The sequence below is a fragment of the Anthonomus grandis genome, chromosome 5 (assembly GCF_022605725.1).
Source record: "Anthonomus grandis grandis chromosome 5, icAntGran1.3, whole genome shotgun sequence".
Taxonomy (NCBI): Eukaryota; Metazoa; Arthropoda; class Insecta; order Coleoptera; family Curculionidae; genus Anthonomus; species Anthonomus grandis.
The window spans coordinates 26,600,966-26,723,010 of record NC_065550.1 but is presented as its reverse complement, the minus strand read 5'-3'; the positions used below and the strand labels follow the sequence as shown (position 1 = coordinate 26,723,010).

The 122,045-nt window shown below is 30.2% G+C and overlaps 4 protein-coding genes across 5 annotated transcripts; 1 reads left to right on the top strand and 3 right to left on the bottom strand.

The window, feature by feature from the left end:
• Positions 1-2,608: 2,608 nt before the first annotated feature.
• LOC126736552 (inhibitor of Bruton tyrosine kinase) lies at positions 2,609-20,732 on the bottom strand. The gene is made up of 12 exons (XM_050440951.1): positions 20,598-20,732; positions 15,593-15,935; positions 15,287-15,541; positions 15,032-15,210; positions 14,828-14,978; positions 14,207-14,429; positions 13,522-13,960; positions 12,985-13,469; positions 6,568-6,811; positions 4,971-5,892; positions 2,900-3,051; positions 2,609-2,844 (listed from the first exon to the last, which is right to left on the bottom strand). The coding sequence occupies exons 2-12, from the start codon at positions 15,933-15,935 to the stop codon at positions 2,713-2,715; spliced, it is 3,525 nt and encodes a 1,174-aa protein (XP_050296908.1). The 5' UTR covers positions 20,598-20,732; the 3' UTR covers positions 2,609-2,712.
• Positions 20,733-20,888: 156 nt separating this feature from the next.
• Positions 20,889-85,422, bottom strand: LOC126736516 (receptor-type tyrosine-protein phosphatase kappa). 2 transcript variants are annotated; one of them, XM_050440904.1, is made up of 16 exons: positions 85,215-85,422; positions 62,019-62,467; positions 42,604-42,704; positions 42,248-42,335; positions 34,489-34,565; positions 34,111-34,245; positions 33,894-34,031; positions 33,598-33,761; positions 26,938-27,073; positions 26,626-26,875; positions 26,265-26,341; positions 22,304-22,435; positions 22,038-22,166; positions 21,800-21,987; positions 21,612-21,747; positions 20,889-21,477 (listed from the first exon to the last, which is right to left on the bottom strand). In XM_050440904.1, the coding sequence occupies exons 2-16, from the start codon at positions 62,230-62,232 to the stop codon at positions 21,382-21,384; spliced, it is 2,061 nt and encodes a 686-aa protein (XP_050296861.1). In that variant the 5' UTR covers positions 62,233-62,467; positions 85,215-85,422; the 3' UTR covers positions 20,889-21,381. The 2 variants fall into 2 exon arrangements, with proteins under 2 accessions (XP_050296861.1, XP_050296860.1); XM_050440903.1 differs by having other exon boundaries at positions 42,604-42,722; positions 85,215-85,420.
• A 10,102-nt stretch (positions 85,423-95,524) lies between these two features.
• On the top strand, positions 95,525-113,344 carry LOC126736008 (dihydrolipoyllysine-residue succinyltransferase component of 2-oxoglutarate dehydrogenase complex, mitochondrial). Its single transcript, XM_050440189.1, has 10 exons — positions 95,525-95,782; positions 95,908-95,993; positions 96,050-96,166; positions 97,945-98,216; positions 98,401-98,540; positions 105,298-105,449; positions 105,506-105,664; positions 105,728-105,861; positions 112,467-112,624; positions 112,996-113,344. Exons 1-10 carry the CDS (start codon positions 95,693-95,695, stop codon positions 113,128-113,130), a joined length of 1,443 nt encoding a protein of 480 aa, XP_050296146.1. The 5' UTR covers positions 95,525-95,692; the 3' UTR covers positions 113,131-113,344.
• Positions 99,680-100,365, bottom strand: LOC126736009 (uncharacterized). Its single transcript, XM_050440190.1, has 2 exons — positions 100,096-100,365; positions 99,680-100,037 (listed from the first exon to the last, which is right to left on the bottom strand). The coding sequence occupies exons 1-2, from the start codon at positions 100,282-100,284 to the stop codon at positions 99,858-99,860; spliced, it is 369 nt and encodes a 122-aa protein (XP_050296147.1). The 5' UTR covers positions 100,285-100,365; the 3' UTR covers positions 99,680-99,857.
• Positions 113,345-122,045: the final 8,701 nt, after the last annotated feature.

Below are 122,045 nucleotides of genomic sequence, written 5' to 3'. Positions count from 1 at the left end.
CGAAAATTTTCAGCACCATTCTGATATTCGGAATTTTTCTTAAAATTTTGGTTTGAGGTTCCCATATTATCGAATGAATGAGAGAACGGCAACAATATTAATATGGGAATGCCAGTGAAGTAGAGGATCCAATAAAACTCCCAGAAACTTAATAGAAAAATCCTTTGATATGTCAGCTGGTCTCAGAGTAAAAATAACTTTGTTGGTCTTGTCTGCGTTGAGATGCAATCGGTTCATGTTAAACCATTCCTGAATTCCCCCCTGCAATACTCTCAATTTCCTCTCCACGGTCTCAAGAGTATCTTCGGCACATGCCACTGTTGTGTCATCAGCAAAAATGGTGAATTTACCAGATGGTTCAGTTAATGGTAGGTCATTTATATAGATCAAAAAGAGGATAGGCCCCAAAACAGATCCTATGGTTATCCACTTTTTGCTGATGACACCCCACCAACACTTACCATCTGATCTCTATTGGCCAGATAGGAAGCGAGAAGTTTAACACTGTTGGGACTGAGTCCATATTTAGAAAGTTTTTGCAGCAATATGTTATGGGGAACACAGTCGAATGCCTTGCTCAGATCGCAGAACAAGACACTGCCATATTGCAAGTTATTAAAAGCATTTAACAGGTAATCAACTAAGTCTAAAATGGCCATAGTGGTACCTTTTCCCTTTCTAAAACCAAACTGGCTGGATGTGAAAAGATTGTTACCCTCAAAAAATTTCACAAGTTGAGCAGCAATAGATTTTTCAAAGATTTTTGAGATTATGGGCAGCAAGGAGATAGGACGGTAGTTCTATGCTATTCTAGCGTGGGGTCATGCCCCACAAACAAAAAGGTTGTTTTCACCTTTCAAAGGGCAATCAAAATTTTGGGTAGGCTGGGTTGCAGGGAGGATTGTAGATCTGTCTTCTCTATGAAGGGAATACTTATCCTATCTTCCGTATATATATATTGGAAAATCTTTTATGGGTACACAGGAATAGGGATCGGTATAAAGTACAAGGTGATATACACAACTATAATACTAGAAACATAAATAGGCTAGTTCCAATTTACCAACGCTTAACAAGGTGTCAGAGTGGTTCCGGATTTCTAGCTATTAAGTTATATAATAAACTTCCTACCGACTATGTGGCTTTAGATTTGGAACATTTTAAGAATAAAATAAAACAAATTCTAGTCTCTAATGCCTTCTATTCAATTGAAGAGTTTTTAAACTTCACATTCTATCTGTGATATTGAGTACCTACCTATATATTGCATTTTATTTAAGACATATTGTGATTGTGTATTATTCATAGTATGTACCTATATCAATCATTGTGTTTTGGTTTTAATGAGTTTTATGTAGTGTTTTAGGAAAAATTTTATTATCAATTTTTATAAACAGTCACCTTATTTTTTAACTTTGTAATTCTTGACTTGTGTGAATACTATTTTGTATATTGGCATTAATAAATTGATTGATTGATTGAATATTACGGATTAATTATAAAAATTGGCACCTCTACCTATAGCTTAAGAAAATCGACGTTTTTAACATGTTATGATAATCATTTCGACAATTCTAAACACGAAAAAAATTTTTAAAATTCTTAAGCTGTTTTGAATTTCGAAATCGTTGCAAAAAAGAACTAAAGTGTTTAACATATTTTGGTAATCGCGGTTTTGTTATTATTTTTACCCACCCCATGGTCTTTCCTAAACATGAATGCCTTTCATGTTTAGGAAAGACCATGATGGACCATGTTCCTGGGATTTGGAAAAGCCGCTATTGACCGCAAAAGAGCCAGTTCTGCAATGCATGCAGAATAAAAATAGTTAGGTTAAGAGATATAAGAATTGTTAAACTCTGTTAATTGTAATCTGTAGTAATAAAGCCAGTTAAAAAGTAATAATTTTTAAAGTTCTTATAGATGAGGTTTATTAACATCATCTATGAGCAACATAACGACAAATAATACTCTAATTCGAGTTTTAGAATTGCGTTAAAAAATGTAATATTAAAAGAAAATTGGAAACACAAAAGTTCCTCACTTTCATTCCTCAATTCTAACCTGTCATTTTTGATATACCTTTTTTTTATTATAATGACAGGCATCAATAATTATGCTAAAAAAGTTAATCATCAGAAATCTGCATAAATCCTTGTAGCTGTTTTAAAAAAACATTGAGTGACTTCAGAAACAAATTCATTTGGCATTTTTATAGAATATCCTTTCTACTATATATATGTTCAAGCCCCACGATTGGTTTTTACTCCGTTTTGATACACCCCTGTAATCCTTATTATTCATAATTTAATTCATGAAACTTTTTTCTGCTTAAATGGACCAATAAAATGTCAACATATTGTTATCCCATTCAGATATTCACTATCCTCATATATATTAAACACCTCTATAAGGCTATAACTACGTATATAATTATAATATTAACGAGACCCCTATAGAATACCTTTAAGAGTAAATCAGAGTCAATTTACTATAAATTGGTTCCTTACATACTTATAATTGATTAATTAACTTTTGAAATGTTAAATGAGGTGTCAGCACACTTAAATATCAATTGTGATTTATCAGGTATAAAGATAATTCATGATTTGTTTTAAGACTATATTCAACTATTTACTAATAACTAAAACATTTACACAATCAAGAAATGTACAAAGTTACAAAATAAAATTATTAAAATACTGTCATATTTTATTTCACTTTTGGTACCCAAGTGGGTACTGCTATAGCGCCCATTGAAACTCTATCAATAATAATCACTTCTTCTTCTATGTTGTCCACATTATAGAATACTCTGAGTTCTTCTATAGCTTTATCTTCCAACTAAAATTAAGACAATTAAGAGAAATATACAAGAAATCGTTTTCCCACTACTGACCTGAGTGTGAATCAGTTGCTTACTAGTTATTTTCACTAAATTTTCTTTTTGCCTCTTTTCACTGGAAATAATCGAGCCTATACTGTCATTTTTGGGGGAGTTTTGAGGCGAGACTGGATCCTGAAGTATTTTCCAGGGATTTTTTGGGCTTTCTGGAACCAAAAATATCACATATTTGTTTCAGATTATTTTCTACAATAATACAATTTCCAGACAGAAGCTTACAAATAAAACGGTGAAAAAAAAGGGAAAAATCCTCGATCTTCGAAAACAAACAGTATGAATAGCTTTTAAAAGCTTTTGACGCTGTATACAATTATTACTTAAAAAATGGATAAAAATGGGATTCAGAGGACCATGTGAAAGTTTGTTAAAGACATATTTAGTTAGCAGGAGACACTACACTACAGTGAATGGGGAAAAAAGTGATATAGAGACTCTAGATATTGGTGTGGCCCAGGGTTCGATTCTTGGACCGTTCTTGTATCTACTGTACGTACATAGTTTTAAGTATGCTGGTTTAAATGCAAATTATTTTATGTTTGCAGATGATCCAGTGTTAGTTTTGTCTGCAGAAAGTACTAAAGAAAGTGATATAAACTGTGTAGATGATTATAAATAATATAAATAAACAAAAATGTGATATAAATTTATACTTAAATAAGGTGTAATTTTAACAGAAGTTACATACTATAAATATCTAGTATTGAATATAAATAGTAAATTACCATAGAACAAGCATGTACAAAAAATAATTGACAACACTTCCCCCATACTTGGAACAATTGAAAGATACTCTCATTTACTAAATAACAAGACAAGAAATCTACTATGTAATAGTTTTGTTGATCCCCATCTTAGATACTTGATAGTTTGTTAGGGAAATGTACAAAATATCTGTTAAACAAAATACAAAGAGTGCAAAATAAATCAATTTTGTATAAAAATCGAAACTTTGTATTAAAAAAAATCTAAATATGGAACAAAACAGAGAAAGTGGACAAGTAAAGTTTATAAAAAGTGTGCAGTAAAATTTACTAAAAACAAATCTAAGTCAAAGAAATAAAGACTGTCATAAATATTCTATGAGAAATAAAAACATCTTAAGAAATGCCTTGGTAAAAGAACAAAAAAATGCCAGAACTCTCCACTTTATAACAGTATACAAGCATATAATCAGTACCTGAAAGAATTACAAATATTGGAAATTGTAAAAAAATATGTAAAAAACTAAAACATGAATATTGATAAAATAAATTAGTTATATTTCTTAGTAACTTGATATAATATGTAATCAAAAAAGCATAATCTCACAAAATTTATAATATTACTATAAAACTAAGCACCTTAAGTTAAAACTTAAAATTGAAACTGTTATTCTGAAATTATAGGCCCTAATGCCAGTTTATTGTAAACTGTTTAAGGGTCATTATTAAAGATATTTGAAAAAAAAAAGATATTCCAAAGTTTCTGGTATAGGAATGCTTGGAAACAAAGAAGATATATATAGAAAGAAACAAGAACGTCATTTTCACTTAAAATTGAATAATTGACTTTTGAAATAAATTGTTGACTGTAAAACATACATTAAGGTAATTTTAATGTCACAAATTGCTTTACCAAACACTTTTAAATGTTGCAAGTTGGCGATCCTATATTGGCAATAATTGGTCTCATTTAATTTTCAGGTTTATGGATTTTTTATTAAATATTTAGTAGATAAGGCCGCTTGCGACTAGTTTTAGTTTAGTTTTAATCTTCTCCCAAAGATGCTAACGTCGTAAGCGAAACACGTGTCGAAAATAAAATAAAGACTTTTGATTAGTGGTAAAACTGCTTTATAATTTCAGTGTCATACTTTCAAAGGGTTTCAACCATAGGACTAATAAATAATAAAATTTTGTTTTTTATACAATAGACCTATACAACAATAATTATGTACAGGACCAAAGGAGGAGAAAGAATATATAATATATCTAAGTCTCTTTGAGATAATGGATGATTATTTTGAATTATGTACAGGTCTATTGAAAAAAAAACTTTCAAACCTAAACACTCAAAAATTCCTTACCTGGTATATTTGGCGATACCTCAACCCCAACTTGTCCGCTCTCAGAAGACAATCGTTTCCTCTGCTTCTGCGACAACTTCATCGGTTTCAATCTCCCCTCAGACTTTGGAGTTCTACCATGAAACCCGGAATGCTGCGGAGGGCTGCTGAGCAGTGGAAACTCCACAAAAGATCTGCTCAAACCATCCGATTCCGACTTTTTTTTCAATCGCGTGAAATTTTCATCAATTTCTTCTGTACGCGCGATGTCACTGGCAATTACGATCGCTCTTAATCTGCTTGGTAGAGAATTATTTAAGGATTCTTCTGAATCCGTAACATATCTAAATGACATATTATTAATACTTGAGTCGCTTTCTAACGATTGCGATAAATGCTTCTCAGACGTGCTATTTTTGTGATTTCTAACCCGTTTTCTGGCACTAGAAACTTTACTGACCTTCTCTTTTATCTCAGTGATATCAACAGGGTAATTTGCGCCTATTTTTAAAATACTTTCATCAGACACTGCCGTGGAGTAAGGAGTAATTGTCCTATAATCCACCGCCCTTTTCACTTGGTACACCTGGGATAACTCTTTAAGCAGCTCACACTCCAAGTCTTCCAACAGTTTCAACTCCAGAAACGACGTCATGTTCTTCTGGATAAAGTCGAAGCAAGTTTCCTTTAAACTGTCCGCGTGGTAAGCATCGGCAAAGGTGAGCAACTGAATAGCGTTTTTGATCGTTAGTAAATTGGACAGGATATTCTCGCATTGGTCTTTTAAACGCGTGACAAAGAACTGGTCTGCTAAAATGATTATTTTAAATAGTTGATCGGTGTCTTTTTCGTTTAGTTTGTCCAGTGTGTCCGTATATAGGAATTCTAGAAGGCCTTCTACAACCCCTTTGGAGAAAGGCATGGATATTCTTGATGTTTCACCCTAAATGAGTAGAAAGAAATGTGATTTTTTAATATGTGAAGTACATTGATTTATTTTATAGGAGTATTGTGAAAATATTAGCTGATGTACTGGGAGAGAGACTAAGCAAACATAAAGTTATCATTAAATGTTTCTAAGACCTTATAAAGCCTTATCATTGACTGAAACTAATAGATCTCCTTTCTTAAGTATAGTGATAAGAAAGTTTCACAACTCAAATAGCTTCGGGTGAGAAATAACAAATAGTCATATTGATTATGTTACATTTCAATAAAAGATTCGAGCATTTCGAATAACGAACTGAAATTTTTGAAAATTAGACATAAAAATGAAATTTCTATTCTATTTAAACGGTTCGTATAGGCAGCAGAAGCCTTTTAATGTTTTAAATAATACTCTTAATATATTTTACATATTATAAAAAACTATTTGTCTGCTAATATTTTCCTTGCAAATGTTTAGCTTAATTTTATATTTGCTTTGGTCTTGCTGAACACTGATCTTGTCGATTCTCTTTAAAACGAAATTTTGATGAAATATATTAGAATTTTCAAAAATCTTTTCACCCAAAAACACTTACTGGCAAGTGTATTGATTTATTAGAGAAAATGTGTAAAAAGTAAAGCCTCCCTTAAAAAAGTATTAAATTAATTTGTAAATATTTTATTTACCTACCCCCTTCCATCTGGAACTAAACAAACTAGCAAAGTAGTCCAACCTGGCAGCCAAAATACACTTATGTGCCTTTACTACCCGCTCGTCTTTACATTCTATCTCAATGTCATATAATTCTGGACACATGTTTCGGTCAAACTTAAGTGGAACTTTTGGTTTCTCTTCAGCTCCCTTTTTTAGAATGATACAATTCTTCGACATATCGAGGTTGCTCAGGATCTTCTGTAACTCATCAACTTCAAACCTAAAAAATTCATTTAATTAACACAAAAGATATACACAGCTTAAAGTCAATTACAGATTTATATAACTGTTATATCTTATATCTGTTGTTCATTGTAACAACATTAAAAAAATTCAGAAGCGATTTTTAAGGTATCTTTATGTAAAACAATATAATATGTATCCAGATATGGTGTCTTACAGAAAGTCAAAGGAGAGATGCTCAATCTGTTATTTTTATATATAATAGAAGAGATTTTAATGGTCCCAAGGTAGCCCTTAGACCTACAAACACTAAGTTATTTGGTGGGAATTTGGCTAGTCTATCACCCCTTAAAATAAGTGCAATAGTGATCCAACTCTGTGATATAGTTATTTTTAATATAAATGTTTTAACTCTTAAAGAAAAACTACTTAGTGTGGAATTAAATTAATTTTATAATCCGCTGTTCTAGTCCTTACTACTATATTCAATCTTATTTTATTTTGGTATGTATCTACTGCCTTTATTGACCTGTAACTTTTCCCTATAGTTTAATTTTGTTGTTTCTTTTTTATTAGGTTTTGTTTAGTGAGTTGGTAGGCACTCCCTCATTGTAATTACATTATTAATGTATTCTGATTGGCGTTTAAATAAAAAGATATATTCTATATTACCATAAAATATTAATAATTTATGATAATATTGCATATAATGTTCTGTAACACTTTTTGAATGCACTTTTCCTTTCTGTTATAAAATCTAGAATTGCCATAGTATCAAATATGTTTAGGTTTATCTCTACAATGAACAATTTTCTGGAAGTTCTTCTCCTTCATTGTGCAAGTTTTTGAAACTTTAACTATAAGTTTCGTTAACTTCTTCTATAATGCTTTTGTCGCCACTCCATCTAGCGGTATTTCTTGATTTATTCCTCTCATATTGGTAACCCTGTTAAATAAAAAAATAGTTTCCCTATTGAAGTTTATAGTTTTTTAGTTTCTTACTATAGAAAAAAGATTATAATAAATCATCCATACCAAATTAATTCTCAAGAACTAATAGGATGCACTTCTATTAAAGATGTCAGTACTACTTTTAATCAAGCTTAAACTTTTAATGAACATTTCAAATTATTTACGCTTTCAACTGTAAAGTCACTTGGATTCATAATAAGGAACTACACAGCATTTGAAAATCTAGCGGTTTTTAACATTTTATTTAATTTTTTTGTAAGATCGAAGTTAAGGGAATAAGTATAATTGTCTGAATCAGTACAAAGGAAGTTTGTTAAGTGTTTGGCATTTAAACAGGCTGGACTATATCTATTAAGGGGAACTTTTCAGGCTCTTCTTTTTTTAATAGATTCAATATGCTTAGTTTGAAGATTGCACCAAATTTATTGCCACATCACTTTTACATAAGATATTGTATAATAAAATCGACGGCAAATTTAAGAAATCCGTATTTGTTTTACTGCGAGCCTCTTAACGCTAATAGGCTTAGATTTTCTTTACACTACGTCTGTACAATGCTTAACCATTTTGGCAATAACTAATAAGAACGATAGATTTGCAGATTCTTTACAGTTTAATTAACGGAAACTGTTCTGACAATGTATGGATTTTCTATGTTGTATTTGCTATGTCCAGTAATATTCTGTTTCTCTTTTTTTTCTTCTTCTTATTTAATTTAATTTTATAGTTCCACGAACAAATCCTAAACGATTTCAGTGGTTTTTTCTTATTTATTTCTATGTAAAGTTGAACTAACGGAATAGGAATCTTAAATGTATATTGGAAATAAATAAATTTTGAATTTGAGTTTACTAGTTAAATTAAAATAACTTTAGCTCCTTTATTGCTTATTATTAGTTTTTGTATTTCCTGTAAGTAAGTGACTGTTGGAATTAAAGAGCTACCTATTTATTTATTAATCCTAATTTTGAAATTTGACTTATGACAGTAACGCTGACATTCAAGGCGTCCTTATCCCATTGGGTTGCGAATGTCCTTTTGTATATTTTTAACAATTTTAATGAATAACGAGCATTAAGATCATCACATGCATACTAGAAGGGCTTTGATTTATATTGGAATGTTAAGCAAAAATTCTATTTACCCGTTTCTTTTTAATTTCAGTTTAAACTTTCGAACCTTTTTAAATTCATATTAGTAAAATTAATAATTATGTAAAAAAGGTACCTTCTTTGTCAATATGCAAGTTCCAAATCATTCTTTCGTTCTTAATTCGCTTTAACCCATAAGCTTGCAATCAAGTCCTTGGACATAAGTCTATTCTTTAATCACTTATACTAAAACTACTTAATTCTACTTGCTACGCTAATAACGCCCAGTGGTGAAGCATACAAGTACACAAGGTAGACACTGTCTACCCAAAACTATATAGTTATTTGTCATTAATTTATTACGTAATTATTTCATGTAATTGTTGAATTAAAATTAAAAAAAAATTCACGCAGAACGTAGTTGCTCCTTACTATTATTATATAGTATCTAAACGGCTATAATATCTATCTATCTATAATATCTAAGACGCGCCCCGCCTGACGCACCAATCAAAATAAAAATGCAGGGCTGACACCCAATTATTGTATACGAGCCCCAGAAAGACACATTGATATTTGTCTTACGAAATTTAGAGCAATTAATCGAACCATATACGCATCAAGCCGCAGAGGTCCGGAGAGTCCGAGGTCCGGCCGCATCTGCATTCAGCCTATTACGTATGCAAAATTTACTCGCGGAAAAGACATTCGAGCTTTTGTCTATCGAAGTCGACCAGCTATTTTATTATGCTGTTGAGGTTTATTGTTTATGGACACGCTTGATCTGGTCGGCCGCAATACCTACATCTTAGGTTTTTTTAGTGGTTATTTATGAACGACTGTTTGATATTGGCAATTGTATTTTAGTTGTGTTTTTATTTGTCTTTAATTAATTTTAAAATAATGGATATTATGGATTTATAAGTTATAGTTATACCTATGTTGTGTTTTTTTGTAAGTAGTATTTATTTTTATTTATCTATCTTCTTATGCTAGTAGTAATTATTTTTTTCTTTTTTATATCACTACATAATTTTTCTCTTTGAGTTAATATTTCATGCACTTTCATTCTCTATTTTATTAAAATGAATAATATTGAATACACATTTTTTTCTAATTAACGATTTTTATTGTTTGTCTACCCGAAAAAAAAGTTCACGCTTCGCCACTGATGACGCCATTTTGTTCGATAAGCAAGTAGTGACGCCGTTACTTATATCAGTATTAAAATAATTGATTTTTTCCAAGATATCGTTCACTTGTTAATTTGACGTTTTTAACTGTTATTATTTTAAATTGTCTAGTATTTACTTAAATCTAATCTATTACTCTTTTCCTAAGATGGCGTCCATCTGTCGCTTTGACATTTCAAACTGTCATTACTAAGACGCCGTTTATTTTCTGTTTTGATTTTTCTAAAATGTTCGTTCATTTGTGTTTTCAACCGTCATTATTTTAAATTGTCGATTATTTACTTAAATCTAAATTATACATTTTTCCCAAGGTGGCGCCCATCTGTCATTTTGACGTTACCAACTGTCAATATTTACTTAAAATCTATATTATCAATTTTTTCTCAAGGTGGCGCCTATCTGTGACTTTCACAACTCTCAATTAGAAGATGCTGCCATTTTTTTTTGATGAGCAAGTAGTGATGACGCCGTTAATTATTTCAGTTTCTAATGATTGATTATTTCCAAGATGACGCCCATCTGTCATTTTGACATTTCTAACTGCCACTACTAAGACGCCGTCATTTTATTTGAAAAGCGAGTAGTGACGCCGTTAATTATCTCAGTTTTAAAAGGATTGATTTTTTTCCAGTTATTTATTCAAGGTCTATATTAATTTCTTTCCAAGATGGCGCCCATCTGTCACGTTTCCAACTGTCAATGTGAAGATGCCGCCATTTTGTTTGATAAGCAAGTAGTTGCGCCGATAATTATCTCAGTTTTAATATTGTTTTTTCAAGATGTCGTTCATTTGTCATTTCCTACTGTCATTATTTTAATTTATCTATAATTTACTCAAAATCTATATTATTAATTTTTTCCCAAGATGGCGCCCATCTGTCACTTTGACGTTTCTAATTGTCAATATGAAGATGCCGCCATTTTGTTTGATAAGCGAGTAGTAAAGTCGTTAATAATTTTTAGTTGTTAATAAAGTTACGTACTAAAATTATTGCGTCAAATGGATTTTCGTAAGAATAAATGTATTCAAATTATATTAAATATTAGTAATTAGTAATTATTAATTAGTATTTAAATTATTAAATATATATGTATTTGTAAGAATAAATACAACGAAAATGCCGAACGATCAAACATTTATTAAAGGAAACTAACGAAGAAACCCTTTAATATGAGTTTTTCTACTGGTACTTTTCCAAATATTTTTACAAAAAAGGCGAGATAAAACCATTATGTGAAATGGATAAAAAGGTGAACTTGGCAACTATCAGCCAATATCTAATTTCAAATAACTCAAAAATATTCGAGAGGATTATTAAAAAGAAAATAATGGTATTTCTGGAAAGGAAAAAAGTACTTTGAAATAAACAATTTGGTTTTATAGAAGGAAAATAAACCGAATATACAATAACCACTCTTACTGACAAAATATATAATGCATTAGATCATAAGAAACAAGCTCTTTGCATATTTGTCGGCTTAGCAAAAGCATTTGATATGGTCTGTCGTACAACTGTCCTAAAAAAATTAAGATCAAGTCAGCATTAGAGGCAGTGAATATAATTTGCTTAAAAAATAGAATCTGGTATGTAAAATTGGCTAAAGTAAAAAGGTGTGTTATATATGGTGCCTCACAGGAGACGGTTTTGGGGCCGCTATTATTTATCATTTAAATAAATAATCTTCTAAAAGGAAATTGGAATGGGAACGTTGCCAGTTTCGCTGATAACACCGCAATTTTTTATTCGAAAAACTTGGTCGTATGTTAAAAATATTGCAGAGGCAGAACTCAATAAAATTGTTAGAAATAATAAGTTAACCTTAAACTAGTCATACATTTATTTGGGTTTAAGTACCCTACCTGAATTTCAATTGTTGATCTGAAAACGTCATCTCAAGAACAGAAAACATTAAATCTCTAGGTATAATAATAGATCAGTATTTGCGTTGGAAATATCATATATTACCACTAAAATCATTGATATTTTTGATTGAAGGCTTTACATTCTTACAAACTTTTTTAATCATTGAGCAACTGAAAATAGTATACTATGCCTTGGTTCAATCCCAACGGGTTGTGGCACTGTAAGACATAGTCATTTGGGTAAATTGGATGTTATTGAGAAATAGATCATAAACATAATCTACAACAAAACTAGATTGTTTGCAATTGAATTACTTTACAAAGAGGCTAACATTTTTAATGAAAGACAGACAAAATTTTTATGGTTTTGATCTACATTAGTAGGAACAGTACATTAGTAGGACTCAAGAGAGATTGTATGGAGGTTCCCTTATAAAACAAATAAATGAAGTATTGGGCAAAAATCAATTAAGTATTTGGCACCAAAGCTCTTTAATATCTTATCTTATAACTTAAAAGGTAAAATTTTTCAGAAATCATTTAAAGTTAATATTAAGCAGCATATACATCAGCCGGACAGAAAGGATATTAATCGCTTTTTCTAATGCGGTAAACAGTAATTTTGTATTTTTGATAGCATTGTGTATCTTGCGAGTGATTGTAATAGTTTGCGAGTATTGTGATAGTCCTGTATATAAAAGGAAAAATTGAAGTGTGAGTAAAATTTTTGATTTGTGACAGAAACAGAAAGTGACCTAAAAAACCCAAATAGACTCTAAATCCGGATGGACTTATATATAGCGCCAACAAGCACACAACACACAATATTATCGCTTCAGTGCATATCTGTTTATTTCATTATATATTTCTAATTAATCACTTATTTTATATTGATGAGAAATATATTTAAGAGTTCTTCACCCTCCCTTCAAAAACAAATAGAATAGCAGTCAAAATATAAACATGAAAAAAATGGCAATTCTGCATTACATACATATCTAACATTACATACATTACATACATATCTAACATATAACCATTAATCTTTTACATCTTTAATCAAATTTATATATTAATAAGGATCACTAACCTTTTAGACATTTCGTGAAGCATCCTAACCGGATTATCCAGTTTCTTTTCCTTACCACCGTTTTGCTCCTTCTTTGAATAATATTTAAAGGCAGATTTGCTTCCGTCGATAATCAGATTCTCTTTAACTTCCTCAATCGGTTTAGTAAAATGACACAGTCGTAAAAGCGACTCGCTCCTTAATTCGCCCAATTCAATAAGCTTGCTATTCCCCGTATAAATATACATTAAAAGTTCCTCAAATATGTTTGGATGGTATCCCTTTAAGGGTATAATCTGATCGGGATGTTGGGAAAACAGATTAAAGAAATATTTACTTTTTGATGCCAAAATGTACCGGTGAGCAGCGAATGTTTTACCGCCAACATTAAATTCTATATCAGTGATATCGTCAGAAGACTCGGCGGTTAAATGGAGATTTAACATGTTGTCACGCATAGTCGATTCACTTATTTCATCTAGTTTAAATTCTTTATATGGAAGTTCCTTAAAAAATACTCATTTAATGGTTCAAAAAGTAAATTTAGTAAATTTTTACCTGTATCACAGCGAAGTTTTGTCCTTTAGGATCACTTTGCACAAAAATTCCCCTATGCACCCTCGGGATCCTTTCCAATTTCACGCTAATACACTCGTCCTTTTCTAAAAATTTATGAAAATCGCTTTTTATGCTTGTATCTTTTTCTACTGGCACAGTTTTCTTCTTTCTCGGCTTCGCTTCCCCCCTAAATGCTTCCCCATCTAACGTCACAAACATTAAGTGATTTATATTTAAAGTTACTTGCTTAATATTAAGTGACCTATTAATAGAAAATACACATCTGCGCAAGACAGGATCTGACTCTTGCCATAGTAGTACATTGCCGGTGTTGGTCAAGGCAACTACTTTTAATTCTCGATTTTTACTGGACAGTTCAGAATCAAGGGTATGGTTTAATTTACCACCGATGACTGCTAGCTGGACCAAATTAAGAAGCCTAAAACAAATGTTCAGGTAGATGAATAGTAATAGGGAAACAGAGATGATAATAATTACTGGCAGTAATAAGTTTAAAGATCTAGATTAGTTTATGAGTATTAATACATAAAATTTTCTAGTCATGCATATCTGGATATTATTTGTCATCTCAGTCTAAGATATCAAGAAGTATAGTAATAAAAAAGATGTTATAAGTTTTAAATTTAATTATTTCTAGTATTTCAGAAGGGTTCGTGTATATTACCTGGAGGCAATTTTCCTGCACTGGTATTCATGCAAAACAAAAACATCTCCTTTCTTGGTGTAAACCACAGAGGCCCCTGTGCCAGAACAAGCTAATTTAATGTAATTGTCTTCCGTTGTGCTAATGCATTTTACTCGTTTCGGTGTTAAAATGTATTTGTCGTCGGATTGATTTATCAGTTGGTGACCTAACTGACCTGCATTTAGGCCCCATGTGAACATACCTAAAAATTAACAAAGGGTAGACGTAATAAACTGGTTTTTACTAGTGAAGTAGAGGTAAGAATCCACAACAAAACATATTAGATAGAGATATTATAGTTTCAATTATAAATGAATCGTCATGGCATTTATTGTTCAGCAAAATTGGTAGAATTTGTTTATTTGTGCTATTTTATTTCCAAAGAGAGTTTATGTAAATTATAACCAGAACAAGGTCAAGTAGTGTATCTTGTGGAAATTTTTTCTTAGCAGAAATATTCTTAGTATATGTACCAAGAAATTTTCTTACAATATAAATAGTATTGATTCCTGTTTATTGAATACCTTACTAAATAATAAAAAACACGATTAGTTACATACAAGATAGAAATAATTATAAAGTCTAAATGGTTTATCTTACCTGACTTATTCCACACCATTGAGTGATAATTCCCAGTAGCAACAAACGAGTTTTTATCTGCAAAGTGCTTTACAATTTTCGGTACCAACAATTCAGTAGGCGGAGGAGCGATCCCTAGTACCCTATGTTTGTTAAGGCCACAAGAATAAATCTAAAAATTACTACTTATTATTAACTAATAACCTTTCAATATTAGGAACACACTTCTCCACTAGATGATAGAAACAGTCCATGATCTCTGGAAATGCTAAAATTTATAATTTCGACTTTTTCATTAGTATTTGGCACATTTGGGAACTTAATCAGCTTAGGGATTACTTCAGTGTGTTGTATACCGAGGCCTAACCTACCACCTTGACCATGACCACAGGAGAATACTGAACCTAAAAGTATTAGGTTAAAAAGTATAGAATATTATAAAGTATATAAAAAAAGTTTAAAAAATTCAGGTTTACTGACCAGACTGTGTCAGAATCACGCTGTGATACTCCTGGATAAGAAGCTGCCTAACAAATTCATTTGGATATTCTTTATGGAATATATCCATAGTCTCAGGTACTGTTCTAGGCAATTGCGAACCTAAAGAGTTATTCGAGTTTGCACCCCAAGTAAACGCCTCTCCGCAATCACTTATTTGCTTGGGACGAAAACGATCTACCATAGCATGCTCTAGATAGGTTAAACTATCAGAGTCTTGAACTGTTAGACTGGCACCTAAACAATAAAACCTATATTTCATGTCTGATTTTTCATTACATCACCCACCCAACTTAATTAACTCAACAGCAGTATCAATTTTCCCGTGAAACATACTCCTATGCAGCGCGGTATATCCCGACTCTCTATCCTTCACATTAACATTGGCCCTACGGTTTTCCACGAGCCACCTAACTAAGTCAGTTCTACCACATGAAGCAGCAATATGTAAAGCGTTGCGGCCCTCTGAGTCCATCACAGATTCACAACAGCAGCAGGTATATAAAAAGAAAGATGAGAGGTCAGTGTGGCTAATGCTTCTTTTTGTTGTGGCAGCAGTAAGGATGTCTCCGTGATGGATGGAGTGGCATCTGTTGGTGCAGTCGGGGAGATGGACTAGTTGTTTTGACATCTTAAAAAATTCAATTCCGTTTTAGTTTAAAATTGTGATAAATGTTTGGCAGAAAATCAATATATTATTTGACGTATGGGTTTTTCATGTTTTTCCAATTCTTTGTGAGACTGCTTGGTACATTTGGAGTGTGATATGTATGTTACTTTATTAATTAGTACCAAGGGATTCATTGGTCTAAAGATCTTTAATATACATATAATGGCAAAAAATATCTATAATAAATTATAATCATCTTCATCATCTGGTGTCAAGAAGAAAATCTAATGTTATATTCTTGTCTTGTAAGTTGTATAGATCTAATAATTTTTTTTTAATATATTTATTGTAATTATTACGGTCTTAATTTTAATTTCTATTGTAAATAGGACGCTTACTCTTAATTGTATAAAAATTAATTTGTTAATATTCATATCTCTGGGTTCTACTAGTGATCCACCTTACCTAATGCTATATCAGATAGACCAGTTCTTAATTAAAACTGTGATGCCTTTGCGTAACTTTTTACAAATGTTTAATTTCCTCTCATAATATGATATAAGATCAAAAAAATGGAAAAAAAAATGAAAATTAAATTAAATTATAAGAGAATGTTTTAGCTGTTGATATGTGTCCATATAAATTTTCAAATATGATCTGAGCTGCCAGGATTATTTCGATTTATTTTTGAGGCATTAGTCTTAAGTATATTTACCTATTTTTTTATTACTTATTCCCAATCTACACGATACGATATATATAAGTGCGATGTTCTACTAAAATTATCTTATACATCTAAGAAAACTTACATCTTTAACGGTGAATTTTTATAATAAACTTCAAAATTATTATTCTCAATTTGAATCAAAAAGGAATTGAATAAAAAAGAACTAGTCATAATTATATTTTTCCTAAAAACCAGTTTTTTAGTTGACATTTTTAAAATGAACTAATTATGGTAGATAGATAAATAATGATTTATTTGTTTAAAATAACAGTAAATGTTCGAGCATTGTCAAGAAAAATCCTTTATAAAGAAGTTTACTAGAGCTACTAATTGGTTTCAATTAAAGGCGTCCTAGTTATATTTTAAAACTATTAAATAAGTGTGCCTAAGCGATGTATTCATATAAAAAAACTTACACATCACCAATCATTAAAAAGTTTGTTTAAAATAACAATAATAAAAAGAGACACCATGTCCTGGTGCTTTATTTTCTGTATGCACAACCATTGTCCACTCCCTGATCAAACTAATTGACAACTTAATTATGATTTAGATGGAAAGTTATTTAAGTCACAGCTAAAGAATATTTCACTTGGGGTAAAGTCAAATTAAAACAACCTTCTATTGAAAATTTATTAAGGGTGTGTTGTATGAGAACATGCATATGCATCTTAGGTTGCTGTTGTCAAGATATTGTAAACTTTTTTGCCAGGTATTTTAATACTACATACGGGAAACCTGTCATGATTATAGTCTGGATTTAAATTACATTTGCTGATGATTTGAAACTGTATCAATCCATTGAGTCATATCTTGATGCCAAGCTACTCGAATTGGTTTAAAATAATATTGCCGAGTGGTGTAATAGTAATAGTCTAGGAATGTAAAGAAGTGTGTATGTATTTCGGTTGGTCGTTCTAATTATTTATCATCAATACACTATTAACAATAATGAACTTATATCAGTTGATACAGGTAAAGATTTAAGTGTTCTTATTGTTCCCAAGCTAACTGTTTTACCGCAAAATTTGGATATTATTAACAGGAGCATGTATACTCTTGAATTTATCACTAGAAATAGTGTACATTTTTCACTTTATTGTTTCAAAGTACTTAAATGCTCTTTGGTTCTTTCTTTACTTGAGTATACATCTGTAATTTGCTCCCTTTATTATAATTGTCATTTTGAATGCATTGAGGTTGTACCGAGAAGATTTTTAAGATCCCTTGCTTATAGAACCAAAGTTAATAAATTTCATCATTATTACATTGACTATAATGCTATCAGTGTCCAGTTTGATATCATTAAAATTTAAATTAGACACCATTATTCTAATGGTTTAACATTTTATAAGATCTTAAACGGCTTATCTTATATCATTGTCCTACTATTGGAAGCAATTCTTAACTTCCTATATCCCTTGTTCCAATTATCGGTAAGATTTTTGAGGCTTTACTTGACAAATATTTTGAACTTAATTCTTTAGTTTATGTGAAGCAACATCGTTTTAGAAAGGAACATTGTATGTACCATCATGGTAGTCGGTGACTTGAGTGAGAAGTTTTTTGAGGCGTTTGAAGGGGATTTGCATGTCCATGATACTTTTTACTATTTAACCATAGCTTTTGATTTTGTAGAGCACAATATTCTACACCATAAGCTCAAATTCTATGGCTTACATAAAATTATTAAACTACTGCAGTCCTATTTAAGTGATTACTTTGAGAAGTACTTGAGAAGTCAGTGTTTACTTTGAGGTGTATATCTAATATTTTGGTGCTTCAGCATGGTTCCTCAAGGATGTGTCATTGGTCCTATTTTATTTTTCGTGTATACTAATGCCCAACTGTGATCCTTATGCCATCCATTACTAGTATGCTGATCTGTTTCTCTAAAAAACTGGACAGTTTTTTACCAACACATAATTTTTTTCCTTCTTGATGCTGCTACTTATCAAAACACTTTGGATGTGTCTGTGAACTTCTTAAGTGTTTCTCTGGAAAATCCATGGCAATGTCATGTAGATGAAATGGCTGCTAGATTATCAAAATGTACTTTCCTTATACGTAACTTGGCTAGTTAATGATGTATAATCTAATTAATTGGGGTCATTCACCACATATACCCAAAATATTTGCTCTGCAACACCATTGTTTAAAGGTGATTGGTTGTATAGTGTTAGGTATTTTTTGTGTAAAGTATTTAGCATTGTTAATGATTATTGGTTTTGATTTCTGGCTTCTGAGGTTTTATATTGATATACTTTTTTATGTAATTCTAGTATTATTTTTTGTATTTTATATTATCTAGTATTTTGTATTATGTAATATTATTTTTGTAAATTGGCTTGCTGTGTATTAAAATAAATAAGTTTGAAACTAAGGAAAGTGTATTTTTATCATTAACAGGCAGCATTTTTACTTTTTTAAAATAATTTCTGCAGAAATCAGGCCTCCTTAAGTTTTATATTTAAGCCTATTGCTCAATATGACTTCAAATTGACTCCTTGAGTCAAAGCTTGCATTTGTTCATTTTAGATAAAAGATAGAATCAGCTTGATTATTTATCTTAACATATAAAGCAATATAAAGCATAACAACATTGGTTAAAGCTCTTCTTTATGTTCAAGATTTAGCGTTTTAAATTCAACATATTATAGAAATCTGTTCTGTACCTAATGTGTATACTAGAGACTAGAGCTGAATTTGTGATTCATTTTGTTAAGTTCTACCCATATTTAAATGAAGGACTAATGGACATCAAAATCTTTTAATTAGGTAGATAACTCAGCTGCCCAGGCTTGTAACTGGGTAAAATGTGATAAAGAATTAATATTAGTACTGCATTAGAAATTATGCTGTCATCAACAAGTTTTCCCTACACAACTCTATTCAGCTATCATATAATAATAATAATAATAATAATAATTTCTTTATTGCTTCCAAGATCTAATTAAAATAGACAATAGTCGCAAAATTGTATAACGTCACAAAACAAACAAAATTAAAATTTGATAACATCTACACAGTACATACTGCTAATAAAAATAGTAAGAACAAAAAGAACAAAAAGATAATGTTGGACATAATAATGGGTGCATTACCTTACCACTTATATCTCAAGTATGATACATTATGAAGATAAATAAATTAGTAAACAAACCCTTAATATTAATTATAATACACATTTAAAATTGTAAATCGAAACTATAGATACACTTGCCCAACAGATACCTCACAGTGTCTTTCCTAAACTTCATGATATTTTTCTCTTGCCTTAGGTAATCTATTATATGTTTTAATAACAGCAAAGGCAGGAGATCTTTGAAAAAAGGCAGAGTGATGAGTTGGGACACTCAGTTCAGCTTTCCCCCTTGTCACAATAGACATACCCTCAGCATAATGATCTTCATTAGTTTGAAAAAGATGCAGGTGTTTCTTTGCAAAAATAGCTAACATAAGAATGTACAGAGCTGGAACAGTGAGTAGACCAAGCTTAGTAAAATAAGTCCTACAAGACATTTGTGGTGTGAGTCTGAGTATGCATTTTATGATGCATTTTTGAAGCTATAAAGACTGACACGCCATCAGTTGAAGATCCCCAAAACATCACACTATAAGTAATTAGAGATTGGACCGATGCATAGTAAAGTTGCTTCAGACAATTTAGGGAAAGCTCTTCTTGTAGACGCCTTATTAACGCGCAGAAACTATTTAGTTTTTTGCCAAGAGTGTCTATGTGGGGGACCCATGTGAGACAGGAGTCAATTTGTATACCAAGGAATTTTATCAAATGTTGATTATTCTTTAAAAAATATGTTTTTAATTTTGCATTTATATGGCACATTTCCGAACTACTCAAAAAGTGAACATAAAAAGCATAACATAAGGGAAATGCTAAAGTACCTTATGTCTTAATGAGGGAGCATTTAAAGCTATAAAACAGTAAAACTTACTGTGACAATCCGGTGTACGTTAGTTTCAGCTATTTCCTTTAAAATGGTCTTTATTAAATATATAATAATAATTATTATTATAAAAAAAAAACTGTTTTGTTGTTAACAGCTGATGATGACAACACACGAATTGTCAAAACTGAACGGGAGTGTCTCATGTTTATCGTGCGTAATTTTGGAACTTGCTTCCTTCTTCTACATACCAGTTAAATTGACGCGTCACCAGTTCATCAAAATGGCGGTGTTTTCAAAAATTGCATAATTAGTAACTCTATAATAAAAGACCAAAAAAACATTTAATAAATTTACTTTATTAACTCAAGAAACACAATTTTACAGAAATATACATATACATAAATAAACAACATAAGTAATAAAAATATACCTATAATTATATACTTAATATTAAAATGGTTAACATATATTATATATGCTTATATTTGCTGAAAATAGGACATTTTTTTATTACAATATAGAAAAGTCACAGATTTATTTGGCCTCCAAGTAAATTATTTATTATTAATTATTTATATAGTTGCAGTATAACTTTTCACAAATGTCGGAAAATAAAAATTACGAAGAATATACAAAGCAGAAAAAAAAACAATTTATCGTTCCCTGTATTTTGCGTTGAAATTTATAATTTCGTTATGAATTATTAAAAACTTACTGTATCAAAATTTGAACAAAAATGGGAATGAATGAAAAGAATCTAAAGGAAGAGTTTTCTTAGTACACTCGACATATAAAAGCTTAAGCTTAGGGGCTCTTAAATCCTACGTGTTTATTTCTTAGGAGGTACATTAATTTCTTCTAAATCCTTTTGTAAGTAATGAAGGACGTAATGGAGGACGACGTCATAGCAGTACTTATATTCAGTCTAAAAGAAACAAAATATAAAAATAACGCAGGTAATAAATTGCAGTTGCATAATGGCGGATGGCTACCATCTTGGAAACAAATATTAGGAGAGTAACGTTGCAAAATGGTGACCAGTGGAAAAAAATTACTTACAATATTTTCTATTAGTTGAGGCCTATGTCTTCTTACAGTTCTTACAGCTTGGAAAATATCCACTTCTCCATGCTGTATTACTTGTTCTATACAAGCGTTTGCCGCACAGTAAATCCCACATCTACTACGTCCATCACTAAAATTTCTTAGTTAAAATCAGTAGTAATCACAATTGTTAATACACTTACGGTGAAACTATGCATACAGGACCGTAATCGGTACGTTGTCGCCATTTTTCAACCATATTCATGAGTTCTACCAGGGAATTCGTTGAGGTTGGTACTTTGTGTCCCATTGGCCAACACATTAGCTGAAATAGCTGTACTGTCTTTGGGGGGGCTTTTACACCCGCCATAAGTTCAGTAAGGGAAATAACCTGAAAAATTTGATTAGGTAAGTTAAACTTATATTGGTCATAGTGCTTACCTTTTTATTAATCCTAAAAACCCAAGTTTTTATCTTAGAGTAATGATTGTGAGATATATGGTCTATAGTAAATACGGGTCCATACTTCTTTGGTGCTCGTCCTTCAGGCCAAAATGAGGGAAATTGTTGCTAAAAATATATTGGATTAAAAAAAGCTATTTTTTCTGTAATCTTATTGAAATCCTATTATAGGGTGTTGGTTTAATAGAAACATAAACGATAAAACCGACTAACTAAAAATGTGTAATTTCTCCAATAAAACTTACCGAATTGTGAGGCGGTACACATAATACAACGACTGCTGAACACTCGTAATCGTAAACGAGGGACCAAAATTCTCCGAGGGTCGATTTTATAGGCCATTCGGTTACGATATACTCTCTTGGCTTAGTGTAACCCTAAAATAATCAACAAATTATATGTTATTGACTATTTACAATTTTTAGTTAATTTTTTTCAAAATATAGTAAATGGGGTGAGCTTTGAAAATTCAGTTTTAATATTTCTTAGAAAAACATGCATAATTTAAAGATACACGATTAACATTTTCTCTTTTATGTGCAATTTTGTTCGCGCGATAAAGCTTGAGAGCGCTCGTATTTCAAGTGGTAAATCCGCAGTTTATTAGCTATTTATATATTTTGTATGGAAATGTTTGTGGCCTTATTATTTACTTATGGTTTTTATAAGAGGGATTTAAAAGGAGAGGGTAAATAGTTATTTTTATTCAATCCTCTTTTCTATTTATTCTAATATTCCTTGGATAAAATGTAGAATGTTTTCATTTTCAGATTGTAGAACTATGAAAGACTTTTGATTTTTGACATTTAAAATTAACTAACAAAAACTGTTAGTTACCTTGAAATTTTTGAATTTTATTAAATTCTTTTGCCAATACTTTTAAATAAAAATCGTAACAAAAATTGTAATTACAAAAGAATTAGGAAAAATTACTATTTTTATTTTAAATTTATTAGTTTGACGACTAAATGACTATTCTAAAATTATAGTTTAAGGAAAATTTTAACGAAACTTATGCTGAAGCTTGAGAATCTCAAAGCTGAACAAGCAAAATGTCTTATAATTTTAAAACTTTAGCTTCAACATGATAATTATAATCTCTTAACTTCAAATCAATACTTTTTCTATAGCCCAATTTTATCACTCAATTTCTTAATAATGCCTGGAAAAACAGTTCATAATTTCACATTTTCTCTTTTATGTTCAATCTTGTTGTCGCCATAAAGCTTAAGAACGCTCGTTTTCACTTTTATGTGTAAAGTAATTGTTTGTAGACGCTTTTAAAGTATATAAAGATAACTTAATGCTATTTATTTTTATTATTTAATATATTTTTAAAATTATAGGAAAAATCAAATCTTCTTGACTGGAACTTTTTAAGCTAGGAAAATATAAGTTTAAACAATTTAGAAGAATAGGAAATTTTTATAACTGCTATTTAATTTAATGCTATTTATTTAAAAATATGGATTTAAAGATGGAATTTGAAAATTTTTGAACTGTCCCTCGTTATTTCATAAATATTTGGAATTTTTTAAAGAGCTTATGATATAAAACATAAATAATGCATACTTAAATTGTACATGACTGACATTTGGACGTAAATGTGCAATAACATTTTGATTTCAGATTTGAATTGAACACTTTTAAAACATTTTTAATTTTCCTCAAAAGAATTAATAATTTTTTTTGTCGATATTTTCAATGTCATCTCAAAAACATAAAAAAAAATAGAATTTTAAAAATAGGTAAAATTGATGTTTTTGAATACTTAATATTTGAGGAATCCTTGGACTTCACGATTAAATTTGAAAAAGAAAACGCCACTAGCTTTTCTAAAAACAAAATTTATTTCTCAAATTCTCTTCAGTTTGAAGCGATAAGTTATCTGAATATCACGTTGGACTAAGTGTAAAGAGCTTGGGCTTTTCTCTGTAACGAGGTTGATATTTCCTAAAATTTTACTTAAGTTCCTTTAAAACATAAATAACTTTATTAAAGAACACCGCTTATATCAGGCATTTGTTTCATGAGAATACTCTGGATAGTTTTTAAAATATTGGACTTTAAAGTGGATGGCCACCTTTACTATCAGACTTTATTATTACCATACCTATACACCCCCGCTCAAAAAGATCAATAATTCTCAAAACTGATTTGAACCTCAAGCAATATTTATAAAGCATATTTCGTAGAATATTATATTTTTTACTTAATGAGCATAGTACAACTAGTTTTTGAGATATTGGACTTTAAAGTAGGTGGTGAGTGACCTTTACTATCGCTAGACACCACCACTTAAAAAGATTTTGATTGGACTGGTTTTAACAATAAATAACATTTGTAAAGCATGTGCTGTATAATATTATTCTTTTTATTAATTGACAATATCCTTATTAGTATTTAAGACTTTGGAGTTTAAGTAAGGAATTGAAGATCAGATATTGCTTTTAGATACGACCACTTAAACTGGTCAATATTTCTGAAATTTTTTATTAGACTGGTTTCAATATTATCCAACATTTGTACATTATTAGTAATTACAATCTATTAGTGAATATTATTCTTCTCATGTCATGAGATTGCTTCAAATAGTTTTTGAGATTTTGGATTTTGAGGTAGGTGGTCACTTTTATAATTAGACACCGCTGTCTAAAAAGATCAATATTTCAGAAATTTTTAGTAGGACTGAATTGAACCTTGAAAAACATATATTAGGCATATTTTACAGATCAATACTTTAATTATATATAACGTATTCTAAACACAAAATGCGCTGTTAACGTTTAGACTCTGCAATTCGGGCACCCTGTATAATAACATAAAATTCTAATATTCTTTTATTCAGTAAAATAAAATACTTTTTAAATACAAATAACAATATAACTGTAAACAGGTGCGGAGTTTTATATCAGTTTTTTCAAAAATTTCAAATTTTAGACAATTGAGCTTTAAAAATTATATTACTTAATTTAAGGGTAATTACATTTAAAATTAATTGGAACATTGAATAATTTTTGAAATGATCCGGCATTGCTTCTATACTTCATGAATTTCTCGATTTTTCAAAATAACTACCTATATTATGCAAAAGGATTTATTTATCGTACACATAAAAATGAATAATACCCTCATGACTTACAATTCATATTATTCCTCTTTATTACCTACATTTTTATTATTAAATAAATATTCCAATTGAGCAAAATTTAATGATATTTGATTGACATTATAACTTAGAGAAAATGTAGTCATTATAGCTTAGGCAAAATGCCAAGCTGTTTAACTGATAACTTTAGTTACTTACCCATATAGGAAAAATTTACAGTTTTTACTTTTTCAGATTATTGGAAACTACGATCTTTAAATAATTTAGAGAATTTTGACGTATAGATCTGTACATTTTTAAACTTGAATTATCCTGAAACTTTTTAGTCTACAGATAATTTTTAAAATTTCCAGTTTTTTTTTTATAAGTTTAATTTAAAAAAATGAGTTATAACAGTTTACAAGCAAAATAATTTGTAATTTTCAAATTTTATTAACGATATATAAAAAGGTTTTGCTTATATTTATATAATTTATCCTGGTATTTATTTGCTGTCGACTTAAGATTTCCTTTAGTACTTCGCTCTACTTCTCACATCAACCCTATAAATTCTACTTATAAAACATTATTCAATAATATCTTCGTAACTTAATAATGCATAACTTATGTATAATTATATTCTCTCTCATTTCTTTCTTTATGTCTAAATTTGCTTTCACTATGGAGCTTGAGAGCGCCTCCGCAATTTTTTGACTCTTTTAGGATCTATAAAGATGTCGTTCTTCTATTTATTTGCACTATTTATTATTTTTGATATGTTAGTTTAGTTGCAGTCTTAAGAACTCTGTATCTACTAACCTTCAATATATTACTCAACACAAACCTCCTAAAATTAATATTTCCCTTTATAGGGCAATTTTATCACCGAATAGTGCCTGAAAAAAAAATTAACGATGCATAATTTAATGGTAAATGATTGCCATTTTCTCTTTTCGTGGTCGATAAAACTTGCTAGCGCTCATATAGCAAGTGGTAAACCTCCAGTTTATTAGTTATTTATATGTTTTGCATGGAAATTTTTGCAGCATAATAGTTTATTAATGGTTTTTATACGAGTAATTTAAAAGGAAAGGGTATTTCCCAGCCAAAATACTTACATCTACAAACACAGCATTGATGTAATCCGTAAAATTATTGCCTTGGAATGACGTAAGGTATGGTCTAAAATTGTCCGCTGTAATAAAAATACACATTATTCTTAATATAAACGATTAAATTATTATGAAACGCCTAAACATACCCTGATTATTCTAGAGGTACAAAATAACATCTTCATTTTCAAACTAGCCATAAACATTTTATTTTGTCAAATAAGAGACGATATAAGAGGGAATAATGAAAAGTACTTTCCGGAAGCTAATTAACTAATTAAGTCACGTTTTCAACCTCGTTTAGAAGCTTAATGCAGTTCTGTTTACCTTAGTGATAATTTAAGTTAAATGAAAAAGTTAAACTTACGTGGCACAATGAGCACATCCCGGTTCTTCTTCCTGTTATCCCCCCGGTGTCCTCCAGCACAATCCCCAATAGTAAATCGGGGAGTTTGTTTGCAAATTAACATATACTCCCTTTGGTATTCATTGAGTTTAGTTATGGGATTCTTTTGGGATTTTTGTTTTAGTCTTTGAGATAGTTCGCTTACTTTGAACCAGGAGTTGCCGCAAGTGACGTATTCTTCCAAGGTGTCATAAATGAATTTGTATTGATCCTAATAAGTTAGTTGGTTGGATTAATAAAAAATTATTTTTAGATGAGTGTGATTTTACTTACCACATTTTCCACTAAGGCCATTCTTGATTGTCTTAATTTTTTCAGGTAGCCAAAGACGTCGAATTTGTCTTCTTCCTCTCCCAGTTCCATGTTGGCATCTACTGAGAGATAAACTCCGGATCTACCACCGCCATCACTTAAGGAGGATAAAGAACGTTTAAAATATATTCAGCAGGAAAAAGTTTGAGTTTATAAGTAGGATATTTTTTTTTATAAATAGTTAATTTGTTTTTTATATATGGCAGCAGGTATTTTTTGTTAAGGAATGGTTATGACTTAGAGTTCACCTACTATTCATATGCTCCCTTTAGATGAATCGCTCGGAAAAATACAAATATTTATTAAATTTGGAAAATTTTACCTCCAAATTCAAGGAAAACATTCTTCTATTATTATTCTCAACAATTTATGTTAACTTGTTATTTTTCTTAATCAATAATCTTATATTTTTTTGTGAGAATATGAAAGTAAAAAATTTTTATTTCCTTTATTATTTGATTTGGATTTATATCTAAATTTTGCTGTTAAAAAATACCTGGAAATATAAATCATAATTTGAAATTTTTTGTTTACTGAAATAATAACTTAAAAACTTAAAGAAAATAGGAATTTTTAAGGATATATTCCATTTATGTTATTTTAGAAATTTTTATATTTACCCTCGAATTTTGTACAAAAAAAATATTATAAATTTTTAAGGATATATTCCATTTATGTTATTTTAGAAATTTTTATATTTACCCTCGAATTTTGTACAAAAAAAATATTATAAATAAAGAGAAATTTAGATTTATTTTAGATCTCCTGATGATTAAGAGCTTTGCTAAAATTGAAACTGATCAATTTCATTAACTTAAGGTACTTGGAGAAAAACTCACTTTTAAAATAGAGATGTAATATACTAAAGAAAAATGTTGTTATTTTCAAAATTTTGATTCACACCCTTAAATATTAAAAAGTAACAAAAAAATTATTTTAATCATTTTCAAACGATTTTTTTTTGAAATCTCAATTTTTATAAAAATAGTATTAATTGCATTAAAGGTAGGCATATTATAATATTTTAACATACCCTTACGCTATTTTTCCAATAAAAATATTTTAAAAAAATATATATTTTAGATTTCAAAATTTTCCACAAACTTGTTATTCATAATAATCAATAGATACTAATTTTTCAAAATAATTTTAATACGTCAAAGATAATTTGTTTATTATTTTCGATATTTTGCTTTATATTCTAAAATTATGTCAATAAACAGTGGCGGTGTGATTTGGTTGATAGGAAGTTCAGAGAAGTGTATATGTCAATTATAAATTTTTTTGGAAATAATAATTTTTTACTTAAAAACATTGTCAATAATTTAAAATCTAATTTTTTTAATGAACCAAAGAAACGTTCGACTATTTTCGTGATGTTTAACTCACTAGCAAATTTTACACTTTTTCGAAAAAGTGTTTTAATAAAAAAAACACAAAAATATATTTTTTTCAAATACTCGAAAAATAGATCTAATGCACTAAAGTAAGCTATTATTAACAAAACTGATTCATACGTTTACATATATTACTAATAAAATTAACAAAATGTTTTTTTATACAAACGACAAATTCAAAAAAAAATTTGGTCAATATTTGTGATATTTTGACTTGTTGCTTTGTATTAGAAATCATAGTTCAATCAAGTTTTCCAAAATTTATTTTTCAATAACTCAAAAAATTGCAAATTTGACAAGAAATATGGATGTCATGGCTATTTTATGATCTTAGAAAAGTTTTGCTTTAATTGATAGTATTAGATATTACAATTCTATTTAAAATTGAAATTATTATAATTACCTATTTACGATTTAATAGATATTAGATATTACAAATCTTAGTTTTCAAAATTTTCTAAAAATTCTTTAATAACTTAAAACATCACTATTTATTCGAAAATAATTGGAGAGCAATATAAATAGTGTTGGAGTTATTTTCTAGATATTTCACAAAATATTTTGTTTTCCCGACATTCATAATACTTTTTTGCGTTTTCTAGGAATTTAATATAATTTTTTTTTGAAAACTACAAATAATTTGTAATTTTACCAAATATTTTAAAGTCATTTTCCATTTTATTTCAGGCATTTATTTTTTTTTCCTGGTAAAATAAATAAGAAGCCAAATTTTAATTTTTTCCAGGCAGTTAAAGTTTTATCAATAATAAAAAAAAACTAAAATGTCTAAAGATATTTGCTACCATTTATACCAGTTAAAGTAGAGATTTAAATTAGTAGTTTTATTCTTAAAGAAGAATAAAACTACTTTACCTGCCTAGAAATTTAAAAAACCTTTGAAAAAATAAAACTGCATAAAAGAAACAAAAAATTATAAAACAAATACACGTTTTTATTATTTTTTTTAATATATTAATTACTTTAGAAAATAACTCCAACTGCTTCGCAACTCCTCCAGGGTTGAAGCTCCAGCTGAAGGTCTATTTTAAATAAAAAAAAATATTTTGTAAAACTTATTAACAGAAATTAAAAAATACTACGAATATACTATATATACTAAAAAATACTAAAACTACGTATTTTTTCAGGGTATAAAAATAAAATAATAAAAAAAAACTGCTTACAAAAAAAGTGTGCGGAACTATAACATAAATTGTCAATAAAATTAATAAAAATTTCAATGTTTACAATATTCCAATAAGTTTTGTTTCATGAAAATATCACTAACTTTTGAAAATAGTTTATTATTCTCGATATTTTGCTTCATACCATTGAATTTTGGCAAGAAACCACAACAAGTGGTGGCTTGTGATATGTTTAATATAGAGGTTAAATAAATCTATATGTTAACAACAATTTTTCTTTCGGAAATATTAAACTTCTAAAAAATATTTTTTTTCTGTTAACTTTTTTATTTTCCACTATTTTCGAAAATTGAATTTTTATCTTTGATTTTTGCTATAATTATTTTACAATTAGAACCCAAAAATGCAAATTTTTTAATAACCTGGATTTTTCATGATTAACAAATAACAATTAATTTTGTCTTATTAGCATAAGGTACATGTTAACTTAATTTCTTAATAAATATCTTAATTTAAAAAAAAAATTTTTCGAAATACTTAGAAATAGATGCAATGCAAGCAATTATTTAGAAATAATATTTATATTCTTATAACAAGCGAAATTTTGGCTTTTGTCTTTAAAGTAAAAATTCACGGAAAAATATAAATATTATTTTCCGAAATTTATTTTCCGATTTTTGAATAAATCGGAATGTATCAAATTTTCAAGAAAATGTTATGGTTAATTTATGCCTTTGAAAAAGCTTTTCTTTATAATAGAAAATAATAGATATTAGTAATTTTACTTTTCAAAATTTTCCTCAAAATATATTTCTATAATTGAAGTATTGAAGAGTGGTCGAGCTAAATGATCTAAGTGCCAAAATATACATTTTCGTTTTTTTTACTTATATTCTATGTGCCACCGCCAATATCCTACTATGAGATCTAAGTGCCAATTTCACCTTAGGGCTTGCAAACGAAGTCCGGCACTTCTATGTCCGGCATCATATTCTTTGCTAATTGATCTAAGTGCCGGTATGCAGGTCGATATTCTTGGTTGGTTTGTCGTTAGATTCGATTGTTATTGTCTGTGTATTTATATGTTAACGTAATTACAATGAACTCTATTGCGTTTGGCGATAATACAACTACGAAATCAAGAAGAAAAAAACAGAGTGAAGCTAGATTGAGTGGAAAATCTTATGTTACACAAAAATCAAAGCTGCAAAAACCTGGAAAAGCCGTTTCCAAAAATGAGGTTAGTACGAGATTTTTAACGATATTTCGCTTGAAATTTTAGACCGCTCGCGGCGCGGCCCGATAGTCAAATCTTTGTAGCCGATAGTTACATTACCCTGAGATTTTTTAAATTTCAGATCACCTGTAAATGTAAAGATTGATATGAAAGTTAAGCTTTTAGATCTATAACATGGCCTTAAACTCAACGAGCAAGGCAGCTATCTCATGGGATTATTGCAAGTTTTACCAGTCCAACGTCGCCGCCATGGTACCTACGATGATTCAGCAGAAAGCAGACGACAATGTGCTTCTGCTGTTCCAGATGGGCAAGGTAACGTAAAAAGGGTATGTAAAAAAACATTTTTGGGAATATTTGCAGTTTTTTTTTGAAATATTATCAGTTCGCAAAAGATTACCACGCTTGTTAGGCGTAAAAAGGAGGGGCATACAACCTTCAAGGATAAACGAGGAGGTTGTAAAAAATTCAAGGACACTCTTCATGATAGATAGATGGTAAAAGACCACATCAACAACTTTCCGAGGGACGAGAGCCACTACAGCCGTTCAAAAAGTGAAAAAGAATATCTCAGTCCGGACCTTAATGTCTATAAGCTATTCAACGCTTTTAAAATAAAACATCCTGGTTGCACTATAACATACAAATTCTATAGAAGAGTTTTTATAAATGATTTTCTAAATCTTTCTTTTAGAAGACCTAGAGTTGATGCGTGCAAGACTTGTGATTTACTTTTTTTAAGAAGCAAGGCTTTAATGTATCAAGAAAAGCTAAAAACGAGCTGGAGTTGCATCATCGAAAAACAGATAAAGCTCTAAACGTCATTCAAGAAAACAGTGCGAGTAGTACTCTTCCAGGTAGCGACACCTGTACCATTACCATGGATCTACAGAAAGTTTTTTCCCTATCAAAATTAACGCATAGTAGTATGTATTACAGCCGCCAGTTGTCATGCTACAATTTTGGAATACATGTGCAAGATACGTCAGATGGGATAATGTGCATCTGGCATGAAGGACTGTCGGGCTGAGGTGGCAACTAGATGGCATCATGTCTTCTACAAGCCTTGAACACAGGTCAGCTTTCAACTTATAAGTGAACACTATGAATATGGAGTGACAACTGCGCAGGGCAATTAAAAAACCAAATGTTCATTTTCTTATACATTTTATTAGTAGCCAATGGACATTTTGACACCATCGATCATAAATTTTTAGTTTCCGGCCATAGTTTTTCGTCTTCAGATAGAGATTTTGCCCTTATCGAGAAACAAGCAAAACGTTCCAAGCTTCAGACAGTAAACGATGCCAAAACGGCAATTGCGGCTGCTAGACCTTCCAGGCCATACAGACTCTTAGATATGGGTGAATGTACTTTTTTTGATTTTGATAAACTATCATCAAAACTTGTTACCACTATTTTAGATTTTTAATCATTTATTATTTATGTGGACTTAGATCATTTCCGTTATTTCTTCACTTATTTTGCTTTACGAAGTTTCTTTGATGTCTTACCACAGAACATTTGTTTTAGTTTGTCTCTGTGTTTGTTAATAAAGCGAATTGCCCATAGGAAAAATTACATTTGTTTTATTTTTCTTATTTGTCAAGTTTTCTTTGATTTCTAGCAATTTTTAATTTTGGCACTTAGATCACTTAGCTCGACCACTCTTCAATAATTTAAAACATCACTAATTATTGAAAAAAAAATTGAGAGCACCAAATATAGTTTTGGAGTCATTTTCTAGGCATTTCACGTAATATTAATTTTTTCAGCGATTTGAAATACTTTTTTGTATTTTCCAGGAATTTTATGTAATTTTTATGTTTTTCGAAAATTGGAAATGATTTTCTAGATTTTTCTTAAAGTAATTTTCCATTTTATTCCAGGCATTTTTCCTCTCTGGAATAAATAGGAAGTATTTCGATTGCCTGGAAAAAAAGACGTTAACTGCCAAATTTTTATTTTTTCGAGGTTCTATCGAAAATAAGAAAAAATTCTATAGACTCAAGAGTTAAAATATTTCAAAAGAAAGGATAAAATAATATCTGTAATAAACTGTTTGTAAAATATAAGCTCAATGGCATAAAGGCAACACAAAAATAATAAAACGAGTACACGTTTTTATTTTTTTAATTATATTAATTGCCTTGAAAAGTGACTTTTGGGGATTAATTCCTCAATTTCATCCTGCTAATCATTTCAAATTCTTCACATTTGCTAATCTTGACCACAAAAAAATATTTTTTTTTCCAGGCTTTTGAAAGTATTTTTTTATGTAATTTTTATGTCTTTCGGCATTTTTTATTTGGTCAGTTATTTTTCCATAATGTGAGGCTACTAAAGTCATTTTTAAAATATTTTTCAAGGGTTTGAAGTAATTTTAAGTTTGTCATATCATTTCTATAGTCTATAGTAGACACAGTTTTAAAGAAATTCTTTTTTAAAGGGTCATTGTCTCAATGACTTATTGGAAGAGCAACTACTGTCGATAAAAACTGAAATCACAAACTTTAATTGTAAAAATTTTATAAAAATCTCCTTTGGAATAACTCACTAACTAAGACTCTCTTGAAAGCGGAGGATTTGGAATTAAGACTATTTATTTTGGTACTTGAATATTCACCTAATTTATGATGCAAATTATGTAAAGTAATATTTAATAATGTTTGATTTACTAAACGAGTAATTTTATAGGAAATGTTGATGGCAATTTCGCCTCTAAGTTATACTATAATAATTTTATTATATACATATAAAGACCCTCTTTAGGACTTAAATAAAAAATATTGAGTTTTCTCTTATACAATTAAATTAAAACTGTTCGATTTAAAGAACTTACTTGCAGTGTACCACCATCGGTCCAGCCTCTTTAGACTTAATCCGATGTCCGACAACTGCTCTCACTCGTCTCCGAAATTCCAATAAGGCATTTCCGAATGGGCAAGAATGACAATGCCATTCGGTAAAATGGAATTGTAAAATGAACCGTTCTTCTGTTACAGCCTGAAAAGGAATTTCCTTTGTAAGTTTTTTGTTAGTTTCGACCTTTTCTTTTGCCTGCCATTGGAATTTAGGGCTTATCTCACCGATTTAGGGGATTTTAAATAGAAACTTAAAAATATACAGCGAACTTACATTATTTTGTTTTTTATACAGCCTAAACGTTCTTATCCTAAAATTTGCTAGCTCTTCCTCTTGGATCACTTTTATCGTAATACCACCATAGGTTTCTTCCAGATCATTTGAAGCTGGCCAATACTGAACACACATAACCTATAATTATTAACATATTAGTGATTCATAACTTAAGTGGATGCGATGCTCAATTAATAATATGTTAATGAAGTTTTACCTTAATAAAATCAAAAGTTTTCGTTAACATCACAATACAGCTCGCTTTCTCTTGCCAGACCATTCGCCAGAAGTCTGTTACTGTCTCTTCTGTGGGACCTTGGGTTACTATATAAGCATTGGGCTTTAATAAACTCTAAAAATACATTAATTAATTTAAAAACTTTCTAATTTACATTCAAAATAAAATAATTATTTATCAAATAATAAAACAAAAAGTTTTGCCATTGTTAAATCTCGATGTTCGAGTTTTAAAGCTTTTTCGAAGCTGTGGATTACATTTAAGAAGCGTGGGTAAGACTTTCGCTTTTTTATATCGATTTTCTTTGTTCTGTTTACCCGGTTTGTATATTTGAAAAATATAAATATTTAAACTTACATCTACATAGGAAGCGTTGATGTAATCACTATCATGCTCGCCTTCTATAGTATCTAATACTACCCTGTTATAATCATCTGTAATAAAAAAGAATATGTTAATATTTTCGTGTAATATAAGAGGTATTGTTTATATGAAGACTTGACTGCCCAGAGTTGCACGGCAATACTAATTCTAAAAAAAGATGAAAAATTTGAAAATAAATGGCTTTAATCATTAAGAAGTAAGTTCCAAAAAGTTCGTAGTCCGCGGTCAATTTTTTTTTACTAAAAAAACTACGGAGAACATTAAACTTATAACGAGTAAAATTAAAACTAATTCTCCAGCATCGTATTAAATGAGTTGGGACAAGTTGGCCGGTTTCATCCCCGAAAACTGGGCAACTGTTACCCGCCGCTCGCTATAAGGTTTGGCGCAGTCATTTCCAGAAGCGGAAAACGCTATTTTACTGCGAGCCGTTTTAAAAGTGCATTTGGACGGGAAATATTTGTCAGGAAAATCGTGCTCGGAATGGGAAGTTACCTACGTGGGTCAATTTACAGTGCGGTTACACGTGTGATTTTTTTTTCTCGTTTTTATCGGTTTTAGTTTGGATATGTAATAGGACTGCCGTATCTACGCTTTCGTGGTCTAAATCTAATTTTCAAAAACATAAATACACGTGTTTGGTTTAGAGTATTATCAGACGTTTAATATACTTATATACTTTTTATTATTGACAAAAAAGTCAACTCAAAACATTACATCTTCACCCATCTTTTAAAGAGTTGTATCATAAAATATTTTTATTTGCTTCAATCTACGATCACTAACCAATAATTCTAATTTATATCCATTTTAAATATTTTGACATAAATGAGACAAAGGCACACTCTTCATGTCACTAGGGTCCGTCAGGGCGACTTTTTAATAACACAAGGAAGACAAGGAAGCAGACCACGGATAAATTTATAGGATAAGGAAAAAGGAAAGTTCTTGTAGTTTAAAGTATAGTTCAAGCTAAAACTAAATACTAAGGTTAATAATTTTTAAATGATTAATTACACATGTAAAAGTTTTTACATTATTAAGAGTAAGCAAATGCCTGACATTAAAAGGACAAAAAGTGACATTAAGTGAGCAAGAAGACGAACACACACATATTGATTGTTTGGCTCAAGACAAAGAGGATCAGCAAAATAAGCTTAAAGAAGTCGTTTCAGGTCTACAGCTAGAGCTTGAGAAGAGTCTCTTACAAGTAACTACTTTGTAGTAATGTCAGAAGAAAAAATGGCCAGCATGCATGGAAAGATCGACACATCGCTCCACAGCCTCTCTGAAGAAACCGCTATGCTGAGAAAAGAAAAAATTATACTTGAAGACAAAATTGGAAATTTAGTTAAAGAAAATAAAAAATTGGAAAAATCGAAGAGGATGAAAGATATCGAAACTGCTGAGCTAAAGCAATTAATTGATAAAAGAGAAGCAGAAAATAATAAATTACAGAAAAAATTGAAAGACAAAAACCGAATAATAGAGACAATGCAAGAAGTTTTAGATGATCGAGAATTGACCCCATTACACAGCACACTAGAATCGCATAGTAACTTGGCCAATGCGCAAGAGATATCCAGACTTCAAAATGAATTGGCAAGTGCCAAAGCCGATAACCAAAAACTACAAATGTTAGCAGCATCACAAGCAGGTTCTAGTAGCACAGAAATTAATAATCAGGTGAAAGATATGCTGGAACAATTAAAAACTGCTATTCAGCGTATCAGCTTGGAACTAGAGAACCAGTATGCCGAATGGGATTCTGCTAAGAAGAAGTTTCGATGTTGTCCAGGGTGTAATTGTAAGCGAAAAACACAGCAGCCAGAGCCTAGAGTCATTATCAGGTGCTGCCCGGGTTGCAATTGTAAGAAAAGACGAGGAGCAGCTCAAAAAGATGATCGACCTTCATGTCTTTGTCCTTTAAGGAAAACAAAAAGCGCAAACTCTTCTCCTGCATGTCTACAAATCAAGGCCATGTGTTTGTAGACATGCAGGGCAACAAACCGACGAAGAGTTTAAAAAGCCAAGCGTACACTGTACATGTAATAAAAAAATATATTCTAAGCAAGCCGAGGCTTCTAGTATATCCAGCAAGGATTCAACTGATGAAGACTCATAACAAACAGATATTGATCAGGGAGAATCTTTGGAAGTTTCAAGAACTAGCGAAAGTACCAAATCCAAAAAACGAATTACCAAAAAAGTTGCACCTAAAAAAGACTTAAATTTTAAACAAACATTTTCTAGCTCTCTTAAAGATGATTCAACTGATAAAGACTGGAACTCAGGACAATCTCGAGACAAATCTTCCAGAAATCCTAAGAATATCGAAAACTCCGGGCAACGATATGATTTAAATAATGATGATTCTAAACAAGCAGTATCACCCAAAATGCTTCCAACAATTGAAGATTAAAAGGACATTTACTACTTTGCAATCATTTATAAGGTTCAGAAGCAATACCTGTATTGCTGGGATATATTTTTCACATTCAAGAAATACATGATTAAGGTCGCCTATAATATTGCAGATTTATGCTTATAAATTCAGTGGTAATACTTACTGGTAACAGTGGTAATACAAACTAAGACAATATTTTGTAGGGGATTGCCTACAAACACTATTGTCACATCACTAGATCCAAATACAGTCTAGCATAGGAATTTCATGACTAATGGTTAGCAATTTCATTTCCTGTGATGCCTCAACCCAAGAAAAAATGTATGCTTTTTCCATCAGATTTATACAAGTTTAAGAAGTTTTTTAATTTCCCATATAATTAAATCAAGTTCATACGACCATCTTTTCTCAATAGATTGTAGCACAAAATTACAGTATATAATTATTTGTTTTTCTAATCGCAATAGATTAACTTGAGAAAATGCTGAAATTTGTGTGTAATTTATATTGACATTTTATATTTAAAGACGGATTTTTAAATGCTGCTCCATTACTTTTTGCAGTTTTTGAACCATTCTTATAAATATGTAAGCCTTTATAAGTAATTACTTCTGTCTTAAAAATGTTTCTATTATATTATAGCGTTTTTCCCGTTCGTTAGGTGTGAATTAAAACAATGGAAAATAGTACTTATTTATTTACATACTTCACTATGAAAACACGACCACTCACGACTACTAGAGATATTTATTTTGACTGTATTTATTTACAACTATCTAAATTTCGCATCAATATTCCGAAATTTACTTCATTGAGCTGACAACTGACAACTATTGGCGATGCGGCGTCTTATATACTCGGCATAACGCTGGCATCCGGAAGCGAGGTGTCGTTACAATATGTTAAATTATCCAGGAAGTCAGGATATTTGATCGAAATTTCTTGTAGAGATGCAAAATACTCAAAAGATGAAAGATCAAATGGAGTTATAGTATCTAATATAGGATAAATGACTCGAAAGACCTCGCTTAATGTGAGAGAGTTTTTACGTTGCCAGTATTTATTTATTAGTTAATTTAAACTATTTGTTTGTGTCCAAAAGTTTAAAATTGAGAACCTATTCAAAAATTAAAAGGCAATTTGGAGCATATTCTTTCACAATTGGAGTGGTGAATCTAAAGCTTCTATTTTGTCAATAGTAGCTTGTATATATTATGCCAACATGTGTCAACTGCTTCTCCAAAGACACTCCCTTGAATAGTACCGAGGATAGTATCAGCTTCAATAAAACAAGATCTGCACAACTCGCTCCTGCTGATAATGAAGTGATAGCAAAAGCTAGATTAGGTTTAATTGATTATCAAAGTATACCTTAAAAAAAATTACGTAAGCTTATTGAAAATTCATCTTACATTTAGTCCATAATTAAATCAAACTCGCTATACTCAAATGTTATTGAAAATGTAGGTATTTTAGCTAAAGAATTCCTAGAAAATGACTATGTTTTTGTATCTTGTGGATCTCTCCTTGGGTAAATATCCTAGAATTATACAAAATACATTACAGAATTAAGTAAGGTTTAAATACGAATATAATATTTCTTCCTTCTCCTGTAACTAATAGAAATAAACATAGCTCGTGGAAGAAATATAAGCGTTTTCATCAACAATATGATTTAACTAAATTTAGGGAGCTGCGATCGAAAATCAAAAAAGATATTGAACTGTCACACAGACAATACTGTGTTAATCTTGAAAATAATTTATTTTCCCAACCAAACATTTTTTGGAAGCTAATTCAAAGCTCACAAAATAATAATTTGTTACCTCAAAATATGACTGACCAACAGGGAATGATTATGTCTGATCCTCAAGCTATTGCAAACGCATTCGCAGATTTCTTTAAAAGTGCATATATTTCTTCCACTGCTACACAACCTGGCAACAATGCTCAAAACATATTTGCAGATACCATCATTCTATCCAGATTCACGGAAGATGAAGTATTACGAGCTCTTAAAAGGATTAAACCAAAAGCAACTGCTGGACCCGACAAAATTCCTTCTTTCCTTCTCTATGATTGTGCTATAGCTTTTGTTAAACCATTAACTTTCCTTTTTAATTTAACGTTAAAACAAGAAAGCTTTCCTGATCTTAGGAAAATATCCAAAATTATCCCTGTACACAAAAAGAGTGACAAAAATCTTATAGAAAACTATCACCCTATAACAATAATTAATAACTTTTCTAAATGTTTTGAACGTGTTCTGCATACTGCTTTATATCCATCAATGAAACATCTGATTGACAGTAGACAACAGGGTTTTATGAAGGGCAGGTCTACCACAACAAATCTAGTTTCTCTTACTGAATTTATAACTGAATCAATAAATAACAACTCTCAAGTCGACGTCATATATATATGGACTTTTCTAAGGCCTTTGACCGACTCGACTATGGCATTCTCGTTAACAACTTCGATCGAATTTATGGATTTTCTTCCGGCCTAACGAATCTTTTTAGATCCTACTTGAGTGGCCGCCCCCAGTACGTAGAGTGCTAGAATTTTCTATGGTCGAAGCTCGGCAAAGATTGTTGCCGCTTCTGGAGTCCCACAGGCCTCAATTTTGGGACCGCTTTTTTCAACTCATTTATTAATAAAATATCTGATGAACTTTCTGTAAATAGTCTATTATACGCGGACGATAATAAAGTTTTTTATAGAATTACCAGCATTTTGGACTGTATTTTACTTCAAAGTGACTTAAACAAACTTAATGCATGGTGTAAAAATAATAACCTGCCTCTAAATGCTGCTAAATGTAATGTTGTTTTTTTCAGTTTAAAGAAAAAAAAAATTATTTATAACTATACCATAGACAATGTCACAGTCCTTGGATCAACAGTTTTGAATGACTTAGGTGTAACATTTGATAGCTCTCTTTCTTTTCAGCCACATATTACAGATATTGTCAAACGTAGCTACAGAATGCTAGGTTTTGTAATACGTAACTCTCATAATTTTATTAATATCCTCAACCTAAAAATCTTATTCTTCTCATATGTCAGATCCATACTTGAGTATGCTTCTCAAGTTTGGTTCCCCTATTACTAAAACCATATAAATGAGATTGAGGGTATACAGAGAAAATTTCTAAAATTTCTTTGCTATAAATGCGATGAAGTGTACCCAGAAATCGGTTTTCCACATGCACGGTTACTGGAAAGATTTTTCTTTCATTCTTTAGAAGATAGAAGAAAATCTGCTGATTTGCAGTTTCTATATAAATTAGTGAACAACTTAATCGACTTGCCAGAATTATTACAAGAACTAAACTTTCACATACCTCGCAGATCAGCCAGAAACTCACAAACATTTTACCTACCTAGACGAAGGACTAACATTAACAAATTTTCTCCACTACGCAGAGCCTGTAACACATATAATTCTGTTCAGGGTCAATGTGACTTATTTACCTATAGCATAGCAGATATCAAAAAAGTACACTATTCTTAGTAAAACTTTGTTTTTTTTTCTTTACTTTTCTCATTGTTTTTCTTTTTAAGCATTTCCTTATTGTTATTGATTGTAAATGTATTTTTTTCCCATTCACTAATTGGATGTATTTCTGTTGAATGGCGTAAATAAAATAAATAAATAAAATAATAATAAATATTCAGCTAATGTAACAAAATTTAACAGTAAACAGTTACACAATTATAAAAACCTTTAGAGACCTGCAAAGGAAAATGTCTGTCTCTTACAACAACAAACAAGTTTCAATGTGGAAAGTAATCAAATAAAAGTCGAATATCCAAGTTTTAAGTAATAGTAAAATCAATCAATTTGGTTTCAGGAATAACAAATGGGAATAGATAGACTGACAGAAAACATCACGGAAGGATGGTAATTGTGTATCAAGTTTTGTGCTACTTTTTATGACCTCACTAAAGCATTTGATTGCTTTTCTCTTGCAGTCCTTATCCAGAAATTAAGATTATACCATCTGGATGTTAACGGTATAAGACTAATGGAGTCAAACCTTCAGGGTCGCAGGCGGTATTGGTAAATGTTGTCACAGGGTGTCAACTGACAGAAATATAAATCATGGTGTTTCTCTTCTTGGTCCTCTGGTATTCCGCATATACATTAATAATCTTCCAAATGTTAAATATTTAAGCCTATCCTTTTTGCAGATGATGCTAGTAATGTTATCTAGTACTTCGCTTCTGATCCTGTGTTAGACATAATAGGTGATAGCAATAAAAATACTCATCAATGATCTTTGGCCAATAAATCGACAAGTTAAACGTTAGATTAAAAAGAGATTCACTTAATATTTCAGGGGTGGATTCACACACAAAATTTCTAGTAGTTACCTTAGATGCTAAATTAACATGGAAACAACATGTAAATCACCTCTTAGGCAAACTGAGTAGAATACTTTTCTGGATAAGATCTTATCATAAAAAGCTGAGAGATCTCAGGCTATTACACCTAGCATTGCTATTTTTCTGCGTGTTTGTTCTATATACATTGTTTCTGAACTGGGGCCATGTTAGCTATACATAGGAATTCTTTTAAAGAAAACTTGGCAAGTAGTTTTAATTTTCTTTGACTGATCATTTTCAACGAAACTGTAACTGTGACCAAAATGTACATTTGTAGATTTTCGATTACCTGCATTTATTTGTTGTATGAATGTGTGCTATCTTTAGGTGTTCTGTTTGTTATATTTTGTTTGAATTGTACTTAGTTTTATTATTTAATAATTTAATTGTCTATTTTTTTATAGATAATTATAGCCCTTAGACTTACATTTTGACTTATGCCAACACATACTTTGTAATATGTTAATAAATATTTGATTTGATTTCTTGCTTTCTATTCAAATTAAAATAATTGAATTTTAGAGATATATGCTGCAAACATATATATATTTTTTAGCTTAAATTGGAATTTTTTATGTCGGTTTGAATTCCCCAATTTATTTTAGCATCGATATGTTTATGCCGTTTAGTTTTTTCAGGTTAATAATAACTATACTTATATTTTGTAATGCAGTGTGTAAAAAGTGCTTGTTGACCTTTTGTTAATATTTTATTTTAAATATCAAAGTTTTCTCGTCATTTCTAAAGATAGTGTTAGTTCATGTAAAAATGTACAAATAGTAAAAAACAAAAGTAAACAAAATATTTGTAAAATTACAGTTATGTAAAAAAAACTTTGTTACAAAACCAATATAAATTTACATGAAACATTTCCGAATTTTTTGAAAAAGAGTCCTTCATAAACAAATCGAGTATTTCAGTAGTACATACTTACAAGGAATGCATTTTTGGTTCTGGTTTTTCTCTAAGTTACTCTTCTTAGTACCGTGCCTACAGGAATGAGGTTCTGTTCTCTCAGCAATCTGTAAATTACAAAAAAAATTAGAATTTTTATAGAATAAAAATTTTTAAAAACTAATTAACATAAACATATACTTCGAATACAGAGGTTTCTAAAACTCTATTTTTTGCTTCATATGGCAACAACGCCAACGTTGTCATCCACGAGACTCGACGATTTCGTTCGGTTATGATAGCTAGCGTTGTTGCCATATGGTGTAAGAAGTATAGGTATTCACTAAACACTGAAACATCTACATATAATAATTTTACCGACTACTTATTGCTTGCCTCGAATTCTAACTTGTAGAGAACGGGAAACTTTCGACGTTGCTCGCAGAGTTTCATAAACTCCGAAATTTCAATCGGATGGTCTGAGATACTGTCCGCCACTGTGCCGCCATTTTCATCTGAAATCGTGAAGATTTCCATATTCAAAAAGACTAAATGAACTCTACTGATTTTCTAAACTATATATATACAGTGCTTTCATTTTAAAATAAACCATTATTAATAACATCTTAAAAAAACATACGTCGTAGATATACAGGGGGATTTTATATTTGACAAAGTTTTGTTAATCAGCTCTTCACCTCTAGCTAACCCCAGATTGATATGTCAAATGGGAACGTCCTCATCGTGGGACACACTTAGGGTAGCCATTTAAAATACAAAAGTTTGAGATCAATAAAATATCCATTACTCCCAGACATTTTTGATCACTATGCGCTGGTACGCCAACCAATTTAATTTTTTTTGGCACTGTTGCATAGACATTTTAATGCTGCTTACAATGATATATCGGGTTCTTAGTTGAACTATCAAAGTGAGGTTAGCTGGAGGTTAGGAGATGATTGGCAGAACTGTGTCAAATATAAAATGAACCGTCCCCCTGTATATCTAGATTCACGTGTTTTTTTTAAGAAGGTATTAAGTGGTTTGTTTTGAAATGAAACCACTGTATGTATGTGAAACGCTAAAAGCGAATTTTTTAACTAATAAATGTGGGCGCGTGAAAGCTGCTTTAATGAGTTTTTGTGAAGGCGAAATCTCGAAAATGTTACTATGAATCGTTAAAATTTCAACAAGTAGCAATTTAAATCAAGTTGTCGAGCAAACGGTGAAAGCAAAGGCAGTTTTCCTCGTGCTGGTGCGGTTTGGGAAAATAAATTTGTAGCCCCAAGGGAATTTCCAGTTAGAATGGAACGAATATGCGCTATAGCGATAAATGTTAGCGATATGAACGTATAAGCAGAACGTGTCTTTTAACGATAAAATTTTATCGCTTTTTTATTTCAAAAGACTTAAATTGTTACAGTAAACTATACAATACAATTGTTAAGAAACTCCGAATGAATCGAAGCCTGTTATTCATGTTCGCACATCGCTATCTTCCGACTATCGCTTATTCGCATTTAATATCGGTATTTTTTTTAAATGAAGATTTACGGTGCCCGACATATCCGTAAAAAACGCGATAACTATGCCATCGCGTGTAAATTTATTGGGCGATAAAAGAAATATTAAGGTGGGATTTAGTGCTGTTAAATATTACAGGAAATTGACTAATAAGTGAAACGCGCAATTTATGAAAAAAGTAATATTAAGTATTGATAGAATTGATCAGTTATTGAGGATTGGTTAATTTTGTATATCTATATATATATATATATATAAATATATATAAATTTCTGTGTTATTTTTTCTTGAATTTTTAGCTGGTATTTTTACATAACATAATCATGATTACAGAAAAACGGTAAAACTTCTTAAAAACCGAAAATTAAGGAAAATATTAATTTCAGATATATTGGTATATATTGATAGGTCATATTCCCTATAAAGAGAAAATATTTCTAAAATTGATAACTTTAGTAGAAATAACTCCTATGCCTAATTTATATTTACTGTTGAGTATTTTTATGAAATAAAAGTGAAAATTTAGTTAAAATAATGCTACAATCTATACCTATATTCCAAATATACCCAAAATAAGTAAATTTATTTGACTTAAAGGAAATGTAGTGCTTAAACTCTATGTTGGAAACAATTAGATTAAATATTAAATAGGGCTATAATTATCCATTTAAATTATGCACAATTTAGATACGACTGTCAAAACTAGGGCACCATATCTATTTAAATTATGCATGTTTTATAACCAATAATCGTATATTAGGGAATTTTTGTTCAATTTTTATGTGAAAAATTAATTTTTCCTTTTTTTTCCTCTCATAATTTTTTTGTGTAATAAAATGATCTCGTTATTAAACTTTTGCTAAAAATATATAAATTATTAGAAAAATTATAAGAAACTTATAAATTTTATTTTTTCCAGAAACCAGGAATAAATAATTTTATATTTATTTTTATATATGTAATTTAAAATTCTAGTGCTATTAACATTATTGTTTAATTGGTGTTAAAAATTAATATTTTCCAATAAAATATTCTAAAAATTATCTGTTATGAGTCGAAACGTCAAAATTAAATATGAATGTTCTTACAAGTATTATTTATACCATGACTATTAAATATCTTCTTTAATTCTGTTAATAATATCTTATTTTTATAAAAGAACACTTCTTAATAACCGAGAAATAGTTTTTTTTTAATTAAATAATATTGGTCCATTTACCAATATTATCCTAAGCAATTAAACTATTAAAAAAATACTTAAAATATACTAAATTTATCGAAAATCTATTGTTGCAAGTCTATGAAAATAAAGTTATTAATAATAGCTGAAATATAACATTAATCAACGGAGCATCATAACATATTGCCAATTACCATAAATTAGTAACTAAGAAGGCTAATAATTATAAGGTTGTTGTAACCTCAGTTGGTTTGCACTATAAATGGTAAGGAAGTATGGTCATTAAGAAGTTGTTTAAAATTATCAACAAAAGTTCATACAATTTTTGAAAATGTGACAAGATAAAATGTTAAAAATTTACTTTAAGTTTGAATTTTTACAATGTATTTTTGACTATCTTATCTTAGCGTATTAATAACATTTAACTAATATAAATCTTAATAAACATAATAGATTTTTTTCTTTTTTCAATAATATTTTTTGTGTAATAAATACTTTAAAATGCAATAAAATTAATTTAAAGAAAAACTAATTTAAAGGCACATAAAACCAATTGATTTCGCGTTTTACGAAAATATTACGTACCATGTTACAATAAATTTTCATTCATTACATACATAGTAAAAGTAATGAAAAATATAGTTAATGTTAAAAGCTGTATATTTCCATTTGTGGTATCCTAAGGAAGGCTTAATATAATTCGAAACGTTGAAAGTACATATGTTTTTGAGTTCTTTGATCCACTCAAACTTCCATTAAAATAATAATTCTTTAAAATTTTTAGTATCATTATAGTCTCTTATATTAACCTATATTTTAGTTTTTCATTTGTTAAAAATTTATTAACGTGTATATTTTATGAAATTAAGAGCAGTATTTCTTGCAGCAATCAAGTAACATTAATAATAAAAATAAATAATTCACTAAAAACGAGAGCGTCATCGTCATACCCATTTAAGTTATAAAAAATGTATAACTTTTAATTATAAATTAATTGATATTTTTCCAATTTTATTGTGAAAAATAAATATTTGATTTTTTCTATATTTATTTTTCCTTTCATAAAAAAAATAATGTATAGAACAAAGTGCAAGTAAAAAAGTAAACTCATTATTAAAATTTTGCAAAAATATATAAACTATAAACTAAATTAAAATAAAACAATAAATTTTATGTTTTATAGAATGCAGTTTAAGGACAAGCAAGTGATACATGATTTTATACATTTAAAAATAAATTAATTTATATAAATGTAATTAAAAATCATAGTGCAATTAATATTTTTATTTATTTAATGTTAAAAATTATATTTCTCAATAAAATATCCTTTAGGATCATTTAATATGAGTTTAAGCATCAAAATTAAACATAAATGTTTTAAACATGCACACTGATTACTACATATACACAAGTCAAACATGAATACAGGAATTATTGGTATCATCATTATATCAAATGTATTTTTTTAATTCTAATTATTTATATTTTTAGTAACATTTTTTAAAAATCGAAAATTTACAATAATTTTTTAAATAACCGGGCATCATACCCATTTAAATTATGCTTAATTTGTAATAAATTATGCTTATAGACCATTAAAATTTGAAGTAAAAATAATTATAATAAATATATATTTTATGAAATGAAAGTAATATAAATGATAAAATTAAAGAATTTACTAAACACCAAACTAATAATTTAATAAACATGATAGTCTTAGCAATTAAATACATATATTATATGTATCATGGTTTTACCTCATCTAATAAAATTTCATTATTTAAAAAAATTATCATTATCTCTATAAAAATAATTTTTTTAAAACCGAAAATTAAAATGTATTAAAATTAATTAGTATTAGTCCATATACCAAAATTATCTTAAATATTTGAAATATAAACAAACTAATTTAAAATATACTAATTTTATAGAAAACCTATTGCCACAAATCTATGAAAATACAGTACAGGGAGTCGATTAATAAACGAAGCATTTTAGTTATGCATAATTTTTGATCAATTATATAAATTAGTAACTAAGAAGATTGGTAATTATCAATGGTTTTTTATTAAGGAGTAATAAAAAAATATAATAAATATTAAAAGCTGTATATTTCCAACTGTAGTATCCTGAGGAAGGATTAATACAATTCGAAACGTCTAAAGTACACATGTTATTGAGTTCATAAAAATTTCATTAAAATATTGAGTCATTTTAATTTTTATTATGATTATTTTCTTTTATATGGATATATATATTTTAGTTTTTTATTTGTTAAAAATTTATCAAATTATGTAATTTCTTACGTATTTATATCAGTATCTGAGTTTTAAGTAAATATACTAAATTAAAATAATTATAATAATTAACAAGAAAAATAATTAGTTAAGATCTCCATAAGAAAAAATTTATATTGGCATACTCGCAATCATATTAACTAATTATTTATGTTGGAAATGGTGATTTAACTTTATTGATTCTAATTAATTAATAGTTTACTTTCGGGGTAATTTTTGTCGTTAAAGTGGAATCTCTATTTTTGAGATCTGGTGATGCCTTTATAAGCAGTAGATTTTGCTTCGATGCAATTTATGGAAAAATTGTTTAGTTAAGATAATTTAGAAAAAAAAAAAATAAAAAGGCAATATTCAAACCTTCTTATAACTTTTTTTCTTCTCTTCTAAGGGAAACCTAAAATACTTATTTTCATGGCCAATTTATCACTCTCCATAATGGTGATTTAAAATTAATGATACGACGATTCATTTCTTACTGTGAATTATCAACTTTATTTCCTCAATGGTGCCCTATTGAGTTATAGATTTAAGTTCAGATAGCCATTTTAATTACTGGATCACACACTAAAAAAAAAGTCAAATTTAAATATATTCTCACTCTATAAAATTTCCCAATTTTCATTTAAGTTTCCAAGATGCACCAGACCAAAAGGAAAAATCAAATTCCGATACTGAGACGACGGGGGCATATTAATAGAGCGATCTAAATTGCCTGTACTGTCCATTACATTATAAACCCATTACCCGCTCGGTTTGCCCTTGCCCTTAACCGGAGCCCAGATAAATTGAAAATGCTGGAAGCGTATTGTCAGTGCTGGCGTGACGACAAATTAGACCCTCGAGGAATTATTTATCCCGTCTTTTACTATTGAAAAAGTTGGATAATTGCCCCGTGATGAAATGTCTGTTATTAGTTACATGTTCCCTTTTGAATTTTAATTAGGAATTGTTTAATTAGTTTGCAGAGTAATTAGTGTTTTTGTTCTATTTACAACCTAGTTAGTAGTGCTAATAAAAGTGGAATTGCAGGACCCGTAACATGTATTAAAATAGTGCCTCAAAGTCATACTTTTATAGCATATTTTTATCTTCTTTTATGCTTTTTTGTATAAGCAAGCGGTTTTCTTAAAAATCCTCTTGTAAATGCAAAAGTGGCGTATTCACATTCTCGGGTATACGTGGAAGTCTCGCTTCTCCTTGTTCGCATAATGAATAATAAAAAACAAAAAGGCCCAAGACGCTGAAGAAAAACCAGACAGCAAGTTGCCTGCGACGTGTTTTCCCTATTTAAAATTCAATAAGAAATTTATGTAGGTCGAGTCCAGGACTTCTGGCAAGTAAGAAGAGAGAGCGAGAAGCTTGAGTTAGTGTCTCATTTAATTTTAAATAATTTAAAAATTAAATTCTATTTTGTAAGGTACGTCTCTGATTTCGAAATTAAACCGCCGATCGCCTTTCAAAGACGAATTTACAATTAATATTTTATAAAATTATCTTGCAGAGATGAAAAGGGAAAAATTAAATAAATTTATTTGTCTATAAATTTGATTCTTAAACAAAACTTCATGAAATTGTTATGAAGTTAATATTAAATTATCCAATTAAAAAAATCATATAACTTGACATTAAAAAAGTATATTTAAATATTTTGGAGCTACGTCTCAGTGCCGTAGGTAGCTTTTTGGTATAGCAGAATCTCAGGTTAAAAGGCATTAAAAAGACATTTTTAAGCAGTATAATTTGCCACACAAATAAATTTTAAAAGTTTTTGTAAAAAAAAATGGCTAAGAAGTAAATCCCCAATTTTGTCCTAAAATGTTCGTTATTTTATGCTAAAATTAATTGCCTGTATTTTTTTGTGCTTGTTACTATATTTGACAGCTTTTTGGTTAAAATTTCGGAAAAATTGTCTATTTTTAATGAAAATAATTGGAGACCTCTCTTTCGCACCCCTGAACATAGGCCTCTCCTCTCAGTTTCCATGCTTCTTTGTCTATCTGATGCCAAGATCCTACCAACCCTCTCTTTGACATCATCTAGCCAACGTTTTTGCAGTATACCAACACTTCTTTTGAGCAGTCGTGACCTCCATTGTATTTTGCGTTTAATCCACCTTGATTTATTCTGACGGGCGACATGTCTAAACCCAGCTTCATTCTAACGGGGCTATACGCGTTATGATATCCTCGACTATAGCTTTGTCTAATTTCTGTATTTGTCATATGGTTTCTAAGGTTTAGTCCTAAGAAGTATTAGCTAATTTGTGTAAGCAAGAGTTTACCTGTGGCTGCCCATGCTTCTCGGATTCATCTATTAATTTTGGCGATTTGAGTTGTCTTACCTAATTTAAGAATATATCCCAGCTAGAGTTAATCTTCATATCCTGACTAATAACATCAACAGCACAACATTGCGGATGATGGCGAAGATCGTTTAGATATTTCCCGTCAATTCTTATGCTCTTTCTGTGCTATTCAAGTGTCTTAAAAAGTTTCCTAATGCAAGAGTAAACAACTTTGGAGAGATAGTATTACCCTGCCTAATTCCCCTTTTTATAGTGGAATTCTATTAATTTCCATATCTTCTGCTATTGAACCTTCATTATTGAAGTTGCGTTGTTATAGATATTTTTCAATAAATTTTTATAACTCTTGCATTGTTGAAGTCTTAGACGATAGTCCATACTTCTACGGAATCGAACGCCTTAATAATTTGTTGTATTCATTGCATTTTTCTTCTAATGATCTGATTAACTGAATATGTTCAATTACACTAATGCATTAATGAAATTCAGCCTCTTCAGGGGGTTGATAAACATCTAAATTATTGGTAAGTCAATTTGTTAAAATCCTCGTTAGCAATTTGTATGGATGTAGGAGTAGACTTATCGGTCGGCTGGATATGATTAACTAAGAAAAATTAATTTAAAAATCCACGGTGATTGATACAGATTAATAATGGCTTTCGAAAGACGAAACGTCCTCAAAATAATAAATTTTGTGGGTATAAAGGTTCTAATGTAAAGACAATAAAAGGCAAAATTTAATTTATTTTATAATCTTCAAAAATAAATCAAAACCGAAAAATTTCACCACAAATTACTATCTCTAGAAAACACGTTCTTTAATACATTTGCCTTGACATCTACAACGTCCCTATAATACATTTCATACTTAAGAAAGAAAACTAAAATTGAACTATGCGATGCGCTCGTTTTGTCCCATTTTAATTCTGCGGATGTTGCATCCAAATCCAGATTTCGTACAATCTAGGAGAGTGCAAAATTCTTGTGTTTGATTTATATGTGAAATAAGATCGCCACAGTATACTACACATATATAGGTTTAATGAACTTAACTGCCTTTCAATCATTAACAAGAAAAAATTAAGTAAGAAAGTTACTACATTTAGCCTGTTTTTTCTATAATATAAATTAAAATAAATCTCCTAATTATTTAAATAAAAAAATTGTTTATCGTACTGATATACATAATTTGTACGGTAGGGAAATATTTAAAAAAAGTTTTTCTTACAAGATATCGGCGATGTTTAACAAATTTGAAATATCGCACCTGAACATCTCTGTTAGGTATAATAAAAAGATATTTAGACAGCAACTTTTCCAAGAAGTGTGTAAATTCCTAAATTATAAATATATGGTATTTGTACCATTTGTAGTTTGATACGTAGGCTCTAGTAAAAGCTTCATGACAAACTGTCAAAAATATAGACAATATTAAATTGTTCGGCATCTCACATTAAAATATAACTTCAGAATGTAATAATTGATTAAATATATATAAAAATATATATTTTTTAATTTATATATAAAGTTTTAACACCCTCTCTATACTAACAGCTTTTTGTTCTAAAATCAAATTATTGTATAGTAAAATCGTTTATTTTTGATACAATAAAATCCTTTTTTTTCGTAGATTGCTCTGGGTTCTTCGTAATAGTCGTAGTAGTAGACAAACTATTGTTGTTTTAAGTAAATATTTTATACCATAAACTAGGATTGAAGTAAAAATTACCTTACAAGATTTATTATTTATCTTTGCTGCTTTTTGATAAATAGATTTTTTCAGGCATGTTTATCACTCTAAGAGGTTCTTTAGTATTGTAGGTATTACACCAGTAATCAGATTATGATTAAAACTATTGTGACCGATTGCATGTTCCACATCTCCCTTACTCATTCAATTGATAATGCCACATACTTTTCAAATTTCTCTTTGTATTTGATGTCAACGTTGTTATCGTGTGGGATAAAAATATGTATAAGGCAAATGTTATTTTCTTTTTATTTATTATAGTGGTCTGTTATGGGCAATTGGAGCATATATTATGATGCCTGCAATATATCTTGCAATTAGTGTTTTCTATGACGTGATTTTGATTTAGCTTGTAGTACCCTGGTAGATTGTATGTAATAATTCTTATAGTTTAACGAGTTCCAAATATAGTATGACTGCTACATGGTTGTGTCTGCTAAGGTACTATGTATTGGGACAAGACAATGTTATGTGGTCTATGGTTTCTGGGCTTCGATTACATTTTCGACATTTGTCATCTTTAGGAATGTGCTTACGGTAGGTTCGAGTGGCAAAGTCTTCTGTCTCTGGGAATAGTGAACCGCCGACTAGTCATCCGACGGAAACTTTATCGATTTTGTGTTTGGTTAGGATATCGTCCTTGAATTTGCTTAGACTTCCACTGTACAGTCAAAGCTTCAACAAGAGATATTTTTCCATAGAAAGTGTGTAGTCAACTTTCTTGATTTGATCATAGAGGATATCGGTCTTGTTTTGTTACTTTTTGTTACCAGTATGCCATTCTCCTTTCACCAAGTTCTCTTGGAAGAGTACCGACGTCTCTCTATCGCATACTTTGAATTGTTCATTTTAAATTTTGTCAGAGTTGTTTATATTAAATATTGCGGAGGGTTGTTGGGTGGAGTCAGAACTAAAACAGAAACCTGTTTACTTAAATGGCGACGGTTCGACTTATATTAGCTCATCCTTATTGGCAGATAATCAAATTACAAAAAAAGAATTGTACTAGAAATGGTTAATATAAAAAAGTACAAAGAAAGTATTAATAAAAAACAACACACCGATGATCTGAGTGCAAGTTACTATAATTTAATTAATGTCCCAAATTTAGATCTCACAGTGTATTAAAAAATTAAGTTTCTGGTTTTGAACATATAGGTACATACATCTTCCTTAGCTACTAATCCTTAGCTTATGAACATAACATCGAATTATAAAAATTAAATAAATAAACGCTCGGAGAAGAATAAAAATATTTGTTTCTTGGCTTATTGTTGACTCTAGTTTGCCCACAGTTACACCTACAATTTAACCTATGTTAAAAATAATTCTACTCTCCTATTATAAATTTATTTTTAATATGACTAAAGAAACCTAGACTTAGGTAAGACATGTAATATATAAAAAATTAATTTTATATTTTTTTATTAATTTTTTTTTTTAAACGGATTGTAATTTTAATTGTGTCGTGGTTTTTTTTTTGGTGAAAAAAAACATCATCTATTTCAGGGATCCTGAGGATGATTTAATATAAGTCGAAACGTCGACATTTAAATAAACAGGCTTCTGTTTTACTTCTGACCCCACCCAACAACCCTCCGCGATATTGAAGATATTGGGTCACAAACACGAAAGTTGTTTATATTTTTCTGTTAGTACTATCTAGGTCAGTGGTAGACCAGAAGTTTAGAATTTAGTTTATTTTTCACGATCAACGTAAGTCGGCTTCTAGTTCTTGTTTTAGTTGTTAAATCATGAGCTTTCATGAGGTCGATTTTGTCTGTGTGTAACATCAGTGATAATTTGTAGGTTCTCATTTCAAAGATTCTTTTTCAACCAGTTTATCAATTATCACAGCCATAATATAAATTTTTTACCAATATCAGTATTCATTTGGTGTAGTTAAGTCATCAGTTCATTTTGAAGTTATTTTTTTCTTCATATATATAATTTTATGTCATCCATATAATGAAAATAATTTAGCTTAAATGAACTGTCCTCTGTTTTAATGGCGTAACCGTACCGGGTTTAATTAAATTGGGTTTAAAGACAGACAAAATTAGAGTGAACTAAAGGCATTACATTGATATATACAATTATCATTTCCCTATTATGTTACCCGAGTATTCAATGAATTTAAACTTATCTATAAATATTTTTTTCATCTACATCTATCAGAAAATGGAAAACCCTTCGCTTCTTTATCTCTGGAATCATGCTAAAGCGATGTAACCCCCTTCGAGATTCCTTTTAGGTACCTATCAATTGAATTTTATCCCTAACGTTTATTAAAGAGGCCGAAGGGTAGGCACTCAGGGGTGAATTCAAAGATTCCTAAAATTAATTGGAGTAATTTTGAAATTAAATAAGGGCGGATTTTTATCGTTCCTCGGGCCAAAACGTTTTACGAAAATACAGCTTTTTATTTTCATCTTTCAGTTGGGCTATATTACGTAAAATCGCTAATCGTTAGATCTTTTTTTTGTTTTAACTAAAAATAGTAGAAAACCGCTCGGCCTGCAGTTTAATTAAGTTCTCATTTTATCCGAGCGGAATTTCGCTCAAAGCCACCAAATAAAGCGGCGTACAAAAGCGAGGTGACTCGATGCCATTTTATCAGAAAATTACCGAACAAGAGCAAATAGTTATTCCCAATTCAGCTTAATGCTGCGTAAAATTATAATTATCGGAATAAAGTGCATTTCAAAGGGATGAAAATTGCCCGAAAGTTATTCGTCTATTGTTTGCCAAACAGGATTAAAAAATAATTTTACGTCGTCATTGAATTTGATAACTTGTTCCAGAGCTTAGAACTACTTTTCCTGGAATTCATTTTTTATTTAAATTTTCTTAATTTATTGGAAAACTTCTTGTGTCTTTGGGCATTTAAGGTTTCATCTTAGATTTTCCAGACTTTGAAAGTTCTTCAAGGCATTTCAAGTCATCTTCCTGCTACTTAAAGCTATTTATTTTAGACCTATTCGCACACTAAACTTCTCATTTTTCCTATATACAGGGTTTTTCAGGAGGAAAGGGAAATATTTTGGGAACATGTTCAGAAGGTCAAAATAAGATAAATTAACCCGTATGTTTTAATCCGATTCTCAACGGTGAAAATCTCTTTAATCAACCTCTGAAATAATCGGTTCTGAAGTTTTTTTGTAAAATTTTTTATTTTAAAAGCAACACAAACAAATACTAGTAAAAAAACAAAATTCCACTAATTTAAATATTTTCGAAAATACCCACACCAACTTCAAGGCAAGCTGCAGCACGTTTGTTAAGCACTCGTTTTGGACGTTTAATTGCTTGTAGAGTGTTTTTAATAATATTTGAAGCATTCAAAATTTGATTGTGGAGTCCTTCTACGGTTTCTACTATTGTTTCGTATACTAGAGCTTTCATCCACCCCCATAGGCAATAATCCAGTGGATTTAGGTCTGGTGACCTCGGTGGCCAAACTTGAGGTCCTCCTCTGCCAATCAGGAAAACTATTGTCTAAGAAATTACGCACTCGGTGACTAAAATGAGGCGGGGCTCCATCGTGTTGAAAATACATTCGGTGTCGAACAATTAGCGGAACATCATCCAACATGTGTATTGAATGGTTTTCCAAAAAGCGTAAATATCCTTCTTTAGTAAGACGCTCATCTAATACAAAAGGACCAATCAACTGGTCGTTCAGCTCTCCACACCACACGTTAACACTGAATCAATGTTGAAAGTTTCGTTCAAACGTGGCATGAGGATTTTCATCTGACCACCGATGTTCATTGTGTCTGTTATTAATTCCATTGCGGGTAAAATGAGCTTTATCGATAAATAAAATGTATTTATGTAGGCCTCGATTTTGTTGGATCCATTCGCAAAACTGAACTCTTAAGCCATAATCACCCTCTTGAAGATATTGAACCGCTTGAATATGGAAAGGCTTAAAACCGTTTTTCCTAAGTGTCTTCCAAACGTCCACATGTGATGCTAATCGAAGTTCTTTTGTTCTTCCACCTCGTACCAACACCCGGGTTCTCTTCAGCCATATCCAGAGCATTTTCTTCATTTTCAACATTTAGTCCGCCTCTCATTCAGAATTAATTCTTACGTTTGGAAACATTCCTGTTTCCTGAGCATTTGCAAAAACTGTCTGCAAAACTTTTCGATTACGAATTCTTCGATTTGGAAAACGACGTCGGTATTCATCAATAGCACGTAATGCGCTACCATTACAGAAACCATACACGAATATCATATCAGCATACTTCCCATGGGTAATTACGTAATGTAAACTTTGCTCTTTTCAAATTAAAACGCTCAGAATCAATAAAACTGACAACCATGCTTGTCAAAACTACCAGTCAATTAAAATAGGTATTAACAAGCAATGATGCAATACCTGCAACGTAATTATTTCAAAAATTTACAAAAAAAAATTTAGAGCCGATTATTTCAGAAACGGTTTAGAATCGGATTAAAACATATGGGTTAATTTTTCTTATTTTGACCTTCTGAATATGTTCCCAAAATATTTCTTTTTCCTCTCGAAACACCCTATCAGTATAAAATCAGTTCTGGATCATAGGAATAACTTTAAAAGTCGTGAAAATTCAAAGTAGCTTCTTATATTATGATCTAGACATTTTAAGTAATCAGGTGTTGCCCAAGCTTTTAGAACCGTTTTACGTTTTTTCTCGGTATAATATTTCAGGTTTTTGGAACGCTTTTTACCTACTCCTTATATATTCCGGACATTCATATTCATGTCAAGTTATACTTCAAAGTGTTAACCCTTAACAGGCCTAACCCTATACCGTCTTAGTAAATCAAGAGTTTTAAGATTTCTGTATTGGGTGTTTTACCTCTTCTTAAGTGAGGCTAGGACTCATGTCATTGATCTCACTTACTTGGGACGGGAGGGTTGTTTTGGTTTTTTGTCATTATCCAGTTTTGTAACATATTCTTTGCAGCATTTCAATTTTTCGTCAGGTCCCACCAGTTAAGTTGTTAGCGTCTTTCAGTATTCCACTGGTCTTTTTGCGATTACTGTCAGTCATTTCTTTGCTATTTTTATGTATGTTATGTAGGTCGTGTTTTTGCTCTAGTGTTTCTCTGCATTTCCTACGAATAATTTTGTTTAACTCTTTGTATCTATTTTCGCATTGACTTCTTTTATTCTTAGTCACTTCTCATATGTTCTGGAATTTAAACTCTCTAACTAGAGAGAAAGACCAGTTGGACATTTTTATTTCTACCTTATGTCTAGTTTTTGCGTCAGGTAGAGCTCTAGAAGAAGTTAAAAGGATTTGTAAGCGCCTATAGACTGACCCAATCTGAGAAGAAAAATACCCTGGTTAATTTTTTAGAGTCTATTAATATTATTCTTAATTATGATTCCTGAATCAACAAACTGATAATAGAATATTGATTTATGTTAGAACCACAGATACATCATTAAATGTAATTTTTGGTTAAAAAAAATTAAAAGAACTATTTTATTTTAGGTGTCTGGTAGAGCCATATGAAGCACATCCCTTAGGAAAAGCATCTTGACTCTTCATATCTTTCTTAAAATAATTTAGGGAAATCATTTTTTTAATAAGAAGTATTGAGAAATTTATTAGTAAATAATAAAGTTTTCCTGTTATATCCAATAAACTGAAACTAGGACAAATTGAAACATAGTTCAAAAGACGCCTATGTATTTTAACTTAGAGAAAGAAGCTGACCCGGTTGAATAAACAAGCACGAAAAGATATAGACGATGATATCATGAATAAATAAAAATATTCATGTATTTTAAAAAAAAAGTTTATGTCAAAAAAAAAGAAAATCAGAAGAAGGGAGATGGCTGTGTTGTTCTTGAAAAATTTAGAAATAAAAGACGTGTTTTTTTCGGAGCAATTGATCAAATTTTGTATTTAGATCAATCGCTTAAAAATCATCTTATATTTCTAAAAAAAAGATCAACTATTTTCCTGCATATTTACTTACTGCTAAGAAAAAGCTCTTTAAGGTAAAAGATAGGCACTGATGCTTATCATACAATTTACTTTCAAAAATGCTATTTTATTGGCTTTAAAAATCTTCTATACTCTTGTACGTAAATCGATTTCGTGCTCACTGGCTTGTAAATTCCCAATTTCGAACTTTACATTGACAAGGGAGTCGCTGAGCTGAAACAAAATTAACTATATGGAAGATAAATAATAAAAATATGAAATATTCTCTTTTAAAGGACGTACGTATAGTTTTTTTTTGGCCCAGATTATTTCAACGAAAATAATAAATATCTCTTTTAATGGAGAGAAATGGACTTAATACACTACTCGAGTTGGTACGAAACATGTTGTTCGAGAAGCATCCTTCCATAAAATACGTTTTAAAATTACTTCCGAAGTTGCTCCAGAATGTCAGTTTCTCTGGTTGATGAAGATAAGTTGCTGAAGTTTCCGCTCCAGTTTTTATGACCGAACAAAATTTACGGATATGTTTGCGAGGCTTTTAAGCAAATTTTCCTCACAAATATTGACAATTTGTAAATTTATTCACGTGGCCACACATCGCAGACCACATATATCAAGCGTCAAAATCCGTCTCAAAGATTTAGAAAAAGTGACTTTAAATACACAAGAACACGAGAAAGGGTGCTATAATCCTCAAGAAATATGCAGCAAAAAAGTTGATGATGACCAAAAAAACTAAATCGTTTGTTATTAAGGAGAAAAATATTTTCGTTTATTTCATATTTTTAAGTCCAGGAGTATGACAAATGTTCAGTTTATGTCAAAGGAAAATCTTAAGCAGCTATTTTGTATATATTTTCTGTATCATTCTTTTAGGATTAGATAGTAAATTGATTAGTAAAGAATTACCGTAAACAGAATCATCACAGTCAAAAAAATAAAAAAATCATACAATAAATTGTATTTTTGTATAGAATAAAAAAAATGATATAAATTTTTATGGCGAATATAAACAAAAAAGGAATGATTTAATATGAGGCTCGAACGAACTAGAGAATTACATATCTCTAATAATATTAAAATTCTTTGCGTCCTCAACAATAAAAAGATGAACTCCATATAAATAAGTCTTTTAATTATCTTATTAATTTACGTTTAACGCATTTCTTATGTATTTATTTTTTAGCACTATGAATTGCGCTTTTAATTATTATATTACTAACGCTATATCCAGGCGATCCAAACAATGTTAAGAAAATGAAACGATGATATGGGACAAGGTGGAAAAGTGGAACTCTCATTTATGTATATATCCCTATCTGAATCGGAAAATTAGATAAGTATGGAAATAAAGTGATGTTTTTTGGGTATAACTTGACAAATTAAAGGAGAAAAATACTATTTCTAGGCGATACAAACACTATTAAGAAAATGAGGCGGTGATATAGGAAAAGGTGGAAAAGTCGAATTCTCAATATATATCCTTATCTCAGTCCAAGTATTGGAAGAGTTTTAGAATAAAGTGATGTTTTTTGGGTATAAATTGACATATTAAAGAAGAAAAACACTATTTCCAGGCGATCCAAACACTGTTAAGAAAATGAAACAATGATATAAAAAAAGGGGGAAAAGTCGAATTCTCATTTATATATCCCTATCTTAGTCTAAAAAGTAGAAGAGTTTTAAAGTAAAAGGCAATTTTTGTGTAATACTAGTGATACCTTTCAAAAATCAATTTTATTTTGATAAAAAGCAGTAGCATACCGTTTTTACACTGCAATAAACATATGTCTACAATTTTTTTTCTTCTTTTTGTCAGATCTAGCTGCTGTTGAAGTGTGTGAACCCTATTTGTGAATTTGATACTGTATTTGCGGGTTAACAAATAATCTTAGCGGGAGGGGGAATTATGGGAAAATATTATAATTTCATTTTATAAGATTTTAATTAATTATAGTAGCTCTACCTTACTAGGATTAGACTTAATTAGATTTTATTTAAGTAATATTCCAAAAACATTAATTTAATACACTTAATTTTTTTAAATTCCTTTACTCTATTTCAGAAATGTATAGAGTAATAAAACCTCATTAGGTATGCAAAAGTGGTACCCGGTGACCCACCAATATTTTATGCCACTACCTTAGTTAGGTATTAGTACAGATGTAAATAGCGGTTCTCCAATGGCGTGCAACTGGGACTTTTTTTAATGATTTATGTAAATGCTATTTTATTTAAAAAAAAAAAAGTAAAAAGGTAATATAATACGTATGCACACGGTATCTCAAATTCTTGGGTCAACATCGGGTACTGGGTAACTTTTAGAGATACAGGGTTGGTTGAGTTGGTTAAATTAGTAAAAAGTTGCGCAACATAACAAAATGCATGCCCCATCGTGGCCGACGAATTTGGGACACCCTGTATATATGCATAGATATAAAAGTGTCCCAAAGAAAGTTTATAGATATCTTTTAGATCTATATTATAAAAACATTTTTAGGTATACAGGGAGTCTTACAACGGAATCGTAAATAAAAGTTACTTTTGTTTAAATGGAATAATATATTTTTTTCACAAATTTATTGAACATAATATGTAGAGCAAAACGGTTGAAAATTACACTTTTGGAACTTTTTGCACAACAAGAGTGTTTAACAATTAAATTATGATAGATTATAGTCTTCGTCATCTGACGAATTATCATCACCTCTTGACATTATAATTAAAGGGTCGACTGTCTGATCGATCAGGTCGTCAAAATTTCACATTTTGTCCTCTTGCTTAATTACATGCTGGACTGCTTTTCGCCAATTCTCTGGTGTCGCTTCCGTAATGGCTTGAAGTAGTTCAAACAGTAGCTTAACATCTTCGATTTTAAAAGTCGTGTTTTGTCTTGCTACAAATCCTTTTACCTGCGCCCATATCAGTTCTGTAGGATTTATATTACACAGTTATATTATATTTCTCGGCTATATCTTCCACGGCTTATTTCATGAAATGAGTTTTGTGTAAGTTTGCTATGGCCAGCAGTTCTTTTTTTATCAAATTTGCTTCAAACGCAATACCTTTGCAGTCAGCCAATCGATAATTTTTTGCTTTCTCCGACATCAAGTTGGCGTCTTCTCTATTCGCCGTGAATTAAAGCTTACATTATTCATTACCATCACCGAATTAGCCGGGAGAAATTTTATCATTTCACCAAAATAGTCTTCGAAAACGTCTGAGTTTATGTCTTCATGGTAATCTCCTGTGCGAGTCGACTCAAAGGTTAGCAGACCTTCTTTTAAAAATCTAGCCTCGCTTCCACTATGTGTGATTATTAGTCTTTTTTCTTTTTCCGAAGGCGTTTTAATACCTGTGGACAGGCCTTCTATGAAAGCTTGGCGAGCACTGGTTATATTTTTGTCTTGCCACATTTTTTGGACTATATAACCTTCGTTAATCCACATCTCATCAAGATAAAAAACTTTCTTTTGCTCCCCTGCGGTACTGCTTGATACTTCTCAAGTAATTTTCGTCTCCAGCAAACAATTTCGTCGCTCTTCAGTAAAAGTGCTTTGCGGTTATGCTTTGCCCAGGCAAAATCAACAGAATATTGTCATCTCGGCCAACCTCCATCAAAATTTTGTCTAGGGTGGGTATTTTCTTTTTAAAATAAAAATAGTGAACTTTGCTTCGAATTATACATTTAGTATTTTTATCAAGGACTTTTGTTCGTCGTCCTGGCTTTTGCTTGGGAGATTACACTTGACCTGCTATTTTCTTTCCCGCAACAATTTAAAAATAGTGGACTTTTCAATTCCAGGCATTCGAGAACATCTTTCAACAATTTCTTGTACAGTTTAACTAAGGTAATCGTGTTTTATGCAATCATGTATGTAAAATTATAACTTTTTTACTCAGTGATAGTGGAGAATTATTAGAACATCTTTTCGTTGGACTGAATACATAAATTTTTTTAAATATTGTTATAATAATATTCTGATTAAAATACAGCGTAGCAGTGAACACTAACGTTTAAAATATGATTTAAAAGTATTTATATTCTGTATATATAACCTGTCCCCATTTTTGCATGCTAGAAAGCGTTAAGAGGTACCTATACAAAAGGATTAAAAGTACTAAATTAGTATTTAATCTCTTTCAAAATAAAGGCATTTAATCCATGAAAATTAAATTAATAAGTAGCTACGCCTATGAACGACCACGAAATTTAGCCAAACAGCGGAATTCTCCAGTTTATTACTCAATACATTTCTGAAATAGAGTATAACCTGAAAATAGTTTAAAATTTCTAATATCTATATTTCTATGTGTGTTGATTTAGGAAGCTGCCATTCTGCAAAAAGCTACCATACCACTTGAATGGCAGATGCAAACCGTGAAATTTAAATATTATAATTCATTGTGCTGACCAAGTGGATTGGAAGTTTTATGCTAACATGAAAACTTTATTTTTAGATTATTTTTATAAAACTTTCAAGGTCAAGAGTCGACATTGGTTAGTAGGTTTTTGCAGAAGAAAGTCTAAATTAATGTTCAGAATACTCGTTTGTCTGATTGTTTCGTATAATGGGGGATGGTAGCTTTTTGCATAACGCGACTCAGTTATTATGGCCATTTCTATCCCCATTTTTATGTATTGGTATGGTTTGGTTAATTAATCTAGTCAGCAGAATAATAGTGACATTTTTAATAGATTTAGTTCATTTGTTAGTCATATTATAAATACCTCTACTCCTTCTCATCGTCAATATTAATTGCATGCATACTAAACACAACATCCCTTATACTTTACCATTAAACTTGCTTGTCGGCAATAACCCGCTATTTAACATCGACAGTTTGATTGCATTGGGGATGGATGCAAAGGAATTGGCCGCGCTCAGATGCCTCTTCTTTCGCGGCTTATCGAGATCGTTTGACCTTGGCGTCGACCTTGACCGATGCTTCTTTTTAACGGTTCCCGAAGGATGACCCTTGCCGTGCTTACCCTCGGTATCACTTGACATTTTCCACCTCGCGAGTTTCCACCACGATCGGGTTAACAATGTGCGATTGAGCACGTAATCGACGTTTTACACGGGGTTTTCGTTGGGTTTGTGTTTCGAGACATCGTTTTTCTGCTTGCTCGAGTCTTGTAAAAGAAACTTGGGAGAGAAAGTTCCTTTAGAATTGTTTTTAAGAAGTATATGTACGTCTGGTTTTGATTTTGAATTGCCTGCAGGTTGATTGTAGGTACTATATCTGAAAATAAGAAAATAGGAATTTAGTATGAAAAAAAAACCCTTGAGATGACTTTTTCTAATTACGCATGTTCAACAAAAATTTCAACTTTGATTGTTTGAAAAACATTAATTCGAAAATACCATATTTTATATTCAGACGTTAAAAATTCATGCGTCAAAAAAATTAGGCTTAAGAAAACGAATACATATAATTAAATGATAATTAGGTAAGTCTAATAAAGTTAAACAAAGACAATGTAAAAATTCCTTAATTGGGATAAAACCTTGGTAATAACACTAACCGCTTATTTATTAATAACTTTATCAGGTTACTGTCACACATATAGAAGTTCTTTATAGAAATTATTACAAGGAGACTGGATGCTAGGCTTGATTTCTATTAGCCCAGAAAACAAGCTGGATTCAATGACCACCTAAGTGATAAAGAATTTGATGAAGAAATCTTCCGGGTACAGCAAACTTTTGCCACTGAAATTTGTGAATTATGAAGAAGCCTTTGATACCATAAATTAACAGAAATTTTTAACAGCATTGACTGAATATCAAATAGACATCAGTCAACTTGATGAAGTACATCTACCAAAACACTTTGGCTAGCATCAGACTATCGACAAGGAGACACTATCTCTTTAAATTTATTTACATCTCTTTTGGATAAGACTTCGACAGACTTTGGAATAGAAACTCAGTCAAGTTATGCAGACAAAAACATCCTTTATAGCCGATCGTATAAATGATGCAATGGAAATGTTAGAAAAGCACTATTCCCTCGAGGTCGGACTAAAACAATATGACCAAGACACAAATAATGACGAATCTGGTGCTAAACGAAAATGTTGCTAGCGTTTAATCCATATCATCGGATAGTACAGATAAGTTAAAGTTGCTCAGATATTTGTTTATTGCATCAAAGTCCACCTTCACATATTAATACAAGAAAATGCTTGTTCGGTTTGTTAATCTTGGAGCGTTATCGAAGCTAAAAACAAATTGTTTTTAGTTTCACAAATGGTTTTTAGCTTCGATGAGAAAGATGATGGGAATCAAGTAAGGAGCCAGTTAAACCCTGATGAATAAGTTGACCATCCTCATACTGCAACAAGATATTTGAAAGATTAAAATCGTCCAAAAGTAATAACTCTGTCCTTAACATGAGTCTTACGTAGTATTTCCGTTTGGTCAACAATGGTTTAATAAAATTAATAAGATGATGAAGCAAAAGAGATGTCAATGACCCTTACATTTACAATGATGGTCTTTGCACCAAACTGAACACTCTTTCCCAAAGAAATCAGGGCTAGAAGAACTATATAAATTTCTGCAATTAAAGAGAGACCTGCATGTAATGAGTACACCATCGCTCCTCATCTGGCCACCCCCATACTTTCTATCGAGCAGGCCACTTTTCCAGATTATCTGACATAGATTTACTTTTTTTCTGGAAATACTTTTCCAGATTATGGACAATACGTATTGTCCATCTTTCCGCAGTAGAAGCCGCCCACATACTAATAATTGTGGATGTAGAATGCACCAAATAAGGATAGATGGAAAGTATTGAGGGAGACCTATGTCCAACAGTGGATAATTATGGGTTCACGATGACGATGATGAAAATGATAATAATGGTTTAAAGTGACATGGGGATATAAGAATATTACCATCTTTATGATACCTCATGCTAACTAAGATATAATAATGAAATTTGAACTATTTTACTTTTTTCTATATCAACGTTTAAATCCTGTACTCTTGCCTGAATTTTCTGGGAAAAGTATTGTTCTCGGGTAGTTTGTGAACTCGCGATAAAAAAATACATTTCATTACCATCCTTCCTTTTTTTTTTAACAAAAGTATTAAGTGAAACCCATTTAAAAAAATATTTCAATTCTCTTAAAATACCTTATTTTTCCAACGATTTTTTCCAATTATTTTTCCACGTCTTCCTTACTTTAAAAAACAATGAACCCCTAGTTATTTATATAAAAACTCCTAGTTTCTTTTCTCAAGAAAATATTTAATTTATTTACGCAGTTCCAAATAAACCTTCAAGAGAATCAAAATTGCACCTCAAAAATAACAAACTAGATCCACCTACACCCAAGAAAGTGTATTTTCAAGTAAAATAAATCAAATTTAAGCACACAATATATCAATCTCTCCAGCTAAAGCCAAACAATAATAGAATTAAAATTTTCGAATCGTTCGTGGCCGGTTCGAAACGTCCGTTATTTATAGCCGGGAGTTAAGAAAACGGATCTAAACCCGAAGTTTACCCGTTAGGAATTTCGCGATGGTTTAAAAATGATTTGGCAATGATTTCCTATAAATACGCAAACCTGACAGTGAAAAATAATTTTTCTTGGCGATACAACGATTTGTAAGATCTGAATTTTTTTCCTTAACAAAAGTCCTCTTGCAAAAATAAAAATTGCAATAAAATTTTAAATAAAATAATTATATTGTAATTTAAAATTATTTAGTAACGTCAGTTAAGCCTCAAATTCAGAAGATCGGGATTTTTTATCTTTTTAAGAGCTAACTATTTTAACGACGCTTTCAAATTTTTAAATAAAAATATAGGTTTATTAAGGATGATTCACTTAAAACATGTTTTTTTGCTCTATTGAACAAAATTGTCATTGAGCATCTTTGAAATTTTGTAAATTATTCACGGTTATTGACGACAGATGGTACCTTAGCCGTATAAATTGTTATTTTGTTGTGTTATTTTATATATATATATATATATATATATATATATTTAAAATTTTTGTTAAAATCCAAGGCACAACTAATTGTTTATTTCTCAGCTATTTAAGTGCCTTAAAAGCTTAAATTGACACTATTGATTAACTTCCTATAGCCTGATTCAATTAGCATTATGCAAGGTCATCGAAAATTAAATTCAAATCTATAATTAAAAAAATAACTTAGTAAATGAAAATTTGCTAAAATGGTGAAAAGTTCATTTTTCTAAATGAAACACTTTATATTTTATTTAATATTCTAATCGATAGTTGAAATACCTTTAAATTAATATAACATGTCCGTATATCTAAGTAGCCGCGTTTTAAAAATAAATACTTATTTTCGTGAAATTGGATAATTTTAAACATTTTTATTTTGTAAATTACTTAGTAAGCTATGAAAATATCACAGTGGGGTAATAAATAATAATTTTTATTTTACTGTTTTTCAAGATATACAGGGTTTTGAAAAAAAATCTTGGAGAGGGTCGATTTTTTCAAAATTTCACAAGACTATCTTAAAAACCAGTAGAAATAAAGTTCTGAAAATGTCTACACATATTCTAAGGATAATTTGACTAAATACCTATTTCATCGTTTTGTAAACAATTAAGAGAGTTTTGTGAAAAAAAAATTCAAGAAATCGATTTTTAATTTCAAAAATTTTCAAAATGTCCATAACTCAAAAACCAATAAAAACTAAGTTTTAAAACATTTTTTAGAAAGGTTCATTTTTTTTTCACGTTTAACAAGGTATCTCAAAAACCAGTAAAAATAAAATTCCAAAAATCTTTACACATATTCCTGGAATAAATTGACTAGACACCTATTTCAGCGTTTTGCAAGAAATTCACATGGTTTCGAGAAAAAAAATATTTTTGAAAAAAACTATTTTTTTTTACAAAAATTTCACAAAAAGCTATATTTCAAAAACCAGTTAAAATAAAATTTCGAAAAAATCTACACATATTTTTGGTATAATTTGACTAGGTACCTCTTCGAGAGTTTTTCAAAAAATCGATAAGATTTTAATAAAAAAGAAATTTTTGAAGAGATCGATTTTATTTTTCCGAAATTTCATGAAATGCCCATAAACCAAAAACCAGTGAAAAAACATTTTTTTAATTTCTATACCTATCCCTGAATTATTTTAATAAAACACCGGTTTTAGTGTTTTTCAAAAAATTAACAAAGTTTTAAGAAAAGAAAAACATTTTTTGACAAGTGGATTTTTTTTTTTACAAAATGCCTATAACTCAAAAAGGAGTGGCAACAAAATTCTGAAAATTTTGACACATATTCCTGGAACAATTTGACTAGATACCTGTTTCAGCGTTTTTTAAGAAATGTACACAGTTTTAAGAAAAAAACATTTTGGAGAGATTTTTTTTTAAATTTTACAAAATGCCCATAACTCAAAAACCAGTGCAAATAGATTTCGGAAACTTTCTATACATATTCTCGAAGTAATTTAACTAAACACCTATTTATTTTACTTTTACGTATAACTAACGAAGTATTTTGTAGTATAAATAAGCTTTTTTTATCCATTGATTATAAATCATATATTATATAGATTATAAAAAGTTACTGTCATTTATTTAGCCATTGTGATATTTTCATAGCTAAATAACTTACAAAATCAAAATGTTTAAAATGATAAAATTTTATGGAAATAAGTATTTATTTCTAAAACGAGGCTACTTAGGTATCGAAATGAGTTATATTAAACTAAAGGTATTTTAACTATTTAGTAGAAAATGGAATAAAATATAGGGTGTTCCATTAAAAAAAATACTTTTCGCCATTTTAATAAATGAAAGATATTAATTTAATTTTCGATGACCCTGTACAATGCTGATTAAATCAGGCTGTGGAAAATTAATCAAGATGGTCTCTTAAAGTAATGCTTAAAAGTTGAGCTTTTTAGGAACTTAAATAGCTGAGAAATAAACAATTAGTTATCCCTTGGTTTTTAACAAAAAACAGGCAAAAAATTTTTTTTCTCGAAAACCGCCAAAGATAGGTATGGGAAGTATGATTAAAAAAGACTCAAAATGAAACAAGAAATCCAACTACTTGAGAAAAATGCTACGTTACCTTTTTTTCCATATATATATATACCAAGTGATAAATAAGTTTCCAAACTTACAATACAATTTTTTTAGAAACACTTATTTATAAAACACACTAAAATTAAAATAACCTTATAGAACTCCATATTTTTTTATACAGATCAGTTCCTTGCACCTTTTTAATAAAAATAATTATATATTATATTATAGACTTACCCAATTTTTGTTCCCTCTCCAGATCTCATGATTATATTCCCTCTATGTATAAATGATGTATATTTAACATATTCTATATAATGCTAGCTCGTGTCCGTTCTTTATGCAAATTTTTTAAGTTAATGAAATATACAGTATGGGGCATGTAAAACCTTCAGTTCACGGTTTCCCAAGTATTTATTATTCATCCTTTTTTGCCCTTTAAGCCTTTTTTTAACAGGATTCATGTACCCAGCAATTTATAATAATGTGTATCCAGGGATATGCAAAAAAGTGGGACTTTTTCTCGTCAATTAAGTGAGATAGAAAAACAATTCAAAATTCAAGGTATAAAAAAAGGTTTATTTTTGGATTTTTAATCCACAAAAATGTTTTTGTCAATAATGTTGGCTAAACTGTATTCCAAGGTGACCAAATCGAATGTTGAAAATAATAAAATTATTAAATCGATGACTCGAAAACTAAGTTATCATCGTGTTTTCAAATAGAGATCCCTAACGCCAACGCAGAGAAAATAAACTGATGGGTATATTATGTGTTTTGACGTCAAGACGTATTGTTATGTTGACGCACTGATGATCCAAAATACTCAATACATATTGAATAAAAGAATATTATAAGAAAAATGTATCCTATATATAACCTATGTTAATTGAAGGTTTTAAAATTAATGCATATAAATCCCTAATACAATAGCACTCAGCTAAATTAACTACCCAATATCCAATTTCGAACCTAAATTGAATGTTGATTTATGCAATTTAAATGCCTCATGGTCTCGAACTCATTACCGCAATAAATTCGCCGCGAATTAGTCCAAAATAAGCAAAAAAGTGCGGTATTTTTGTTTATAAATCGAGGTAAAAGCACCGCATAAAATTAACGTTACTTTACCTTCACAATACAAAAGGAAAAGAGGAGCTTATTCAGTAAATATAAAGAATTATCTCCGTAAGGATCCTCTTGTACGGCTTTTCCACTTTCTAGACGTTTTAATTTTCCTTTTCTTGCTTCTAACGTTTTTCTTACAAAAAAAAGAAGGCAACGTGTTTAGATTGGATTTCGTAGCAGCAGCGGAAAATGGGAAACATGCTTTTGTTATAATCGAGTTTGTTTTTGTTTTAGAGGAGATAAACTTAACTAAGGTTGTGCTTTATTTTTTTGGACAATGCTAAGACTTAGGAGATTAAGATAATGCTGTAGTTTTTTTTTAATTACTTAAAAAAATTGTCCAAGATTGATAATTTCAGGACAAATTAAGAGTGAAGTATTCGAATTTCTCTCGCTTCAAATTAAAATACTTTAATTTATTACGAGTTAGTTATTAAATTAAATTATTATGACAGAGTTCTAAATAAAGAGTTTTGGTTGATAGTAAATCTGTCCCGTGATTTGAGAATCACACCAAAGCTTCTAATCATAAGACTACTATTAATCAAGGGTGAAGTGTAGTTATCTTTGAAATTTAAATATTTCTTCTTAAAAAATTTGAATCTGTTGGTATAAGGGGACCGTGCCTTGATTTAATGAAAACTTATCTATCTGATCGATAACTAGTTCTAAAAAATAAGTTAAAAAATAAAATCTTTTAAAATTATTAAATATAATGTTCACCAGGGCATGGTCCTTCGTTCATGATTATTTATTCTTTATATGAATGATGTTTTTGACTTGAAGCTAAATGACAAAATAGGTAGTTTGATTTCAATGCTGTCACCTTAAATGCTAGTAAAACTCATTCTATAACAGTTAGTTCTTACAGATCAGGAATTCCTAATAATAATCCTTACATATATCTGACTATAAATAATAAACCTAACATATTATTTACTAATAATTATTTGTTTTATATGTAAAAAAAAATATGCAAGCCTACTGAAACTTGTATTCATATTAATTAATAAATTGTGAAAATGTGTATAGTTATAAATATAGGGATTTTAAATAAGTGTTGTGAACTTAACACAGATGTGTAATTAGGACTAACTTCCTACATGGACTAAAAGAACCTAAAACCTAAAAGAGCCTAACATACATCACATATGGACTTCAAACTAAAAGTGACTAAACTACAAAATGTGGACCGTTATAACCAATATCAACTTGCAACTCACAACAAGTGGTAGTACCGCTTCAAATGTAAGCATGTCTACTTTCATGTATTGTTAACTAGCGTTTTTTTATTGTTAAAAAAAATTGTTAAATAAACACAATGTTAGTCAAATATTTTATTTAAAAGCCAATTTTATGAAGGTCTGAAAATTCGTGGGCCTGAATTACTATTTGTCTATTTTTTTATAAATAATTGGCTTGATTATCAAAAGAAATAAATATTGTAGACAAAGCCAGTAAAATAATTAAAAAAAAAACAAACAAAAAACATTACAGAATAAACATAAAATATAAAAATTTGTATATAGATCTTTGTATAATAAAATCCAAAATATAATTTTATATTTCACTAATTTTTTTTTTAATTTAAATTCGTAATACTTTTTTATTTTTCTTATTAAACAAAAAAAATCCTTTTACAATTAGAATTATACAAATATAGTAAGGTTCTGATAAAGTTTAGCTATATTACATAGAAGTTAAATAATTTAAATAATTACAGTATTAATTAAAGGAGTGAAGCATTTTCATAAAAGTTAAATTGTGCCTGAAAATAGAGATTTTTTTTTAATTTCTAAAAAATTATTTATTTCAAATTTTGTTTTCAGTTTAGTTTTTAAAAATCATATTTTTTTTAAATCAGTATAATATACTTTTATAGTTATTAAGTAAAATATGCGTCAATACCTTATTAGTATTTGCACCACCAATGTCTGTTGGATTCAGGATGAATAAGAAATAAGAAACCGTCTTTAGGCAACCATTTCTTTACATTATATTGACGTTTCGACCTCAATTAGATCATCCTTAGGACACAAAATATTACAGATATTTAAAGTATGGAAAATGCTATATGTTATACATATAAAAACAAAATTAATGATAATATTTACTTAAGATTATTGAATAAAAGTTTTGTAGTTACTAAATCTATGGTTTTTACAGATTAAAAATAAAGAAGAGCGAATTCTTAAAAATTATTGTTATCAAATTATTGTTTATACCTTATATAAATATCTAAATTCATAAATATAAGTACTGCAATAATTAAAATTCTGTCTCAATTGACAATCTAGGTAATTGGCGGCTATGGTATTTCCATAAATAAGAGGGTTATTGAAACTTAGTTGCTGTGAAAACGTATACATAAAAAATCGCATTCTCCTCAAATAGATCTATATTTATTTTTGTTTTCTATATCATTTATTAACGTAGATAACTAATTTATATGTAAGTACCGTAAAATCTGTTTCATTTTTTAATTCGCTCCTGTATATTGTTAATCTGTAACAGTAAAATAGAAAATTTTTAGCGACTAATTTTAAGTAAATATAATCATTAAATTTGTTTGCTGTATATATGGAATAAGTATTTTACAATTTCAAATTCTGTTCCATCACACTAATATGTTTCTGTCTAAGAACATTTAACATAGCGGATTTTTAATGCTTTAAGTCTTTGTAATATTCCTCCTAGAGGTCAAAACGTCGATATAATGTAAAAAAAGCATTGGTGATACAAATAAAATCTTAGGGCATAAAAACTACTGAGACTAATTAATATTATTAACTTAAACGTACTCGCTTTCTTATTTAATCCAATATTTTTTTATGAAATTTCATAAAATTACCTAAAATTAAAAATTTGTTTCATTATAACTGTAAAAATTTAATTAACTACAGCAATAATAAAGTATTTTCTTATGAATCATCGTTACATTTTAATTTATGTAATTTTAATATGCAATTTTAGTTAATAATAATATTATTTTAAATATTTTTAAATTTTATTTTCTGTAATTGCTGTTTTTTTTTAATCTATTCTCCTCGGATCAATAAAATACGTAATTTCTTTAAATGCAATTTTTAAAAATACATGTGTTTACTTTTTTATTAATTATTTTTTTATATAAAAGCTTTTTATCATATAAAGGTTACCTTTATTAACGAATATTATCTTAATTAATTAATTTATGGAAATATTATCTTCCTTAATAGCTTCCTTTCTATATTTTTGCATATTTTAAATAATTTTTTCTTTTCTATTAATCGTTGATACTACTGCAAAGCAAAAAACTAAAATAGAAACAAAATTTAAAAAAGTAAGAATATTCTTAAAGTAAGTAGCAGCTTAAGACATTAAATTTATGAAAAGAGTATCATTTTTAGGAAATCGATTTTTAAAGGCTCAAAATGATTAAGTGATTAATTATATGGCATTAATAGTCTAAAAGAAATTAAAATCCAATTCAATTTTCAATGGAATAAAACAGATTATTAACTTAATTTAATGCAACAAAATTTATTCACTTTTTAATCTAGTATTCCTTTTAAAGGTGTAATATCTAATTTATTTCTACAAGATTAAAACGGTTCCTTTAATCAAAGGATTATTTTTTTAAATAAATAATCCCAGTCATTTCAAAGGCTTGGAATTACAAAGAAAGTCATTAAGTCAGATTCTTTTTTTTATCTCATCCATGTAAATTTTAGTTAATATCCTTATGTCTTAATTAAACACATTTTTTTCGTTTCAATTTAAAGGCCTGAAACCAAATAAATAAAATATTTTCAATACAATTCAGTTTAAGAGATTGAAAATACCAAGTATAGCGTTTCAAGGAATTAGGCCAGTTTTTTTTTCATTCTATTAATTTTTTTAAATAATGTAATTCTATTTTTAAGCTCGCATTTACCAAGTAATTATTTTTATAGGATTAATTTAAAAAAAGCCTTTTAAATACAGTTCCCATTCCTATTATCCTATAAATCTTTTCCTAAAATTAGGACGGATTTATTTTTAACTTAGAAGAAAAACTTATTTTAAATCCAATTAGTTATTTTAGGTTTTAAATCACCAAGTGAATCTATCCATATCGTGAAGACAAATTCTATTTTCTAACCCAAGAAAATTTGGTTACAAGCCAAATTCAACTTCGGGACTTAAAACGAGAAACTAAATAAAATCAAAACAGGATACAATAGCAAAACTTAAATATGACAAAACAAGAAAAGCAAAACTAATAAATTTCCTCTAAGCATTATACACATTTCAGCTTGGTTCTAAATCAACAAACATTCATTCATCGAAAACTCACCGTGTGTATTTTCTTACAACATTCCAGAGTTCGAGAAAAGCGTGGATCGCACCGAATCAAAACATCCGACGTATATGCTGACTTCAAAGAGAAATAAATATTATTAGCTTTTATTATAACTTGGAAATATGAACGAAGTTATTTGGGTCAAGTATGGAGCATCGGAATACCGGTCAAGTGCAACAAATTGTGTGCCAGACATATCCAAATTTATTTATTTATGCATAAGTTAACTTAAGGTTTTTAAAGAAATATATATGAGAACTTATAGGGGTTATAATATAGTAACTTAATACATTGACACCTTATTAATATTCCCATTCCATGTATAAATGAATGTTAATTGTTGAGGCGTACCAAACTTGCTTTAACTGTCGCCATTGTGTAAACGAACTAAGCGTAAAACTTCTCCATTGGAACAGCAAAGAATCAGGGTAATTTCCACACTTTCATCGCGCTTTTGAGTATTATATTGGTGAAAATTAAATACCCTTATTATATAAACATTATAAAGCCTTGATGAGGGTGAATCAACCACAATGGAAAATGTCGCTTTTGTTCCAAAATTCATGGATAAAAAAATGTGCGTGAATTGCACCGAATCAAAACATTCGACGTATAGGCTGACTTCAAAGAGAAATAAATATTATAAGCCTTTACTATAACTTGGAAATATGAACGAAGTTATTTGGGTCAAGTATGAAACATCGGAATACCGGTCAAGTGCAATAAATTATGAGCCAGACTTATCCAGATTGGTTTGTTTCTGATTAAATTAATTTGATGTTTTTAAAGAAATGCACATGAAAACCTAATGTTAATATCTTGATACCTATTAACATTCTGCTTTCATATATAAATGAATCTTAATTATCGAGGCGCGGAAAACTCGCTTTAAGTGCTGGCATTATGCAAACGAACTAAGCGTAAAACTTTTCCATGAGAACAGCAAAGAATCAGGGTAATTTCCACACTTCCACCGCTCCTTTGAGTATTATATCGGTGAAAATTAAACACCCTTATTATCCATTATGAAGCCTTGGCGGAGTTGAATCAACCTCGATGGAAAATGTCGCTTTTGTTCCAAGGTTTATGAATAAAAAAAGAAGTTGTTCAGTATTTACTAGCTAATTTTTTAGCTTTTAGTCTTTATATATTTCCAAATATATCCAGCCGATAAAATTGTACGGTGGTAAGCTTATCAAAATGTTGGCGCCCCTCGTTTTAAGAATTTATGAATATATTTTGAAAGGATTGTATGAATAATGTATATAAAGTAATATATTACTCGAGCTGCTGAATCTGTGATAATTCCTTACCGCACGAGGAACGAGCAATTTATTTCCATATCTTTCAATTCCTTGTAAGACGCCATCGCCATGAAAATTGAATGAGACGCAGTCGAATAGTTTTTATTATGGTAAGTTTTGATAAAGATAAATGTGTTATTATCGGTTTTGTTTGGTTTATTTTTTTATATGAAAAAAATTATTTATTTTTTATTAGAATATCGATTTTTTAGAAGAACAGATAAAAGTCGAGTTTTTTTAATAGCAATCCTTCCTTTCCTCGTCTGACTATTTATTTTATATTTGCTTTGGTTAAACAGCTTTTGTATTTTTTTTTCTTGTTCATTATTTATTAGTTTAATAATAATAATAAATGTCTTTTATTCAAAATTTACAGATGTAGTTAACAATGATAATATTCTATAATTAAGTACCCGAGAAGCAGGGCGCAGTCTAGCTAAGACAGATCCCCACTGAACCCTACTCGACGGTCATAAACTTAACCTACAATATAAGGATTAACTCTATTAAATTGATTAAATACCTAAATAAAGAACAAAATATATATATAATTTAAATAAATATTAAATAGCTAAATATAAAATTAAAAAAAAATGCTTAAAATAAAATAAATAATTAAAGGCCTAAATTACGAGTTGAAGGTTAAATGTAAAAGATATTTCTTAAACTTTGATTTAAATGACTGCTGATCTAAAGTTGACAATTCAGTTGGTAGGTTATTGTAGAGTTTAATGGCATTGTACGTAAAAGAACGTTGAAACGTTGGAGTCAAATAAGGAGGAAGTATCATCCTCTCAGAAAATCGGATCACTCTTGTGTGAATATTTGAACGAGTAACAAATTTATTCCGTAAAGTAGAGGGAAGGGACGGGTTTAATAAAACTTTAAATAAAAAATTACCAGTGTGCAACTCTCTGCGCCTGTCTATCCTCAACCAGTTATGCTCTTTAAATGTGTGTGAAATGTGATAGTATTTTCGTAATCCAAATATTAGCCATGAGCAAGTATTTTGAACTTTCTGAATACGATTTTTATCTGCAATGTCTAAGCAAGGGCCATAAATAAAATCACAGTAGTTGAAGTTGGACAGGACCAAAGACTCACAAAGCATTTTCATCAAATAAAAACTAAGAACCTGATGACTATTATATAAAATTTTTAACGATAAAATAAATTCTGAATTAACAATTTAACATATTCGCGAAACCTCAACTCAGTATACAAGACAATACCTAAATTTTTTGCACGATCCATCTTGGGAGAGAAACATCATTTAATAAGATATTTACATTTTTTTAAAGAAAATCTTTATTAGGTCCAAAAATCATAACATTTGATTTATGAAGGTTGAGTTTTAGATTATGGCAAGAAGAAAGCTGGTTAAGTAAATTCAGGTCTTGGTTTATTAAAGATGCACGCAAATAATCCTGATAATGGAAGTGAAGATAAACCTGAGTACATCGGCAAAAGCTCTCAGTTTACAGTACTTTAATGACTTAAGTATATCTGAGGTGTAGATTATGAATAATTATGGTCCCAGGATTGACCCTTTAGGTATGCCTGATAAAAATCTAGTTTCCTTGAAAAAAGAATTATTTGAAAATATTTTTTTAAATCTGTTATGAAGGTATGATTTATTCAACATCATTGAACCATTATCAACAGGATTATATAAATTGTAAAAGAGCCACGTCACAAAAATGACTGGCACCTAACTGATACATAGTTTCTGATATTTTTTACTGGGCGTTATATGGTATTACATAATTATCACATTCGTAAAGAATATAAAAGAAAATAATTCTTTCTTACAATATCATTTTAGATAAAAAATATAACACATAATAAAATTATAGCAACCACAAAAAAATTACATTTAGAATAAAACTAATCATTCAAATCAAAAAAGTCAAAGCGTGTAGATTTTCCAAAATCTACTGCTGCCTTCTTCAATTTATCAATGTGATAAAATGATGATAAATATAAACTCCATAGAATAACTTGACATAATTTTAGAAAATAGACGAAGCCCTTAATGAGACGAATAATAACAAAGAACCATATTCTTCCATGAATGCTTAAAGAATGTAACCTAAAAATTAAAGAAAAACTACGGGAGCTTTTTAAGAGATATCTGATAAATGGAGTAATACCAGAAGGGAATTCTATCCACCTCAAGAACTATCGGCCTATTAGCCATATGTGAATTATTCAGAAGATTTGTGACAAACTCGAACAACGGTTTGAATTATAACAGAAAGCAGGATTCAGAAAAGCTTTTAGCAAAATCGAATATCTGCAGACATCGGATCATTGAGAAGAATACTTTTACTTTATAACTTACATTACATTAAACCTCATCATTATAATAATAATAATAATAATAATAATAATAATAATACTAATCTTTATTTAGCATAAATAGCTACATACAAAAACAAGAAATTTCCCAAAAAATTAATAAAAATAAAAATACATGTAATATTAATAATAATGTTCATAAACCTAATTCAACAACATATTTAGGCAGCCAGAGTACCATATAAGTAAGCTATAAATATATCAAATCAAATGAAATGCTGGGTATCCCGATCTCCGACCCTTGCCAAGCCCCGGTTTTACCAGGAACAGCAAAAAAAATCTAATTATACGATAAAATTATAAAGTGAATATCAACGGAGGAGTTAGGAGATATTATCTCGCGAATGACCTTTACCTTAGAGCTTGAAGATGTATTTAGCAAACTCAGCTAGTGCGACCAATTTATTATTTGCTCAAGACGAGAAGGGACTAAAAGAAATAATGAAAAACCTAAAGCTAGAACTAATACACCAACTATTCAGGGACAGTCAAAATAAAAAGTAGAAAAAATAGTTTGTCAAACTATTAATAAACCGTGAAATCATATAAAAAAAGTATTTAAAGTATTTTCGAATTAGGAAGAAGTTTTGATGGTATTATATAGCTGAAGATTTGCAAGATAAGTATATTTTGTTTATATTTTTAATTTAATTTAATTTTACTTTAATTACCTTGATAACGGTAGTAGATATATCTACCGAAACGTTACTTCAAATTAGGTATTTTTTAAAAAGTAAGTCTTCAAGTTGTTTTTATCGTTTTTTAATTTTAATATTCATAACAAAGTTAGGTAGGATAATGAAAAGAAAAAACGAGCTCAGAGATTAATTGATTAAACCTCAGCTCCTAGGTATATAAAAAATCTATTATACCTCAAGTAAATTATTGTATTTAAAACATATTGAACTTAAATTAAATTAAGTATATCGAACGGTATCATTACAGATTTGAGTTCATATTTCTTTTAATTACTTGAATAAGTCTTAATAATTTTTTGAGCGTGTAAATTGATTTTTGCTATAAGTGACGTAATACCCAATAAAATATGTAACTCATAAAAAGTAGAGTCGTACATATACCTCGGACTATCGATAAACCCTAACAAAACATAAAAAGGCATAGAAATAGAGAAACGAATCAGATTAGGATGGGCGGCATATGGAAAGCTAAAACATGTCCTAGACAAAAATTTAGCCCTAAGACCAAAATAAAAAATCTACCATTGAGGATCCTCCTTGTGGTAATATAAGGCGCGCTTGGATAATGAAAAAGAAAACAATTCAAAAAATGCAAGTACATCAAAGAGCCATCGAAAGAAAATTATCAAAAATAAATCTAAAAGATGGAAAAACAAAGAAATGGATCAGAGAGAGAGTACCCATGTACAAGATATTAGCCAAAGAATAATCACCCTTAAATGGATCTGGGCAAGCCACGTGGCTCGACATTCATAATATTAAGGTAAAATGATAAGATGGTGATCATGAGGAGAGAAAAGAAACGCTTAAACTTCCCTAGGGAAGATTTAAACAGAGATAGTATAATGATCTGAAAAAGGTGAAGGCTTGGTATTAAATAGCACATATATGAGAGAGGCCTATACTTAAAGAGAGAAAATGATATAAAATGGTACATGAGACACATTTCGACCCTAAGCAGTTATTGCCATTTCAGATGCATACCAATCCTTATTTGTTAAGTACGAGGGATTCCTATTAACAAAAGTGGCCATTGCCATAAAATATCGACTTGTTACTCTGACCTCACTTCACAAAGTGGCACTGTAACATCATTTCAACTAAGAATGGTCTATATTATCATCCCCTCAATGCCAAAACCACGAATGTGCAAATTTTCAATTTTTCGCCTTTATGTCAAAATAACGAATTAAATAAAAAAATTAACAATCAATATAAATTTAATTTGCAACTCGAACAGTGACCAATTCTAATTATACGTCAGCACTCTAAAAAAAAGGTGTATTTTTAGTGTTCATTCCAATATTAAATGGGGGTTTTCTCAAAACTACAAGGTTTTGACATTGGAGGGACATTATGCTTAACGATTCTCTGCTACGTCATAATTATATTAGTCGCTAAGTCTTGATGATTCCCAATCACAAATTCCATGCGTTTATTGTATTATTCAGTATTGAATCAATATTAACCTACAAGACCCATTAGGTTATTTTAGTTTTGTTTCCACTAAGGCAAAACTAGTTTTAGTTACAAAGTTTGCTATCCTTGTTGTTTGTACCGTTTCCTACGATTTCCAATATTTGGGTCGTTTTGGTAGACCTTAACTTTTATAAAGCCCACACTTACCTGTTTACGGTCAAAAACGTTCTCTGTCGAGTGTCGTTGCAAGGTCGACTATTCATGCATTTCTTAACTGTCGGAGCCACATTTTATCAGGGGTCCAGTAGTTTTTTGGTACCAAAAAATGGCCTGCTCAAACAAGGCGTATTAGACGGGACAAAAATTAGCATCAAATCGCATTAACACTATTTCCAAATATAAATACACACAATATACCATACTATTCATTCAATGATAATAATGTTGTTTTAAAGCAACTATTAAACATACCGCCGACCTTAAAATAACCCACTTATTTTACTAAACAAAAGGAAAAATGCTAATACTCATAGATAATAAAAATAAAATAAGAAATTAAATATAATAAAATAAAATACACTTGAATAATTTAATAACTTTTTTGTACTGTGAAAACTAAGCAAAAGACATAATTTAGACGTAGGTCTTTGTAAAATACCATTAGAAGTCTTAATTATGTACACTTAAAAACACCCTCAGCTCCTGGATGAGTTTGCAAAATTCTCGCCAAAAGACAACGCAGTAGTGAAAAATACCAATTTTAAATAAAATTACCAATTTAAAAAAAAATAAATAAATTAAGCCACCTCAGCAATTCAGTTAACTCATATTTTATCTGAGGACCTGCCATGATGGTATCGCCATCAGAAAGAGCATCGTCCACGTACATATCATTTAAGAGCACCTTAGATGTGCGAATTATGGTGAGCTACATCCAATTTCGTAAATCCGCTCTTGAGTATACGAAAAACTATTCGGTAAAACTAACAATAAAACACTAGATATTAACCACATAAAAATAAACAAACTTTCATAATAATTCCTGATATTACTAGTTATCTTCACAGAGAAATTCAATCCCAATAATAACTCAAGCGGTCAGTTTCAATCAAAAGTAAAAAAACAGAGATTCATCCAGAAATGAAAGGTGAGTGAATTTTTTTCCAATGGATTCCAGATTAACTACACATGGCATATCGGACTGACACGATTGAATTGGATTTTTATCCTTCGTGTGTTACTGGAGCAAAAATGTTTTTCCTTTCATTTTTCATGAATAATGCCGCAATGCCCTTCGTATAAGATGGAAAGAAGCTATAAAGTCTCTTGGGGTCATAGCTTTTCTTTAGCGGCAAGGAAGTTAAGAAATGGCGGTTAATCAGTTTATTTGGTATTTTATAGGTCGTAAGACATTATCTGAACGTTCCAGGAATATATATGATTTAATATTTATAGTTAGGTAATTTATGTTTATATTGTTTAGTTGTAAATCAACCATCTTTTTGTCAAGCTTGAATATATTTTTAACTTTCTTAAACTTCAAGGGTTTATAATTTATTAATTTTTTTAACTATTGATTTAATGTATAATTCAATAGTAATCTGTCGTCTTGTCATTTTTTACTTTTTCTCACCTGCTTTTTTTATTGTTCACGGTTTAACCAATTTTACCTTCAAGTACTTTAATTTCTTCTTATTAGCGTTATTTTTAATAAATATATACTTATTGCTTTTAATCGTTCTGCTTTTTTTTCTCGTTGTTTCTCTTCGCCTTCTTTTCTTGTCTCATTCTTGTTTTTTTGCTTATGATAAAAGAAATAGAAATCAAAATTAAGCTTATGATATCTCAAATTAAGTTCAAAATTTTTTTCTGGAATTTTCTTAAACTTAAACTTGAGTAACATTAGAAAAATAAATCATTAAATTAAAAAAAAAACTAAATATTAAAATAACAAACTAATAACAAGCTAAGGCATAATTATAATAGCCAAACATTCTAGTCATAGAACGAGAAATTTAGTTTATATAATAGTTCAAGAGCTTGAGACAGGATAGTTTAATATCCTAGTATCCAAAGACTTTAAAGACTAAGAACTAGAATTATGAAATTTAGCAATTGAAGTCCAATAGGATTATATTTCACATTCGAAAATTTATTGAAATACTATGCCACTATAGTTATACAAAACTTGGCAATTGAAAAAGACTAAAAATCAATTGTGTTAGAGGGAAGAGCTTTATTGCAGATATTTAGAGATTAAAATCCATGGTCGTAGTCAATAAACGTAAGAATAAAGGCTCCAGTTAATTGAAAGAATACTATAGAAATTTATTATGATAAATTCATATGCTCTAGACCAAAAAAACCAGAAGAACCTTAGAGTATAACCTTAGAAAGTGATAAAAGCGTAATATATCCTGTATCGTTGGAATTATTTAATAGTTATTTTAGGAACAAAGGACTTCTTTTGACAGAATTAGTAAATGAAATTGACAAATCTAAAATTAAGTGATTTTACACTATTTATTATTCTAACCTTAAAAAGTGATTACAGAGATAGAGATTTCTAGAAATGAGACTGCTTAAAAGAGACTGACGAGATCCAAGGATTTCTAAGGATCTTGATGATTTAAGAATTAATTTATTAAAGTCTGCATATCTGTAATAAAAAGTGGTAAGTCAAAATGAAAAAATATATTTATATAAATTTTAACAAAAATTTCAATACAAACCTAAAGTGATATAAACATATAAAGTGATATAAACTGTAAGTAAAATGACATTTTTTATATTTTCCATGTGGTTAAAGACATTTCTTATATATTTCAGACCTTTGAAGTAATTTTTAATTTTATTCCAGAGATTTGAAGTCACTTTGTAGTCTGGGTTACTGATATATATTTTTGAGTCATTAGGCATCGGCCGTAATTTCCTGCCAGACAGACAAAATCACGGTATTTCTTTTCAAAATATTTAAACTCAAATTTTTTATATATTCCAGATTTTTTATTCCTTGCAACTCCAAATCATTCCTTATATATCTCAAATCTTTGAATTCATTTTCTATTTTATAAGGGCATATTAAATAAATTCTATATTCAAGGCACATTTCTTCTAGACATCCGTCTCTCGCGTATTTGATATAACTTTTCATACTATCCGGGAATTTGTCAGCCATTTCGAATATATTTCGGACATAGACTTTTTCATATGATTTTCCTCGTCCAGATGTGTTCAAGTTTTTTTTTCTTTAATTTCTTCTGTACTGTGTGGATTAATAAAATTAAAAAGAAAACATATTTTTTTATATCTCCTTGACTCAAATAAATTATTTATAATAAACTTATATGATAATTTACGCAATTATATATACTTGGCAATGAATGCTCCCCCTAATATTCTTACTTTCTAGGACTGTAGCATTAGTTTTGCATAAATACTTCACAACCGCCCCTAAATTTACCATATTTCCTGGCCTGACCCGTGTTTTGTACTTTGCCACACCATTGGGGTAACAGTGTACCATTTGCATAATTTAAGCAAACTAAATAATCACACGTTTTATTTCAAAAATGTATTTAGGATATTGAATTATTATATGGAAAGCTTTACTTAGAAGCAATTTTAAGAATTCAAAATAAAATAAAAATACCTATGCTCGGCAGACCAAAATCAATGATAACTGAAACTTAGAATACTATCTGAATTTTGAAATTGAATTAATTTAAAATTACATGATAAAATTATAATTTTATTAGAAAATTTAATTCTTATCTATTTTTCCCTTTGTTTTTCTTCTCAGGGCAACATTATTTATCACAAAATTTTCCTAAACCCAAAATCGCAATCCGAGCTTCGCGAGAACTTTAAAGGGGATTATTGCGTCGCCTTTGAACCGTTGTATTTCTAGGGCTAAATTAAATAGTTTATAACTGGGAAGTAGTGATTTAGTTTTCACAAGGGCTCTGCAAACTCGCCCTGATTGTTTCTGTAAAGTTTACTTAGAATCCTGGCATTATTTATTGTATCATTGTAGTTAAGAAGTGTCGTTCCAGAAATAATTGTTTTTCTTGAAGAGATAATTTTACTAGGATAAATGTTTTGTTATTATATTAAAAAAACATACGGTTTGAAACAGTGAACCGGTAGAAATGCTCATAAACTGTTTTTCCATTATTTTAAAAAACATGTTCGGAAAGGTGGTATTTAAGTACGTATTATTATATTAAATTAATATACTTAAGGTACGTTTAAATTTACCAAAGGCGATATTTTATAACTACCATATTTTTTTAAACTTTTGTCAATTTTTCTTAAATTAATCTTGTCTGAAAGTTACTATATATATTCAGGATTTGTTTTTGTCTTTTATGTTTTAATTTTCTGTTATTTCCGTTTTATTAAAATTTTTCATTTATTCTAGGTTTTTTTTATTTTTTCAATGTTATTTTTCTTAATTTTTTTTTTACTATTGTTTTTCCTTTTCTAATTTTTAATCATAAGTTAAAAATTGTAGTGATATTTATCGGTCCAGCAAATTGATATTTTTTTTTATATGTATAACTTTTAAGACGATTATCGCAATTTTTTTTACATCTTTTATAAGTTTATTAGGAGTTTATAATTTTCATTATTTTTGACTTAATGGGGATAACTTTTGGTTAACAAAAATAAATTACGAGACAGTTTTACCACTAATCAAAACTCTTTATTTTTACTCTCGACACGTGTTTCGCTAACGACGTTAGCATCTTCGGGAGATGATTAAAAAGTGGTTTTAAAACAGATAACTGGTTAAAAAAAACACTGTAAGTAATTTGATTTCAAAGATGAAGTATTAAGTATATTAACTGTTTTAAAACCAGTTTTTAATCTTCTCCCGAAGATGCTAACGTCGTTAGCGAAACACGTGTCCAGAGTAACAATACGAAAGAATAAAAGAGTTTTGATTATAGTGGTAAAACTGTCTCGTAATTTGACTTATTACATTTCTTATTACTTGATGCAGTATATTTAGTTAAAAAAAACATTATTAAAGCATTATTAGTAGAATTAACTAAAGCGATTTAGTTATACTTACTAAGCTACTGACGACAGTGATGACTAAGTGGCTTTAGTTATTTGAAATAAAGCCCTTAGTAACTTTAAATAACAATTTATTAAGGTCTAGCAATCCCATTTAGTAAAGGTTAGTTGTGAGTTTATTTAATGATATCTTTTTGTATTATTGTAATAACAAGGTGCTTTAGTTATTTCTATGAAGAAAATTTCTGTGGTTACTAGACGGTTTGTAATTTTAAATAACCAGTATTATTGATTTAAATAAAGCAATTAGTGATAATAAATAATATATATTCTTAGTTGTACTAAACTTTTTAGTGAAATTTACCATATTGCCTTATTTAAATTCCTTAGTTTATTTAGGTTTAAGCACAGGGTGTCTCAAATTCGAGGCTCACCATTCTGTAAAAGCAAGGTCGGTTAAATTAGGCCAAAGCTGTGCAAGCTGATGCTCAATGAAAAGCGGTTTAGAAATTTGAAATATTCCAAATTTGCACTATGTTGGCTTTTTTTTGGGATATTTCAAATTTCTAAACGGCACTTGAACGTCAATTTACTCAATTTTGACTTGATTCAATCAACCTATTGTGTCTATTAGGGGTTTCCAAGATGGCAATGCCATTATACATATTCTCACCATCAGCTCACATCATCATTGAGAACTTCTGCGTGTCATAAATAAAATACCAATTTGTTTTAACGAACTCGTTTTATTTCTCCAAGATAAGTTATTATTATTTATGCAAGGTAAAGGTGCATTGGTCCATAAAACAAACATTTCGTAAAAATTATTGTGGTTATTCGCCCTTTCCCAAACTTCAAAACAGAAATTTGCTCTTCGGATTTCATAGCCTTTCTGATATTTGGGTGATGATGTATGGTATTTGTATTTTTTTAGTGTGCGCAATATTATACTATGATTTTTTCCTATAACTTCTCCAAGAGTTCCGTTACTAATTCCTTTATTTTTTTAACATGAAATAACATTTCAAAATCTGAATTATTTTCTCCAACTCTTGCATTTGCTAATTACTGTATCCTTAGTCTTAAAGTTATTAACAATATTCTACATTGTTGCTTTACATGGAAAATTCCTACATATCAAGGAAATTCGGAGAGAACATCTCGGAGACTTTTCAAAATTTCTCTTAGTGTAATAATTATTCATACTGACCACTAAATAAATAGATGACAAAACTTTGACATAACATACGGATAAATTAGGCTGGTAGTTTCATATTTTGTTTTTTTTTTCAGGTAAATTCTACATCGCTTATTAAAAAGTAATGAAATTTGGTAGGATGAAAAAAACATTTGAAAATATCATAATTTATTTGGACCTGCCTATGACCAGCTTAGCGATGCATCACCCGGTATATTTAATTCGAATATTGACTTAACCTTAAAAAGAGTGGCTTAAGACATATTTGTCAAATATTCGATTTTCAATATTTATTTCATGTTTTGATGCTACTACTATTGTTAATTTTTTTATAATTTAAATATTCTCTTACAACCCAATAGAATAACCTTCTCAATCTGTTCTTGGCAAGCAATAACAAAACAACGAAAAAACTTTTAAAATTAGACAACTCCAAAAAAAAGCCACCATTAATAAAATCTAAAAAAAAAGCCTCAATACTTACTTAATCGACCATTAAAAATACTTATTTCAGTCCGAAAAGCCCGTATAGTGAAAAGCGGGCGCCTAAAATTCCGCACGTTTATTTTTACCTACGTCGCGATGATCCGAACCCGTTCCGAAACGAATCTGGCACAACGAAACGGACGGCTCTGGATCGTCGCGTATCCAGAACTACCGGCGGCGAAGCTCCGACCTGGCGTCGCCGTCGGTAAGAGATCAGCTGTTGGGATCCTCCCCGCTTCTCCTGGACGTCGCCGTCACGACGTCGCTGCCTCCACTCTCCACTGTACCCTCAGCTCGATCTGGGATAAATCCGGTCCAGGGGCTTAGTAATTTTTTTGGGGTTATAAACATTTGTTCCAAATATAAAACAAAATATTAATTTTTATCAATTAAAGTACAATTATTGACAGATCTAACAAATATTTTTATATAAGAAGAGGTCAATGTCCTTATTTACAAAACTGAAAACAAATTATAAACAATTAATAAATAATACATTATAAACGAAAAAATGTCAAGAAAATAGGGTAAAACTAGACTGTAAAACTTAAAGGATAAAAAAACAAATAAAATAATAAACAAGCGAATGGAAAAAACAAACAATAAAATAATAATAAAACTATACAAGAATTCAAGTAAAAGTTACTCATACATACAGGGTGCTAATTAAGTATGTAAAGGGTATCCAAATTTGAACACTTTTGTAGGTTCTTATAGAAGATAGATCCATGGACTTTTCGCATTACTGGCCTACTTTTTTTATAAAACGATATATACCGTTGTCATCTGTAATAGTTTCTCTTCTACAGAGTGATTTAAAAATTTTAGATTTCGGAGCCTCTCTTGTATCTCTTTTATTATTTAACATACTAAAAATGTAAAAAATGGTTTTGGTAGGAATTCTCCCGGAGACGACGATTATGTTATCTGTTTTATTGTAATGATCAGAGACAACCAAATGTTGGTTGTCTTTGTAATGATTTGGTTGTCTCTGTAATGATTTAGAATTTTGAGATGAAAAATAAACTTATGTTCTTTTAAAAAGAAAAATACGTTTTATTTTTTCCTTTTTAAAAATATATAACACTATTTTTAAAAATGAACAAATAAGAGACAATTTTTGTAAAATAATTAGCTATTATTTTAATAGCTAGCTTTAATAGGCCGTGGTCATGTATCTCTATGAAAACAATGCCGTATTGTTTTTATGGAGGTCATGACAGAATGACAAATTATGTATAAATAAACAGTAAGAAATTCTTTTGAAAAATCACCGTTTTTTGTTCATAATATTCAATTTATTAGTACTGGTTTCGTATTAAATATTTATTAATATACATATGAATAATTATATCAAATTCAAATAAACAAACTATGTTATTAGATTAGATATTAACGACGAAAGTAATGAAGAACAAAGAAAACGAAGAACGAAGAAAACAATGATTTTTGAAAACAATTTCTTACTCTCTAAGTTGTACGGGGTGGATGGGGGGGGGGGAAGGGTAAGATTAAGGAAAAAAAAGTTTTTATTGCAACAAATAATTGCCTGAGAAAAAAATGCTTTTTAACAAAATTAAAGGTGATAAAAAAATCTAGTTTTTGTATATATACTTTTCTCACATAACCTTAAGGTTTTCGAGTGAAATGTGAAAAAACCCTATTTTAATTTTTTGAAAGCGAGGCGTACCGCTATGAAAATTATAGTAGTTATGCCATCTCTTATTGGAAATAAGTGGAAATTTAGTTTTAAAATTACTTAGATAAGTCATTAAGCTTTAAAAAAATTTAAGTTTTTTTTGGTTCTAGACAACTTTTCATATGCTGACTATAGCATATGAAAAGTTGACTATAAGAACTATGAATTTTCAAAAAAGCTTTATTAATTTTTTTTTATATAAATGTATTAATTTCCTCCTTTTTAAAAATTGTATCAAAATATTTCATAATAATTGTTCAAAATTGTTTCCCTTTTACATACACACATTTCCTATAATCTCGTAATGCATTTTATCGCATTCAAAAACTATAATGGGACCAGTACGCAAATTCACTATAGCTGTTATTATTAATTGCTGTAATTGTTCCGAATTTGTATGCCGCACCGTATATAAAGCCTCACAAAAAAGTCCAAAATGAAAAGTGCTGCCCAAGAATCACTCCAGTCTATATTCGAGTCAATGGGCTTGATAATGCACATAGATTCACCCACCAGAATAACTAAAAATAGCTCCACCACCATCGATTACGTAGTATCATCCTTTGCTCCAGAACTCTTAAATTGTACTGTTTTCAGTTCGGGCTTTTCAGATCATGAAGCTTAACTAACTAACCAGCTTCTCTTTGGATTCAATTAACAATAGCACTTTGCGTAAATTACGCCGTGTTTATAACAAAAATAATTTTTTAAATTTTAAGAATCATTGTCTAACGGAAAACTGGAACTTTCTTTCAAATGATGTCGATAATGAGTTTTCCAGATTCTTTTTCCAGATTTTTTAGATATTGCAAATATATCTTTTCCTCTAAGGCCAATTAAAACTAAAAAACAAAAGCCCTGGTCCTCCAAAGGTCTTCATGTATCGGCAAAAAACATGCGCTCACTTTCCTACCTAAAAAAGTTCTCAGAATCTATTGCTTTTCATAATTACATCCAGCAGTGTGGGAAAACTTATCTTAAAACAATTAAAGCTGCAAAAGAAATCTATTACAGTGGGAGGCTGGCAAAATCTGGCAATGTAGCTAAAGAAACATGGTCTATTGTTAACGACCTAAGAAATAAGTCTACCTCAACTAGCACTATCTCTACATCACCCGAGGACCTAAACAATTACTTTGTAAACGTGGCAAAAAATCTAATGACCACCATAACACCTTCTGATGATCCTCTATCATATCTCTCTAATGAAAATTTGCACAATTTCTTTTTTACGCCAGTACCATTTACAGAACTTCAAAGTACAATTAACGAAATAAAAAACAAATCATCAGCTGGTACAGATGGGCTTACTCTTAAAATGTTTTCAAATATGCCTGCTTGATTGTACTCTAATCCATTTAGTAGACCTAATCAACATATCATTTCAAAATGGGGTCTTTCCAAACTGCCTTAAAACTGCAATAATCATTCCATTACATAAAGGAGAAGATAAAGATCAAGCCTCAAACTATCGTCCAATTGCACTTCTTCCAACCCTCTCAAAGATCATAGAACGCCTGGCTAAAAAAAGGTTTTTGTCATTTTTGTTAAAATATCTTAACCCCGTATCACTTTGGATTTCTGAGCAAAAAATGCACCAACGATGCTATGTTCTCCCTATTTAACAGCGTTTATTCAAATATCAACAAAAATTACTTAACAGCAACAATTTTCTGTGACTTTTCAAAGGCTTTCGATTGCGTAAACCACATTATTTTAATTAACAAATTGCAGCACTATGGATTCAGAGGTATATCCCTTCAATGGTTTAAGTCATATTTGTACAACAGAAGTCAACTTGTAAAGGTCGATACGTCAAGATCTTCTTGTAAACCAATTGAATGTGGTATACCTCAAGGTTCCGTTTTGGGTCCTATGCTCTTTCTGCTGTTTATAAATGACCTGGACAGTCTGAATATAAGCGGAAAAATCTGTTCTTTTGCTGATGATACTAGCTTCACTTGTAGCAATCCGAATGCAATGACACTGCATACAACAATTTCCAACGACTTGGTCTTCATTAAATCGTGGTGCGATTCCAATTTTTTATGGCTAAATCTCTCAAAAGCTAAAGTCTTATCATATAAAACGACCATTCCCCCATTTATTCTAAACAATACCAGTTTGGAAGTTGTTGAGTCTGTCAAGTTCTTGGGTCTTGTTGTGGACGGCTCTTTGAAATGGGATTTGCACATAGATACGTTATCTAAAAAACTAAGCTCGGCATGTTTTGCCATAAGATCAATCTCAAGAGAATTAGGCTTTTTCACGGCCAAAACAGTTTATTATGCTCTTTTTGAGTCACATCTTCGTTACGCCCTTCCATTCTGGGGAACATGCTGCAAGACCCAATTTGAGCGTATATTTAAACTTCAAAAGAGAGCGCTTCGCTACTTATTAGGACTTGATAGTAGAGCTCACTGCCAAGTAAATTTTATAAAATATACGATTATTACTCTTCCCTCGTTATTTATATTTGAATCTATCTGCCTTATCCGCAAACATGTGTCGCAGATTCCAGAAAGACCATCCCACAGCTATTCACTAAGGAACGTTGATCATAAGCTTCATCTGCCAATTCCACGTTCGGAATTAGTAAAGAACTCTATACTTTATGCAGCAATAAAAATGCACAACCATCTGCCTTCCGTAATAAAATCGATGACTACTTTTAGTTGTTTTCGCAATGCCCTAAAATCTTTACTACTGCAAAAAGCCCTATATACAGTAGAAGACTTCTTTAATATTTCCTTTTAAAGCACACACACTGGCGTTATTAGCTACCTATTATTTGCAAAATGTTTGCCTGCTTCTTATTGTATGTTTTATTTTATTGTATGTTTCTTTTTTTTCTTTGAGACTAAGGTTTTTGACAATTTTATACATATAATTGTGTATATATTTTTATATAAAAATTATTTTATTTTATTTATGTATTTCGACCAAATTGTACAATTTGATAATTTGTACAGTATTTTTGTTTTGTTATGTACCTATTTACTTTGTGTGTATTTTGTCTGAGTATTTTTTTTATCTTTATTTGTTTATATTTGTATTTTTTTTTTCCTTTAGCTTTGTCGATAAAATGTAAATTTTCTGACAATAAAGCATTAACTAATTAACTAACTAAAGATCAGGAGATCTTGCTGGCCATTTTATGGGATCACCTTCCTTGCCGTTGAGATTCAAGAGTAATTTACGGGTTTTCTTAGTGCCAATGTCTGCTATTATGCCTATTGAAGGTTCCATCTGATGAAAATAACAAAATTCCAAATCCGCCAAAGTTAATATTCAATTGTGTCTGGGCATTATACGAATTACCCAAAAGTAAACGACGTTTAACGTCTCCAGGTTGTATTTGTTCAACCATTTTTTCCCTGTAAGGGTGAAATTTGTGTGTTTTTAAGTTTAGTTTTTTCTTAACCCCGACTTCAGATTCAATGACTCTACAAGATGTAGATGGATTTGTAGCTACGCATGCCAAAGCATTAATTTCATCCAAATGATTATCCTTTTGATTATTTTTAGGTCTTGGTTTCGAAAAGGCGCCATGATTAATTAAATTTTATTTTAGTTTTAAAAACCTGTCAGGAAAAGGTTGTTTTCTCTCGGTATAACTACAAGAGATAACCCGTTAATAAGAAATTTTCATTACATCTTATGTAGCAAACTAGCGTATGGTATTTTCAACATTTTCGTAATTTTTTTTTGCTGCCATTCTGAATTTAAATAAAAATATACAAATTTCGTTGCATAACTAGAAAGACACATCACTTTTTAAAATTGATAGTTTTTAATTATCTGTCAAACAATGTCGTCTTAAAAATAATACGACATTGTTTGCGTAGAGATGCTTGCTATTAAAATTAAAATAATAGGTAATTATTTTACGAAAACTGCATTTTATTTAGTCATCATAGCAAAGTAATGTAAAAACCGCAAGGCTCTATCTTATTGTAACCGAGATAACCTACAAAAGTGTCCAAATTTGGTAGCTAAACATATATTTTTTAGTAGAAAAATGCACGCCACTGTCTTTTACGGATTTTCTTAATTAATTTTAGATAAACAATTATTAAAAAATCGTTTTTTTTTTCGTCTTTTCAATTTTTCTCAAATGTTGCTTAGTCCTTAACAATAAATGCACTTAATTGCATATCTCTAGACCACACTAGAAACATGGGAAAAAGTTTTTTGTAAAAATTTGAATGAATAAAATTTTTTTGATAACTTTTTATTAAAGATCATGTAACAGCAACAATAGATTTTAACAAACACTAAATTAAATTGCATTTCTTTACATGTTTCACTTTGGTGCTAATTTATTGTTATTTTTATAATTGTTATAATAAAAAAAATATAAAAAAAACTTCTCATGTTTTTTGTATTTGGTCTAGGAATGTGAAATTGAGTGCATTTAATTATTTTTTTTTTCGAAATCTAAAGAATACAGGATGTTACAGAATAAGATGCTGATCCTTGCTAAAAAGGAGGTTAATCCTTAGGTAATTTTAAAAGAGAAGTTCAAATATAGCTATGTCCTAAACTCAAACTTTTGAGCTTCAGAGTGTTATAAGTTGTCACCCTTGTGGACCCCAAACCAAATTTAGGAGATCCTGTATGAAATTTTTAAAAACTATTCTATATTAAATTACTGCTAGTCTTCTAGAACTAGAGCGATAATCGCATGTCGGACGAAAAAGTCAAGAAATCAAATTTGCCCTAAAATGAATGGGGATTGTAAAAATAGTTTTTATTTTACTTAATATTTAGTCTTCAGGAACGAAGACGGTCGCCACCGATTAAACTTTAAAAAAATCTTCTACATCCAAAAAAGGCTGTTCCTACTCAGAGGGTGTTAATAAAGTTATGATGAAAAAACGATTCTTTTCTTCAGATTTTAACACCCTGTAGCTCAAAAATTAATGGCTTTAGGGCATAGCTTTATTTGAACTTTCCTTCTTAAAATCACCCAAAGATAAACACCCTTAAGGATCATCAGTATCTCATTCTGCAACACTCTGTATACAAAAAAAAGGCAAATATGTTGTTCTTTTGATTAATTTATCTAAAGAGAGTAAAAAAATTCAGTCAGTGGCGCACAAAAATATTGGTTTAGGTATTGCTCGGAACGCCACCTAATGTGTGATTTGAAATTTTGTTTTTTTGAAATTTTTGTCTTAAAATTGTTCAACGAATCGCCTGTCAAATGTATTGTACATACTTAATTAATACCCTGTATTACATTTTTAACATTAGGAAAAGTTAAATGATGAATCACATCCTATTACTATAAAACTACTTAAGAGAATAATATACCTTACCTATCTACAGTTATTTAACTTACCTATTACCTTTATTGTGACTATTATTTTCTAAATTTTTAATTTTCAGAGGCAAATAGTAATACATTATTATCCTGTCATAAAGAATTTTTTTTTTCTTAAATTGGCTCTTGAGATGAGTTATCCTAAACTAATACCCACTGTTAAATATTGTCACTTGTGATTCGTTATTAACAAAATCTCTGTATTTTTTATGATATGTATGATGTAAGGATCCTCCTACGAATAGAGGCCTACAGTCCAGACATTACAAATCTATCCAATGCACATCCAAAGGTTTCCTCTTTTTTGAAATGTGAATGTCCAGTACACATCCGTTTAATTTCTTTAAAAAAACAATAAATAAAATTGTCCATTTGAGAGATCATTTTGTTGATGGGGATATCAGATGAAAAGAATATGCAAAATAGAAAGTCCAATAGATAGTAACTTTTCCTCATGCTTAATCTATTCAAATAACTACGAAACAAGAAATAGATACCAGTCCAATGATAACATAACATATTTTCGAGCATATTTCAATACAAAAAGTCCATTGGACTTTTTTGGGACAATTTTATAAATCCGTAAGACATCCAAGATATTCATTAAAATGAAGATAAAGTTTTCAACGAATGTTGATGTTGGACAGATTTCAACTTCTGTGCGTCCAATGGCTTTTTACTTTTCTTTAGTCCATGGGCTTGACATTTTCCTAAATCCGTAGTATGTATTATATATTGTTTTTAGGAAAAGATGAATGTCTCATGGATACAAATATGAACTCAACAGTTTTTCATTAGTTCATTAAAAATTGTTAAATGGTTTCTAATTTTTTTAGAGTTTCCTAAATCTATGGTACGTTATGCATATTAATCAAAATGAAGAAACATATTTCGACCAGCAATGGATTTCTGATGTACCTATAAAAATAGAGTCCAATAGCTTCTCAACAAAATGTATCCATTGGACTCCAATGGAGGGCAAACTAACTATACTTTTCAAAACATCTTATGGAAGGCTAATGAAACTTCTTGGATAAAGATAATTTAAAATCCATTGGTTGTACAAAATTATCATCCAGAGGATGTCCATAATTAATCCAAGGACATTTCAACCTAGTTTGGATTAATACAGGACACATTGGAGAATGTGTGATGTTTGGGAGTGCTCTCTAGGATCAAATCCAGACAAGTAACGCGCTTCTGTAGTATAAAGATAGACTAAATAAATTGACTGTTTGCAAAGCCCCAGAATTGAATCTAAGATCTCAAATGTGATTCGATCAAGGCAAAATAAATTCTTTTTGTAATATGCTGCCCTAAATTAATCCTGGCCATCCTTACCATCTAACAAGCTGATGTCAATCTTTTCCTCACACTTGAACATGCTTTTCAAAACTCAATCTATTGTCCATAAATAAACCAAGAAACTCATTTTGGACTATTTTGGCTATTTAAAGTGACATGATTAAATGCTATATTATTTACCAAGCACTTAAATGGTAATATGCTGGATTTTGTAAGATTATAAATACTAGCTTGTTGCTATTATAGTATTACACCATTCCATTAACACAATCAATGGTCTTAAAAATTATTTTCTGCTCCTAGCCATATTATGGATGTATCATCATCAAATAGTATACCTAAATGATCCACTAATGCTAATGGTTGCTAGGTTTGTAAATAAGAAACAGAAGTGGAACAAGCACTGAGCCTTGAGGAATTCAAAACTCAATACATTGACTTGCTCACCAATCAGTCTGGCAAAACAAACCTCACGGCCTTAACAAATTGCTTCCTATAACTCAAGTAGGATTGAATCCAGCTTAAACTTGAACTACTAAAGCTTACTCAGCAGTATTCCCTGATCCAAACAGTCAAAAACTTTTTAAAAATCACTGAACACTGCCACAGCTACATATCCCCATGGTTAAGTCCAAGTTACAGTTTTTTAAGAACATTAAAGACTGAGTCAAATGTCCTTTTGTTATTTTGAAAACCAAACTCTGCAATATTCAACAAGTTATGTTTTTAAAGAAAATTTATCATCGCAGACTTAAAGATACTATTTTTGATAATGTTGAAGGTAAATAGGGAGATAACAAGAAGGATATTCCATTTTTAAATAAAGGCTTCACAAGGGTAGTCTGAAGAGTATCTGGAAAAATACCTCTGTTAAAAGAGAGATTTCTAGCATCTGAGAGAACCTTTAGAAGATCAAGTGAATTAATACTTTTAGTTAAATATGATCAAGATCTGAAGAATTTTTATTTGTTTAAACATATTTTTTATTTTATATGAAATAGGCTAAAGGAATTCATGACAGATAATTTTCAGGTAACTGATGGGATCCCCAGCACACGAACTTTGAGATGTTAACTTTTCTGCAGTTGAGCAATAAAAATTATTAAAAGCTTTCACATCTATCCCAGGGTCACCAATCTGACAAGTTATTGAGTATGCCATTTCTTTTGCTAAGCCCTTATTAGGAATATTCTAAAGAATTGAAAATATTTGCTATGATATTTAGCAAATTAAATGCCCAACTAAAGTATTCTCAACTACCTAAATCCTTAACTCTGAATCACTGTTTATACTCTAAAATCCATCTTCTGGAACTCTGAGAAAAATATGAAAATATTTTAGTTCATTTTAATTAAATGCTTCAAAATTGGTGGTGGTTGGATCTTGGTTAATAAAAGTTCCTCGAGCTCAGTCTTTTAGTTTACCTGGACTGATTAGGAAAAAAACCTAAAACAAGAGATTCTATTAATTCCTAATCCATTCTTCTTCATCCATTTAAAGTAGTATGTCCAATAAAAGTAGTATGAAGACACCTATGTACAATTCAAATAATTTAAGAATTTGGGGGGACTAATTGGGTCCAAAAGTGTTAAGCATCAATGCACTTAAATTACTTACGACTTTCTTGGCGGCCCTATTTGCCTCATTACCGTTATACGATTAAAATATATAATTTAGGATCAATTCCTTACAAAAAAAAATGCTTCTGACCTATTTAATTTATAATCCTTGGTTTACCACATCATTTTATAGTTTTTTAAAAATTAAAAAACATATAATAAATACAAAACAATATATTATTATACAACCTTTATTTTCCGTTTATTTTTCTAAAAAACACAATATATAATAAAATAGATAAAAGATACAGAAATTGTTGACAGATAACGTATTTGACCAGCTGATGTTGACATTAGTGACAAGTGTAAACGTAGACAGTTATCAGTTGTTTGACAGTTGACACCTACCGGTGACAGTGACAGTGATAGTATTTTATTTGATAGGAGCCAGTTTTTGGAAACTTATCCGAAAACCGTATCCTGTCCTGTTTTCCTAATTTATTAATAGTCCGGGTGGCATATGATTTGGGTGCTAAATTAATTTAATTATTTCCAATTGAGGTTCACCCGAAAGTCTCCACATTATGTCGGTAATGTTAACGATGGCAACTCGGAGGATACCGCGTGCAGTAATAAGAACTTTAAACAAATATTGGGAGAAGAGTATATCAGAGGTAAGGATAGTACAAAAATAGATGAGCGATAAAATATTCCGCTTATATAATTTTGCATTATAACCCTTTTATTTAACCTGATTTCCCCATTGTAAAAGGCAAGTTATGTAATCAATTTATTGCAGGTATCAGCCCAACAGTCACTATTGTGTTATGGGGCAAGGACTCTTTGTACATACAAACTACAAGCAAATAATAATATTATATCAGGGTAATAACCTTAAACTAATGAAGTTTGTATTTCTCACTAATGTTCCATTTCTTTAGCTCACCCAAATCAATATGCTGCCGCACAGACAGATATTTCCGAACCTCTGGATCTTTCATGCAAGATATTGTCAAGTGCCCACCTTTTCCAGAATCTGTAACTGAAGGTGATATTAGGTAATTAACCTTAAAATAAAACAAAAAAAAATCATTTGCTTTTTATGCACTTATTTTATAATATGTTCATTACCCAATTTTTCACTTACAATATCTTTGTTACAGCACAATATTATTGTTTGTTTTCAGTATTATTTTTAATGTTATCAATGATGACCAGTCAAGTAATTGACTTTGAATTCATTAACTTAATGATATCATCTTTAAAAGAACCAAGTGGTTATGTTTTAATAGTGGCTAATATAGTGTGTAATAAGTGGATAACATATTATAATATTGTAGAGTAAATTGTCTTGTACTCTATTAAAGCAAAAAGAAGATTTATTTCATAATGCTAACAAAGAAATAATTGAGTACTTTTCTAAAATACCTACATAATATTACAGTTACAAACAATAAAATACAATTGACAAATTAGCAACATCCAGCAATCCAATGCCATGTATTTCTCAACAGAATAAACGCTCACAAAAAGTTTGTTTGATGAATTTGATAAAATTAATTTTTTATTTCTTACTATTCTTACAGTTGCTAATATTTAGGTATAGGAAGTTTTTGAAAACATATAAAATAATAATAAATCTTTTATTGACTCATATACAAAAGATAATAGGTAACATATCTGCATAGCAGCTTTTATCAATTACCAAATAATAAAATAAGTACTATTTATGGTTTACAAATAGTAAAACAGATGCATACTATGTTTCATTGGTTTTCCTCTTCAATTAAATCTTTTAACTTAAAATATAAACAGCTCAAAGTTTTTAAATTTTCAGGTATTTTCTTATAATATATGTATAGTTTGGTACTCAACACAGATTTTAAAAAATTGGTATTGAGTACTATTGGTATATCTGGGAGTTTTTATTATATTGTTCATCTGATATTAACTTCATGTTGGCCTCTATGAAATTTAATAAGTTCAGCTAAATATTCAGGTTTCAAAGTTTTGACTATTTTATGCTCCATGGAACCCATATGCACTAATTGTTGATGCTGTTTAATATTTAGCTCTGCAACATGCTGACTGATATGTTTCTTGTGGAACACATTTGACATATGTACTGAAGATATTTAAGGTAGGTATTTAGAGCTTGCCCCTGTTTTACATAAAACATCAATATTAAAGTCTCCTGTAAAGATTTCAGATAAAGTGTCAAGGAGAAAGGATAGTTTCCTGTGGGAAACACTAGGTGATTGATAAATTACTCTTACTGCTACTGTAAGCTTATTTACTTTTAACTGCACTCACAATGCGTTAATACCAGTCTGGAGCTGCTGGATTTCAATTATTTCTCAGTTTGATCCTTATGAAAAAAATGTGTGGTCTTCAATGTCATATAGCTGAAAATTCATATATGGCACCAGCCAAATTTCTGAGACTGAAATTAGGCAAAAATTTTAATTACTTAGGAAATCTTTAATATCTTTAAACTTGTTACACATTGATCTTGTGTTAATTGTGGCCAATTTTAGATTTGTTAAGCTTCTTTTTGATTAGAATTTGAAGGTCTGTTAGTTATTTAAAGTAACATTTATGTTTTCCAGTTGTCCAACGCTTTCCTTTTAGTAATGCCACAGACTAACATAACTTCCAATATGTTGATTTATCATACTCTTACACTAACTTATCATTTAAGTTTTATTTATAAACTAAAGCAACAGTTCTCAAAAAATGTTTGCTCAAAAACTTCCTATTCATAATTTATTATGTAACAAATAAATAGTACATTATTTTCTATGAGCATACTTCTATAGAAAATCATTCTCCATAGAATTGAAAAGAAAGTTGGAGATGCAGTGGCAGCTGACGAAGTCATCGCCGAAATCGAAACCGATAAGACCTCAATGCCCGTGCACTGTCCTGTACATGGCGTTATCGAAGAGATTCTTGTGAAAGATGGCGACACCGTCAAAGCAGGCCAACCTCTGTTCAAAGTCAGGGTCACAGGAGAAGCTCCACCTAAGAAATCTGATGCCCCAGCAGCCGAGAAGCCTGCTGCTACCGCTGCACCTCCACCACCACCTCCTCCCAAACCAGCTGCAGGTAAGGAACTTATCATTATTATTTTTTTCCAGTAAAAGTTTAATAAATTATCTCTTTATTAAAATTGGGAAAAAGAGGCTCAATTTATCCATATATCCATATCCATATATAGGAGGATATATTCATATATCCTCCACATATCCATAGGAGATCCAATAATTAAAACAGATATTTTTTTTTACAGCTGCCTCAGCACCTCCACCACCACCCGTTGCTGCCCCACCAGCTGCTCCTCCACCGCCCAAGCCAGCTGCACCCATGAGCCAGATTCCTGTGGCTGCCATTAGACATGCCCAGTCTATTGAAGCTACTGCAACTGTAAAGGTAGAGTTCTAAATAATAGCATTTTTTCCAAAGTAAAAAAAATAATAATAATGTTTATTTATTTTTCTTGAACCACACAGATTCCAATCCTAAAGTCGAAGTGTCAAGATTAAAATTAGAATGCCTTTTTCTGATCTATTGAGCTCAATGACTAACACAGAAATTAACCACTAGATAATTAGTGGTGCAAGCAATTTTTGACACAGTTTGGAAAACCTTCTTCCTGAAAATGGTTTGAAGAAACTTTTTACAACATATAACTACTACAAACAATTAATTGTTAATTTATTTGTTTATTTAGTTTTTTACCTTTAAAATTGCAAATTGTAGGTTATCAAACATGCTGGATTAATAAATTTAGTGTGTCTTACCCATGTGTGTAACCCCTTACATTTGAGATGTTTCCAGTAAGTTGGAAAAATGTTAACTATTAAGGTTTATAAAGGTTAATAAAAGAAAACAAGGGAAATTAGCTAAAAAAAGAAAAGAAGAAGGGTATATAGTCTAGTCCCACTGCTTACTATTTTTTTGTCTTTTAATGCATTTAGTCCATCATTTATGTGAACATAATTAATTTCACGTGGTAAGCAATTATATTGGATGGAATATTGCGTATCTGGCATCACGAATTTTATTCCCATCATTAAATACTTTATAAGAAAGATACATGGAGTTGGAAATATAATCAGAGCGTTTCTTAGAATTAAAAAAGGCCCAAAACGACCTGGAATGTACACCTATGTTGCCTTGTATAGAAAATATGTAATTCATGTATGCATTTTTTTACCTCAGTTTCAATTTCACTTCTTACGTTTTTAATTTGTGAGTAAATATTATTTAATTTGTATTTTTTAAATCTGTTGCGTAAATTATTTTTAGTTTTTAAGTATGGAGCTATTGACATACAGAAATATATATAATATTTGAACATACAGAAATCATGAATTTCATACTATTTATCATAAAAACATTGGACGGCAGTATTAACGTCTTTATATACAGTACAAGCTCGGTAACATGAACACAAAAAACCAACCCTAGTTCATACTACCGATTGTTCACATTATGGGATGAGGATGATTATTATATTTTTTTTTTGTAAAGAGACTAAATTATAAGTTTCAAGCCTTTGTTTATTTACTTAGTATGTATTATTTATAATACCTATGTATTAAAAAATACCTACAAAATTTATTTAAAAAAAGAAGTAATTTTTAATTGCTTCGTTTTAGATATTGTATTTATAATTACAGCTTTTTCATAAAGTTTTTTAAGGCATAAAATGTCGTCAATATTAACAAAGTTTTCTTGTGCCCATTACATGCATAGCTTTAATGCTTCAATGGCTTTAGAATATCTTATTTTAGGCTTTGGATCTTCAATGACCTGACAGTCGTCTTCTTCTTCCGAAACAGCATTATCATTTGGATCATCATTAAGGTTAATGCCAGCATCATCCTTATTCCATTCAGTGGTATCGTTTGTCGTATATTCAGCCTATAACAAAATTGTATTTATAGTAAAGAATACAGTAGCTTATTGTAAAAAAAAATACCTGGTGAACCTCCATTAGTAAATTCAGAGTCTCCGAAACAACTTGATCAGCCTCTTCGTCTTTCCAAATTTTTTTAAGTGCGCTTAATGGGATGGAATCTTCATCTGTATTTTTTGATAGTACAGGATACCAACATTTAGATAAGGTTCTCGGTGTAATTTTTTGCCAAGCACTATGCAAATGCAACATGGCGTCTTTTAGTGTAAGTTTTTTTAATGAATCGATTACATGTTCATCAGTTGCCACAATTGAAGTTAGCAAACTTTTCCTGTAATAGTTTTGTGAGTCTCAGAGCGTTTTGATCCATCGGCTGGATTAGCGGGGTCACATTAGGAGGCATAAACATAGCAAATATGTTTCCGTCATCTGTTTTTAATGTGTCTGGCTGGAGGATGGGAAGGAGCGTTATCTAAGAGTAGAATAGCTTTCAGTGGAAGATATTGTTCTTTTAGATACTGCTTCACCTAAAATCATTCAAAAATGGAAAATGGATTTAATGGTTATGATTAAAATCACTTACTTCTGGAACAAAGTGGTAAAAAAACCAATCCTTAAATATCTCTGCAGTCATCCATGCGTTTTTGGAATTTTTATAAATGACCGGATTTCTAAAGTGCTTAAAACAACCTGTAGCATTTGCACATACTAAGAAGGTTACCCGTTGTTTTGCAATTTTCATTCCTGGAGCCGTTTTTTCAGCAATCGAAACATATGTTTTATCTGGGAGAAGTTTCCAATACAACCCCGTTTCATCGGCATTAAAAAGTTGATTTTCCGTTATTCCAAGCTCATCAATAACTTTTTTTAATTGTTCTTTAAACGGCCCAACCAGTTCCGGCTGAGATGATAATTTCTAACCGGATATTTTTAGAAATCGTATTCCATGACGGACTTTAAAACGTTGCAGCCATCCATCACTTGCACTAAACTTCATTGTCGCGATATACATTTCCAAAAATTCTGATTGCTTTTTGTTTTAATATATCGCTGCTTATTGAAAGATTTTTTTCTCTTTGAGTAAGGAACCATTTGTACAACTGTTTTTCCATTTCTGGGTACTCACAAGATTTTAACGTACACTTTTTGTTTGGTCCTAATGAGTTGGTTACCCTTTCATGAATCTTCTCCCTTTTCTTCTTGATCGAACAAATTGTTGATTTAGCAACTCCGTATTTTCTAGCCAGTATAGTAACTGATACACCTTTTCGATGTTCTTGAATAATATTTGTTTTTTGTTGTAGAGTAAGGGCCTTGTTTTTGATAGTTTTGCCCATTTTGAGAATCGTGCAAAGAAAGGTTGTTACCGAATTTATTACTCAGGCGTTTAAAGTCAACTGAAAACTGAAGAATAAAAGCCATATAAAATGCAAACATGCTACGACAAGTCAAAAACCAGCGAGACAGTCAAAATATTACTGGCATATTGGCTCAAAAATCGTTTAAAAACGTATTGTTTAATGGATCACATTATCGAGCAGACTTCTGTTCACACTATAGAGTACCTAATACAAAAAATATTTTATTCACAAAACCGAGTTTTTCGTATATACGAGTGTTTACGCCACCGAGCTTATACTGTACTTCTAAAATCACTTATAAGAAGATATATTTGCCTCTCTTAAAGTTATCATTAACATAATTATTTTGTAGTTCTTTTTAATGCTCCCCTTAAATATTTAATGTGGGTTTAACCAGGTTGAAATCACAGATACAAACTAGATACAAACTCTTGGCGAACAATTATAGTTAGTATGCGATTTTGAAAATTTGTTATTGTATAATTATATTAACTCGGATGAATAGCCGATAAAAATTCAATAAACCTTTGAACTAGAGGATCAGATTGATGACTTTGATGACTATAATAGTACCTTTTAATTTGAAAAGTATTTAAGTTATCTATTAACAAAAATTTAGAGTTGTAAAAATAATATTGCTTCTCTATAAAGTTATAAATTTTTTTGTATAAACAAAGTTGGTGCAGCATATACAGGTATAACATAAAAACAAAAATGTCAATGTATTCAATTTATTCACTAAATGCGACTTTCACATTAGACCTATGAAAATGGGATTTTGCACCTATTAAAACCCCATCTCCTCTAGTTTTACCAGTGTCTATAATTTCGATTTTTACGATACTCAATAAAAAAAACTAAGCAGAATTCACATTTTTTGACATAGTAATATAACCATGTTTCTTTTATTACAAAAATATCATACTCTCCATATGTCACCCATAAATTATTAATTATTAAGTTCCCTAAACTGGAATTAAGACCCGCGCACATGATTTGTACCAAACATAAATGACTTAACAATAATAATACTAGGTCAATTAACTCCATTTAATATGTAACTTTCTAAATCAGGAGTTACAGATATCTTAAAAGATACTCTATTTTCATAACTTCTTCGTAACTTTTGACATCTTAGAGCTTAAGATTATGAGATCCAGATATTTAATTGTGCTGACAGAGATGCAGCCAGAAATTTCCAATATAAAACCATTTACACAGAATAGCAGCTGAAACAAATTTCCTATGTTGAAGATATTAAAAAACTTACTAATTTTGTATTGATGGTTTTTATTTCTCCAACAAGGTTCAACAGTTTTTCTTTTAGAACATTTAATCTCTCAACAGTTAAATCAGAGACTATCTGGGATGTATGGCCATTTTGTCTGACAATATTACTATCAGGGTTGTTAACGCTTTCTTCCGGAGCCGTAATTTTAAGGGTCATTTTTTGACATAATTTGCTTTGACTTTCTACTTTTAACATCCTCTGGCATCAGTATGTCCATATTGCCGATTTTTAGTCTCCTTAGCTAAAATCAGGCAAGCAGAATAGAACGATCCTAAATATCACAAGCAATCTGCATTAAATACATTCTTCATTAACTATATTCTTTTTAAACTGAACGTACACTGTAACTCACCAAACTTATTTGTTGGTACTGTTAATTATCACTTGGTAAAAACTTGATTTAAAGAACAGAACTATTAAAGGGTCTTAACTCTGTCGCATTTCGTGAACTAATGATAAATAATTATCTAAAAGTCTGTAATGATACATTTTTGATTTCGAATAATTGTTTATTTACAAATTTTATTTGTTGCTCTGCAAGACGTAAATCACCACTTTGGGAATCACTGATCTAAATGACTTAATTTAGTTAAAAGTATATACCTTTTACCAAACGTCACTTTTCTCTCTATCTTGGGTTAATAACCATTTTCGTATACCGGGTGGTGCGTCGCCGAGCGGAACATAGGAAAACCCATGTAAATTTTAAGGGGGTCAACTATTGGCTTCCCTGTACATTTTATAGAAAAAATGTAAGATAACTTTTTGAAGAGACCAATCTGGCAAACCCTTGTGCAAAGTTTCAAAAAATTTTAATAAGCGAATCTTGAATTATTCAAATAAATGTAATTGCAAAATTAGCAAATTTTCGGTTCAGGTAAAACCAAATGGGCACCAGTAAAATGAATATTGTCACTGACGTGAGGAAAAGTGTCAATAAATCAGTGACAGTCGATATTTGAAAACAAGTATGAATTATTCAATCGACGAAAAAATAGCCATAATTAAGTGGCATTATGCGGTAAACAGTTTTAGAGCAGTATCTGAGATAGATGTTTTCAGTTTATTTCCCCACCAAGCCCATTCCGTCCATTTCAACTATTAAACGTATTGTCAATAACTTCGAGTCCAAAGGTACCGTAATAAATAATTGTAAATGTTCAACTCAGGATATCGAAAATAGAGTGGAAGAAAGAGAGAACAGAGATCTTATTATTTTACTGAGTGTGGAAGAAAACAAGATGGTTAGTACGAGGGTTCTTGGGCAAGAGGTAAATAAACATCATACAACGGTATTGCGCACTTTAAAAAAACACAAATATTATTCGTATAAATTCGAAAAACATCAAGAGCTGCAGGAAGGAGATGAAGAGCGAAGAATGGCAATGTATATTGAAATAATGGAAAGAGCAAATAATGATAGGAATTTTTTAAGAAATATTTGTTTTATCGATGAATGTACATTTACCCTCAACAATGAATCAAATGTTCAGAATTGTCGGTATTGGAGCCAAGAAAATGAACATCGCTTTGTTCATACTCGGACACAATATCCCCAAAAAACAAATGTATTCGTGGGAATTATCGTACACCATATCATTGGACCCTTTTTTATGGACTATAACGTAACAGCTGAAACCTATTTGGACTTATTTCAAAATCAAAGTGTAAAATTTGAGAATCTAAACCAGTTACAAAACGCTATTTCGTAAGAATGTAATAAAATTTCCCAATATCAACTTAGTAACGTTAGAAATGAATTTTATGATCGGTTAGGATATTTTTTAGCTGTTAATGGGGGGTTGTTTGAACATTTGATTAATTGATGTTTTTATATAATTCTCTATTATTTTTAAAAAAGTTATTGTATTTTATTTTATTTTTCCACACTTTGTAAAATATTAAGAGTTCTGTTCTCTCTTTTTTTCGGATCTATTTTCGATCTTCTGAGTTAAACATTTACAATTATTTATTGCAATGTCTTTGGACTCGAATTTACTAACAATAGGTTTAATGGTTGAAATGGACCAGATAGCCTTGATGGGAAAATAAATTGAAAATATTTCAGATACTGCTATTGGTTTAATTAAATTCTAAGTATGATAAAATTATTTTTTTAATAATCGATAATAATAATTGTTATTGGTTTAACTTCATCGTTATATTAAATAAAAGTTTAGATAAAAAAGTAATGTTAACGTGTCTTACTTTGAATGTATGGTTCTGAGATTGATAAAACGAAAAAAAAAACATTTCTTGTATTCGGCTGTACGTCAGATTTGACAAAGCCTTGTAACAAATTGTTTGCTGGTGGCTGGTGTCTGGTTTTACCTGAACCGAAAATTTGGTAATTTTGCAATTACATTAAATTGAATAATTCAAGATTGGCTTATTAAAATTTTTTGAAACTTTGCACGAGGGTTTGCTTGATTGGTCTCTTCAAAAAGTTTCTTACATTTTTTCTGTAAAATGTACAGGGAAGCCAATAATTGACCCTCTTAAAATTTACATGGGATTTCCTATGTTCCGGTCGGCCACGCACCACCACAATACAATGTTGGACTGAATGATAATTTGGAAAAAATATCAGAAAAGTATATTTTTAATATTTAGCTGCCACCCTCTGACCCAACCAAAGAAATCACCGGAACCAGAACCGAACAGAGAGTGAAAATGAACAGGATGAGACTAAAGATCGCGCAAAGATTGAAGGAGGCACAGAACACCAACGCCATGTTGACCACTTTTAACGAAATCGATATGACGTAGGAATTTTATTTTTTCAAAATCCGTATGGAATTTTTATTTTATGTTTTTACAGGAATATTATGGAGTTCCGAAAAGCCCACCAGGAGGCATTCTTGAAAAAATACGGAATAAAGTTGGGTTTCATGTCATGTTTCTTGAAGGCTTCCGCTTATGCCTTACAGGATCAACCCGTTGTCAACGCGGTTATTGACGGAGGCGAAATTGTTTACAGGTTAATGAGATTCTTTAAAAAGTTTTATATATTAAATTTTTTTCTCCGTTTTTTTTTTTAAAGAGATTACGTGGATATATCTGTGGCTGTAGCGACTCCTAAAGGTCTTGTTGTGCCTGTTATTAGAAACGTTGAGAGTATGAACTTTGCAGAAATCGAATTGGCAATGGCCGCTATGGGAGAGAAGGCCAGAAAAGGTAGGGAAAGGATATTTTCATTTAATATCTCATGATCATTGACTGTTGAATTCGTGTTTAACTTTTTTCTAATTTTTTTGTAATAAAGAAGTTTTTGTTACAAAAAAAATTTAAAATCATTGTACCCCGGATCTTGTAAAATAACCAAAAAAGACATAAAAACACTGTTTAAAACCGTTGGACCTAAGATTGTAGTCTTAAAAAATAATGTTTTTATTAGTGGCCAATTTCCAGAAGAATTAAAATTGTCGAAAATAGTGCTCATTTTTAAAGACAATGTAAATAACTATCGACCAATTTCTTTATTTAACACCTTTAACAAAATGTACAAAATGATGAAGTATTCCAACTTTTTTATCAAAAACCTCTACTCTTGCCTTGACATAGCAATAAAAAAATGGTTTGTAGCAAAAGCAAGTGTAAGTACCATCAATTCTTTTCACTTGATTTGATTAAAAAAATAAGGTTCTTAAAAAATTGCAAAAAGTATAAAAATGATGTTAAATTATACTTTTGGCTGTGTTCAGCACAACACAGGCACAATTATACATACTAGACACAGGCACTACTTCTCACTTACAGATTAACTGATCCAAGTAAAACGTCTTTAAAAGGTATTTTATGAATAATATGCTTATTAACTGACTTTCTAGATTTGATTCTTAAAGAATATAAACTGAAAGTTCATTGAAACTACTGCAATATTTTCATCCTAAGCATTTGATTCCGATATCGGGTTCTAGACCCTCTTGAAGTCTTATGTGTCCTTTTTTTATTTAATTTTATCGTTTGTGAAGTATAACCAATTCTGACACTAATTGTGATTCTTATAATTAATGGGTTATCGACTATTTTGAAAGCCAGAAGGATCAAGTATCATTTATTTTCAAGCCTTAGTGTGAAGTCTTTCTGGATATTTTCTGCCTAAGTTGTAAGTGGTTTCTGGTATATCTTAAATTTAGGAGTTACACAATTTTTCATTCTGGAGCAATTTTTTAAATTTGATCTTAGAGGTAACCATCACAGGTTCTATTATTAGTTCACCCTCTTAGTTTACCACATCAGAGAAAAAACGAGACATTCGCCTGGCTCAAAATACTTCTCTTTGTAATTTAATTCCATCACTCCAACATATAATAAAACATGTCGGCTAAAAGTTAAATTAGGGATTTTATTTATATTACTTTCTGGCGATTACGGCGTCACCACAAAAGTCACCAAAAAAGCGATAAAGCTTTCTTTAGTAGTCTGGCTTCTAATTTAATAGTGCTGAAGTATTCGACGTTCGAACTGACATGCGACACGATGCTATATTAAGAAATAAATATTAGAAAAAGTTAAACGAGAAAGCATCTATGAAAAAGGTTATTAATGAGTTATCGCGTCGATAGGTTGGCATTATTTATTGGACCAATCTCACTTTAATATCTCCTTGTCTTAACCAGTGCTGTTCATGTAATTTCAAATCAAATAAAATATGCTTTATTATTTCAAACATTTGGTTATTAATTAAGCAATCTTAAATTAGTAAATCACGTTTAACAGATGAATGTTGATATCGAATGTTGGTCTAAAGTGCCCTTATACTATTTGTGAATAAGACATATATGTCTTGAGAATAAAAAGAGACGGTAAAGTTAAAATATTGTTTGCAATAAAAAGAGGCTTACACGAATGGCATGCTTTGGCTTTACTCAGATATCCTATTGCCTTTTTTTGACATACTGTTTGCACTAGTTATTTAGCACAGGAACATTTGTTTTACAGAAATACAGGGTGTCCCTTTTCAAATAGTCAAAAATGCTACAGTATATACAAATATTGAAGAATACAAGCGTTGAAATTTTTCAAAAAATCGTTTTTTTCCCTCTGCATTAAAAACGCTTTGAGCGATTTAAATGAATTTTTTAGGTTTTAAATGATAGGTGATGAGGCATGCAACTTTTTGAGGAATTGCAAGTAATTTGACTTGTCTAGGGACGGACTTGCAGCATATGCACGTTAAATTTTTTATATAAAAACAGGTACGCCTATGTTTTTTCGAAAAAAAATAATTTTTTCTGAATATTTTGTTTATTTTTAACAAAACACAGCCCTTGCATTTTTGTGGTCCGACACACCATTTTGGTGCAAAAAAATAAAATCCATACCAGAGTTCTTGCAGAATGTCGAGATACCATACCCAATTGCAAATAATGTTGTCAGACAGAATATTAGAGATCAGAGATAACTTCAGCACGAGGCTGTCCAGCGCATTTCGCTCGTACTGTAAGGGCTTTCTTAGATCAGAACTTCAACAACAGTGGTAGAGGTGGTTGAGTCCCTTGGCCAGCAAGGTCACCTGATCTGACCCTCTAGACTTTTTTGTCTGGGGCGCCATGGAACAGCTTATCTACGTCTACGCAACACCTGTAACCAACAGAGAAGACCTCGTTGCTAGAGTTATGGCTGCAGACTTTGGACTGGAAATGCATGGAGGACACTGAACATTTGGTTTGAATTATTTATTGCGTAAAATTGTTTTTTATTGTTTATTGCTTAAATTGTTCTTTTTAGGTTGTTGTTTATTTTAATTGTTATTTATTTTTTATTGTAATGATATTAAAATTTTCATTGTGACAAAAAAGTTTTAAAGGATCCTTATATGGATTTTATTTTTTTGCACAAAAGCAGTGCATCAAAGTATCTTTTTTTTATAAAAAAACTAACGTACACTGTGTCCCATTTTGGATGAGACTGCAGGGTATCTCTGTCATTTTTTAAGATAGAGCTTTGCGGTTTTCGCGACCCTGTATCACTTTTTTGTAAAACTTTTAAAGCCACAAACAGAAATATTCTAACTACTTTTGTTCCTGAAATACAGGGCGAAAACGAAAATGTTCACTTTTGGAGATGTTATTATTTCTCAGGCCCTGTATAAGATAGAATAAAAATGAAAACTGCTTATCATAGATATTTTTACATAAAAGTCAGTGGCGTATTTAATTTTTTTTTCCCAATGCACTGTTTTTAAGATTGGGCACAAACTTGGTATTTTTTAAATGGAACACCCTGTATATTTTAACGTCAAATTTTTGCATTTTTTTTTCTGAATACATTGATGTATCACAACCTAATCTTTGATAAATTTTAGCTCAAAGAATTAGAAAAATCCATATTTATGTTTATTTTTTTAATAGTAGGCCATGAATTCTGACACATGCATAAAAAAATGTTTTGTTTATTGCATTCATGGAAACTAAGTCATAAACAGACTCAATACATATCAATAATGATGGCTGACGGTGAAAATATGGAATTCCAAAATTTTGAAAAGTATGATATTATAAAATGTTTAAACCTTTCTAACGAAAATGTCGAAGCGGCGCAGCAATTATATTTAAATAGGTAAAGCTCTAGCTTATTTTATTTTGTTACAAAATTCAAAAAATAAAAAAGATCTTATTAGGTTTCCAGAAAGACGTCAGCCATCTCGGGCTACGGTATTCCGGTTAAAATCTAATCTTTTAAATTATGGCTGCTATTCAAAACCTAGGCAACCCCATGTTGATAGAAATGAAGCTGGCGAAATTAATGTTTTAGCGTGTGTGGAAGCAAGACCCCGAATTTCCTGTAGAAAGATAGAGGAAGAGATAGGAGTTTCCAAAACAAAAGTGCAAAAAATTTTAAAAAAACATAAATTTAAACCGTATAAGATAAATATTATTCAAGAATTGCATCCTGACGATCCGTTTAAACGACTGGAATTTTCTAATTGGTTTTTAACCAAAACTAATGAAGATCCGGATTTTGTAAAAAAGGTAATATGGTCTGACGAATCCCATATAAGCAGTAGTGGCATATTTAATAGGCAAAATACCAGACATTGGTATCAAGAAAACCAACATATTACTTTTGAACGACAGCAACAAGGCCGATTTGGTTTTAGTGTTTCCTGTTTTGTATTGGGCACTAAAATTGTATATACAATTTTTGAGGGTAGCTTAACTGCCCAACGATATCTAAATATATTGCAAAATAATTTGCCAGAGTTGCTGGAGGACATACCTTTAGCCCAGCGACATCAAATATATTTCCAGCAAGATGGAGCGCCCGCTCATAATTCAAGGGTAGTTAGAGAATATTTAAGTGCCCATTTTGATACACGTTGGATTGGCACACACGGGCCAATCAGATGGCCCCCGAGGTCACCGGACTTAAGTGTTTTGGACTTTTTTGTATGGTCGTACCTAAAAAATAAAATTTATGCAAATCGGCATAATAATATAAATGAACTCCGAGCGACAACTAAAGAAGCATTCATAAACTTACAAAGGCAACCCTTTATAATTTTAAATGCCTTAAGACGAATACAGACTGTATGTGGTTTTTGTATAAGACAAAATGGACAGCAGTTTGAACAGTTTTATTAAATTTATATTTGTTGTTTTTTTTTGGTTTTTGTAATTAATTTTCTAATTTGATTCTTGTAATTACTAATTAGTTTTTAATGTTAAACCTGGTCCGATATATTTTTTTTGTTTTTAACATTTTTATGTTTATATTAATATTTTAAGTTAATGTTTAAAATATAGTTAAATAAACAGGTTTAAATCACATGGCGTTTTAAAAGTAATAATTAAATGCATGTGTGTAAGAATTCATGGCCTACTATTAAAAACAAAAATAAATATGGATTTTTCTGATTTTTGAAGCTAAAATTTACTAAAGAATAGGTTGTGATACATCAATGTATTCAGAAAAAAAAAATGCAAAAATTTGACGTTAAAATATACAGGGTGTTCCATTTAAAAAATACCAAGTTTGTGCCCAATCTTAAAAACAGTGCATTAGAAAAAAAAATTAAATACGCCACTGACTTTTATGTAAAAATATCTATTATAAGCAGTTTTCATTTTTATTCTATCTTAGACAGGGCCTGAGAAATAATAACATCTCCAAAAGTGAACATTTTCGTTTTCACCCTGTATTTCAGGAATAAAAGTAGTTAGAATATTTCTGTTTGTGGCTTTAAAAGTTAAAAAAAAAAGTGATACAGGGTCGCGAAAACCGCAAAGCCCTATCTTAAAAAATGACAGAGATACCCTGCAGTCTCATCCAAAATGGGACACAGTGTACATGTGCTACAATCCTTAAAAAGTTGCCTTACCATCTATCATTTAAATCTAAAAGTTTCATTCAAATCGCTATAGGCGTTTTTAATACGAAGAAAAAAAAATCTACTTTTTTTAAAGATTTCAACACCCTCTATTTTGGAAACGGCGCTCTTCCGACCATCGGTATCATCAAAATATCTTAAACTACTTCTTTATGGTTCCTGTATATACTCTAGCATTTTTGACCATTTGAAAGGGGACACCCTGTAGTTATATTTAACTCATTTAAAATTGCCCTTAAAGCAAAGGACTTGTGACAATTTATAATTTAAGTTTGTAACTTGACTTTCAAATTTCAACTTGTTGTCAATTTGCCGCTCCACAAATTTGATTCGTAGTGCATTTTTCAAAGTCGCGATTTCAAGCTAATCACTATTTAAAATACATGATGTTTGTTTTCAATATATTAACACATAGTTTATTTGAGTCACACCAGCCTTGATTAAATTTAAGTCACAGTTAATAATCTCAGTCATTATCACCACACTTGTATCAGTCCAAGAAGTGTTCCGTCAACCGCAAATAATGTAAAACTACCAGAAATATCAAGGTTTACAATGTGATTTTTTATAGCCACAGGTTTTGATAATATAATCGTTCGTGTATTTAATGTCCAAACTTGTTTTATTTAATGTCGACTGAAATCAATAGTAGTGATTTTTACTGAGTTCTCGACTTAAACTTTACATTACATTGTACCATTGTGTAGCACCTTATTCCAGTTTCCAGAAGTCCCATTTATAATCTTTAAAAAAATAAGCATGTTTTCCATTTGCAGTTACAAACCTTTACTCAACAATTCTACAACAAATAATGCTCTAATAATTCACCATTTGCTTAATTGTGTACCTTTAAATCAAGACATGACTTAAATTATTTAGTTTATTTTAACATTAATCAAGTGCTTTTTGTATTTATATTTTGTATGTAGTGAACATCGCTGTGATCACACTAATTTATTACGATTTCTGTTGGCACTTCAATATTCATGCACAGTTCAGTCCTTTTGGTTGTCATAAGGATACGACACACTCAACGTATTTAAAATATACCAGCTTTATTTTTATGTACATTATAATACTTTCTTATCGAATTACTACAGTGCTACAATTAATTTAGCTACAAATACTGTAAACTAAATTAATGTAAGCAATATTTTCTTACTGAAACTCTGTTTTTAGACATTAAACATTTCTAAAATCTGAATGGTTCTAAATATTTTTAAAAGACGAAAACTTAACTATAATTTTCGACCAAGATAATAATATTAGATACTTAAAAAATTGCTCCACCACAAAAGCAAGTGTCATAATTAAAAACTAAATGCTAAAAACTTGTTGCTAAATACTGTAAATGTATTCAATAAATTTTTTAACTTTATATAGCGGTTCACATAAGATATTCTGGTCAATTATTGTGTCCTTGCTTGACGTGACTTCTCTCTCTTAGGCCAGATAGCTGTTGAAGACATGGACGGTGGTACCTTCACCGTATCCAATGGCGGAGTCTTTGGGTCACTGATGGGCACTCCCATTATCAATCCACCACAATCTGCTATATTGGGAATGCACGGCACGTTTGACAGGCCCGTGGCAATAAAAGGACAGGTAAGCTTCTAAAATCCCATACCTGTAAAAAAACGTTTGTAAACTGTAACGTGTTATAACACTACATTATAACTGGATATATCCAGGCCTGAAGGTGGCATAAATAAAGGTCGAAATGTCGTCACTTTTTCTGGAATATAATCAATTTTTATTTCAGATCCTAAACCTGCTACACCTTCCATTTCCTATTTCTGCTAAGAAATTTGAAATATTATAAGTTATAACCACAACAGTTGAATATGAAAAAACCTTAGACATAAATAAAAATTTATAACTTTGGGACGTATGTTTGTAGGAAAAATTCCTATTTTTAACCCAAACATGGCTCAAATGTTTATATTAACTTTTGTAATGTAATATTTATTTTTTAGGTTGTAGTAAGACCAATGATGTACGTCGCCCTGACCTACGATCACCGGCTGATTGACGGTCGTGAGGCCGTTCTTTTCCTACGTAAAATCAAGTCCGCAGTCGAAGATCCTCGAGTAGTACTGGCGGGACTTTAGATTTCTTTTCCTGATATACGTAAGACCCCACGTCTTATCGACGTCGTTCCATAGGTTTCATATTGAAAGTGCTCCAAGCCTTTTTCAATCAAGCGAACACGTTTTACCATGTATTATTTCTTTTTTTTCTTTTAATGATGTTTTTATTTTAATTTCCCCTTGTATGTTCTACATTGTATTATTTATTTGTTAAATAAATTATCTTTTATGTTTATCGTTTGAATTAATTATTTCAGCAAATATCTTATTAACTTACAGTAACAAAATGCACCATCTAACATCAGAAAGTGAAGTCTGATTATCGATCCGAATGATCGATATTCAGAAATGTAAATCTACCGTGCATTGATTTTTAATCTAGCTTTATCACCATGTTGTGGAAAGCTATACATAGGATTCAAGCTTGTTTATTATATATATTTTTAAAACTGATGCAATTTTCTGATATTTATTGCCTGAGTAATCTTAACTAAATGTTCCTAGAAGTCGATACAATAATCGACATATTTTATGCATTGATTTTTAGGCGGTTCCTTCACCATGCTGTGGAGACTTCTCCGCGTTCGTTGCTTTATACAAGTCTTTGAGTGACTCAATATTACAATTAAATTTAACAAAACACAGTAAAATTGTAAAGTAAATATGTCTGAATTATCAATTGACCTGCAGAAAGTTAAATCCTGTCCGAAGTATCAATAAAAAGATCGATTGAAGTTGAAACTAAAACCCTAAAATGAAGTAAGACGTTATGCTATTTTAAACTAAAGTAGATTTACGTGACTATTTTTAACTTGACATTACTTAAATCAATTCGTAAATCGAAAATATTTTCAAAGAACTTTCTAAGCTGGCTTAAGTAATTTAATATATCCTTAAACGAATATATAAAATTAATTTTAAAAAAATTGCAGATAGCACTCAATACATTTTTTTGAATGAATTTTTGGACTCAAATGAATGAATTCATTTTAATGAAATCATTTTTATTTTTTTTTTGCTTAAAATCAGATTTATCCTAAAAAATTGATATTTAATCCCTTAGAACTAAGAAAAACCCCTTGGAATATTTACGATAGTGCCCATAGAAGCGAATATATCGACCTTCAAAGTTTGTTTTTTTTTTAATTTTCGGGTACATCCATCCAGACATGGATTTTTTTTAGCAAAAAAAAAATTGTTTCGATAATGTACCAGCTATTTCAGCGTCTTCCCATACATCACGAAAATACCAGGTTATAACGGGAGATGAGCAGATCTAAGAACACTTTGAAAATTAGCAAGAATGTCAATTTTGACGATTTTTTTGAGCCCTAAAATTGGCTCTAAAAATGCAAGATCTCGGCTAATAAAAGAGCTTAAGACTTTGCGAATGGTCTCGTTGTCAGGAGAGTGAAACTAAGAAAAAACCGTCGGAATTTTTACAATAGTGTCCATAGAAGCTGATATATTAGGCCTTTAAAGTTTGGGTTTTTTCAATTTTCGGGACATGGATTTTTTTCAGCAAAAATTTTTTTTTCGATATTGAACGAGCTATAATATCAGCGTCTTGCTTTCATCCCATACATCCCGAAAATATCGGATTATAACAAGATATGAGCCAGGATGATTATACCAGTTTATAACGGGATATATGAAGATCTAAGGGAATGCGTACACTTTAAAAATTAGCAAAAATGCCAATTTTGACGATTTTTTTGAGCCCTAAAATGGGCTCTAATCAAAATCTCTAAGAGAAATTCAAGATTTAAGATTATTGATTAAGAAATCCTACTAAGAAAGACATTGAAGCAACAAAGAGGTCCAAGTTGTGGTTACAAAGAGTATTAAATAAGTTACACATATAATAAATCGGCGACCTTCTAAAAATTTTATTTATTGCTCTATTACACTGAAATGTTCGAGAGTTTCTAAAGTTTAATCTGGGAACAACAAAGTAAATTTGATTTAACAATGAGCTATAGTCGATTTTATAATTAACTAACTTATATAAAAAGACCACGGCCGCTACCACACGGCGGTCGGCTAAGACTTTCATGTTAAAACGTGCAAGCATTATATCTTGACATGTTCCTCTTTCTGGATAAACACCATCGGTCAATATTTTAAAAATCTATGCTGAATTGACTTAATTTTATCAATCTCCACCTGATATACTGGATGCCATATAATTGAAGCGTACTCAAGCTTGGAGTGAACAAATGAGCAATATAAGCACTACACCACCCTAACTTCATCAAAAGTGCGACAATTTCTAATTATAAAACCCAGAGATCTGGATGCTGCTATAACTGTATTATGGATATAATTTTTTTAAAGTTGAAATTTTGGTCAAAAGTAACACCCAAATCTTTAATTTCAAGACACCTAGTCAAAAGAATATTTTGTATTTCATAATTATGCTGAATAAAATTTTTGTTTCTACAAAGAGTTACCTGAAAACACTTTGACACATTAAGAAAAAGTCTGTTATTCCGACACCAGTCATATACCGGGTGTCCATTTATAAACTGACACATTTTAACTGCTTATAAGTCGAGAACGAAAAATGACAACAATGTGCGGTTTTCACAGAACTTCATCAATATTTTTAAAGTTTTTTTTGACAGTGTTGCCAAGTTTCAAAATTTACCTGAAATGGGAGAAAAAAAATTAATGATTTTCAAAGGCCGATTTCTCAAAAATTTTAAATGTAACACCCTGTACTTTTTAATTTGACATGAAAGCCTGTTAAATCCCCTTTCCGAAAATGTATATAATGTCTAAAATTCATTATTATTTTTTTACAGAGCCACTTTTAGCAAATGACACCTTTTTGAAAATTTTCCTAGAATACATATTCGGTGATTGATGAACATTTTCCTATGTATCACTTTAGCATGATCATAATTAAATAATTTGCGCTATTTCCATGTCTATAAAAAGTATTTATTCTATGTATTAAATTACAACTATTTACAACAATTTTAACAACAAACAATTGAAGAAATTAATTATAATTTATAACTAATAAATTAGCTGCTGAATATGACCCCCATTTTGCTCGGAACACAAATGTAGACGGGGAAATAAGTTGCCGAAGGCGTTTTGTAGCATTCGCGGTGTAATTTGGTTGAAAACGTTTACTATGTTGTTGCGCAGTTCATCCAAATTTCTTGGAGTTGGATTGTAGCAACGGTCTTTTACATATCCCCATATAAAAAAATCTGGAATGGTTAGATCGGGAGAATAAGGTGCCCACTCGATTGGACCTGCTCGCCCTATCCATCTGTTTCCAAAAGTAATATCTAAGAAATCCCTTGCGTCCCTGGAGAAGTGTGGTGGTGCAGCGTCTTGCTGGAAGTAGACCGTGTCTAAAATTCCATCCTGCTGAAGTTGAGGATAAAAAAATGTTTCCAACATATCGGTGTAATTGTTTCCATTCACTGTTGCTTCTTGAAAAAAAAATGGCTCATAAATTTTAGATTTCGGTACTGCACACCAAACATTCAGCTTAGGAGAATCTCTTTCAAATTCGTTATACACTCGAGGATTTTCATCTCCCCAAATTCGGCAGTTATGCTTATTTACTCGACCACTGATGTGAAATGTTGCCTCATCAGACATTATTAAATTGGTATCCGGCTCATTTCTAAAAAGATCCAGTAGTGTTTCGGACATTAAATATCTTTTTTCAAGCGCGCGATTTTCTATTTTTTTGAAAGTTTGAATTTTGTAGGCTTTAAACTTAATTATTTTTAGAATTTTATGTACTTTACTTTTTGACAAATTTGTCGTTTGACCTATCTTCCTAATAGATATTTGGTTATTGTTTAAGGACAACACTTCTTTTACCAGCAAAATATCATCCAACTGATTATCTTGTGCATTTAGGTTTGTTCTAAGTAGTCTATCTATAGTAAGTTTGTTCTCGTAGGCTTTTCTTTTAACTGTTCCCTCCTGGGAAAATTAGCGTACCCAATGAAGTATAGAATTGCGTGAAGGTGGAGCCCTTTCAAAAATCAGCCTAAATCTTCTTCTCGTCTACGTAACTGATTTGCATTCACTAAATAATAACACGCAACGTGCCTTTTCCCGGGTGGTAAACATATTTAAATCTTTCAAAATCTTTAAAAAATGCAAAAATTCATATAGAAATCAAATTATTGGGACTGCCCAACGAATGATATTAAAAAGATTTGACATTAGTTAAAGCCCACAAAACAAATTGTGCAACTCACAGCCTCCTTGACAAGCTACAATTGGTATTGTTGTCACTTGATACCGAGAATGTTATTTAATAGGTATTTATTGTAGGAAAATTTTCAAAAAGGTGTCATTTACTAAAATTGGATTTGTAAAAAAAAATAATGAATTTAAGAAAATTTATACATTTTCAGAAAGGGGATTTAACAGGCTTTCACGTGAAATTAAAAAGTACAGGGTGTTACATTTAAAATTTTTGAGAAATCGTCCTTTGAAAATCATCAGTTTTTTCCTCCTATTTCAGGTAAATTTTGAAACTTGGCAACACTGTCAAAAAAAACTTTAAAAATATTGATGAAGTTCTGTGAAAACCGCACATTGTTGTCATTTTTCGTTCTCGACTTATAAGCAGTTAAAATGTGTCAGTTTATAAATGAACACCCTGTATATTATTTAGTTCAGATTGAAGCAGTTGTTAATCAAATGGTTTCTATTTTTCTATAAATTTTTAAATCGTCTGCAAAAAAGTAGTTTAAGACATAAAATAGTCAGTGCAAGGTCATTGATAAACAACAAAAAAAGAAGCGGTCCCAAGTTCGCACCCTGTGGGACACCAGATCTTACGATGTATTGATTGGAGCGAAAACCGTCGATTTCGACAAACTGCATTCGGTCTAGAAGGTACGAAGAAAATAATTTTAATACATTTTCAGAGCAACCCAGATAATAAAGTTTTATCAATGAAATAGTGATATCTACTTGATCGAAAGCCTTCTGAAAATCCATGTACAGAACATCCACTTGATTTCTGTTGTTTAGGGCTTGACATTGATATGTATTCGGAAAGACAACATAAATTAGTGATACATGATCTTCGTTTCATAAAACCATGTTGATCGGGCGATATTAGTGTACTTACTTGTGCGTGTAATTGTTTGTGTATACAAATTTCAAAAAGATTAGAAAAATTGCATAGAATTGATATCGGTCTATAGTTTCTAAGTTCTGATTTGTCGCCCTTTTTAAAAACTGGAATAACTCGAGTGATCTTCCAACAAGACGGAAACGAACCTGTTTGAATGGATAAGTTAAAAATGTGAGCTAATGGTTTCGCTAAAGGTGTAACGCAGTCTTTAACTAAAAAGCTTGGAATAGAATCGGTACCACATGTTAATCTGTTTTTGAGTTTTTTGGATGCTTCGATTATATCGGACTCTTGAACAGGATTAATTAAGACTATGTTTTGATTATGCAGTAAAGTATGAGGATCAAAGTTGCTTGCATCTGAATCAATGAAAACGCTCTGGAAGAAATTAGCAAAAGCCTCGACTATTGACTTGGTATCCGATAACTCGTTAGTGCCATCTTTCACCACACCTATTATTCTGGAGTCGCCCTTCTTTATCTGTATGTATGTCCAAAACTGAGAACTGTCAGCGTGGATATTATTTTGTAATTGACGTAAATAATTTAGAAATGTACTATCAAGTAGTATTTTAAGAGTTAGTCTAGCATTTCGAAATATTTCATAGTAATAGTTAGTTTTGTGTTTTATATATTTTTTGCAAGCTAATTGTTTATTTTCAATTAAGCGAATGATCTCAGAAGTGTACCAAGGGGGATATCTTCGTTTCCGATTAATTTTTAATGGTGCAGTGGTTTTAAAAACATTATTAATTAAGTTATATAAAATGTCACAGGCTTTGTTAACGTCTGTGCATTCAAACAATTGCTTCCAATCAATATTCAAGATTAATTCATATAGAAGAGGAAAATTTGCCTTACGAAAGTTAAATGCCTTAGAAGCAGTTTTGCACAACCCAAAAGAAGACGATTTTAACCGAACGAACACCTTTCTTCCAAACGTTGGCTTCAAATATGTTAGTTAAAAATTCATCGCCCAGTATACGTTACATCCCCTAAAAATTAAATACGTTTCTTTTAGTTTTCTTCTAAAAAAATATGCTGGTTTTAAAGAGCTTCAACTATTGTTTTCTTAAACACTGAAAAAACTTCACTTAACAAAACTCAATCATCCCAGAAAGTGATGATGTACAAGAACCCGACGGGCCCTTAAAATGTTCCGTAAGATTTCCAGAAGGGACAAGCTTTGTCTTTGTGCTATAACCGAACTTTGATAACTCACTTACTGGTAAATTAGATCAAGATGCGTCTAATAGTTTCTCCACATCTGGCCACTTCGGTCTGTCTAAGATTTTGATGTACTTTATCGTTATATAGTAGGTAATCAAAGTATCAAAATTTTGCAAAATTACATAATAAGAAACGATTATTTAAAAAGTACAAAATATTATATGCACTAATGTTTTTTCAATAACGTGTGCCTGGCAACATAAATACTAAACAATTTAATTTAGTTTAAAATATCATTGAACTGTATGTTTTGCTTTTGTTTTTAAATATATATTAATTGGAGTTTTTACAAACAAATGAGAAATACTATTGTAAAGCAGTTGAAAAGAAAACTTTTTTGAAATCACATCAGCATAAAAATGACAATAAAAAACTATGGAAAGCAATAAATAATTTATATTTAAAAAATAAAAATAATTGCCTAATTCCTGAACATTTAAAGAATCCATAAATGCCATAAATAATTACTTTTCTTCAGTATATAGCCCTTTAAATAGTTGCCCTGGCACAGCAAATTTTTATAAAAATGCCAAATTCAAGTTTCTCATTTAAATTCGCAACTTTGCATGAAATTTTAACAATTATAAATGACCTTATGGTTATGATGGTATTTCAGCTGAAATGTTTCAATATTGTGTCTATTTTACGCATATCATAAATTGCTGTTTGGAAATTGGGTATTTTCTTTGGACGTATAGAAATGTGCTTCGATAAGACCCTTTCCCAAGGTTAGTAAACCTGAAAATTAGTTAGAGCTTAATCCTATCTCAAATATTCGCACTTTTTCATCACAAAAATTTTAGAACAATATTTACAGCGGCAGCTTTATGACTACTTCATAAAAAACCAAATAATTTCCAATTGGCAATCTGGTTTTCACAAAAATGGTGGTAATGGATAACATGGAATTTTCACATTATCGTGAAATTGGTGTACCCTAAGGTTCAGTCCTTGGGCCAATTCTTGGTAAATATTTCCGATATGTTCGACGTTGTAAAAACTTGTAAAATACAAAGCTTTACGGACGATACACAATTACGACATTCATTTAAAATAAATCCCGCTGCAAGAAGCCGCAATGGAAATTATGAAATGATCTGAAAGTAATATATAAATACGCGCAGTAAAATAACTTAAAACTTAATGCGTCTAAATTAAAAACTGTAGGTTTGATTTGTTGTCCTTAACCCGCTATTTATTAAATCAAAATCATCAAATCAAAATGGTTTATTTAGTCAAAATTTACAGTTTTATAGGTCAATAAAAATTACAAGGAAAAAAAATTACATTGACAAATAGGACTATTCTCTCGATTATAAAACCGTTTTCCCTAGTAAGCACAAGCAAAGAAGGGATGAAAAAGCCCTTTACAATTTACAAAAACAATTTTACAAAAATAAAAATAACGTTTTTATATACGAATGCAGAGTAAGATATACAATTAATTAACTTAAGATTTAAAGACAGGCAGCGGCAGTGCGAAAACGGACGAGCGCAAGGAGAGTGGACAGACGAGGCAAAAAAAGACTCCAAAAAATAACCCCAAGATGCGTGCATCAGTCTAGGCTATCAAAAAATATACGTATGTATGATCCGGTAAAAGAAAGAAATACAGATCTGAACATTTCTACATGGAAAGCATGGTCAGTTGTCAAGGCAGATGGAAGCCATCCTTTCCATTACACCCCAGTGCAAGGTAATTTCATACTACATCAACAGCTTAATTCCGCAATTTTTACTGGCATCGTGATACTCTATTCTAGGTCTTCTACAAGCCGACTATTAGCGACGGGTACAATTTTGCCGCTTTTTGCTTCACGCAGACGTTGAAAATGGCCAATTTTTAAAAAGCATCTAATGGACAGATGAATCAACATTTACACGTGCGGGGATATTTAACCAACATAATTTACATTATAGGGAAAACAAAAACGTAAATCCGCATTTGACCAGAGCCAAGTCTTTCCAAACAAGATTCAGTGTTAATGTTTGGGCAGGTGTGACTGGGAGACACCTCATCGGTCCATACTACTTGCCGAGAAACCTCAACGGGGACAATTACTTACATTTTTTACAAAATGATCTCCCACAATTATTGGCTGATATACCCATATTTAATGAAGACGGGCCGAAGATATCGTCTTCCAGAATGACGGGTGTCCTGCACACTATCGGGTCGCCGTTAGAGAATTTCTGGACAATACTTTTCCCAATTCGTCGATCGGAAGAGCAGGTCCCATCGCATGGCCTCCACGGTCCCCTGATTTAACCCCTCTCGATTTTTACGTATGGGGACGTGCTAAAGAACTGGTGTACGAGGTGGAAATTGACAATCTAGACCACTTAATTCAAAGAATCAATGCCGATTTTCTAACCGTCAGAGAAGAGATGTGACTTTGCCTTACGACAGTAGAAATGCGACGGCGATGTAGAGCATGTATACGATCCAGGGGAGCGCAGTTTCAACAAAATTTGTAATTTTGAAATAAATACATAAAATTTAAAAAAATATATTTTTTTTCTTTATTTTCCTTTAAAGTCATGAATTGTGGCAAGTTAGTCGGCTTTGTGTTACACAT

Bases quoted from the DNA above. Each gene is read 5' to 3' on its own strand.
- LOC126736552 (XM_050440951.1), bottom strand. From the start codon at position 15,935: ATGTCAAAACAACTAGTCCATCTCCCCGACTGCACCAACAGATGCCAC. The intron at 13,470-13,521 runs GTAAAAATTTAC...GTATTTTTTAAG, and splicing joins AAAACTTCGCTGTGATACAG to GAACTTCCATATAAAGAATT. The intron at 6,812-12,984 runs GTTAGTGATCCT...TGAATTTTTTAG, and splicing joins CTTCACGAAATGTCTAAAAG to GTTTGAAGTTGATGAGTTAC.
- LOC126736516 (XM_050440903.1), bottom strand. From the start codon at position 62,232: ATGTCAAGTGATACCGAGGGTAAGCACGGCAAGGGTCATCCTTCGGGA. The intron at 33,762-33,893 runs GTAAGTTCGCTG...ATTCCTTTTCAG, and splicing joins TGTATAAAAAACAAAATAAT to GCTGTAACAGAAGAACGGTT. The intron at 22,167-22,303 runs GTAAGTTTTATT...ATATATTTTTAG, and splicing joins GTGTACCGCCTCACAATTCG to CAACAATTTCCCTCATTTTG.
- LOC126736008 (XM_050440189.1), top strand. From the start codon at position 95,693: ATGTCGGTAATGTTAACGATGGCAACTCGGAGGATACCGCGTGCAGTA. The intron at 95,994-96,049 runs GTAATAACCTTA...CCATTTCTTTAG, and splicing joins AATAATAATATTATATCAGG to CTCACCCAAATCAATATGCT. The intron at 98,217-98,400 runs GTAAGGAACTTA...TTTTTTTTACAG, and splicing joins TCCTCCCAAACCAGCTGCAG to CTGCCTCAGCACCTCCACCA.
- LOC126736009 (XM_050440190.1), bottom strand. From the start codon at position 100,284: ATGTTGCATTTGCATAGTGCTTGGCAAAAAATTACACCGAGAACCTTA. The intron at 100,038-100,095 runs GTATTTTTTTTT...ATTTTGTTATAG, and splicing joins TACTAATGGAGGTTCACCAG to GCTGAATATACGACAAACGA.